Source organism: Myotis yumanensis, unplaced genomic scaffold (genome assembly GCF_028538775.1).
Source record: "Myotis yumanensis isolate MYYU_CA2020_CCGP unplaced genomic scaffold, mMyoYum1.0.hap1 SCAF_8, whole genome shotgun sequence".
NCBI classification, from domain to species: Eukaryota; Metazoa; Chordata; class Mammalia; order Chiroptera; family Vespertilionidae; genus Myotis; species Myotis yumanensis.
The window spans coordinates 32,724,280-32,867,123 of record NW_027223759.1 but is presented as its reverse complement, the minus strand read 5'-3'; the positions used below and the strand labels follow the sequence as shown (position 1 = coordinate 32,867,123).

Here is a 142,844-nt window from a genome sequence, read left to right as displayed (position 1 = left end):
AGACATAATATATCACCTTTTCTACTGGGAAGCTGGGCTGGGATCTGGGCTGGGATCTCAGACCACAATCCAGCTTCCTTCCTCCTTAGCCCTCATCAGCACCTCAGGACAACCACTGGGCAGACACTGGGCCCCCAGGAGGCAACATGGGGCCTGAGCCCACGTACCACCCAAGGGAAACAGGGACACAGAGGACGTCTCTACAGCACAGGGAGGGAAACAGGTGCCCACACAGGTGCCCACACAGGTGCTGTCCTCCTCTCAGCGCACCCTGGAGCGAAGAGCCAGCGCTCGGTGGACTTAGTTACAATGAGGTCATCCTTGAGTAGAGTGGTTCCGCACCCTACACGCCTGGTGTGGCTCAGCGATGGTCACCAGGGCCTGATGCCAGGGTGTTGCTGATCTGCCCAAGTGGCCTAGGTCCTTTGCTTGGCACACATGGGAGGGGACACAGGTCCGTAGTCACAAACTTTAATTTCGATGTGGAGGCTGCATGGCAGGTGGTTGGGTCTCGCTCTCACACTGGAACTCCTCCGAAGGCCGTGCTCCAGCTGTGTGGTGTCCCTCGTGGGGCCGTTAGGAAGGGGTTTTGGCTCCATGGAAAAGGCATGAGCTTTTAATCCAGACTCGCCTGCTCTGGTGTCCAATGCCTGGTGGCCTCCAGCAAGTGCCTCAACCTCTTCCAGACTCAGCATCTTCATCTTCAAACGGCCTCAGGCCACCTGCTTTGAGTGTGGTCAGGATTAGACATCCAGCCGGTGGTGGAGGCCTTCCATTTCCATGACTCTCATGACTGCTGGGTGGGTTCTGGCCCAGGGACACTCTTTAATGAACACATACCAGGGAGATGGTGTGTGCGCGCATGTGTGTACATGTGTGTATACATGTGTGTACATGCATGTGTGTGTGTATGTGTGTGTTCCTGAGTCTTGTGTTGGAGATGTGTTAGGGTATCAAAAATTGTGACTCGTTTGTCTTAGTAGCTTTTTGGAGGAGGGGGACATGAGTGAAGTTGTAGAAGGTCATTCCTGCTCCTTAGGAAACTGACTTCTCCCCAAAGACCATATTTGTCCCAACCAAAGCACGGGCACCCAGTACATGGCTCTCCTGTCTTCGGAGCACACATCTCCACTGACCCGGGAGCTATGCAGGGACACGGAGGTGCCAGTCGGAAGCAGCGGCGGGTCACACATGCCTGGACTCCATGTTCTGTAACCGCGGGATTCTTTCATCATTGCTTCAATAGAGCAGGTGCCCAAGTGGCAGCTTGAAAGTGAACAAATCTAGAACAAATTAGAACAGAGTAGCAAATCGTTAATTAAGACGAACAACTTCCACATCAAGAGACTGGGCCTTTGTAGATCAAAGTGCACGGAGCCGCTTTGAAAGGAAAGAACCGGGGAGAAGGAACACAGCTGCATCCAATCCTCAGGATTAACTGGGAAAGGAAATGGTGTTGATGAAGCAGCCCGGCCCTCTTGGGGGAAGTGTGAGTGTCTGCTGCCTGGTGCTTGCCACCTGGTCCTTCCCAGGGAGGCTGGCAGGATGGCTGGATGGTCCCAGCCTCCGAGGGGGTTGGACATGCATCCCACGAGAGGGAGGCCTGGTGGGGCGGAGACGGGCCACCCAGGGATCAGAGGGAGCTGCCTGGAGCTGCTCGGGCACAAAGGGCTCTTCTTTCAAGTTCATCGCTTCATGTTCCCTGTAAAGGACTGGAACCAATAACAGTGACATTCTCGTGCAGCGGACACGACAATAAGAATGCTTGTTTGTTTTGAAAGCAGCTTTACAGAGACATGATTTGTATGTACATACACTTGACCCTTTTACAACATGGGTTTGAACTGTACAGGTCCCTTATAGGTGGATTCTTTTCAATAAATACTGTACATGGCATTTTCCCGTTTCCTGCACCCTCTGCTTCTGAGTTCCCGGCATCGGCCTCCCTCACCCAGTGTTTCCATTGTGATAAAATACACATAACATAAAACATACCATCTTGCCCATTGCTCAGTGTACAGCTTGGAGGCATTAATACATTCACAGTGTTGAGCCACCATCACCCCATCCATCCACAGAACTCTTTTCATCTTGCAAAACTGAAAGTCTGTGCCCATGAAACCCCAGCTGCCCAGCTCTCCCCCCAGCCCCTGGCAACCACCCCTCTACGTTTCGCCTCTATGACTTTGACGACCCTAAGTACCTTGTATAAGTGGATTCACATAGTACTCACTTGTCCTAGTTCATTTAGCATAATGCCCTCCAGGCTCATCCATGCTGGCAGCCCAGAATTTCCTCCCTTTGAATGCTGGGAAATGTTCCATTATACGTATGCGCCACATTTTGTTTATTCGTTCATCCACTAATGAACCTTCACATTTCGGCAACTGTGAATAATGCCCATGAAACATGGGCATTCAAATACCCTTCAAGGTCCTGCTTTCAATTCTTTTGAGTATATACCCAGAGGCTGAATTGCTGGACCAGTGGTAATTCTGTTTTTAATTTTTGGAGGAAACTTTATCTTGTTTCCCACAGTTTACATTACCACCAACATGCACAAGGGTTCCAATTTCTCCACATCCTCACCTACACTTATTTCCTGTTTTTTTGTTTGTTTGTTTGTTTTTTATAGTAGCCATCGTGATAGTGTGAGATGGCATCTCGTTGTAATTTCAATTTGCATTCCCTAAGGCTTAGTGATGTTGAGCTCATTTTTCGATGGGCTTATTGGCCATCTGCATGCTGCCCCTCACTTTTACAATGAGGATCATGCCCGGCCCCCTCCATCCTCCCATGGCTGCTGTGCGCAGGCTTAGTCAGGGTTGCACAGGGTACTTAGGATCTTGATCTTTCTTATTGGAGCATCGTCTTTAGTTTCATAACCCTGCTTACCTATTTGATTTTTTTAGTTAGGTTGGAACCAACATGAGGGCAGGCCCTGGGTCCCACCCACTGTTGTTTCTTTAGCACCTTGGACAGCGCCCAGCCCACGCTACAGCCAATAGCTATTATTTAAAAAGGCATCTGCTTAGCACTTACAGTCACCTTATACCCTGCTGAAATTAAACTCTATTTTAAGAATTCATACCTACCAATGGGTCCAGAATCTCCATTTTCTGCTTTTATATTCCACAACACTTCCCAGCTTAGCTTTATCTCGCTTCTCTTGTCTGCATCTTTTTTTTTTTTTTTTTTTTACCCTAGGATGTTTTGAATGCACGAGGCTAAGAGAAACGCCTTTCTTTGAGGTACCTTTGAAGAACCTGGGTCATCTTATACCCTTTGTCCCTACAGCATCTTCACTCAAAACCTTCTCCTGTCTCTTCCTCCACTGTGTGCCTCTCTTCTGATGCCCAGGCCAGTGCTTTGAGCAAATCCATGGGAAGACCTAGCTGACACCAATGAGTAAGGTGGTACCTAGCAGCTAAGGGAACCTGGGAAACGTGCCCTTTCTCTCCTTTTCACCAAGTACTCTTATCTGTCTGTATTTTTCTTTCCAGAGAATGAATGTCTTCTGACCAGCCAGTCCCCCGCTGCAATAAACATCCAAGCGGGTATGTGTTTAATACTCAGCTCTGGGTTTAGTGCTGCCAAATTCAGCTAAACCCAGATGCTACATTGTTGTTCTTCTTGTGGTTTTCAAAAATTGCATGTAGAGTTACTTTGTGTGCAGGTGAATTTTCCCTGAAATGCGAAACACTTAGATGCATCTCTTATAGACAAGCTATAAGTTATTTTCATTTTAAAAAATCAATGGACCAATATCAGTTTTGCAGGGTAATTGTAAAGATGAAAGTGAATCATGAATTTAAAGTGTCTTTCATGTGAGTAACACCTTGATAAATACTTTTTATGCAAATCGAATTTTGTTTGATGATCAAAAATAACAGTCCCTGAAATTGAATGACACACAACAGTTTAATGGGGGTTTTCTAGAGCTTTCCCTCACATAGTCTCCCTAGCAACCACGAGAGGCACTTAGTGCTCCACCAGGAAGAATGCTACCTGCACATCATCTGCGGTTAGGGATAGTCCACGACCAGCAGTGTTGACCAGTAAAATGCTATGCTTTCCAAGCCAGTGTTCTCTCTTTTCCCAGAGATCCTGCCTTGTGTGCCCTGAATGAGCCTTTCCAATTTATTTATAGCTAAAGGCATCCAACGCTCTATATCATTCTCTTCCAATTATCCAGTCCTATCCTCACAGAGCTTATTTTGTTTGGGTTTTTTTTGCGGGGGGGGGGGGGGCGGGCGGGGATTTAGTTTTGTTTTGTTTGCCCTTTTCCTCCTGCCTCTTGTTCCTCCTCCTCTTCAATAATAATTTCTGGAAGCTCCTTAATGTACTTACATCAACTTCTGGAGACATGGAAGAGAAATTACTGACCTGTAGTACAAATTTAGGCAGATTATCAGAGAGAGAGAGAGAGAGAGAGAGAGAGAGAGAGAGAGAGCAAATCTATTTGATCACGTGACATTCACTCCCAGTTGGGATTCATGGGAGAATATTTTGGGGCAGATGAAGAAGATAAATCTTTACTTCAAGAATCTGCAATAGGTACAGAGGTTACCAGAAAATCACAAGATGTTCTGGTCAAGCTGCTACTCTGGAAGGAAAGCCTGGAAGTGGATGAGCTTTGCAATCCTGGAGTAAGCGCAGTCCAGGCTGGGTGACATGCTTCAAATGTAAATTAAGTCACATCACGTCCTGACTTGCATCCTTGCTGCATCCTCCTGTGGGCACTGGAGACCCTGCAGAACTGGGTGGCTTCTTTCCTGTGATGACCTTCACACTGAAATGTAGATGGATGATCCTTTCTTTGCCAGAACTGACACGGAAACGATGCCAGGCTTGTCAGAGGTGACCTCACTGCCTTTGGACAAAGGAGATGATGCAACATGGATTCAACTCAAATAGCCTTGGAACATTCTGGAATCCTTTGACAGAATAGAAACCTCAATTAGCAAAGAGAACTAATGGAAGCTCTGAGTCCATTACTTAGAGATACTTTGAATTTGTAGTTTTCAGCTGATTGGCCTCAAAACCAAACATTAACACCAAATGGCAGGGACCATTTCACAATTTTAGCTTCTGATTTAAGACCAATAGCAGTAAAGTCACTTCTGAACAGTAAGTGTCTACTGATGGCCCCTTGAGAGGCAGAGGTGAGAGGTTGCAAAGGTGCGAGTTTGGCTTTATTTTGTTGTTTGTCTTGTGTTTTTGTGTGTTGTTTTTTTTTAGCCAATCAAGCCCACACATGCTGTCTACTTTGTGTGAGCAGCTTTTCCCAACTCCTGCATAATGCTGACGCGGGTGGGTTTCCCAGGCCCCCTTGCCCTCTTCCCAGTGGGCTCCTTTTATCCTGGCTCTCTGGGGGCTCCCATGGAAGCCTCAGGCTCAGGAGGAGTAGCCTTGCCATTGGACTTTTGCTCCTGTCTCGACCCTTCGCCCAGAGCTCCATGTCCTCGCCTCAGCCCGCCTCCTAAAGATCGTCCTATCCCTTTCTTCTCCTTGAGGTCTCAGGTTACAGCTTGTCACACTTGTAAAAACTACAGGATCTCCTCTAGGAGCTGATGCCACTTTGTCCTTCTAAGCGTTAGTTAAACAAGCCACACTTCTGCAAAGTAGCTTGCAAGTCTTCGGGGTGGGGAGGCACAGCTTGGGTCCAGAGAGCATGAGCACTTTAGTCATGATATATTTTTTTGGGCGGGGGGGGGGGGGGGGGGGGGGCGGGCGGGGTGGAAAGCTCGCAGGAAACAATCCCTAAAATTGGACCTGGGTTCTTTCTCCCATTTCATCCATCCTTCACATATACTGAAGAACTTGAGTTATACCAGGACTGGGGTGATTCATCACTCTAACTACCATGTGACTCCACTGAGCTATAAACCACAACTCTAAACCCTTTACAAACCAGATATTCTCCCGTATCCTTTCACTCAGGGATACGACGACATCATGGGATTCATTTTAACAAGAAAGTAGACATGTCCAGAACTCTAGGACTCATCATTGATTTGGGGGTATTCAACCAACCTTGCATTCCTGAGAAACAACCCACTTGGTCATGGTGAATAATCCTTTTTACATGTTGTAGAATTGGGGCTGCTAGTGTTTGTTTTGGTTTGCTAGTGTTTTGTTGAGAACTTTTGCATCTATGTTCATAGGAATATTGTGATGTTTGCTTGTAATCTTTTCATCTGGTTTTGGTATCAGGGTAATACTGCCCTTATAGATTAAATTGGGATCTGTTTTGACTCTTGCTCAGCACAGCTCATTTTAAATTTAGAAGCTAGAGTAATGCTTCAAATGTAAATTAAGTCACATCACGTCCTGACTTGCATCTCCAATGGGCTACCCATGGCACTCACCATCCAGATCACTTACCAGGGCCTTCAATGGCTAGACCCCTCCTCTTGGTGCAATGGCCTCATGCTGAAGACCCTTGCCATTCTGATTTCCAAGGGTCTCCTAACTTCCTCTGATGTAACATAAATGAGTCTCTGTTCTTGTAACCAGAAGAGGACCATTCCCATCTGACAGATGAGAAAATTGAGGTTCCCATTGGTTAAGTAATGAACCTAATGTCATAAAGATGTGCTGACGGTAAAGGCAAGAAGACCTAGACCAGTGGTCGGCAAACTCATTCGTCAACAGAGCCAAATATCAACAGTACAATGATTGAAATTTCTTTTGAGAGCCAAATTTTTTAAACTTAAACTATATAGGTAGATACATTGTTATTAACTTAATTAGGGTACTCCTAAGGCTTAGGAAGAGCCACACTCAAGGGGCCAAAGAGCCACATGTGGCTCGAGAGCCGCAGTTCGCCGACCACGGACCTAGACTGTCTATCATTGGTGGGGAGTGAAAAGGAGAGAGTACAGTAAGGAAGAGGTCATTGAGCTTCCTTGGGAGAAGGTGCTCCTAGCCTGTGCCAGGGATGGCTCAATGCCCTACTTCCACCACCACAGGGTGTGTGGCATGCTTCACAGGCTTCTACCTGAGCTCCCTCTTGGCTGCAGTCCCTGCCTCTGCCCCGTGGGGTGCTGCAGGGGCCTTATAAGTAGCCAGAGGCAATGACAGCAGCAGCTTCCTGCTAAACTGCTGAGATGGAGTTTGCTTGTTCCTCTCCAGTGATCAAAAGAGGAAGAAGGCAGCTCCCCTCCTGGCTGAGCCTATGGGTGGGGGCCCAGGCACTGGCATCCCACACATGGAGGGAGCTGCCATTTCACATGAGCCAAGTTTTGAAACCCCCCTACTCTCCACGGCTCGGACTTAGGTAGACTTTGTCCTTCATGCACATGGATGCCCAGAATCTTTTCAGAATTATTCACTCCCTGAAACTTCCCCCCTGGGGTTTGGCAAGAATTGCTTGGTTCAACTTTTAATAACATATTTAGCAGTAGTGGGATTGCTGACGGGAGCCCCGAGGGTCGAGGGTCGGGTTCTGTCAGTGCTTGAGTGACCTCAGAGGTGCAAGATTTTTGCTTATGCTAACTAATGGCCATTGGGCACGTGCTCCTAATTCTCCTCCTCAGATTAAACCTGTTTTAGAAACCGATTTTGTAGAGTATTGCTGAAATTCACTTTTGTTCCAAAATACTGAAAATATTCAGTCTACAAGTGATAACCTTTAAAAGATCCAATGCCCTTGGGAAGATAGAGTTGCTGAGTAAGGCCCTGAGGCCTTGAGAATTTGCCTTGAGAGGCCTGTGGGGATTGAGTGACAGCATTTTTCTTGCCACAAGTCTCAGATTTCTAGGACAGAGGTAAAGGGATATGACTGAGACAAAGGACTGCTGATCACTTTTTAATTTGCAAGAATGAGCACTGAACTACCATTTTCGTTGGCTAAATTGAGTTTCCCACTGGGGAGCACACCATGGGCTGCAAGAAGTAGCTTAGCTTGGCCTCACTCACCAGGGTGGAAGGTCTATGGTGCTCACCCCTTGAGTCTAACAAGTCAAGGACTTCCTTCTGAAACACAAGGACCAGGTTGGTGGATGGTGCCAAGGCAGTCCTGAGTCTTCATTCGAGTGCTAGGTACAAGCTTCTGAATGAAAGACAGAGGGTCTATGAGCAGCAGAATCCCTGTGCTTTGATGAGTATGAATATCCGGGATCAGAGCTGCTCTTTCCGCATTTTCCAACCAGTGCCCTCTTGGCTGTGGTGGCAAGGGCAGCATAAGATGGTTGCCCAATCAAGAGGTTCAGTAGCCTGGAAGGTAGGTTACACTGGCAATTCTACATTACCCTTGTCACCACCACCATCATCACCACCATCATCATCACCATCACCACCAACACCATCACCACCCTCATCACCACCACCACCACCATCACCACCACCACCACCACCACCATCACCACCACCACCATCATCATTACCCTCACCACCACCATCACCACCACCACCACCACCACCATCACCACCACCACCATCATCATTACCCTCACCACCATCATCACCACCATCATCATCATCACCACCACCATTATCAACACCACCACCATCATCATCACCATCACCACCAACACCATCACCACCCTCATCACCACCACCACCACCATCACCACCACCACCACCACCATCACCACCACCACCATCATCATCACCCTCACCACCATCATCATCAACACCACCACCATCATCATCACCATCACCACCAACACCATCACCACCCTCATCACCACCACCACCACCATCACCACCACCACCACCACCACCATCGCCACCACCACCATCATCATCACCCTCACCACCATCATCACCACCATCATCATCATCACCACCACCATTATCAACACCACCACCACCATCATCACCATCATCACCATCACCACCAACACCATCACTACCCTCATCACCACCACCACCACCATCACCACCACCACCACCATCATTACCCTCACCACCATCATCACCACCGCCATCACCATCACCATGTTCATCATCACCATCATTGTCATCATCCTAGTCACCATTATTGTTACCTTTGTAGTCATCCTCATCATTCTCGCCGGCACGCCTTACGTTCATGCCAAGGTAGAGAGCATTGTCCAATATCAAAACCTAATTTCATCCATATAACAACTCATTCAGTGAATATAGCAGGAGAGAAGGTTAAGTTCAGAGAGGTGAACACCTTTGGCTTGTTCATTCTCAACTACAAAGAGCTTTTCCCAGGGTGTGACTCCTGAGCTAACATTATCTGGAAGACAGTGGGAAAAGAGTGTGTGTGTATGTGCATGTTGTCTGTGGTGGGTGGCATGTGTATGTAGTGTGTGTGTGTGTGTGTGTGTAATGTGTATGAGTAGTGTGTGTTGTGTATTTATGAGAGTATGTGTTGTGTGTGGTGAGTGTGTGTAGTGTCTGTGTGAGTGTGTTGTGTGTAGTGTGTGTGTGTGTGTGTGTGTGTGTATGTGTGTGTGGTGCGTGTGTACATGTGTGAGGAGAAGGAATGCATCCAAACTTAGGGCAGAGGTGACTGTGAGTGATGCCCGGAGCTCCCAGCACCTGCTGCTCTTGCCGGTGCTGTTTGCTCCAAAGTGCAGTCCGATCCTGTGCGTCCTCCTCAACCACGGAGCCTTGTTCCCCATGGGACAGAGTCCGCCATCCTTCTGTAATGCTCTGTGGCACCCACTGCTTGAGCTGTTCTCCTTCCTGCCCAGCTGTCTTTCTGCAGGAACCGCCCTGCACACCCGCCCTGCTCGGGTCTCTCTGCGAGGCAGCAGCAGTCCCTCTGAGCCTCGCTGCACCATGCTGGCACCTATGGCTGGGTGCCACCTCCTCAAGCCGAGGGCAGGGCTCTGGCTGTGGGTCCCTCCACCCCCCAGGACCAGGGTCTAGCCCGTAGGAGCTGGCAGGTGGGCAGGGCAGCCTTTGCAGGGGGCTAGGGCCTCCTGGGGAAGGCCTCCCACTGATCCTCACTGGTAGCAGTCCTGGTTGTCAGGAGGGGGGGACACTGAGGACAGTATCCTGGATGTCAAACATCCCAAGGTGGCCTTTCCCCTGTACCAACGTGGAGGGGGCAGAGGAACAACAAGCAGAGCTGCATCTTTTGTGGAAATTAATACTCAGAACCCTCATTGAAAATGCAGCCTAAAGGAGAGGACTCTCACCCATGTCATGCACTTACTGACCTGCGTCTTCCCACAGGAAGTGACACCACTCCTCCAGCAAGAGAAAGAAGAGATCCCTCCTGGCCCAGTAACAGCTCAGCCAATCAGAAGTCACTTCACTTTGTACTCCCAGTTTCTTCCAATGGACTCTTTGTTTACAATAGCTCCTCCCAAGTCCATCAAAAACCATCCTCTCCTTTGTTTCTTAGGACTTGCTGGTGGTTGCCATTAAACCACTCGTGCAGAATTGCAATTCTTTGTTGTTCCTGAATAAACCCATTTTTCTGGAGAAACATCTGGCCATCTATTTGTTAAAGGGCAACACTTTGCGATAGTCTGCTGGGGCTGCCCTGACAGAGTGCCACCAGCGGGGCAGCTTAAACTAAAGTAAGGACAAGGCTGGAAGGACAAGATCAAGGAGTTCCCAGGATGGGTTCCTTCTGAGGCCGAGAGGAAGTCTCTGCTCCCGGTGCTTCTCCTTGGCTTACAGATGGCCAGCTACTCACTGTGTCTCTTCACACCATCCTCCCTCCATGCATGTCTGTCTCTGGGTCCAAATGTACACTTTTTGTAAGAACATCACTCATATTGGACTGGAGGCCCACCCACTCCAGTGTGACCTCATCCTAACTAATTACCTCTGCAGTGATCCTATCTCCAATTAAGGTCATATTCTGAGGTCCTGAATTTTTGGGGAACACAATTCAGTCCAGAATAGAACAGTCATTGTACCTTATAACAAACTGGGGCCCTGCCACAGCTGTTATCACATGTTTGGGGGGACACATATCACACCGCTCTGGCTGCACAGCATTGAGCATCCCAGGAGCCCAGGCAGCCACCAGGAGAGACCTCTGTACCTGTGGCACCTGGAGGCCAGGATAGAACAGTGAGATAAACACCTGCCATGTCCTCCAAAGTGGCTCTGACAGGCCCCAAGCCACAGCAGGGACCTTGGTGCCAAGAGGAGCAGGCAGCACAGGGTGGCAGCAGCTGCACCTGCCGCATCCTTCATTCTGGAATTGAATGTGTTTTGTGTCCACGTGAGGCACTCAGAGATGCCTGGTAGAAGGCGAGATCTTTGCATGAGCAGAGAGGAGCCCCAAACCAGGCTGCTTACAGCACACTCCTCCCTCTCTTACTGATTTGCAAGATGACAAAGGAGTGGTTTCTATCTTAATTTGAATTTGTAACCTTAGAAACTAGCACAGTGCTGATGCTTAATATATTTGTGGAGAACAAATGGGTGCCTGAGAGAGACAGGCATGTTGGACATCTTGAAGGAAAATCAATCCATCAATTGAGCCTTCTTTTAGACACTCTACCCAGAGCCATGCTGGGTGCTGTGAGGAAAGCCCAGAAATGACATGGCCCATTAAGTCAGCATTGACTCAGTGAACAGTTATCGGGTGCCCTTTCGGTGCCAAGGGCTCTGTTAATGCTGGGGTCACTCAGATGGACTGGTCCAGATCAGCAATCCTGAAAAACAAATAAAACTCGAGTAAGCAAGTCCACGCTCATGCTGAACCCAGTGGTCCTGATGGCTGAGTTTGGCAAAGGAGAAATCAGGCCGCGAAAGACAGGCCAGGGCTTCAGGAAAAGGAGGGCCCTGTGGTTTGCATTGCCCAAGGAGAGTGCAGGGAAACCAGATGGAAGGCATACAAGGTGAGGGGCGGGGAGACGAAGTCAAAGAGCAAGGCCATATTTTCATTTTCCTGGGAACAAGTGTTAGGGAACCATGGGAAATGAGATGAGTACATGGGGTCTAGTTTTGTAGCTCAAGGGTTGACCAGATGGTAAATACTTGAGGTTTTTGGCCACTTGTGGTCTCTGTTGCAACTGCCTGCCTCTGCCATTGAGTACAGACAGCCGTAGAAATACCTAAATGAGGGAGAGGGATATAGTTCCAATAAAATGGTATTTATAGATGTTGAAACTTGATTTTCATATGACTCTCATATGTCATGAAATACTATTGATTTCTTTGGATTTCCCCCTTAACCCTTTTAGTCTGTTTGGGCTGCTATAACAGAATACCAGAGATGGATAGCTTACAAACAACAAGCATTGATTTCTCACAGCTTTGGAGGCTGGGAAGTTCAACATCAAGGCTCTCACAGAATCCACTCTGATGAGAATCTAATTCCTGGCTCATAGATGGCTCTCATCTCCTGTCACCCTACACAGCTCTCTGGGGTCTCTTTATCTTTTCTCCCATGCGTTGATATAAGTATATATTTTGAAATGATTATCATAATAAGTGTAGTTAACATCCATCATCTCACATAGTTGCATTTTTCCCTGTGTGATGAGAACTTTTAAGATCTACTCTCTTAGAAACTTTCAAATATGCGATACAGTGTTATTAACTATAGTCACCATGCTGTACAGGACATCCCCAGAACTTATCCTATATAATAAAAGGGTAATATACAAATAGACCAAACGGCAGAACAACCGAACAACCAATCAAAGTGTAATATGCTAATGATATGCTAAGGCTGCTCAACTCTCACTATGATGTGCACTGACCACCAGGGGGCAGGTGCTCTGACTGGTAGGTTAGCTTGCTGCTGGGGTCCAGCTGATCAGGACTGAGCAAGACGGGCCCGACACACCCTGGAGCCCTCCTGTGGTCCCTCCCTGGCCTGATGGTGCACCAGTGGGGTCCCTCAGCCTGGCCTGTGCCCTCTCGCAATCCGGGACCCCTTGGGGATGTTGGAGAGCTGGATTCAGCCTGATCCAGCAGGCCACTCCCCTTGGGAGGGTGCCAGACGCATGGCTCATGGCTGGTGAGCACTGCTGAGGCAGCATGAGCCTCTCCCAAACGGGACTGATTGGGTGAGAGCCCACGGCAGGCACAGTGGGGCCAGGATGAGCTGGAGCGGCAGGTAGGAGCTGCACATTGTGTTTGGCCCGATCCCTGTAGGCCACCCAGAGGGACCCCACCAGTGCATGGATTTGTGCACTGGGCCTCTAGTTTATCTATTATTGAAAGTTTTTAGCTTTGACTCCCTTCACCCATTTTGCCCACCAACCACCCACCACCTCTGGTGACCACTATTCTAGTCTTTGTTTCTATGAATTCAAGTCCCCCCACCCCCTTTTTTTAGAGTCACATAAAAGTGACATCATAAAGTATTTGCCTTTCTCTTTCTGACTTATCTCAGTATAAGGTCCTCAAGGTCCATGTATGTTGTCCCAAGAGGCAGAATTTCCTTACTTTTTACTAGAGGCCTGGTGCCTGAAAATTCGTGCACTCGGAGGGGTCCCTCAGCCTGGCCTGTGCCCTCTCGCAGTCCAGGAGTCCTTGGGGAATGTCCACCTGCAGGCTTAGGCCCGCTCCCTGGGGGATCAGGCCTACACTGGCAGTCAGACAGACATCCCTCTGGCAGCCCGGGAGCCCTTGGGGATGTCCGACTAACTGCTTAGGGCGGGAAGCGGGCCTAAGCCATTAGTTGGACATCCTTAGCGCTGTTGCGGAGGTGGGAGAGGCTCCCACCACCACCGCTGCACTGGCCAGCCATGAACTGACTTCTGGCTGAGCAGTGCTTTCCCTGTGGAAGAACACTGATCACCAGGGGGCAGCTCCAGTGTTGAGCGTCTGCCCCCTGGTGGTCAGTGCATGTCATAGTGACCAGTCATTCCTGGTCATTCCACCATTAGGATCAATTTGCATATTACCCTTTATTATTATATAGGATGGCTGAATGATATTTCCTTCCTTTGGGGTCTCTTTTATAAAGACACTAATCCCAGTCATGAGGGCTACACCCTTGTGACCTAATCACCTCCCAAAGGCCCCACCTTCTAATACCATCACACTGGGGGTTAGGTGTCAATATATGAATTTTGAGGGGAACAAACATTCAGTCGACAGCACCCACCATTTAAAAATGCAAAGACCATTCTTAGCTCGTGGACCATGCAGGAACAGGTAGTCACCAGATTTAGCCTGTGGGCCAGTCTGCTGACCCTTGGCATCCCGTGGTGTTGCTCAGACATTAAAGCTAAGGTGCAGATTCTAGCTAGTGGGTCTCAGGTGGGATCTGAGACTCTTGGTTTCTAACAAGCTCTTGGGTACAGTCTGTACACCGGGTCCTCAGGCCTCACTTTGAGAACCACTGGTGCAGAATCTCAAAAGTGCAGCAGAAGCACTCAGCAGAGGGCAAGGGCAGAGTGTGTCTGCTGAAAGCATCAGTGAAGGGGACAGGCCTGCCCTGAGCCTGCAGAGAGGAGAGGCGCTGCTTGAAGGTGGTTTCATGTCCTGCCCACCTGCTAAGTTGCGGGGGGAGGTGGGGGGGCAGATTCCACAATGGTCTTGTGAACCGCACCTGTCACATTTCCAGGCAATCACTGCCAGATGCATTGACGCTTGCCAATACCCAAAATGTGGCATTTTTTCCTGATGTGCACGCGTTGCTTGAACATGAATGGCATTTGGCTATGTGCTATTGTGATTTATAGTAAGAGGTATATACAGTGGGGCCTTGATTTACGAGTTTAATTCTTTCCGTGACGGAGCTCGTAACTCAAATTACTCGTATGTCAAATCATAAAGTGAACGAGTGAGACACGTGATGCTGGGCTGATGTTGTGGTGTTCACTGTGACGTTCGCTGCGCCAACTAGCGGTGGGGTATCTGAAGCTGGCTCGTAACCCGAATTTTAGCTCGCAACTCAAAGCAAAAAATCAGCAGAGAGACGGCTCGTATCTCGAAAAACTCGTTAGTCGGGACACTCGTAGGTCAAGGCCCCACTGTATTTGATTTTCATCCCATTTCTGGCACAGAGCTCCTAAGTCCCTGGAGTTTCCTAAGCGATGAGAGAATAAAGGTGTCTTTTGTTGTGTTTAGGAGGTGAATGTTGGAAGCACCTAAGGATAGGGGCTGGTTGCCAGGAGAACCCACCAGATGATTACAGGGTTGGTGCGTTCAGTCCCACCTGTGACTTGCCAGGAGGAAAGAGGGGCCGGAGCATGGGTTAGTCACAATGGCCAATGGTTTAGTGGTCAGTCATATAAATCCCCATAAAACCGAGAAGGAGGGGTTTGGAGAACTGGGTTGGTGAACACGTGGAGCTGTGGGGAGAGTGGCTGGCTCAGAGGGTGCGGAAGCTCCATACCCTTTCCCCATATGTAGCCCTGTGCTTCTTCCATCTGGCTATTGCTGAGTTATGTCCTTTCATAATACACCAGTGACCTAGTGAGTAAATGCTCCTCTGAGTTCTGTGAGCTGCTCTAGCAAATTAATAGAACTGAAGGAGGGGGCTGTGGGAGCCTCTGATTTATAGCCACCGAAGGGGTTCAGAACAGGCCTCCCCAGGCCATGCCACGTGGCATGTGGACTGCTTTGAGCTGCAGGCAATCACGACCCTGCAGGCTCATGAGAAACCTGGACCTCTCCCCTAAAGAATTTAAATTGGGGCCTTGCCTGTAATAAGGGTTGTCAACAGAAATAACGTTTTATGACCTAGTTATAGCGAGAGCAAACATCTCATTACTGAACATCTGTTCTTCTTGTCCTTCGAATGACCTTCATCTTCTCTGAAGTCCCAGGTGCCTTACCTCATCTGTAGGACAGAATGTCATATGTCCTTTTCCCTTGCTGTTTTTGAACATTTTATGTATGTAGGGTTCATATGTATGTGTGTGTGTGTATATATATTAAATTGGATTTTGTTCTTTTCTCTTGGTAGTCTGTCTCCTGTTAATTTAATTGTTAGGCCGGCTGAAAGAATCCAGAAGAATAGAGGAAAATTTCTTCCCCCCTACACCTGTCCGTCAGAAGCAGGTGACAATCTGGGCTCTGCACTGGCTTCTGGGTGAGGCAGGATTGGGGGTGGGGAAGCAGTGGGGGGCAGTCCGTGAGACTGAGCCCTCAACCTCTGGAACCTAATGCTACTTCCAGGGGCGCAGTGTCAGAATTGAGTTGAACTGAGTTGACTTCTCAGACACCAGCTGGTGTCCTACGAGTGTTGGTTGGTGTGGGGAAGCCCCCCCCCCCCACACACACGTTGCATTTGGGGCCAGGAACTCATAGAGCTAAATATCAGAAGAGGCCTCCCCTCTTCACAGCAAATGCAGGTGAAAATGTGCCACATGTCATCGGGGACTGATGTCCCCATTCTTTGTGGCATGAGTGGGAGCAGCACCAACTGGCAGCTCTGGGGGAGGGAGGTTTCTGCTGAGACCTGGGGAGACAGCAGAGCCCAGCCTGCAGGTGAGAGCCAGTGCTCCTTGTCACCCTTTCCAAGGTCCCTGAGCTGTGACAGCTGGCAAGCCGGGGCCAGACGGGAGGCCTCTCTCCTGAGCACACCCTGTGTTCTCACAGTGGATGCGTGTCTGAAGTAAAGCCTGAAGCATGTTGTCTTAACAACAGCCAATGTGTATAATTTGGTTCACTATGTTGAGTAGACATTCAGTAATAATTAAAGCATGAGATAAAGCAAATACTTGCAATATCGCAGAATCCAGCGTGTTGTTATGTGCAAAACATGCTCAATAATGCTTTTGTATTTTAAAAATAATACAAATAACAAATGTTTAGAAGAAAAAAGCAGACAAGCAAGATGAAGGTCCATCCCCCCCAAGGTCAGGCAGCTGGTCCGGGAGGCTGGTCCCAGAGGCTGGTGGTGTCCTGCCAACCGCTCCTGCCTCTCGCGGACTGGCCCCGCCTCCCGCTCTTGCGCGGCCCTGATGTGACCGAGACATGGCACCTGGCTTGGCAGGACAGCCCGGACCTTGACTTTGTGTGGACCGTGGCCTTCGGAATACTGTTCTCTTGTCTTTCTGTAATTGGTTCTGATCTCCCAGAGGCTCAGTTTCTTCGGGCAAGCCCCCTCGAGTATCCTGCAGGAGACGCCAGCCTTTCTTGGTGCTCCCGTCACCCCCCACATCAGAGGCTGGGGATCCGGTCCACTTCCGGGGCCTGGCCCACCCGCTGCACAACAGCTTCATGGAAGACCCTCCCCAGGACCCGGTGAGGTGAAAATGCCGGGTTTTGGTGGTTCTGGGTGGACCAATCTAGAACCCTACGTTCTCCCCCTTGCAAACAGTCTAGCAATTAGATGTGCATTTGGATAAGACACTATTCTTTTAACTACTGTTGCCCCTGCAGGGTACCCCTCAGGGCTCTAGTGAGCTCATTTATTTCAATACCCGAAGGCCAGCGGGCTCCGATGAGCGCAGGAAGGAAGCTTAGCATCGAGTGGACCTTCTGAAAAGCCAGAGGTCAGTCCAAGGACTCTGGCCCCTAGGAAGGTGGGAGAAAGGGACAGGGAGTGGAGGTGGGGAGAAGCAGAGTCACCTGTTACAGCTCTGCTTAGGGCTGTGGTGGCTGAAGGACAGTGAACTCAGTCTGCACCTTCCCAGCTCCCATCTCCTCCCCCGTTTCCACCTCTTGAGGTAGAATTCCTCTCCTTCCTGCAAAGGTGTGGAGAGCAAGTGGAAATCGGACGAGAGAAGGAGCTGGAGACCAGGAGACAAATGGCCCTGGTCGTGTCTCAGTATCTGGGGCTTCCTTGTGGGTAGAGAACTCAATGGTGGGCACAGGCTTGGTCTCTTGGGCACCTCTCTTTTGTAGATGTGTTGAATTTTCGAATAAAGTGCATCTTTATGACAATAATGAACATCTGGAGGGAAAACTGACCTTCTGGTTGCGTCTTTGGAATTCATTCTGGAGTGCTTTTGGAATCCAGACTTAGAATCAACAGTTTTACTGGGCGCTAACACTGCTAGAGGCTCTCTGTCTGTCTGTCTGCCCTCCCCCTCCGTCACTAACCCTCCTCCCCTTCCCCCCACCCCCACTCCCCACCCCTCTTCCTCTCCTGCTGCTTCACTCCCTCCAGACAAGGGCTGGGTTCCCGACAGCATCTTCTGTTGGGGGCACTGACTGGATATCACTCAGAAGCCACACAGTCCATAAAAAAGGAAGTTCTTTCCCAGCTCCCTGTTGCCAAGGCAACCACTTGCTTAGGATCCAAAACATTAATATCTCTCTGCTTCAAATCTGTTTTCTGGTCAGACTTTTTCCTGCAGTGACATCTAGTGACCACAGGGGGGAAAATGATTGATGCCTGGCCTGGAGGGTAATTTTAAGTAGGGAAGTCCAGGTGACCTCCCCCTCGGACACCTGGCGCCCCCACCCAGCCTCAGGCCCACCACCAGTGCCCTTCCAGGAGCCCTCTCCTCCCCAGGCTCCCCTCCCTAGGATCCTGCCACCCAGAGTCCTCTGGGTGCCTGCTTTAGACATCTCTATACATGGGCAGTACCTGCCCTAGTCCAGAGCTGCTCATCACAGTAGCATTTTAAAGTGCTTCTACACTCTGGGCTTGAATATGGGAACCTCTGCGTGGCCCGTGCAGATATGTTTACTGTGTGACTCATTCCAGACCTGAGGTTGCTCTTTCTCTGACATCTAACAGGAACCTGGACTTCCTCTTCCAGCTGTCAATCACTGACACTACAGGGGATGCAGACAGACCTGATCATCAAGTTAAGGACACTGGGACAAATGGTCACATGAGGCGTAACAACTGATAGTGATGAAACCCTTTGTTAATCAGACCCTTCCAGTGACCTTGAGCAGGGACACGTGGGGACACAATGCAGATAGAATCTTCCCCACAGGTTAGGTGCCTCCTACCCCAGGAGGCACAGCTTGATCATCTCTTGTGGGGCCCCAGGAGGTGCAGACGGCGAGATCAAAATGAATTTGGCACCTGGAAGGTCCTTCTGTTTCTGGGGAGATTATGGTCTCCATCTCCTCTGAATCAGCCTGGTTTCCACCATTGTCCACTACATGTGAGAGTCCACCAGTGGTCACAACCCTTCAGACCTCCTGGTATTCCCCCGCTTTGCAGGATGACTTTGCAGTTCATCCCATCAAGAGGTGGAGTCGCCAGCTTTCTACTGCGTTGAGGACTGTGCTCTGGTTAATCAACCTGAAAGTGTAAAGAGTTGGGGGAAAGCTCATTCCACTCATAGGGGACATCAATGAGAAGGGCAGGGGTGAGAACTGGCTCAGCAAAAAGTGTGGTGGCCGAGAACAAGAACGCCATTGAAAGGTATTGAGGGATTTCAAACGGGGCGGTGATCCAACCTAGATTTGTAAAATATCCCTCTGGCTACTTGTATAGCGTGGACTAGAAAGGAGAGACAGGAGGGGAAGCGGAAGGCATTCAGGAGGCTGTCGCCGTGGCCTGGGAGAGCCAGCTGGCGCCTTGGACCTGATTGGTGTCAGCAGAAATGGGGAGAACAGAGACTTTCTAGATCTGTTCTTGTGGGGATGGGGCCTGTGGGGACAGAGTGATGGACTGGAGGTAGACCCTGCAGGGAGGAAGCGTTGAATGGTGTGGTGGGTTAGAAGAGGATATGGAGAGCTGGAGGAGTCGCGGTTGAGTGAACGAGTGGGTGGTGCCGTTATTTGTGGAGCTGGGGAGGAGTAGGGGAGGAGCAGGTAAGAGGTAGGAAAAGAGAGGGGTTGGTCTTTTGCCACACACAGCTGAGGTGCCTGTGAAACAAAATGGAAATGGAAACAGCCAAATGGAAATATCTAATAGTCCATTGGCTGTGAGATCTTGGAGCTCAGAGGAAAGGAATGAACCAGAGATGTAAATGTGGAGTCATGAGCATCTAAGTGGCACTGAAAGCCATGTACAAATTATCAAATGAACTTATTCATGTGGCTTGAATTTTTACTCTTTTAAATGTTGTGACCCAGGCTGTATCAGTCAGGCCCAACAGGAGGCAGGTGGTGTGCTCCAGTTAGGATAATCTGAGGAAGGTTTATGAATGTGCTGGGCTCCAATAGTGGCTCCAGAGATACCAGTGCTAGCGCCCGGAACCTGTAAATGGTGCCTTACATGGCAAAGACTTTGCAGATGTGATGACGGGTCTTGAGATGGGAGACTAGCCTGGTGGGTCCTAAATGCAATCACACGTGTCCGTGTGAGAACGTGAGGGAGATTTTGCTGCAGACAGAAGAGAAGGCAACATGGTCCCATACAGAAGAGAAGGCAACATGGCCCTGGAGCAGAGACCGGGGCCCTGCAGCATGAGCCGAGGAAGGCCAGTAGCGTCCAGAGAAGACAAGGATCAGATCTCCCCTCAAGGAGGAGAGGAGCCCAGCCTACCCCTTAATTGCACCTCAGTGATGCTGACTTTGGGTTTCTGACCTCCGTAAATGTGAAAAAATAGATTATTTTAAGCTACTAAGTGTGTGGCAATTTGTTACTGCAGCATAGGAAACTAATACAATGGAAGAACCTTTTATAAAAGTTTGGTCCCGGGGCAGTGCCCTGGGGCTAGTGACAGCATCCCTAGGCCCTGCAGGACCAGGGGACAGAACAGCTACAGAACTTGGAAGGAGAGGAACACATAAAGAGAAGAGGAGCAGGCACAGCCAGCCAGAGGGGACCTGCAGTGGGAGTTGGGGGGGGGGGGTGTAAATACCCTCACCTCTCGGGCATCCTGCTGGAGTGCCCCAATGGCCACGCCTGTGAGGCAGGGCACCAGTTGGGGCCCAGAGTAGGAGGAGATGGCTGGAGTGGACACTGGGGGAAGGGAGGCCGAAATGGACAGAATGTCATGATCTGTGCAGCCTGAGCAGGAGAAAGATGAGGACACACACCAAACACACACATACATGCACACACACGCATGCAGGTACCCACACGCATGCATGCACATGCTCCTTCCTCTAGCTGGAGGAAGTCTTTAGAAACGAATGGCCTGCACACACGTTTGCATTGCACTTGCTCGCTGGGCAACCTCGGAGCCTGCCCTTCCTGCTACAATGGAGGAGGAATCATTCCTGGGCACAGGCCGGGCCCACATGGCAGCATCCTGGGGAGTAGCCCCGGCTTCTTTCTCCCAGAATCCCAAGCCCTCCATCTGCAGTGAGCTTAGTCTGGCAGATGCCCCAGTGGGGAGCTAGGATGGCAGAAACAGGAGCTGCCACGTGGAGGCAGGTGTGTCCTGCCTGTCTGTGCCCCGAGAGGGGCTTTCTGAGGGAGACCTGCCCTAGAGACAAGCCCAAGCGCTGAGCCCAGGTCTATTTTTAGCTGCTGATGGAGACACATCAGACTGGCCAGAAAGCGGTGGCAGAAGCAATCTTCGGGAAGGAAATGGGCTGGAGCTTTGAGATCAGTAGGCAGCCAACTTCGAGTCCTGGCATTTAAAGGACACGGGGAGCAGAAACCGGAAGAGAATCCAAGTGGAGGCCCTGCTCCGGGAGAGAGGGGTATAGGGCCTGCAAGGTGGTTTCAGAACGGCATCAGGAAGGGCGACCTGAAGTGCCGAGGTTGAAAAGAGCAGGAGCTGGAGCAAGTCGGTGATTCTTATCAGATCTAAAAAGTGGCTGCTCTTTGACCCAGCAGCTCCTCGTACACATACAGCCACCCGGGTATTTGCAAAGGCGAGACCTCACTGCAACCACAGTGACCCTCATAAGGACCCAGCGCGGTCACACACAGAGAATCTGCAACTGTGGGAAGAACATTGAGGAGTTGTGCCGCTAGACTCGGGGAGACGGCTCCAATGTGATTTTAACAGGCCAGAGAGCAGGACAGTGAAAGCAGGCTGCCTGCACGGAAGATGTCTGGGATGAAGAGGACCAGCCTGGAGACCTGGCTACCTTTGGGGCGACAGGGAGACAGACTTTCACAGCTATTCTATAGTTTTGTACTGTACACGTACTGTCTTAATCTAAAAAATCAAAGAGCAGGAAGTGACTGCTGATATGCATCCCTCACTCCGCAGGTCCCGTGCCTGGGGGGAGGTCAGGGCGGGACTCAGTGCCCAGTTCCCGGCCTCTTCATTTTCAGGCTCAGAGTCCCAGTTTCTGGGCCATAACCGCCCAGGCCAGGCCAACCCACAGAGAAACCCATCCCACCTCCAGCTGACCCCTCTCCCTCTCTCAAAACCTGCTTCCCTCCACCCCGGAAGTTTAAAAATAGCCAATTTTAAAAAGAGGGCACTGCCCCCACTTACGTGCTCTATGGTCCAATCCTGCAGAGGCGGCTGGGGGGCGTTCGGCATTCCTGCTTGGCCCCAGCGGACACTCAGCTCCGCAGGGTCCTGGTCCCACTGCTCCTGGGCCTGGGCGGACTGTCTAGAGGAGACCCCGCCGGAAGCCAGTCTCCCTATGTTGGCCTCAGCGATGTCAGTGCACCCCCCGGGACGCCCAAGCGTAGGAGCAGTGGGACCAGGACCCTGTATTTTGTCCGGAAGAGTCCCCTCCCCGGGGTCCCAGCTGTATTCGTTTCCTGTTGCTGCCACAACAAATCCCCACAGACTCAGAGGCTTAAAACAGCACAGATTTCCGATCCCGAAGCTCCCATCGGTCAGCCGTGCAGCAGGTCCGGCTGCTGCGCTGCAGGTGTGTGCCTTCTGGGGGCGCGGGGAGAGTCTGTGTCTGTCCCGCTCCTCGAGTTGGGGGGCTGAGACCTTGTCCCACTGTCGGCTGCAAACAGCCATTCCCAGCCTCCAGAGGCCGCCACACGCCCTGGTTCTGGCCCCCATCCTCCATTTTCAAAGCCAGGTTCAATCCCTTTCACCTTCCAGGCCCTCTCACCCTCCAGTCTCGCCTGCCTCTCATCCCACCTTCGGGTCTGTCTGACCCACCCCAGCTCCCTCTTCCATTTCGTAGGGTCCCACGTGGATGACCCAGGATCCTCTCCGAGTCTCACCGTAGTCACATCTGCGCAGGCCGTTTGCCACGTAAGGTAACATTCACAGGTACCGGGGATTAGGGCGTGGACATCTGCCAGGCCATTTTTCGGCCGTCCAGGTGTCCCTCTGGGTATGACTGGCGACTGCCAGTCCAGGGGACGGAAGGCCAGGAAGTGAGGAAGCCGCGGTGAGCGAACTCCGTGCCTCTCTCACCAGGACTCCAGGTGCTAAGAAGTGAAGTCCAGTTTGCTACCGTTCAGGTCTCAGGGGCTTCAGACCAAAACAGTGGCCCTGGCCCTGGAAGGAGGCGCTAGAAACCTGAGGACGAGAGAGCACCACTGCCCCCGGGTCCTGCCTGTTCCGAGACTGGGGATCTTTAGGAATGCAATTTCTAACTTAGCAACTATGTGCGAATTTAATTATAAGTGAAGAGAGGTCAGCAAGAGCATTCCAGCCTGGAGTATCATTTATCCAGCAGGGCTCGGTTCATCACACAGGGGACCAAATGAACAAGCATAAGCAGAAAAACAATGGAGTCGTTGTTCTCCATAACCGTGGAGGGAAATGGGTGAGTGAATCCACAACTCCTTCATGCGATCACAACGTACTTGAAGAGGTGGAATTCCCAGAGAATTAACACAAATCTCAAATACCGGGAAATGAACGTGCAGCTAACATTGAAAAGTTGAAAATCCTAGCAATTAAAAGAACGTCAATCAAAGGAACAGCATTTCCCTCCCGCCCCCCTGCCCCCTTCGCCCGCATGCGCTGTGCAGCCGGGCCTCTCCTCCGATCAAGCGCATTGCTGCACACCGCAGCAGGCTTCACCTGCCATCGCTGACGTCTGTGCTTCTGCTCTCATCTACACCATTTGAATCTGTTCGCCTGCTTCTTGTCAAAACGACTAGCCAACTGCCCTGGTGCTGAGGGCTGATGGCTTGCTCCTGCTCCCCTCGCTGCAACGGGGGACAAGGCCCTGAGTGTCACAAACCCGTTCTAGCCCAAGCTCTCCGGTCTGTATTTGTGACAGGATCATGCGCAACCTGCACATGCGAAAGGAATGCAAAGATGAGCTTCCCGGAGCTCACAAAGACGCTGACACCTATTTCACTCCATATACTTCCAGTCACATTTATCAATCCTGGGGAGCACACAGCCCTAGGTCAGGGGCACATCCTCCCTCAGTGTGGTGCTCAGCCTCATACTGGCTGCTTCCTTCTGACCTTTCACATCGACTTTCACTTGGGAAAGTCCCACCCCCACCCCAGTCCCTAAGGTGTGGGTGGGTAGTTCCAGGGCTGGGCTTGGCCAGCGGGTACATTCCATTCCTCTAGCCACTTCCCCAGCCACAGGAAGGAAAGAGAAACCCTCCTACTGGCCAGTAGTTACTTTGCAGCCAGGGACAAGCCACCCCTAAAACATGCAGCCAAGCCTTGCACCCAAGGAAGACACTCGACTGGAGAACTGAAGCCATGAGCCTCATATTTATGAAGGATGATTGCAACAGCCGTCCACACTAATGAATCTAGGTGTTCGTCGATAAATATAAACCCACATACACGGGTCCTAAGGCTCTGGAGGAAAACCAAGCATAGCCAATGACTGGCAGGAGACATGGCTAATCCAAGAAAGAGAAGGAGGTCTTTTGAAATCCTAATTCATATCCTTAGAGAGTTTTGAGGATCAATACTATATTCATTGAACAAGAACAGGCTGATCAATCAGAGGATGACAAACAGTTCTTGGAAGTTAAAAACAATAAAACAAAAACAAATAATAATATATCTAAACAAGAACCTCAGTGGAAGGCTTGGGTGCTGACATGGGTGTGGCTGAGAAACAAGTCCAAGCTTTAGAAGACAGAACATACTAGTAAAGCAAAGTGACAAAGAGAACAATGTTCTGGAAGAAATCCTCAGGCCTGCCACGGGCAGTCACAGGGGGAGGGAGACCTTTCTAGTTGGCTTCAGGCACTCCCTGCTGTTTGAACGGTCTACAATGAGCCTGTGGAATTTTGTAATTTTAGAAAAACAGGAAACATACATTTGAACCCTGGGAGCCCATTTATTAAAACTGTCTGTGTGTGTTCAGGCACAGGACCATCTTCAAAGGCTGGTCTCCGGCACGCTAACAGCTCCTTTCTGTAGGGTGGGATTTAATGGTTTGCATCTGCTTCCATCAGTGGGTGTTGTTCGTGAAGCAAACTCTACATTTCCAGTGCAGACAACCCAGTTTGCAGGGGACTGGCCGCATCGCGTTGGCAACTGGGCGACTGCTCACTTTTGCAGGGGGCAAGGCTGCGAAGGCTTAGCGCTGGCTTCTGAGTTGGGAGTTGATTGGGCCAAAGGATCTGGGGAAGGTGCTCCAGTGGAAGTCTGACTGGGATGCCTCAGGCCCTCGCCGGCGAGAGAAGACACCGCAGGGCCCTGCTTCATCACAGCCACAGCCATGCTGACGTGGTTTGGGTTTTATTATGACTTTATGTCCCCTGTTGTCTCTTGGCCCTCAGTGACTCAGTGTCTAAAGAGTTACCAGCTATGTTAGTGCTGCGTAACAAACCACCCAAACTTAGGGGCTTGAGTGTGCGTCTGCAAGCTAGCTGGCGGAGGACGGCTCAGCTAAGAAGACTCAGCTCTGTTCCACGTGGTCTCTCACCCTCCAGCCAGTGACCCTGGGCTCCTTCTCATGGGGAAAGCAGAGGCTCAGGTGAGAGAGCAGAAGTGCACAGAGCATCTTGAAGTCCAGGTTCAAAGGCCTGTCTGGATTCAGGGGACATGGAAACATACCCAAACTCTTGATAGAAAGAGGGTGAGGTCCCATTGCACAAGTCGATACGGGTGTGGAAAGGAGTGGAAAACAGGGCCATGTTTGCACTCAGTCTATATGACCCTGCTGGTGCCCCAACCTCAGCAAGGGCACGTAGCGACAGTGATACACAGTCAACGTGGGCATGTTGCCGTCGAGGTAGCTTTTGATGTACAGAGAGTTAAATCTCAATGGGTGCCCAAGAGTTCCCTCTCTGTCCGGTCCAGTGCTCCTCCCTTTTTCTATCCCATCTGAATGGTCTACAATGACATGTGGAGTTTTGTAATTTTCAAAAACCAAGGCTCCAGGGAGCCTCTCACAGGCCACAGAGATTTCAGTTCCCACACCTGTGGGGGGGGGGGGGGGGGGGCGGGGCACAGCTCCTCCCAGGAGCAGGCTCCTCCTGCCATTCAGCCTCTCCATGCAGCGCAGCTACTCCCCACCCATCCCCTTGCTCATGCCTAAGATCGCTTTATTGTTTTATTGCCCTAAATGACTTTTGCACCAAAGGTGAAGAGAGAAAGGAACAATGGAGTGAAGGAAAGAGGGAACATTCCACCAGACCATAAAAAAGAGCTTGTTTTATTTGGGGAAAAGAAAGCGAATAACAGATGGGGGAGGCTCTTTGCACATACTGCATGGCTTCCACAGAGCCATCCTGGCAAATCCCCCCATCCCGGCAAATTCCCCGCCTCCTGGAAAACCCCCCCATCCCGGCAAATCCCCCATCCCGGCAAATCCCCCCCATCCCGGCAAACCCCCCCCCATCCCGGCAAATCCCCTGGTGCTAACACACAGCCTGCTTCTTAGTGCTCAGCGCCCAAGAGCCTCCTCTCTCTGGAGAAGAAAAGGCAAAGGCAGCTTCCTCTTCAGCCTCCGTGTCAGGAAACAATGGTGGCCCCGGTCCCATTGGTCCTTTCCCGGGCCAGGCGGTGACATCACGGAGCCATCTGACTTTTTCCCTACATAAAAGAAGATGAATGGCCAGACCACAAGAGGGACTATTGTTTTGCCAGCTTTGTTCACATCGGTGGTTAAAATATGTTCTTTCACAAAATGCAGCATTGCCCCCAAGGTAACAAAACCCCCTCCTCCTGTGGCGTGGCTTCCCTCCTCTGCAAAAGACCACACACGAACAGAGCCGCGCCCACCGTCAATGCCCCCAATTGTCCTGGCTCCCGGCTGCTCGCCATTAGCCCGGCAGCCAGGAAACCAGAACCTCACGCAGGATAGCCAAGGTGAATCACACCCATTTGGGTCATGGTCAGAAAAAATCCTATTTGTCCGATCCAAGGGTCTTTAAGATGCTGGAACCTGAAACTTAGAGTGTCCAGCCTGACCGATCGACCTGTGTTTTATCAGTTGGGCTCCCGGCCCTTTTTAGAGCGTGATGAAGGAAGAGAAGCCACGTAGAGCTTACTTCTGAGACTGTGATGCTATCGGCTTATTATGTTACCTGCCGTGGAGTCTGGGGGATGTTCCCAGCGACGGCAGAGTCCCCTCTCCATTCTGTGCGGTCCTTGGGGCTTGCAGCGGTTGGCAGAATTGGCAGAGTTCCGGAGGACAGTGGGTCCCCGTGGGTGGCTTCTCCCAGAACAGCCAGCTGCTCCAGTGCAAACAATCACTTCTTCCTATCGGACTTCCTGGTCCTTGGGAGGCTCCAAATACTAGTTCTGCAAAGTGGATACCAGATGGGACGGCTCCCCTGGATTTGGCGAGGACCTCCCGTGTGTGGGACAATGTGAGATAGAACACCCAAGGCTTTTATAAACACCTGTCATTCGAGTCAGTGAAAAGGTTCCTATTCTGAAACTCGACGTTTGAACCCATAGCAGGGCTAGCTGGTGGAACTCCCTGGGGTGACAGAAACTCTCTATCTGCTCCATCCCGCGTGGCAGCCACCAGTCGCCTGTGGCTGCTGAGCACTGAGCACCGGAGTGTGGCTACCGCGTCGGAGGACCTGACGTTTACGTTGTGTTTAACCTTAGTCGGTTATGTGTGAAGAGCCGTACGTGTCATCGACGGCTTTTATAGTCATGCGGTTCCTTATAAAGCTTAACACACAGTTACTTATGACCCAACCTGCTCCTAGGTAGCTATCCAAGGTGAACATAGAGAATTGCATTCAAGTGCCTGCAGCAGCTGCATGCATAATGGCCAGAAACTGGAAGCCGCTCAAATGTCCATCAGCGGATGGGTGGGAAAAACAAGCTGTGGGGTAGCGGACAGTGGGACGCCGCCCAGAGATAAGAAGGGGCGCACTCCTGGTAGCAGCCTCGCCCTGCCGAGCGGAAGAAGCCAGGCTGCCAGGGTGTGTGATTTCCTGTATCTAGAAACGAAAAAAAGACGGAGACAGAACGCAGGCGAGTAGTTGCCTGAGGGTGGAGGACAGGACAGGGGGAGAGGGAGACGCCAAGGGGCACGAGAGGCCTTTCCAGAGATGGAATATTCTAGATCTCACCACATTCAAAACTCATTGAACTGTACACTTTAAATGGGTGGACTGTATCTTATGTAAGTTATATGCTCGTAAGCTGGTTATTAAAAACTCTATGTAGCTTTTAAAATGAAAATTATAAAACTGATTTCCGACGAGTTGCGTACTTCTCTATTTACCTCCCTATTTACCTGCTCTATTTACCACCACGAGGCAAGCTGGTGGTGGCTGTGACAAGCCTGCTGGTGACCGGAAGACCTCCCCCTCTCCTAACTCCATAATGTGGAAGAATGCAAACAATTCTCCAAGAAGCACCTTCCTCGCTTGCAGATAGTTGTTCTGTGAATGTGACAATGAAGTCCAGCCAATGCCAGGCCCGACGGTGTCAGGGCTGCCTTTGTGCCCTCTGAACTGGAACGCTTCCTGCTCAGGGTAGACCCAACACCAGGACCCAGACAAGCGCCCTGGGGGCCAGACAAGCTCCCACGCCCCGCCCCCGGGGCTGACCACGGGGCAGACTCTCGGGTTCTGCCTGGGATGCTCGCTCACCAGCCTCCTGAAGTCAGAGGGACCAGTTTGCTTTAACAGGAAGAGCTTCCCACTGAGGGACGGGGTTGAGCCCACCAGTGTCTGGAGGGGGCGTGCTCTTAGCCGGGGGCACAATGACTGCTCTGGGTGCTGGCTGTGAGCTTGTCCGGAAAGCAGCCCTCCCAGGAGCCACCCGCTCAGCCCGGCAGGTAATTATGAGCACCAGGGGCTTCCTGCCCATGCCCAGCAGCTAGCGTCCAACTACAATGAGAACTGCCCCTTCAGGATGAGCTGTCCAAGGGGAGGCTCATAGGAAAGGTCTGGAATCGGCATGTCTCCAGGAGAAAGCCCGTCTCCCACCTGCAAGCCCCTATCGGCGGGCTTCAGCGGAACAGATCGCCTCTGCTTGAGGGAGCTGGACCCTCAGGGGAGGTTCAGTCCAAGTGAGCAGGTGAGGAGGCGAGGAGGGGAGGAGGTGAGGAAGTGAGCAGGTGAGGAGGTGAGCAGGTGAGCAGGTGAGGAGGTGAGGAGGTGAGCAGGTGAGGAGGTGAGGAGGTGAGCAGGTGAGCAGGTGAGGAGGTGAGCAGGTGAGGAGGTGAGGAGGTGAGGAGGTGAGCAGGTGAGGAGGTGAGGAGGTGAGCAGGCGAGGAGGCGAGGAGGTGAGGAGGTGAGCAGGTGAGGAGGTGAGCAGGTGAGCAGGTGAGGAGGTGAGCAGGTGAGGAAGTGAGGAGGCGAGGAGGTGAGGAGGTGAGCAGGCGAGGAGGTGAGCAGGCGAGGAGGTGAGCAGGTGAGGAGGTGAGGAGGCGAGGAGGTGAGGAGGTGAGCAGGCGAGGAGGTGAGCAGGTGAGGAGGTGAGGAGGTGAGCAGGTGAGGAGGTGAGGAGGTGAGCAGGTGAGCAGGTGAGGAGGTGAGCAGGTGAGGAGGTGAGGAGGCGAGGAGGTGAGGAGGTGAGCAGGCGAGGAGGTGAGGAGGTGAGCAGGTGAGGAGGTGAGGAGGTGAGCAGGTGAGGAGGCAAGGAACCACAGACCACTTATGTAAAGGTGTTTGCTTCTCCCGCTGGACGAGGCTCCAGGGCATCAGTGGAAGGCTGGGGCAGCCCTGGGAGGAGCCTGGAGGAGAGGAGGGGGCTGACCCTGGGGACAATGGGGAGGAGGAAGGGACCAGCCAAGGTGGGACCACCTGGCATAAGCTGGAGGAGACCTCCTAGAATCCGGGCCCGGGGAACAGGTGCCCTTTGGTTTGTCAGACACCATGACCAGGACACAGAATGGGCTCATCCTTTAGTCCAAACGGCACCAAATCTCCAGCCAGCAGAGCTGGGACCACGATCGTTATCCGAAGGGGCCTGGTGAAATCTGTTTGTCTCTCTAATTGGCTGTTATTTTTGGTTTTCATTTTATTCACCCTATTTTAAGTTTGTTAACTGGCACAAATCATTTTTAAAGACCTATTCACAGCCTAAATCAAAATAATAAATAAATTAATCACCACCTTTTAGTTCAACAAGTAAGTACAGCCAAATGATAAATTACCTAATAACTGGTTACATATTGCATTTCTTTGGGGCTCCGGCTAAACATAAACTGGGCCAAATTGTTCTCATTTAGGAGACAGAGAGAGATCAACGGGCCAGAGCTAGTTTTTAAAATTGTTTTTCAAAAATGGCAAGAGAGCCCTGTCATAGACGGAATAACGCCCCCACCCACCCCACCCCCAGATGTCCACATCCTAACCCCGAGGCTCAACCTCCAATTACATTAGGGATCTTCCGACAGGGAGATGTTCCCTGGGTTATTTGATCTGTTTGTCTCTCTGTTTCCCACATGAGGACGATTTATTCCAGTTTGTGTCTAGCTTTAGTCCCAAAGAAATGTAATATGCAACTGATGATTATTCGCTCATTTTTCATTGGGGATTTCGGGGAGGCCGGATTCGGGCCGGGCTTTTGGCTGAAGAGGACGCCTGGCCTGGGGTTTGCCAGGGGTTTGAGCAGGCAGATGCGTGAGAATTTCCGCAGCTCTGCACAAAGCCCTCGCCCCTGCCTCCTCTGGCCTCTGCAGAGAACCTGCTCACAGGTCACTCCTCGTGCCCGCTCTCCGGGGATGTCGGAGTCCAGGGGTGTGCTAACGCCCATGGGGGCACCCAGTCCGTGCATCACGCCTGCAAGGGCCGAGAAGAGTTTTCCCAACCAGTGTTTGGAATAAGTCACCTCCTGGCAGGTGTTCCTTCTCAGGTTCCAGACCCTGCAGGTGGGGGTCATGATTGTTGATTTCTACCAACCGGGCAGTACCTTCCCCAGGTGTGTGTGTGGGCGGGGGGGAGCTCTGCAAGGAGCAGACAGTAAGGGAAGGGTTAGTGTTAGGTCGTCTGAGGTGTGTGGAAAAGAACAATGGAACCAGCTAAATCTGCATCTGCCCTTTGCCACCCGCTGTGCCAGCAAATCTACACAATGTCAGGGACAAAAGTCCTCCTGTGGAACAGGGATCTTTTGGGGTCTAAGTGGCAGACAATTGCTACAGTCACTGTTTCAGTAGTAAAAGTGCAAGCTTCCAATGAGCACACTGATTCTTACTCAGGCCTTAACAAACACCGAATTCTACACGGGACTCCATTTGCAGAACTCCTGGTTATGTGGGCGGGTCTTACACACTCACTGGGTGCTGTTCGGGTCCCCAGCTCTGGGGCTGCACGGTCCGCCGTCAGCAGGACATTTGGAACACGGCAGCGCGGAGAGGCATTTCGGAGGAGGGACCACGTCCCCTCCTGTGAATCAGGGCCGGTCTGAGTGACAGGTTGGACAAGAGGATGCTGTGGACACGACGCTCTGGGATCTGGAGGCCAGGGCTGGGAGACCTGTAGCTTCTGCCCAGGGCTCTTGTGAGGCTCACCCTGGTCAGGGTCCCCTCAGAACCTTTCCTCCAGGCGGAGAGGCATCTGTGTTGCCTGGACAGTGCCCCAGCCAAGCTCCCAGGACACAGCCGCAGGAGGGCGCCATCCCGATAGCCAGAGTGGTGGGCCTTTGGGTGCCTGAGTGAGAGCCATCCCGCTGAGCTCCGTCAACCACAGAGCCATGAGGTGTGATAATATACCATTTCAACCCCTGAGCTTTGAGATGGTTTGCTACGGGGGACAGACAATGGGGATGGTGACCTTGGACAAGCCTCTCAGCATCTCAGGTCCTGTTTCTGCCTCTCTTGAAAGAGAAAGAAATAGTCTTCCAGACTGGTCCAGAGGTAAGACTCATGAAGATCAAAGAAAAAGACCTTTGAAGTGCTATAAGTTATTGCGGCCTTTGTCTATATGAAGTTTGGAGAGATAACGTATCTTTCAAAAGATGTCTTCATTTGCATAAAACTATGAAAGAATTTAAATTGCAAGACCACATACAACATCATGAGATAAGCATAAAGAGCACGTTTAAACATGAGACTGACGGCGTTGAAATGATTGGTTTTGGGGTGAAAAGTCTGGAAATACACAGACTCGGTTTTTCTTCCTAATTCTTTCACAGAGGATTCAGGAAAAGATCACAGCTGTTATAACCTATTTCTCACCACCAGGGGGCGGTGTGGTATTGCAAATAAAGGAAAATAGTTTAATGAGTAGAAGAGCAGCTATGATTCAAAATGTGCTTTTTGTTGGTTTTGCTAAGAATGTAGGGAAGGAAAAATTCGGAAACTAAGTGAACTGGCTGGATATAAGAGCGGAACAATAGTCATTGAGGGTTTTATAAATAAATTTAAACAGTTTATAATTTGCCAAGCACTGATTCATACGTAAACAAGGATTGCTGCCCAGAGGGCACCGGCAGTTGAAGGCTGAGATAGTCACAGGAGATGACAGGAACGAGAGGGAAGAGGCTGAGTGTTTAAAACAGACTCATGGAGGCTCTGGAGCCTGAGCTGACCACCAAGGAAGACAGAGAGCAGGGCATCTGCAAGCCGGGGGCCTTGAGGGAGGCTGGGGAGCGGGAGCTGAGGACGCATGCCCCAGGCAGGGCCACCGCCCAGAGGGGACAGCTTCACCATCAGAGCAGAAGTGCAGCCGGGTCTGAATGATGGACGGCCTTGAGTGCCAGGCCCAGGTGAGGGCCAGGGCCCGATGGGGCCAGGGGCCAGTGGCACAGGCAGGAGTGTGGCTGAATCTCACCCCAGAGACCCAGGCTCAGCCAACACTTTCCCATGCTCACATCTGGTCAAGTCAAAGGAACAGCTCACATAAAGCAAGTCTCGATAACAGACACGTGTGCTGGCCACGCAGCTGGCTGTCTCTGTCCTGTGAGACCTGAGTGCCTCTCAGCCCTGGGGCCCTCTCACCACCGCACGGTACACAGTACCCCTGAGGCCACCCACCGGGTGTCCCAGAGACTACGGGCCACACGCCACCGCAGTCATTTAAGAGTCCTCTTCTTCCTGCCCTTGGCTGTCCTCTCTGCGACCTCCAGACATCTCCGCTACCCACCCAGGTGCCTCTCCTGCTTTTCCTCACTCCTCCGTCTTCCAGCTCCTGTTATATGAGTCCGTGTAGCCTTCGTGCGTCTTCCCTCTGCAGCCCTGACTGGTTCTCCACAACCAGTGAGGACTTGGCTGTGAGTCAAGGAAGAGCGCCGCCCGCTGTGTAGCCAGCACGGTCTCCATGTCTCAGGGCCCTGCAGACTACATGACACTGCGTGTGAGGCGGCACCCCTCATCCGTGCAGTGCTCACCTGCAGCCTCTGCGAGGACAGCAGCACAGCCCATGCACAGCTGCCCGGCTTCCTCCCCATCCTGCCCCCGTCGCCTGCTGTCTAAGGACGCGGCTCCTCTCTGTTTGTCAGCACGGAGGCCACCCCTTCGATGGCTCAGGTGACATTCCAACGGGAGGTAATGACCACATTAAAATGACAGCGGGCGATGGCCCACAGAGGTCCAGCGGCAACGAGGGACACGTCATTTTTAGAAAGACGGATAGGCATTTGGTTGGCAGGCCGAGTGCCCTGCCACGTGACAGGAGCGTGAGGACGACTGGGAGCTCACTCGGCTCTCGGCTTTGGAATGACAGCACCCCAGTCTCACTGGTGTTTTTCTAAGTAGAGGAGGACCCATCCCATTGGAGTGAGGTTTTATGCATCTCTTCTATCCCATTATGTTTACTTTACACAATTTCCAGTGGTTCTCAACCTTCTGGCCCTTTAAATACAGTTCCTCATGTTGTGACCCAACCATAAAATTATTTTCGTTGCTACTTCATAACTGTGATGTTGCTACTGTTATGAGTCGTAATGTAAATATCTGATATGCGGGATGGTCTTAGGCGACCCCTGTGAAAGGGTCGTTCAACCGCCAAAGGGGTCGCAACCCACAGGTTGAGAACCAATGATTTAAACACACAGAACAGCGATTTTCAGCCTTTTTAATCTCCTGGCCCATAAACTAATTACTAAAATTCTGCGGCACATAAAAAATTATATGTTTTGCCAATCTGACAAAAAAATTAGCTATAATTTTGATTCATTCACACTGGACGGCTATAGTTGTGTTGGCTGTTGTCATTTTTTGTTTGACAGTCTAAGGGAAAAGAGGTCAATGCCCCTGACTAAATAGTCAGGCATTGCGTGTTTTAAAAATTCCTGTGGCACACCGGTTGAAACTCGCTGACCTATAAGAACACTGTGTGGGATGGCTTTTCCTTTGCAGCATAAACGAGGTGGTGAAGCAAGTGAGGGGGTGCTGGGCAAAGCCTAAGGTAGCTTGGAACCAGACCCCAACGAGGACCCAAAACGGGTGGGAGGAGGTGTGGGTTCTGCCAGGGGAACGCAGAGCGAGGGAGCCAGAGAGGGACCAGCAGCCTGATTGAGTGCCCAAGGAGTATCCTTGCCTCCTGCCACCATCTCCCCCCTGCAGTGGGCCCATCCCCCCATCCGCTCCCTGCCCAACAAGAGGGACCGCCCCCCACCCCGGCTGTTGTCCAGTGGAGACCTCTGTGTTTAACATCACTCGGGACCACGCCATCCGAACAGAACGGAGTGGACCGAGGGAATGACCTGAGCAAGCTCAAAGACAATGGGCCAGGAAGGCCCCTTCCCTCAGGGCAATTTCACCTCCTGAGCCCTGACAGGGAACGCTCTGTTCTGATGTCACCTGCAGCAGCAGAGCCCACTTTGCTGGCATTGGCACCTCCAGGAAAGGTGCCTTCTGGGTGAGCAGCAGAGGGCGATTAGGGTCAAGCTGGGGGCAGGGCTAGGGATGAGAGGCATAAGACACGCGGATGTGAAGGGAGAGAGAAGGGCTGAGGTCAAGAGGTCGTTATTTGGAGGAATTGGCTCACACAATTGTGAGGACTGGCAAGTCCGAAACTCTCAGGGCAGGCCGGCAGGCTGGAGATCTGGCAAGAATGGGTGCTGCTGCTCGAGACTTGAGGCAGAATTCCTTCCTGCTCAGGGGAGGTCAGTCTTCACTCTTAATGCCTTCAACTGATTGGACGAGGCCCACCCACACCGTGGAGGGTGGTTTGCTTTACACAGCGCTTACTGACTTCCACGTTCATTCGTCTAAAAAATACCTCACAGCAGCATCTAGCTGGGGGTTGATGAACATACGGGGCACCCAAGCCCAGCCACGTTGACACATATAATTAAGCATCATGCCAAGCAGGCCACTTCTTAATTTTAAATGGAGTGAGTCACATAGTCTCTGTCCGGATTTTCACAAAATTCAGCGGAAGTGAGTAAAGAGTTCTGGAAAGTACCAGAAGGGTTGGAGCATTTTAAGATGGGCTTGCTCCCGGAGGCGGCCTGCTGCGGCCAGCCTCAGATTTCCCTTTCCAGAGAGTGTAAAGAATCCATTTGCATCTTATCCTGCACAGCAGGAGGACGCTGCCACCCCCAGGGAGTGAAAGGGTGGCTCGGTTTTATTACGATCACAAATCTATGCTGGCAGCTGAGGCCGAAATGCCTCTAGTAAGAAGCTGGAAATGCTCTGCTGGGGGCAGGGCTGCCTTGCAATGATCATAGAGTCTTTCCTCCTCTGAGCACGCACGCGGGGCTCTTGTGTCCAAGAAACGGCGGTCTGCATGGCCTGGGCTGGCGAGTCCTTCTGTCTCACTCCTGCGGGCTAGAGTTCTTCCCTAGACAAGAGGCCCTCACGTCACAGGGCGGTCCATTGGCCGATGCCTCCTTCTCCACTTACAGATGCAGTGGCCGCAACGCAGGAAGGAAACTTTAGGAAAAACCTAACATCCTACCACCACACACCTGTTAGAACCGTGGAAATCCAGAACACCGGCACCACCAAATGCTGGCGGGGGCGTGGAGCGACAGGAACTGTCCCCCGCTGCTGGTGGGACGCACAATGGCACGGCCTCTTTGGAAGACAGTTTGGTGGTTTCCTGCCAAACTGAACACACTTTTACCATATGACGCAGCCATCACGCTTCTTGGTACCTCCTCGAAGGGGGTGAAAACTCATGTGCACACACACGCCTGCACACGGGTGTCTGTAGCAGCTCTAGTCTTAATCGCCCCAACTTGGGAGCCACCGAGACGCCCCTCAGTAGGTGATGGGTAGTTAAGCTGTGGTGCATCCAACCAAGGAATTTTACTCGGCGCTAAAAGGAAATGAGCTGTGAAGCCAAGAAAAGACGGGGAGGGAGCTTACGTGCATCTTTCTAAGTGAAAGAAGCCAATCTGAAAGGAAAACTGTGTGATTCCGACTACATGACATCCTGGAAAGGGCAAAGCGATGGAGACAGTAAAAAGCCCAGTGAGGACGGGGACCATCATGGTCTCTTCTTTCAGCTCCATCCCAGCACCGCTGTGGGCCTCATAAGAACACTTTTAGGTGGATGAAAGAGTGAACAGATGTGTAAAGTAGTAGCGAGTAGTTTTTTTAAATTGTGGTAAAATAGACATAATCTAGAATTTACCAACTTAGTCATACTTAAGTGTACAACTCGGTGGCCTTCACTACCCCTTAAAGTGATATCAAGATCCATAGAGACTTGGTTTCAGCATCACACGTGTTATATGTAGAGCTACATGTAGTGGTTTCACAGTGAAACGTGTTCCTCCACCACCATGCTCAGGTGCTCGGAGAACTCTGCTTTTCCCAGGATGTTTCTGGGGTCAATGACAGGAACAGACAGTAGGACAGCGATGCTGGCCCCATTGGGCAGTGACAATCATGCAGCCACGCTACCTGCAAGAAACCACCCGACCAGGGGATTATTTTGTATTTCCTCTTTCCTAAATGCTCACAGCACCGTGGCCGCCTCTGACAGGTGCAGCGGAGAACCTGCAAACCTGCGTAGCTCAGGACAAAGTCACCTTTGGTCTCCAGGCGGAAGACCCATGACCTGGACGGTGCCATTCAGGAAAGAAGAGGGTTTAACAGCCGTGGGCAAATTACGGCCCTTGGGCCGGATTCGGCCCGTTTGAAATGAATAAAACTAAAAAAAAAAAAAAAAAAAGACCGTACCCTTTTATGTAATGATGTTTACTTTGAATTTATATTAGTTCACACAAACACTCCATCCATGCTTTTGTTCCGGCCCTCCGGTCCAGTTTAAGAACCCATTGTGGCCCTCGAGTCAAAAAGTTTGCCCACCCCTGGTTTAGGATCACTGGGTGGCAGCGCCAAGTGCCAGGCCCTGAACAAAGGGGAGCCTGTGTTCGTTAATATATTTACTGGGGGAGTGTTTCTAATTGCCGGCCCCCAAAGGCAGAATCCATTAGAAACTTTGCCCAAGATCCAGATGGGTGGGGTCTTGGCACAGAGACCCACGGAAAAACGTGGGCTGTCGGTGCCAACAGGTGGCGCTCGCGCTCCAGCCCGAGACTCGGCTCATTCTCTGCGAACTGGATGGGCTCCGTGGATGCAGCATTCTTACTGAGCCCGGACTGGAGCGGGTGGTGGGGGAGAAGGGGATCTAAATGATTATCTAGTTTGAATCCCTGCTGGATTTCACCGCCGAGAGGCTGCCCCGCGCCCATGAATCTCCCCGTGGCTTATTGTAGGAGCAGCCACACCCTCCCGGTTCACTTCTGTGCCGGCAGAGATGGGGACCAGCCTCAGGTCTTGTGAAAGAGCCCAGTCAGGAGACCAGGGACCACGGGAGCCCCCCAGACAGACAGGCAGGAATAAGGACCACGTGGGCCTCAGAACAGGTCTCCTCGAGCCTCCCTCAGCCCTGTAAGCGCACCGTTATCACCACCCCTCCGTACGGTGAGCTCACCACGCTTCCAGAAGCATAAGGACTGGGTTCAGTGGCCCAGGTGAATCCAAGCCCGTCCTCTTGACGACGAACATTCTCCTGAACACGGGGGAGGGAACCACAACCAGGCAACGCCAACAACAGCAGCGAACCCATGAGAACAAGCCACGGAGACCTCAGCCTGGGCGGTGGAAGGCTGCCTGATGGGAGCTCACGCCACCCTGTGCCCACCAGCTTCCCCAGAGACACTCCGGTCTGCACTAGGAACAGCTAGAAACGAGGTGCGGGCTGCAAATCCAGCGTCAGGCCAGTCACCCACCCAACCCTTCCAACCCATGCCCGTCCCCAACCTCGGCAGCCACCCCTGGGCGCAGGTGGCCGGACCTGCCCCTGGAGTGGCAGCTGGCCCATAGCTCACACGGCAAAGTGGACTCCACAAGCACGCAGGGCAGGTATGAGTATAAACCTCTGTGCACGCGATGCGCATGCGTACATCCTCACCGGAAGTTTCCAGGGACACCGACAACGCACCTGCACAAACCCAGAGGCGGGAAACAAGCCCATGAATTGTCTCCCGGTTCTGTGGGTCAGTCTGAGTCCAGCTGTAGGAGGGGAGTGTCCCCAGGCCGGAAGCACGCTACGGGGAGGGCTGCGAGCCTTTCTGGGGGCTCGGGATCAATGAGCCCCACGCCCATTCCGGTTTTGGACCAATTCTGTTTCTTACGGGACTGAGGTCCCCATTTCCCTGCTGGCTGCCAGCCTGGGCCAGTCCGTGCCCCTAGAGGCTGCCCGCGTCCTTCCCGTGATTTCCATGTGGCTCCCCTCCAGCAGCTAATGTTTTGAACTAGAAGGAAACACAGGGAGCCGCATGGCTGTGCGTCCTCACTTCTCAGGGTCTTGAACTGGCCTCCGTGGTGAGGAAGTTACTGGTCCAGGCTAGCCTGCCAGGGAAGAGGGGCCAGAATCAAATCGCCTGACTCTAACCCAGTGCTCTGCATTCTAAGGGATGCACCAAGGTTTCTCAAGTTGCTAACCCAACCCCAGCAGCCCTCTGTTCTCACAGATGCATGAGTTCTTTTTAAAACTCTTGCTAAGATAAATTATGCTGACTTTCTGATAAGATCTGTATTCGTTTTCTCTTGTTGTGTAACAGATTGACACACAGCGGCTTAAAACAGCACATTTATTCTCATGTCGTTTTTGTGAGCGATGGCTCAGCTGGCTTTCCGCTCAGGTGGCACCGGGTTGCACTCAGGGTGTGGCCGCAGGGCCGTGGTCCTTGTCCAAGGCGCAGTTCCACCTTCCCCGCCATGTTGGCAGAACCTAGCACCAGGTGGCGGCAGCCCCGAGGCCCTGCATTCATCCTGCTAGCTGTCAATCAGGGTCATTGTCAGCCCTAGAGGCCTCCCTCCCTCGTGTCCTAGTGATGTGGCAAGACATGGCCGCTCACCTCGCAGCTGTGCTTCTGCAAGGCCAGCCGGCTGCACAGGTGAGGTCAGATAATCGCAGGAGTGTTGTCCCCTTACCTTGTCACACCATGTAACCCCATCATAAGAGCAACATCCCTCCCTCCCCAGTCCAGGCACATTCACCAGGAGGGGATTACACACGGGGTCTGCACCAGCGGCTGGAACCTTGGGGCCCCACAGGGCTCTGCTCCCACACAGCCTTGTACACATCTCATTCCCATGGCATTTCTCTGGGATTCTTTCATTTGGATTCTTCCATGACTTCTGAGAGAAACGGGCACGCCCACGTTTGCGAAGACCTCCAACTCAGCCCTTGGGTTCTCCTACTCTTCAACAGCATTTCATGCAGATATTCTGCAGAGCCCACTTTGAACCTGGCTTTGCTGAGTATATTTACTCTCTGCTGGGAATGGTATGTTTGGAATGTGATTTTTGCTTTAGATCATTCACATCCCACTGCCAGCCCGGCAGGGATATCTCCCCAGGCTGCCCAAAGCTCCTATTTCCAACCAACCCCTCCCACCTTGGCCTGAGCCCCCACCCTTCCAATTTATGGGGGATCCTCCTCCCAGGTGACCTCCACCCACCTCCCTGGCGGCTGCCCTGAGCAGGAGGAAGATGCTTAGAATCAAGGAGCTTCTGAAAACTTCTTTGTCCACTTTGATGTTCTGGAAATTCCATGATTAAAGAAGACAAAGTTCTTTTGTTTCCAGAGCCTTAATTAATGAAGACTCACCAGGAAGCCAAGGGTGGGATTAAGTCAACAAATCCCCCTCTAGGAAGCAGGTGCGTGGGCCACCTATTTATTTATTTACTCAGCACGTGGTGCTTGTTTGTGACTCGGTCCCATAAACACCCTTGCAAGAGGGGAAATCCTCCTCTGAGAGGTTTTCCTACAAGAGAAGGGAAGAAATGTCTGTGTGCGGGCCTTCATGGTGTTGCTTTGATGCTCTCCCCGTGGCTCCAGGTCCCATAGTTCTCTCTGTCCCGCAGGGCGCTGGCGCCTGACCTTCAGCTGATGACGAGATTTGTCACAGCAAACCTCCCAGAGAGCAACTCAGGCCACAGGCGACGACACTCCGGGGTGTGTGCTCATCTGGGTGAAGAAACAGTGTTTCTCCGTTAAAGAAAAACGGCCTTGTGCTAAAAGGTCATCGAACCAGGAACTATCTCCAGATAAATTATCCGAATAATAAGGAATGGTTTTAGAAAGTTTAAGGGGTTGTGGGGGAAGCAGCTACTGCATATCCATACGAGAATGATCTTTACTTGCATAAATTTGGATTTATAATAAAATAAAACTCTGATTCTCAGATTGGGGATTTGATGTTCCGGTTAATTTAATTTTCTGGTTTCCTAAAAGCCAGGCTAAATGCTAGTTTCAGCTCTTGTTGAAAATCTTTCTAACATGTGATAGTCGGAGAACATGAGAATCCACTCTTGAAAGAGGAAATGGGGTTCATTTTAATGTCCCAGTAAGCATATTGGACTGAATACAAGGCGCTGTAAGGACTTTAGTGATGGATACATTTGGGGGTGCCTGCCCAGCTCAAGATGACCCCTGAGACTGTCACACTCTGGTGAGCTCTGGCCACTTGTGTAAAATGGCCCTGCCCTGTTGGCCCCGAGGGGAGGGCACCCACCTAGGAGACTTTTCCCTGGGAGTTTGGGGTCAGTTGCTCCCAGGGGCTTGGGCGCTGGGGGCGGCCCTGGACTGAGAGAGAAAGCCAGTATGTTACGGGGAAATAAAGGTGAAAGGTGGCGTGTGTTCACCCTGGTCCCAAATGCATGTCTGCCTTGAGCTTCAAGGTCTCCCTGGAAGCCTCCTAGGAAATTGCCCGTTTCCCGTAGGCCGGCTGCAGCTGCCCGGCGTTACTTGCATCCCAAAGAAAAGCACACTCCAGGCTCTCAGGCCTTCATGCTGACCAGAGTCCCCTGGTCTGGCCCTGGGGTTAGCGCCTCCCTTCCTGCCCCTGCTGTTCTGTCCTGGTTTCCCCTAGTCACCCGGGCTTGGAACTTCCAGGCCTCCTTCAGTGTCTCTCTCTGTCTTGCAGCCAGTCAGACGCCAGGACCTGTGGATTCCTCCTCCCTCAGTCTCTCTCTCTCTCTGACAACATTTTTTGTTTAACAAACATTTGAGATTATTATATATTCATATGCAGTTGTAAAGAAAATAAATAGAAAGATCTCATAAACCTTTCACACAATTTCCCCAAAGGTAGCATCATGCATAATTATAGTTCAAAATCACAGCCAGGAAAATGGCACAGAGACCTACAGAGACAGAGAAGATGGCCATGTGCAGACACAGGGGAGACTGGAGTGAGGCGGCCACCAGCCAAAGAAGGCTGGAGCCACTGAGGCAGGAAGGACCCTCCCCTAGAGCTTTCAGGGGGAGCCTGGCCCTATTGACAGCTGGAATTTAGATTTGCCCTTCAGAGCATGAAGAAACGGCTGCTGTCTCAGCCGGGTGGTTTGTGGCCATCGGTCACGGCAGTCCTGGGAACCGAATGCCAACCTGACTCGGCTTTCGTCACTTGTGAGATGCAGCTACTTTAATGCCCCCGTCAGTCTCTGGGCACATCCTTCTTCCTGGCACTGTTGGGTGTCCCAGGCTGACCTTGGACCCTCCCCGCTCCAGGCCTGGGTCAGCCACCTTTCCCTCTGGTGGAGAAAGGGATTTAGAAACCAAGGTCTGGGTGCTCTGTGTGCTCATTACAGTCGGATGTCATTGTTCCTTCAACTCTTCAATGGACAGAGATTCAAATATGTTTTTTCAAACATCATGAGTTCATACTGACGATGCCTTCACCTCCAGCCTAACATCAGGGAGCTTGTCCTCACAGCCCCACGCCTCCTGTGGGACTACCTCCTCCCACAGCAAGAATCTGGGCTTCCGACATTTGTATAGTGACTCATGTGCAAAAGAATACGCATGAAATAGTCTTATTATCACTGCACCTATATCACTACCGAAAACAAACCTATTATGTACATTTCAACATTTCTTTGTCTTTAAAAATATATCCCACTGGAGGCGGTATGGTCTGAGTAACCTTTTCAAGCTCAAATTAACTGTTATTTTTCTGTGTGATATGCTATCAGTTTGACACAGAGTGAGACCCATCTGTTCCTGCCTGCGGTCCGCTGTGTTTGATGCCATATAAAGCATGTGCACAGCACGGTGACAGTGAAAAATATCACTCAGGAAATTAAAATGCACGTTTTAATTAAACAAGATGTTCCTAAGCGATGTGGTGATTCTAAGCGAAGGGCTGACTGGACGTAGAGGATGGTGGTCGTCGGCTGTTCCCTTGCTGCTCTTTGGAGCAATATTCAGGGCCAGGACTTCCTGTGCAGCTACAGCAAGCAAGGGCGAAGGTGAATTTCGGAGGCAGGAGCGGAGCCTGAGAGGCGATCACGAACCAGCTGAGAACGGAAAGGAACTCGCTGCTGAAGGGAGGCAGAGGCACTTGGCGACCTCGGCGGATGCCAGAGAGAATGAAAAGTCAGCACCCACTGGGAAGGCAGGCTTGCCGGACCCTTTCCTGAGTGTAAGTGGGGAGCAGTGATGGTGAGACGGAGCCACGGTGAGGACAGCCTGGTGGGACACGGGGAGGGCTTGGGCCACCTTCCCCGGATTCATTGGCGGTCCCACCGCTGCTTCTGCGGACACAGCTGCCATTTGACTACAAGCTGCTCTGACTGAAATTTGGCCGCTGAGGTGGTCCTTCAAATCTGGCTTTCCCCAAAGTGTATTTCATGATATCAATTAAACTTTCGATTCTTATGGGATTCACAAGTGCCATAATTTTTAAAACTTTGTGTGATGTCTTAAATTGTGAGCCAGGTAATGCTGACCTCCCCAAGGAGTCACTGTACGTCAGACTGAACAGGCACGAACATTAAATGTCAGATGTGAGTGAACTCAATACTTCTGCCTTCACAAATGGCTGCGTGCTTGCATACTGTGAATTCAGACCTGCTCCCCTGTGCCTCTTCTTAGAGTTACCTAGGAAAGCCTGGGTTTCCCTGGAAACCATTGATAAGGTTTCAAAACATTTCAAAACAATATAACCGTTCTCTCGAGATGTTTCCTTGGTTGCCGAGGAAACCCATCTTTTATTTTGACTCGGCCATGAAAGCAGAGGTATGCCTATGCCAAGAGCAGCTTGGTATCTGAACATTCTTGAAGGGAGGATCAGCCCTGAGTCTGAGGGTCCACAGATGTTTCCATCCCTCCACCCTCTGTCCACCGCCCTCCTGTGGGAGGCCCTCATGCCCCAGGATCGGCGGGGAGAGATCTAGGCTCCCAAGATCGGCCCTCATTCCTCAGCCCCCTCCGGCACAGCTAGTGAACGCTGGGAAATGCAGTGTGTGGTCATGTGGCCCTCGCCCCTATTTCTTGCTGCTATCCAGATGATGAGTAGACACCAAGCAAACCAGGTCCCACCCTGTCTTTCTGCCTCCCTGGCCGTGGGAAAGGCTCTGGGGTGGGAGGCCGAGAGTGGGCAATGCCACCGGGAGGAAGTGACCTCAACCAGCCTCTCCCTCTCCTGCCCCAGCTCCCCAGGGAGCCCCGAGGTGTCCTCTCCTCCCATTTGTGAGATGGTGCAGCGAGGCTGCAGGGGGCTGGGGCGAGGCAAGTGCACCAGGGGGGTGGGATGGGAATGGGGCCTGGGACTGGGACGAGGGGGTGAGCGGAGGGAATGGATGGAGGCCTACCTGATTCTAAGCGAAGGGCTGACTGGACGTAGAGGATGGTGGTCGTCGGCTGTTCCCTTGCTGCTCTTTGGAGCAATATTCAGGGCCAGGACTTCCTGTGCAGCTACAGCAAGCAAGGGCGAAGGTGAATTTCGGAGGCAGGAGCGGAGCCTGAGAGGCGATCACGAACCAGCTGAGAACGGAAAGGAACTCGCTGCTGAAGGGAGGCAGAGGCACTTGGCGACCTCGGCGGATGCCAGAGAGAATGAAAAGTCAGCACCCACTGGGAAGGCAGGCTTGCCGGACCCTTTCCTGAGTGTAAGTGGGGAGCAGTGATGGTGAGACGGAGCCACGGTGAGGACGGCCTGGTGGGACCTGAGGTAGAGGGGTCAGTCCCCACTTGTGGAGGCTCCACGGAGGAGGGAGGAAGGAGGTGCTGAGGAGGGCGTTCCCAGGAATGTTCCAGAAGTTGTTGGAGGAATCAGTGTCCAGCCATAGGGTGAGGAGCCTCCCCACAATGGGGAAGTCCACTTTTTGGAGAAACCACGAAGTTTTCCAGGAAAGTGAAACGGTGTGTCCCTCGGGCTCAACTTGGAGGCATGGGTTTGACTGGGGTTAGGAGCGATTCCTGGCCCTCACCCTCCGGAGCAGCGGTTCTCAACCTGTGGGTCGTGACTCCTTTGGCGGTCGAACGACCCTTTCACAGGGGTCACCTAAGACCATCCTGCATGTCAGATATTTACATTACGATTCATAACAGTAGCAGCATTACAGTTATGAAGTAGCAACGAAAATAATTTTATGGTTGGGTCACAACATGAGGAACTGTATTTAAAGGGCCAGAAGGTTGAGAACCACTGCTCTGGAGTGTCAGGGCCCTGTGGCCCGGGAGGGCGGTAGAGGGCTTTGGGAGCCTGGCTGCTTTGGGCACAGAAGTGACTGGATGTGACTGAGTCCTTGGGAGACACAGGGCAGCAAGGGAAAGGTGGGAGGGGTGGCAGGGGAGGCGGCATTGGAGCTGAGCTGGAAATCCTCCCTGTGGTTTCCACAGTTGGCCAGGAAGGAAGCTCCAGGTGCAGCATGCGTGCCCGGCTGTCTGAGCTCAGGGTTCGTGAAGGGGTAGAGGCAGGTGCGTCTGAGCAGGCCCAGGGAGCCTCGGGGCCCTTGGCAGACAGGTGGCACCGCCCTCAAACGGGCAGTGGCTTAACTCATGCCACCTGAGCCCCCTTGGAAAAGAGGGCGCCTTCCTCTCCCAGGAGAATGGGACAAAGGCAGGATGCTGGGGAGTCTGGGGCAGGTGGAGGGGACAGGTGGGTCTGTGGCTTTTCAAACCCCCCTGGGTGGGAAGCTGCCTCCTGGGTGGAGTGGGTGGTTGGTAAGCTGGGCTGCGTGTGTGCACTGCTGACGTGGTAACTCCTGGCACCGGCCCTCCTCTGGCTGAAGACAACGCTGGTCAGGTGGCTCAGCTCCTGCGCAGGGGCCCTGGGAGGGGAAGAACTTGTTTGCTCCAAACAGGGAAACTCATCTGATCCTGGGTCACATTCCCTCTCCCTCCTGAAGGACGCCATTCCTGAATCCCGCCCCCCCCACCACCCCCCCCCCCCGCCCCCCCACCTCCCTCTCTCTCTAAAATCAATAAACTATTAAAAAAAATACACCGAGCTCCAAAGCATGTCCTTGGTCAGTGCCTGTGGCTCCAGGGAGTCTCAGGGGGGCAGGGACGGAACGGCGTGCCTGTGAGTGTCCTGCGTGGTCCCGGAGGGCTGGCCGGGCAGCTGACACACGGTGTTTCTCAAGTTGGCCTTGCCTGAGGAATTCCTAGGGAGATTTTCAACATTTTCACAGAGATACCTGGATTACGAAAGTAGTCCTTACATTGTTTGCCTTCAAAAAAACATCTTTTGGAAAAACAGTCTTTGGGGGCACCCTGCCCCTCTCCGAGGGTACGACTCTTTGCTGTTACTGGGTAGGCGGGGGCAGGTTCCCCCGGGCAGGCTGACCTGTGCTCATCCTGGGATCCAGGCAGATCTGGGCGTGTCTCTGTGGCCTCTGGGCTGACCCCACTGAGGAGTATTTGTTTCTAGCCTTTGGCTCTTCCTGGGAAATAACTCAGTCTAAGGGGAGGGAGAGTGGACAAGCACAGAGTGGCCCAAAGCCAATGACCCCACTTGGCAGGGGAGAAGCCCCAGTGACTCAGGACAGTGTCTGTGCCACAAACTGCTCATGGCTTAGCCCACACGGACTCGGGTGTCTTAGGAAGAGGACCCGGACATTGAAAAGTGACTAGGATTGAGCCGACTTACTGCTGCACTAACCTTCTCCCATTCTGCAGCCCCGGCCACGGTAGAGAAAGGATGTGCCATTGGGGGCTGTGCAGCCTGTCCGTGGAGGTTTCACAGTGACCCTGGCCGCTTTCTTGTAGAGCCAGCGGCTTCAGAAACATCGCCGACCTTGCCATGCAAAGCAGTCGTTCCTGTGGGGAGCTGGAGTCAGGGCCGGGTGCCTGGTACCTACTGTGGCCTGGAATGCGGAGACAATTCCTGCGCTGTGCATGCAGTAGTTTCTGCATCAAGCCATCCACAGAGCTGGATGAGACCGGCACGACTAGGAGTGCACCAGAGATGACCGAGACCCTGTGAGGAGGCCTGGCAAGGAAGGAGGTGGGCAGATGAATCGGAGAGTAATCCTGTGACTTGAGAAATAACTAACAAGTTAACACTGACCAACTAGAATATGATAAATTGGTCAACTCAGTAGCTGACCAATTTATCAGCTACTGAGTTGGCAAAGACATTTTAAAATTACAACTCCAAGGGAGAGCTAACGCCATTAGGTGGAGTGTTGTTGGGGAACCTTAGATGGGGCACCCAGACATGGGCCTCCCTCGGCTCCACAACAGGAAGCCACAGCGCTGCCTGTGCAGTATTTCTGTACCTCCAACCTGAACCTAATCGAACCTCTATCAAGCATGTCAAACTCGCAGCCGGCATGCTGCTAGTTTAAAGAAACGAGGCATGCGGCCCACAGGATGCGAGTTTGACATGCTTGCTCTAGATCTAACTACCGACCCACAGGAAATAGGAGGCTTAGAAGAAATGTAGAGAACTCCTCAGTGGCCCAGTAGTTGAGCATCAACCTATGAAACAGGAGGTCACGGTTTGATTCCCTGTTAGGGCATATGCACGGGTTGCAGGCTTGATCCCCAGTAGGGGGTGTGCAGGAGGCAGACAATCAATGATTCTCTCTCATCATTTATGTTTCTCTCTACCTTTCCCTTCCTCTCGGAAATCAATAAAATATACATATAAATATTATTTTTATTTTTAAATAAAATAAAAAATAAAGAACTCCTCAATGAAGTGAGACATTCTCTCGGGAAAATGACCTGGAAAATCACTGGATTGTTTCCAACAAATACCTGCCCTGGAAAAACCAGAGGAGAAGGCAAGAGAATTAAGAGACGTTTCAGCTAAAAGTGATGAGAGGAGCAAATGCACCAAAATGGTCAATCCCAACTTCCTGAGGCAATCAGGAAAAACGGAGGAGGGATTGGTTAACAGGCAATAGGAATAAATTATTGCTAATCTTTGGGGTGTGATAATGGCATTGTGTGTATGCGTTTAAGCTTTGGCCACTTATTTGTTAGAGATGAACACCAGAGCATTTGGGAGTGAAATGATATGATATCTGAAAATTGTTTTAATTGCCCCAGAAAAAACAAAAAGAGTTTTGGAAGGACAGATGAAACTCAAAGAACATTGGGGGATTGTTGAAACGGGGGATGGGTATTGGGAGTTCATTATCCTCTTCTCTATATTTTTGCGTATGTTTGAATTATTTTCATATTAAAATATTTTTTAAAAAATCATGATAGTTCCCATGGATTGGCAAAGGTATGGAGAATTTTTATTATTTCAGATATTATATTATCTAGTTTAGCAGTTTCCTTTGGTTCTACCTTCAATTTCTCTCCTCATTAGGTTCTTATCTTTAAAACTCTTGAGGGTAGGAGACTGTTTTAGAAAACAAAGTCTTTCTTGGCTAAGTCCATTATCTCTCCATAATCTGTATCTTTCCTGGGTCTGTCTCTATGACTGGTTTTTGTCCCACCTCCATGTTGCATCTTTCACATCTTCACATGTCTAGTAAATTTTGATGGCATATTGGACATTGTGAATACTACATTCTTGAGTGTCCAGATTTTGTTATCTTCCTTTAACAGTATTGCGGGTTTTTGTGTGTTTTGTTGTTGTTGTTGTTGTTTTGGCAGGCAGTTAAATTAATTTTGAATCAGATTGATCTTTTTGAGTCTTGTTTTTAACGTTTTTTTGTAATGACAGGTTTAGACTAGCTTTTATTGTTGGGCTAGTTTTGTCTATGACTAAAGCATGACCTTTCTGAGTTCTTTTCTGCGTGCTCTGTTTATGCAACAAGGTCTCTCCACTTGACTGATGGGAACTGTGTGAGCTCTGGAAATTGTGAAACTTACAAATTCCAATAGTGGTTCTTTCCTTGACCTTGGAGAGTTGATCCTATGCATGCACAGTGCAGTTTTCAACCAAAGACTCAAGACGGGAGGGGAAGCTCTCAAAGGGCAGTTCTGTGTGGCTCATTCCACCCCATCCCTCTCCTTGGCCTCCCTGACCCCCAATCTCTGCTCCTCAGCTTGAGGAGACCTCTGCTCAAGGAGGAATGCTGGGAATTCCTCTCCCTGTGCCGTGGTCCAGGATCAGGGCATGTGGTGACATCAGAGGAGTTCACCTGATTTGCTTCCCTTCTCTCAGAATCCTGCAATGACCCTGGTCCCATGTCTAAAAATATTTGTTTCCTATACTTTGTCCAGTTTTCTAGTTGTTCATGGTAGGTGGGCAAGTTCAGTACTGGCTACACCTCATGGCTAGAAGCAAGAGTCCAACTTTCCCATTTATTAAAAAAAAAATCATTTACCCAGTCTAGAAGCTTCTTTCACTAAATGAATGAAGGCAGAGGTGAAGTTTGGACACACATAGGATCAGCGTTTTATGGTGAGTATGAGGGACACCTAGGGAAGCCGGGACAGTGACTCCTTATATTATTTCTTCATGTGTTGTCTTTGCAGGAAGAAAAGGTTGGAAAAAAATAGAAAAACAAAACAACAGTAAACCAGAGTAGCAGAGGGAACGAGTCCCTATAGGCGTGAAAGACTTTGAAAGGAAATTTAATCCTTCGAATGAAGAACGAAAGAGCTAACTGGTAAGAAAACAGACGTCCCCAGCCCCCAACCACCAGTGAGTCCAGAGGACCTGTCTGCTCCCCACACGGAGCAGTATCGAGGCTCAGCACACGATAAACACGCACAGAGGGCTTGGAGCTTCCAGTGAATGCACTTGAGTGGATGGTGTTGGTATAAGAGCACTTTCACTGAGAGTGTGAATTCAAAACTAAGGGGACTATTCAAGAGCAGTGAACAGGTTTGGAGAGAAGGGCAGTGAAACCCATGCCTCTGCTCTTTAATAACTGCCCACTCTATTCTCTCTCTCTCTCTCTCTCCCCCCTCTCCCATGTGCTGGGGGTGTGGTGAGCATGGCTGAGATCACATCGGACGTTGCAGGGTGGAAGGGGGTGTCCTGGGATGCAGGCAGGGAGGGGCTGGCCGGCTTTGGCCATGCTCATTCAGGGACGCGGCTGCATCCTGGCGTCTGAGCAACCTCCTCCGTGACTCCCACTTGCCACTCTAAAACGCCACTACAGTGGGGCCTTGACTTACGAGTGTCCCGACTAAAGAGTTTTTTGAGATACGAGCCGTCTCTCTGCTGATTTTTTGCTTTGAGTTGTGAGCTAAAATTCGGGTTACGAGCCAGCTTCAGATACCCCACCGCTAGTTGGCGCAGCGAAAGTCACAGTGAATGCCACAACATCAGCCCAGCATCACATGTCTCACTCGTTCACTGTTGATTTGACATATGAGTAATTTGAGTTACAAGCTCCATCACGGAACGAATTAAACTCGTAAGTCAAGGCCCCACTGTATTTCCCTTTATGTGAGGTTCAGGCCGACTCCTCAGAGGTTAGACCTTATGTTGCTCCTTCTTCATTGAACTCTAGATCTGAGTGCGTAACTCAGGAAGAAAAGGCGGCAGCAGAAAGCATCTGTGGCAGAGCCAGAGGCAGGCAGTGCAGTTCAAGGCCCTACGTTTGCCCAGAAGACCAGAGGCGCTCTCAGAGCTCCCGGGGGCCCGCGGCAGCCCTCCTTTGACAAAGCAGAGCTATAAAGCCACAGGTAATGATATTAGAACCCGACGCCTGCAGGCAGTTTTCAGAAACCTTCCATATATTCAGCTCTCAGCTCTCAGGGTGTGAAACGGTTTGTAAAATATGATGGCAGTTTTGTTCCTTTAAGCGCCTCTAAGCGCCATGGAAGACGCTGCTGAAGAGTGACATTAAGAACGATAAATGAGCAGCAAGGAGGAAATTCTCGCTTCAGGACTGGCAATGGCTGGCTGTTTGCATTTTGGACATAATAAAAGTGTCAGCAAAACAAATACGCGCTCATCTTCCAATCGGAGCTCTTTGGAGTTGTCAGCCCAGACCCTCCCTGTGAGAATCTGGGTGACCCTCCTGTCCCCGGCCCCTTTTTCATCCTTTCTCCTCCCTCCCCCTCCCTTCCCTTCCTAGGGCAGGTGTTTGTTGTGCTGGCTACACCGGCCACCAGGGATGCCGTGGTGAGCAGAGCCAGACCAGGCAGCAGCCCAGTGTGTCCAGGGGGGAGGCAGGGGTCCAGGAAAGAATCATATTAAAGACGGTGCAACCACGAAGTGAGGGGGACTCTCTGGAGGAAAGGCGCCAGAACTTAGGGGTGTTTAACAACGGACAGGGATCGAGGGCCCCCCTAGAAAGAACTGGAGGAGAAGCTACCCAGGAGCGGGCCAGGAAGGGCTGGGATGGAGGGAACCATCTCCAAAGAGGGGCCCTGGTGACAGGGAGGGGTCAGGGAGCCGAGAGCAGCCCAGATGGGATTTCTCGGGTCTCTGTTCATCCTGCCTTAAGGAGGTCTCTGCGAAGGGGCAGTCCTGGCCAGGCTGCCACGGCGTGTTTCGGTCCTCCCCGGCCTGGCCAGATAAGAGCATCTGGCTCCCTCTTATCAGCAACTGGGGCGCAGGAGGAGGGCTGTGCCAGACACCGGGGAGCGTCTGCGGGCTGACCTCACCACCGCATTCACAGCTCCTACATTTTTCACTGCATAGCTCTCATTTTTCATGCTGCTCTCCCGGGGATGGCTTCAAGCTGTCACAGAGGGCTCCACGGCTCTCTACGGAGTCAGACTACCCGAATCTAACTCTTCAAACACTGCGGAGCTGGCGTGAACAAAGAATATTTATGGAAGAGAAACACGGGTTAAACTTCATCTTTGGGAGCTCAATGAAAGGGCTGCTATTTCCCCAAACTACAGCTGTTGAGTCACCTTGCCGTTATTCCTTGGGGTGCGTAGAAACCATAAATCAAAGGGGTCTTGGATGATTTTTCAAAGACTGTGTAACCACGAGAGAGGAGGTACGATCTGAACGCATCTGCCAATCATCTCTCTAAAAGGCTGAGTAGCTCTCTGGGTATTTTGAGCTTTCTCTTTTGGAAAGGGAGAAAATCTCACTCTTTTTCTTAGTCTGTGGGTATTTCTGCAAGGACACACTTGATCATTTTTTCCTCGTGTGTTAAATTCTGATGCAGACAAATCCACCCGCTTAGAACACCATGATGCTGTGGTAAACAGGAGGGAAACTGTGAAGACTATATTTCTCAGCAGCCTCCCCCTTAAATTACAAGGTTTTCAAGGAAGAGGATGCTGTTAAGTTTATGTTCATACTTAGTTTCTGGCAAAATGTTCCTAGGGTTCTTGGCCTTCGGAGAAAGGCCACACTGCCGAAATGTCTCAGCCAAACGTCCCCAAACCTGCTGCAGAGAAAAAGGCAGCTCAACCAAGGAATTCTTGGGGTGGGGGGGGTGGGGGTTGGTGGGTGCAGGGGGACTGTGGGCTGTCTGGGTCGTGTGTGACAGAGATGGGGGGGAGGGTGTGGGAGCGGCGTAACCCAGGACCTGGCTGGTGTCCTATATATAAGTCAGCATTACTTCATTCAACACAAAGTCTGTGGAAAGAGGGATCTATTGCTTCTATGGGCAGTCGCACATTTACAGGCCTGTTTTGTCATGTGGTTCAGGAGTCTACATCTCGTCACCGCCGGTCCCTCTGTCTCCCATTGAAGGGCTTCCCTGGTGACCGGATCGTTGGCAGCTGCAGCCGCCGGCCCCGGGTCCCCTGCCGGGAGAAACCCATCCGTACCGCTCCGGCATCCCGTGGTGTCTGGGGAGAGAGCTCAGAGAAAGGCCGCCCATTGTTTCCACGTGGACTCCGTGAGCAGCAGCTCCGTGGCCAGGCTCCTGGGGTTTCCTGTTGATGATGGAGGTGCCCTGAGTCCGCTCAGGTTGGGACTTTGCCTGTGTCCCCAGGGGAACCCTGTCCTGGGGCTGTTTCATTTATTCTCTTATTGTGTGTGGGTTATATTACAATGCATTTTTCATTTCACTTATACATGTATTAAACCCGTGAACCTTAAATGTATACAGTGCTGTATGTCAATTGTGTCTCAACAAAACCAAAAGAAAATGCATTCTCCTTTCACGAGGAATCCTTTGCCATGTATCAGAATTACATGTGAAGAGTTTAAAACCACGTGATTATATTTGTCGTTGATTCCAACGGCACTGTGGATGCAGGTTTGCAAGTTAGAACCCTGGCTGCACTTCCACAGTAAGCGGATAGGCCAGTGTTTAGGCCCAATCGACCAACTAATCCATGCTTGACAGCTCACCGCAGAGAAATAGGCCCACAGATACACACTCCCACGCACATGTGTGGGCCACTTGGGGCCACACAATCTCCACTGGCCCCTACCCCTCCTCCTAACATTAATTCTAGTTGGTTCATGGTTACATTGCAACCAACTAGGCCCCAGTGGTTGGCAAACTGTGGCTCGGCAAACTGCGGCTCACGAGCCACATGTGGCTCTTTGGCCCCTTGAGTGTGGCTCTTCCACAAAATACCGGCTCTTCCACAAAATACCGACTTCTGCACATGGGCCACGAAGTTTCAATTGCACTGTATGTGCGCGCCCACACGTGGTATGTTGTGGAAGAGCCACACTCAAGGGGCCAAAGAGCCACATGTGGCTCGCGAGCTGCGGTTTGCCGACCACAGAACTAGGGGACATAGAGCTCCCACCCGCAAGCTCCCAGGTGACTGAAGAATTTCAGGCTAATGAAACAGTGGAATTCTATTGGGTGCAGTGGCCAGGAAAGTTCTCCTTTGCCTTGTAAAAAGAGAGATTTAGCTGGCAGACCCCACACCCCTTTTGCTGTCCCTTTCTTACTACCTGGATAATGGTCCCAGCCCCCGGTGATGCCGGCCTGGCTGTGGGACAAAGCCACACCCTATGGACGGCTGTGCAGGAGACAAGGGAGGCGGCCCCTGAGCGAGAGCATCACCCACCCTGGACAATACGTCAGGTGAGAAAAACGAAGCCCTCCCTCAACAGGGCTGCTGTGGCCAGTATCCTGCTGCGTCCAGACTAGCGCAGTCCTGGCCGACAGGCAGAGGGACAGGCACGGTGCACCTGGGCAGGTGTGCCCTGGCACAGCAGGCTGCACCTCATCACTGCCCGTGTCAGTCCCTCCCGTCCCCTCTGTTTACCTTAGTGCTGCAGGTCCCTCTCTGATGCTTGTTAAAGTTCTGCATAGCACAATCTTTTACACAAACACCACCTTTCTCAGAGCTCTAGGCTAGTGGCCGGTAAACTTTTGTGACTCATAAACCTGTATGAGAATCTATTAAAATGGTGGATAATCCCCTTAGAAGATGCACAGACCATAATAAACAAAAATTAGTGCACCATTGAGGGGTTCATATACCCCCTAAGGCCCATCTGGGGATCCTGGTGGAAACCTCCTGTTCTGGGCACACAAATCCGTTGTGATTATCTGCCTGTATATGGCCTCTCGGCTGATTAACAATATGCAAATTAGGTACTTGTTTAATTTTTAATTTTGCAAATGGGTATTCATTCTGTTCCTTGGATACTTACAGCTAATTCTAAATTACTCTCATTTCATAAATTATTATCTGTAGCAAAAAATATAGAGAGAATCTATATTTTTCTCTCTAAAATATAGAGAGAAAAATATAGAGAAAATATAGAGGAAACTATCACCAGCACAGAGCAAGAAATCCAACAGCACAACAAGACACCCAATGGAAACTGAGTCCTCCCCTCAAATGCAGATTCCCAGGCCCCAGCAACCCATGACCAAGTGTCTTGGTGTCATTTTAGGAATGCTTTGTGCATGGCCCTGTTATTTAATCTTTTTAAAAAAATATTTTTATTGAATTCAGTGAGGAAGGGAGAGGGAGAGAGAGAGAGAGATAGAAACATCAATGATGAGAGAAAATTATTGATCGGCTGCCTCCTGCACGCCCCACACTGGGGATTGAGTCCACAACCCGGGCATATGGCCCGACCGGGAATTGAACCATGACCTCCTGGTCCATAGGTCAATGCTCAACCACTGAGCCATGCCAGCCAGGCCTATTTTATCTTTTAACAAAATGGGAGATTTTATACTCAGTTCTAGTTTTTTCATTTACTATATCTTGACGATCTTCTCACACCGACAATTATGGATCTGCCTGTTCCTTTAATGGTTGAGCAGTGTTCCGCTGTGCAAATGTACTGCGATTTATCTGACTGCCCCATTATTGATGCACATTCATGTTGCAGCAACTTTAAAAATCGTTCACGGTTCACCAGGCCTCTGTGTCTCCATGCCAGCTGCTGAAGTATGTGGAGAGCCTACGAGCTCATTATATGTGCTTGCCCAGAGGGAATTAAAAGCGGAAAACCTATGGCAAACCCGTCTCCACTTTTCATCGTCTCCACATAAAACGTTCTCGAGGGAAAAGTACAGTTTTTGCTATTGGCCACTTTCAGTTATGCAAGTCACCATTTCTATCTCTTGTTGGGGCTTCTGACTCACAGCAAAAGGTCAGCTGGGTGTGGCAGGAATGTACAGCAAGGACCTCAGAGCCAGGCTGCCTGGGTTTGAATCTCAGCTCCACACTTTGTAGCCGTGTGACCTTAGGAAAGTTACCTAACCTCTCTGAGCCTTACTTTCTCATCTGGAAAACATGGATCATAATTGTACCTATCTCACAGGGACCTCTTAAGGACTCAGGTCTTTAGGACCTTGACAGGCACAGTGAAAGCGCTACCTCAGTGTTGGCTAATTTTAGTCTAGATGGCCTTGGACTAAAACCGAGGAACCCTTTGCTTCTGTGGTGGTGGTGTTGTCCAAGGTAAGGAATACCAGGCCTGTCTCAGAACCCTCCTTGAGCTTTGATGCAGGCACACACATGGGCACTCCACACCCACCTCCCAGGTGAGCTGAAACCTATCAAGCCTGCACTGGGGTGCAGGGGGGCTCCTGCGGGGTGCTGCAAGGACAGCGTTAAGCAAATGAAAGGACTGTGCACCTGCCCAGGCAGGGCCCCCACGGGGACAGGAGGCAGTTGTAATCCCACAGCCATGGTGACAGTGCACTGGCAAAGCCCAGGCCTGTGGAGCAGTGTCCAGGGGAGAGAAGCCACTCCTTCTGACCAGCGGGGAAACCCCAGAGGCACAGGGCAGGTGGAGGTGTGCCTGTTGCTAAGCGACAACCAGCCCATTTACCCCTCTCCATGGGGATGGCCCAACAAGTCCCAGAGGCGCAGTGTGTATCAGAGAAGCCGCCTCGAAAACAATTGCCTGGATTTTAATTAAAGTTCAGCAGGAGGGACTGAAACTGGGACAGTGAACCGGAGCCGGGAAGCACGGAGAGGCAGAGAGGCGCTGTGGCTGCTGGAATATTTAGAAATGACGAAATAGAATCCACGCCCATGCCCCCCTACCTAGAAATGTAAGCCATTTATGTTTCTTTCCTGTCTAGTGTTTCACCCCAACATTAAAAATTGAGCTTGTCTTCTCACTTCAGGGCACCCATGAATCAAATGGGAAGCCTGGTAAGTGCAGGCGATTACATTTTTAAAAATGATCTTAAATAGCTGAAGTCTTTCATTTTTCTCAAGATTACTAGGCTGGTACCCATTTCACCTCCTCCAAGAGCTGTGGGTAGAGAAAATATACGGGAATTCAAAATAATAATGGTATTTCAACCAGAGCCCTGTTGTGATTTGACGGGCTTGCAAAATACCCAAATAAGAGTGAATATTATATACATTTGAATGATGCAAAGTAAAGTATTATATTTTGAAGGCATGTTGAAAAGGATACTAATAAACTGCCTTATTTGAAGTGAGATACTATGCAAAACTCATTTTGGGAGAGAAGGCTGCCTGACTACAGAAAGTGCCCAATATTTTAAACGGAATTGTTGAAAATGTTACATGTCACAGATGGAACAGGGAGTTAAATGGAGTTGCTTTTACTTGAGTATGAAATTCTGAATGCAAAATGTATTCCTGTTTGGATAGTTTGACACTCTGTGCATAGCGTAGTGACCCCAACTACCAGTATGTCTCTATGTGTTTTGCACAGACCTAATATTTGAAAAATGATAGCTATATCCCAGGCCCTGGGAGGAATGCATATATCTCCAAGGTCTGTGTATATTATTTCTAACCAGGTCAAGTGTCCTGAGGCCCTCAATATGCATCAATCACCTTTTCTGTTTTTAGTTTCTCACCTCATCCGTCACATGGAAAATGTGATAGTTAGGAATATAGAAAGGTGTTTTGCAAAACGGCTTGGAGAACTGGACTCTGATTATTCAAAGAGATTTTGAACCCGTAATTGTATTCTTATGAATTCACTAGTTGCATGAAGCATACACCTTCATATGGCACTTCCGTTTGCACACACAGGTTGCATTTGCATATTTCACTGTTACAAATAGCTATGACTTGTCAGCATCGATTTTACCATAAATTCTTCACTCTGTAGATGTTGATTCTATCCAGGTTCAGAGTGAAGACTGAAAGTGACTCAATTCTCCAAACCCTTTCTCTTCTAGACAAAGACCATGGCCTGTGATTGCTGGGGTTGCCAGGTAAACTCCCCACCTGCCCATCCCTCTGCTTCCTGCTTCGCTCAGGTGCCCTGGTAACTTTCCAAGGAGGCCTGTGACACTGACAGCTCACCTGAGGCTATAGATGTCACCAAGTGTCTGCTATTCTCACGCAGGTGTGAGCATCTGCACCTTGGGTGTGAGTGTAGAAAAAAATATGTGGATGTGTGAAAAATACAGCAAATACTTGTTATGCCAAAGTGTGAGCTTCAGCTGAGCTAAACATGTAATAGTATAATGGGGAGACCAGTGAACTAAAATGAGTAGATAGAACTTTCTAGAAAAAAAAATCTAGAATGGACTCCCCATAAAATGTATATTTGATAAAAGAAAAATCACTCCCATTTCACACAAAGCTACTCAGGTACTTAGCCTGCATTCCCCTAAATCCGTGGTCAGCAAACTGCAGCTCGAGAGCCACATTCGGCTCTTTGGCCCCTTGAGTGTGGCTCTTCCTAAGCCTTAGGAGTTCCCTAATTAAGTTAATAACAATGTACCTACCTATATAGTTTAAGTTTAAAAAATTTGTCTCTCAAAAGAAATTTCAATCGTTGTACTGTTGATATTTGGCTCTGTTGACTAATGAGTTTGCCAACCACTGCCCTAAATGAACTGATCTGCAGTGCTCACTGGGAAGATGTTTGTTCGGTCAGTCATCCACCCAGGGACTTATTGTGACTTTGCATGTATTAAGTGCAACTTTGAATGTATTGTGTGGGTGTTGGGCGTCTCCTTGCCCAGTTTAGTCTGAGGCACAGCTCTAGTGGAGATTTGGGTTATATTCGTGGTGAGGCCAGAGAGCTGCAGGAAAGCAAGGGAAGGACGGCCCAGATGGGACGTCCAGAAAGACTTCCCAGAGGAGTCTGAGTATCAGGGCAGAATCCTGAAGGAATAAAAATAGTAGGAAATCAAGGTGCTTATTTGCAAGCAATGGAAATTAACAATGGCTCATTCTTCCAAAAAGGGACTTAATAAAGGATAATTGGGTAATTCAGCAGAGGATTGGGAGATCTAAAGAACCGAGCTCAATTTTGAGCTTCCAGGACTGGCTTGCGGAGGAATGTCATGGCATCGGGGAAATCGCCACGGCCCTGCGTGCCCCACTGAGGCCACAGCTGGGCCAGGAGCTCTCCCTGCGACCAGTGCCACCCTGGAGGAAGATGCTTCTGCCACCAGCCTCGCCTCCTTCTGCAAGTGGGTGATCGAATCAGAGATCCATGAGGTAGAAGCTAGACACACCTGCATGTAGCTGCAAGGGAGGCTGAAAGTTTATGTTTTTGGGGTTCCAAATACAGCAAGTGTTCTCAAGATTCGGAGCACCCAGAAAACATGACAAAGCCACTATCCCAGTGAGGAGGGTGGTGCAGGTAGGAACAGCCACAAGTGGACCGGCTCAGTCCTAAACTATGTTGTGGAATTGGGATTGCCAGTCCCAGGGGTGTGGAGCCAAAATAAAGGAAGCCGTCCACCTGAACCCTTTGTGTGCTCTGGGCAACACCGATTCCTACTAGCCAGCAATGACTGAGACCCCGATGTTCCAAGAGCAATTACATTAATATCAAGAAAATAGATACCTGTTACCCAATTGTCACACTGTCACTTAGGGGTGAGTGTTAGGGGAGGGAGTCATTGTTCTCTGTACAGATACTTACACGAGGTTTTATTTAAAGTCTGGTTGGTATGGAAAAAAATACCCACACACTTAAGAGGTCAAAATATCCAAATAAAGTTTACTGCAACTTCTGTAGAATTTAATTTGTGCTACAAGACATGTTGCATAGGAAACTATTTTAAGCCCCTGAGGAAAAATATCCATGGTTTAAGGTGCAACTGGTTTTGTTTCTTTTTTGGGGAAAAGGGGAGAGAGGATCTCTGGAAAGAAAGATGGTGGGGGGTTGAAAAGCTGAATTTAAGGTTATCTCGTGTGATGATTGGGGAACTGTGTGTCTCGGTTCTTGCAGCATAAAACACGTAGTGTTTTTATTTTTTGGTATCGTTTTTTTTCTAGCCAGTTGATCTTCAGTATCTGAATCAATAGATACCTAAGAATGCTTCAGCCCCATAAGGGACTATACATTGATTATAGTAGGTAATTACAGTGTTTCAAGAAAGCAGATTTAGAGAATGAGACTGGGATCTCAAGTGGCCCCACATGACTTCCTACACGCCCGGTGACCATCCAGGCACATTCCTGGGGACTCCAGCAGTGCCCTTGCTCTCTGAGATGCCACAACGGCAGTGCCATCGTAGAATTCAACCCAGTAAGTCGATCTGCAACCATAAAGGTGATCAATGCAACATTTCACCAGGCCCCAGGCTTTCTGTGGGAAGTATTTCATTTTCAGGAAATGTTCATCCTGCTCAGATAATCTCTGTATTGTAAATAAAAACGGTCCCCCCACACTATTCATGCCCAAGGAGACATGGGTATACCAGGAAGGGAGAGGGATCACGTGTGGGATGAAATGAAGCGGAGAGTTTGGCAAATGGCCGCCGGCACCTAGCACAGGCTGTCCTTGTGGCCAACTTTTCTTCATGATGACAGAGAGGCGGAGTTTTGCAGGGACCAGCTCGATCGGAACTGCGATTGCGCTTCTGAGTGAGCAGGGGCCACAGAGAATGCCAGCTCCCAGCTGCTTCCTCATCTCAAGGGCACCAGTCAGACTTAGCTTTGCCCACAAAACGGTCCACGTGCCCTGTGGCTGGTCACCTACTGCACCACGAGGCCAAGGTACAGAAGAGAAGAAAGGAGGGGAGAACAGGGCCCAGGACGTTCTCCAAAGGAATGGGCTTGGGCTCCACTCATTCACCTAAAACCACGGTTCCTATTTGATTGACGTTTGAACAGGTACGGAGTGAAAGAAGGTCCAATGTGCGAACAAGCATCTTCCCGTGCTTCCTGTTGAAATGCGAGTGTGTCTGGGAACAGGAAATGCCCCCGAGTACTTTTAAATACATATATACATCTGTAACATAATTTAAAAAGGTCTTTAGAGAACATAAAAACCTTAACAGCGTCTGCCCCTATAAGTTATTTTTTTTTAACCTATATGGTCCATTAAAAAAATTAGATACCACGTTTCTCCTACGTCCCCTCCTCCCCATCCTTTAAAAAAGTGATTTTAAATTTAAATGTACACTTAACAAATAGGAAGCTATTTGATTGGCAATGACCTGCAGTAGAAAGTCCCTTTAGGCCTCCCCTCCCCCGAGATGGAGGCGGCAGGTGGAGCACGGGGCGTGCTTGGTCCTGGGCGCGGGGCCATCGAGCGACCCTCATCTGTCTGAGCAGCCGGCTCTTCCTCCCTCCCCAGCAACATGTGGCTGCATGGGCATCCGGGGCAGATGGGGGCATCCGGGGCAGACGGGGGCACGGGCCCCAGGGCAGCAGCAGGCAGGGGCACCCGTTCAAATCACAAAGTCGTCCTGGTCGGCAGGACTGAAGGCAGCCGCTCGCAGGATGTCCAGGGTGTTCACGAGGATGAGGGTGCCTGTGAGGTGCTTCCAGCGCTTGGTGATGGGGTTCTTCATCTTGTCCAGGCCGGTGTGCAGCTCCTGGATGACGTCCCGGTAGCTGTCCCCGATCTGGTGGCTCCAGGTCAGTAGAAAGTCATACGCGGGTTTCCACATGGCCTGCACGGGGGAGTCGTCCGAAACGGAAGGAGGGAGAAAGGACAGAGTGAGGGACAGTCAGACATTCGGCCGGGTCACCAGCTACAGCTCCTCTGCGCGTTATTGACGCTGCTTGGTAAGAGCAGAGCAAATCGGAGCCACAGGGGACCGTCTCTGTCCCGGCCTCCACGCTGCGGAGGGAACTGCATTTTGTGTGAGAGCAGGACGTAGCCAGTGGTGTCTCAACTAACAGAAAGGATTTCCCTCCTTACACTCCCTGTGGCACTTTCTATCGTGGCCATTTATTTAGAAATTCACCCTATTAATAATAAAGGACACCCTTGCCCTAGCCGGTCTGGCTCAGTGGGTAGAGCGTCAGCCAGCGGACTGGAGGGTCCGGGGTTTGTGATTCCAGTCAAGGGCACATGCCTGGGTTGCGGGCTCAATCCCCAGTAGGGGGCGTGCAGAAGGCAGCTGATCAATGATTCTCTCTCATCACTGATGTTTCTATCTCTCCCTCTCCCTTCCTCCCTGAAATCAATAAAAATATATTTTAAAAGAAAAAACAATAATAAAGGACACCCTAATACTAGGAACTTCCCCCATTCCTAGGTCTCCGGTAGCTTAAAGCGACCTCCATGAACAGGTGAGAAACAGAACTTCTGAGCAGGAACCCAGCCCGTGCTGGCCCACATCAGACATACAACATGCCAGGTATTCGTGCAGCAGGGGCGGGTAGAGGCCCGGGGCAGAGCGGATCCCAAAGGGCCCAGTCACCCATCATTCCCTCTGACGGAAGGTCATGTAAGATCGGGATGAGCAAGGGACGGGCAGGCCCGCTGATGTTGTCCCAACGCCCCAGCCCCACTTCACGGCAGCGAGGCCTTGCCAGCGCCAGAGCGGGAGTCACAACTAAAGACCCCAAGAAGGAGGGGACCTGCCCACTCAGTGAGGGCCTACTGTGTGCTGGGCACGGGCTTTCACGTCTAACTCATTTTATCCTCATAAAAATGCTACACAACAGATATTGCTGTGACTGAGTTTTTCAGGTTGAGAGAAGGGCTGCCTACTCACCTCACTGTCCACGACCCCGTTCCTGTCCCGGTGGGGAGACTCGTACGCGTCCATCTGCTGCTTGGACACCTTGGCGAGCTTCTCAGCCAGCTCCCTCCAGCGCTGCGCCACTTCGACGGCCGTGGTCAGGAGCACAAAGTCCTGGATGAGCCGGACCACCAGGCCCTGGCAGTCCATCTTCAGCAAGGCCTGGGGGGAGGAGCACAGCGTGAGGCAGAGGGCGGCTCGGGTGCCTGTGGATCCTGATGCAGACACCACCTGCTCTACCTGAACGTTTTAATGCCTGTAATACACCCCCTGAACCCCTGCACCGCTGTGACTCACAGGACAAAGAAAGTCGGTGATGTATGTGGGGTGGACGTCCCTCCAGAACCTCAGCATGTGACTGGATTTAGAAGTAGGGTCTTTACAGATGGAATTAGGTAACTGAGGTCATTCTGGATTGCAATGGGCCTGCAGGTTCTGGAATATTGTCACAGAACTAATATGGACAAGCACACAGACACGTGGACAAGGGCGCACCTCCCAGAGTGCTGCAGTGGTCGGACCAGGGACCCGTGGGCCTTCCCAGGCTGAGAGCCGCAGGCCTCCACAGTGAGCACATGTGGCTGGGAGAGCAGCCTGCGGGACGGCCTGGGTGGCATAACCCTAGGGAACTGATCATAACCACGGCACACACTCCATGGGGGACCTGCTTCTGCTTTGCTCTTCAGCACTGATTGCAGAATTTCAACACAAAAGAAGCACTCTCTGTCTTTACAAATAGAAAAATCAATGAGGAAAGAACAAAACCTGGGTGGAGCCAAGGCCAAACAAAGACCCTGAAGCTCTCCAGGTCAATACTGACGGGCACAGGGCAGGGAAACACGGGAGAGCCTGTCCCCAGGGCCGCAGTGCAGGGCGGGCCCAGACCCCGGGCAGGCAGCCACAGACCCTGCCTGCCAGGTGAGGGGGCGGGAAGGGCCGCCAGATGTGAAATCCGAAGCACAAGCTGTGAGGGTGTTCCCAGCCGGGCAGCCCTTTGGTGTGACCCATACCTCTTACCTCTCACCTTGCCTGCTTGTCTTAACAAGAGTAAGTTCGGGGTGAGTATGAAATTTAGGTCCTCACCCCCAGGCATCCTGGCATTCTGCAGGAAAGGCACTCAGAGCGGGCACTGCACTGCCTGCCACCTGAGTGACTCTGAGACTGAGAAGGGGCAAGGGGCAGGGACACCCCTGACTTCACAAACAGCAGGAATGGGTCCGCCGTGATTGCCCTCACTTCCCTGTGACTGAATGCCCATGGGATACAGAGCAAGTGTTGTCTGGCCCAGGTGGCTCCAGGCCACTCTCCCGTTGCCCCATATACATGTACTATTATCTCTTGTCCCCAAGGCCTTGAATTCAACCCGGCCTCAAGCCTCTGCTCGACCCCATCCCATGCTCCCCTTCAGCCTGGTCCTTGCCCACAGTGTGCCTAGGACCCGACAGCCCCTCCCCCTTGGCTGGCTTCTGCACCCCCTTTGGCATCCCAGTGTGCCCCCCCATGGTCCACCCAGGCCAAGCAGGTCCTTTCCTTTGGGGCCCGTTACAAGCCCACTCAGCTCTCCTGACTGTTCACCCAAGTTGTCCTCAAGTAACAGGCCGAGTTCTTCAAAAGCCCAGCCCCCCAGCACCCCTTCTAAGCACACAGCAGGCGCCCAAGAAATGTTTAATGTGTGTGAGTACACACACTGCTCCTGCTGTTTGCCGTGGCTCTCCCTGGCTCTGTTAGAAGCTGCAGCCACGCACCTGCCACCAGTTACCCGTCCTGCCTTTGACAACAGAATTTAACTCCAAAAGCTCTTCAAATGTGTGGTGCCCATTCCCACATCTGCCTGACCCGTAAGTCCCACCAGCACGGGGATCCCCAGGGGTCCATTCAATGCCCTCCAACACTCAGGGGCTCCAGGGGCTTCGTCCACTCTGCTGGGTCCGGCAGCACCGCCCCTCCCCCGATTTTCAGTATGGTCTGGGGGCCTCATGGAAATGGGATGATCACAGACAGGCATGGCTTCTGCTGGAGAGCTGGGCGGACTGGGGACAGGAGGGCCATTCTCTGTGGTCACAAGCCGGGTGGGTGACAGAGGGCAGGCAAAGTACCCCACGAGGCCCATGCACACAACACACCTCCCAACCAGCTGATATGGAGAATATGCATCCACAAGAGGGACTGGAATGAAAGAAAGCACAGAAGCACGGTGGTCTGACCACAGGAGGCTGCCTCATTCATTCATGCATCATTCATTCATTCATTCATTCACCACATGTGTGAGTCTTGCCTATGTGCCAGGTCCTTTCTCCCATGGATTTTGTCTTTAATTAGGGCAACAAGACACAGGAACCCAGGTAAACAAGGCCATTTCAGATTCTAGAAAGCAACATGGAGACGATATTACCGATGACGAGGTGCAGTGACCCAAAGGCACAAGGTGGCTTTACAGAGAGTTGTGGGAAAGCTCTTACATGATGAGGTTTGGGCTGGTATCTGAAGGGGGTGAAAGCCCAGCCGCGTGGAATCGGGGGAAAGAGAATTCCAGGCAGAGGAAACCATACGTGCAAAACCTGAGGCAGGAGCAAGCGAGGTGTGTTCAGGATGCAGCGACAGGGCCGGAGCGGCTAGTGAGCAAGAAGCATGCGTGGTCCCCAGCGATGTGAGATGGGGGGACCAGGTCTTACAGGGCCTTGGGGGCAGAAAAGGGGGCCTGGATCCCATTCTGATGGTAGTGGACAGGTGGGCCTTTTTCCTTCCCATCTCCCAGAAATCTGCTGTCTAAACCCTTCCTTCCCGCCGTCTAATTCATTTAATCATGACTTCCAAACCAAGGCATCATCCCTAAACAGACTGTCTTCACAAGGAGCTGGGTGAGGTGGGGGTGGTCTGGCCCTGATGGGGGTGCAGGTTAGATGTTTGGTTGACACTGTAGGAAACTCCACTGCTCAGCGATGCCTAAGTCCCTGGAAACGAAACATCTGGTTTGCAGCGACTCCGCCAACACCCCGACTCCGCCGACACCCTGACTCCTCCGACACCCCGACTCCTCTGACACCCCGGCTCCCCCGACACCCCGGCTTCCCCGATACCCCAACTCCTCCGACACCCCGGCTCCTCTGACACCCCGGCTCCTCTGACACCCCGACTCCGCCAACACCCCTGGATAAGCCAGCCTGGGCTTCTAGAAGTCGGGCCAGCCGTTCAGATCTGCTGCTCAGAGGTGAGGAGGGAAAACCAGTTTCACTTCAGCCCAAGCCAACCTCCCCCGGGCACCTTCCTGCCACTTCCTCCTCCTGGGACTCTGGGAGCCGCGGTGGGCGTGGGGCTGGGGGAGGCGAGATGGTCCCAGACACACACCGGGCCCATCTGCACACACACTAACCTCAGGAAACCACCGAAAAATCTCCTCTGGGTCCCCGATGTGAAAAAAGGAGCCCTCACTTAAGTCTTCAGAAAAGAAATGAGGAACTGAGAGCAAAGCCACCGCCTCAGACAGGTTTCCTCAGCCTTGAAGGCGCTGCCCAGGTCGGTTCATTTTCCTCTTGTGCCCGTGCCAGGCGAGCGCTTCTCAGCTGTCACGAAGGCACAATCAATCGTTTATGCTCCATGAAAGCACAGAAGTCCCTGATCCATGGAGAATTCCAGCCTGAGGCTGGTGAGAGGGAAGCTGGGCCCCTGCCCACTGTGAGGTCGACCCAAAGAAGAGACGGGCAGCTCGGGCTGCACGGGGACTGATTCTACAGGCGGGCCAGGGAGGTGTGCCCCGAGGGAGGGCCATGGGCATCACCGGGGAAGCTTCCCTGCAGCCACGCCAACCCGCATCCTCTCCACTAACGCTGCCAGTGCCCAATGACTTCCAGGTTAACAAGGTCGCCCCTCTACCTGCCACTTCCAGTTCCCGCTTGCTCCTGGGGGCAGTGCCAGGTTCCCATCTGCTCCACGTGACCAACACTTTATACTATCGCCGGTCACATGATGCCTTGCATCATGCCCCTCTCCCTCTGCCGCAGTGGCCGTGGCGCAGTGGACTGTATCCCTTCTGTCCCCTGGCTCCAGGGGGCAGCAGAGAGACGTGTGTGCAACGAGCCCACATCAGTTGCACACTCATGTCAGCGTGGGCAACCTCAGACGCACCTGGCTCACCTGTGCCCAGAAGTGCAGACACGGAGTGGCAGGTGCTGTGGGGAAGGAGGGGGTAGAAGTGGCAGAAATGCCAGGAGTGCTGAGTCACACCTCACCAAAGTTAGGAGGTGAAAAGGCTGCGTGGAGTCGCGGAGCAGGGGAGAAAGGCATGTGACCAAGTCACACAGGTGTTCCCACAGGACATCGCATCAGGGGGACCGGGAGGGAGCTGAGACGGCTCCTAGTAACCAAGGGAGTTGACAGGCAACGGCAGCACAGACTCGACGAGAGAGATGCCAACAGAAAGATATTATTAAGCTTCTCCGAGGCCACTCCCAGAGCTTATCCAACAGTGAAGAGTGGGGCTGCCTGTGAGGTGTGGGGCTGGGGCTGGGGCTGGGGCTGAGCCCAGGCCCGCTGGGGCCGTGAAAGGTCAGTGAATACTTCCCGGCCGGCCGGTGGGCCGGTGAATCCCGTACTGCGACACCAACTTCCCCCTTTTTACTTCTTCGTATTCCAATTCCTGGCTGTGCTGGCAAAACCAAGGCTGTCCTCACCCCCGACTCAGACGCACACGAAAAGGAGGAAGAGGAAACAACACAGAGACATGGTGGAACCTTCAAGTAAGATGCAGAGGGAAAAACTCATTAAAATAAAGACAGACTTTGGGGCAGTGGTTCTTAAAAGGTTGGAGTCATAGGTGGCTCTCACAGGGAAGCTGATGAAAACCTTCTCCCCAGAGGTTTAGAGAGAGGTGGTCGGAGCACAGGCCCCGTGTGTCCACATGCCACTGGGCACGCGGAGGTCCATCCTGAGACCTCTGAGGAGCCCCCAACTCAGCGGGAAAAGAGATCTGAGCTGTTTGGGGAACCCCAGGGCCCCAAGTGGACGCCCCTCTCCAGGTGCATTTCCTAAAACCCCGTCCTTGCACCTGAGCACAGATGAGCCCAGACTCCGGTCCAACGGTTCACCGAACCACGTGGCACCCACGTGTGTGAGGAGAAGGCTGGCTTTCGCCCCACCCTCCCGACACCCAAACCCGCCAGGACCTACCATCATGAGCTCCTTCTGGAAGGACTTGCGGTCTTTGTTCTCCGCATTGTTACAGTCCTCCTTCAGCTTCTCCAGGACGGACGCCACCCGCTCGGGCTCGCTGTCCAGCTCCGCTCGGCAGAAGAAGGTGAGCGGCAGGTTTCCGTAGCCCAGGGCGTCGGCGAAGGAGCGCCAGCTGCTGATGTTCTCCATGAGCAGCGTCCTGACGGAGGCGTAGATGTAGGTGAGGAACTTGCAGGGCCGCAGGATCTGCTCCAGCAGCACCGAGGTGCTGAGCTCGGGCCCCGCCAGGAGGCTGGGCCGGGCCTTGCCCACCACCAGCACGTTCTTGGCGTGCACCAGGCCCACCTTGCCCTGGTGGTAGCCGATGTACCACTCCTTGGTCCACAGCTGCCCCTTCAGCCGGATCTTCTCCTCGCTGAGCAGGGCGATGGCGTCGCCCTTCTTGTACTCCAGCAGGTAGTGGTTCTTGCTCTGCCGGACCACGGTCTTGAGCAGCTTGCCGAACTTGAGGCTGGACACGGGGCGGTCCTGGAAGGTCGGGTACTTGGTGGTGGCGGCGAACGGGGACAGAATGATTTTCCCGACCTCATTCTTCTTGAGGAACCGTCTCTGCCCGGACGGCTTGATGGCACTTTTGGGGGGCGGCTGGGGAGTCTGGACGCAAAACTGGGTGAGGATGGCCTCCTGGTCGTCCTTCACCTGGACCCTCAGGGTGAAGTCGGAGAGCTCGCTGGGGTTCTGGCAGGCGATGGGGAAGATGAGGCGGCTCACCTTGCCCAGCTTCATCTGGAACCCTCGCACGACTTTGGCCTGCTCGCCGGCTCGGACCTCGTAATTTGTCATGTTGGAAAACATGCAGACCTGGAGGTCCTGGGGCCTGGACAAGACGAAGTGGTGCTTACCCCAGAGCTGCAGGGTCACGGGCGCGGGGCTGGGGGCCTGGCGGGTGACCTCGGTGACCAGGAGAGTCTTTGGGGCACAATCATGCCCAAAAATGGTCACCACCGTCTTGAAGGACGGGTGAATGTGTTTGGGGCCATAGAGACCCACTGTGACTTTTTTATTGATGAAGTCCCACACGGTGGAAGGGTAGAGAATGTTCGGTCCGTGGGCCACGATGGCCAGGTACATACAGGGCTCCAGGTTGTCCAGGTGCACCTGGACCGTGTCCCCGTAGCTGTAGTTGAGTGGGATGGGGACGTAGGGCCCTTCCTTTAGGTCACTCCTCAGGCACTGGAGGCCCACTGTGCTTTTGCTGAAAATGTCATTTTTCACCTCGGCCGAAACTTTCATCTCCAAGACGATGACGGTTTTCACCTCCAGGGTGCTCAGCTTCACCTCCAGCACCGGGCTGACGGTGCAGCAGCGGTCGCTGTTGAGTTCCAAGGGGGGGTCCAGCAGCGCTTTCATGGAGATCTGCTGCGTTTCCCCCTGGGCCACGTGGCCTTCCGGCACGTGGATGCTGATGCCGGTGTCGGGAAGCTGCACCGAGCCCCCGGAGCTGTCCAGCTTGCACACGATGTTCGTCTCCACTGCTTGGGTCTGGCCCCACCCAGGGTTTTGGCCCAACAAGTCCAAGTCGTGGCAAGACCGAGCCAGCTTCCGGTGGCTCAGCCAGGCTGCGCGGAAGTCCTCCCGGCTCTGGAACTGCTCGGGGGCCGGGGACTTCAAGCCCGTGAAATACCCCGATGAGTCGGGCGCGTCGGACTTGGCCTGGAGGACGGAGAGTTCCGACAGACTGTAGGAACGTTTGCTCCGGAAGAACGGGTTGTCCCGCTTGACCGGCCCCTCGGCATGGAGCTGGTGTGTGGCCGGCAGCTCGTCAAGGATGTTGCCGGTGCTGTTTGTGGTGGCCGAGCTGGACTCCGTGAAGGAAGACGTGCCCGTGTCGAAGAGCAGCAAGTCCACGGAACTTCTGGGAGCGAGCTCGTCCACGCTGGGCATCCCCGGCACCTTCCCGTTCAGAAAGGGGTTCGTTTGGACCCCATTCCAGAAAGGGTTATTACTGTAGGTTTTGCCCGACCCCTTCTTGTCATCTGTCCATCCTCCGAGCAAATCTAACTCCTTGGCTACTTCCTCTGGGCTGTCGGGAAGATTGTCGATCATCCCGCTGTCACTCAGCGTGGAGTTCCGGTAGTTGAGGGGCTGCACATAGGAGGAAGGGATGTAGCCCATCTCCGTGGTGTTGTGGGCATACCACCACTCCCCGCCGGACGTGTCCAGGACGTAGAGGTGGTCGCCCTTGGAGAACTTCAGGGTGGTGAAGTTGTTGGGGCAGTAGTCCTTGATTGCGATCACTTCCTTCGCATTTCCGAAAGGTGTGGGATTGTCTCCTAGCAAGGCACTGGGAGAAGGCACTGCAAGAAACACACAGAGCAGAAGGTGAGGGCGAGGCCGCGGGCTGCAGGACACTGTCCTAGCTAGAGAGGGTGGCCCAAGAAACTAACACACCAGGTGCAGCCACGAGCCAGCAGCGTGATTCACAGGAACAAACCAGAGTGGGTTTTGGTGTGCGATCAACACACCAATGAGGGTACGAGCGTTTCACCACCCTCGGTCCCGTCCAGGTCCAACACACATAGGCGAGGCCACGATGGAAGTCGGTCCACCATCCGCAGAAATGCAAACCAGCACCACGTTCCTGTGCCTCTAACATCTCAATTTGACCAAATTATTTCTTTATCTAACCAACTGGCCAGAGAGCTGCTGGGCCGCGAAGGGAGCCTCCGCGGTCTGTGGACTACTCTGATCTGAAGACAATCAAGGCCTCAGTGACTCAGGCAGAGCTTCTTCCTTCTCCCTAAGTGCTGCCAAGAACTTGGATGGAGGGCCCGTTCCGGGAAGAGTCATCACCAGAGAATTACAAGGAGGATGGGCCAGCTGGTGGGCTGGGGGCGCTACGAAGGGAAGTTGTGTCCCAGTATCTCTGCGGGGCAGGAAAGTACTTGTTTATCAAGCATTTGCACTCCCATCTTCCTGTGACCCGTCTTCCCTCCCTCCCTCCGAAGCCCCAGTCCCCACCTCCTTCTTCTCAGCTCAGCATGGCTGCCTGCCTGCCCCGGGTCTCAGTCTTATGGGGCTCCCACACGTATGCCATTACATTCGTTTTTCTCCTGTTAATCTGTCTTATGTCTATTTAATTATCAGACCAGCCAAGAACCTGGAAGGGTAGAGGAAAAATTGTCCTCCCCCAAAGGAGGAGAAATTGAATGGGATTTACTTAGAAAACAGAGATGCTCCGCGTTGAGGGGTCCCAGGGCATATGACCAGGCGCGGGCAAGAAGAGCCTCCACGTCCGCCCTGAACACGAAAGACGTTCCCTTGGCGCTCAGGCCCGTTTCTTCCATTTCCAAATTGAACCCATTCTTTTTTATTTATTTATTTTCTTAATTAAACATTTTTATGTTGACACTACTGCAGATAGCCCCCATTTTCCCCTACTTTGCCCACCTCCACTTCCCCCTCCCTTGGCCTTCACCACACCACTGTCCCTGTGCATGGGGAATGCATATATGTTCTTTAGCCAACCCCTTCACCTTTCTTATCCAGTCACCCACCCCCTCCCCAGCCTGTTCCATGTATCCATGCTTCTGGTTCCATTGTTCACCGAACTGTTTATATGCCCTACGATTTTGAGGCCGGGCTTTCTTTCCGCCTCCTTGAAAGGATCACCCAAAAAAACGCCATGGAAATGGTCTCTCCCACATACTGTAAAAATCAAAGGTTTATGTCTGGGGGAACGCACATTGTTTCTGAACGCCTGCTGGAGCAGTCTGACAAACCACGACACTCCAAACGGTGACTCAGCTGATGCGCGGTTCTTGGTATTCGGTAATTGGAACAGCAAAACGAAGTCATCTAAGCAAGCGGTGTGTGTTTTGAAAAATAATAATCACACACCTCAGTGTTTTATCTGCCTCCTATACACGACCAAGTATATTCCGCAGGAAGCTCTTTCTGAGGTAAACAAGCCCCACCCCCTGAACTGTGCCTTGTTTTACAGTGTGCTCATATTCTAACTTCCTGTAACAAACAATTGAAAGAAAGGAAACCCTTTTTAGGCTGCCTACATAAACAAGCGAAGGACGGGCTAGTTTTCTAGCTGAACTGCTCTAATATGTGACTCAGTTCAACAGGCATTCTATTCTCTCCAATCGGCCCCCCAAAACACCCCATCTCCCACCCAGTTTCCCTTTCCTTGGAAAGGAAATAATGAAAATTAAATTGCATTTCCTTGGCTCAGTCTAAAGCAGGAGGTTTCTATTTATTGGCATGGACCAGGTAACAGAGACGTGCGTGGGAGAAAGCACACCTGGGCCTCAAAGGCATGACCCCCTGCCCTCCGTCTGGGTGGGGAGACCGGGCTCTGGGTCCTGGCCTTGGAGGCTGTCACCCCCTGCCCTCCGTCTGGGCACTGGGAGACCTGGCTCTGGGTCACTAGGCCTCGGAAGCTGTCTGACCTCCAGAGCCCGGATTCTTCGTGATGGAGAAGAAGAATCTTTCTTCCATGGGCCCCGGTAAGGATGAAGTGAAATTGTGCTGATAAAGGGCTTAGCAAAATGTTTTGTTACAACTGACATCTGCACCCCCCTCCAAGTTTTATTTTTCTCCGTAACACATATCACCAACCAATACATCAGACACTTTACACATTTGTTTAGGGTTTTTGGGGGGAGGGCTCCATCGCCCATTAGCGTACAAGCTCCATTAGGGTCTGTCATGCTCATGGGTGTCCCTGGAAAGAGCCTGGCACATAGCAGGTGCTCAAGCTACATTCACTGAATTACTTGCTCACCTGGTCTTGTCTGCTTAGAGCAGAGAGGGCATGTCCATGCTACTGGGCCAAGGTGATGGCCAAAGTGAGGATTCCTCCTGGCTGTGCCCTCGACTGAATAAAAACAGCAGCACAACAGGAAATGGCTTCGAAGGGGAGGTGGGGAGAAGGAAGAGGGGTCAGGCTGGGGTCAGAGATAATGTAAGACCTTCTCTCCATTCTGTTGTCTGGTCACGGGCTCCAGGAATACAAACCACCTTTGTTTCCTTGACACGTCTAATGAAACTGTCAGATGAAAATTAAAACCAAGTGATGCCGAAACCGGTTTGGCTCAGTGGATAGAGCGTCGGCCTGCGGACTGAAGGGTCCCGGGTTTGATTCCGGTCAAGGGCATGTATGTTGGTTGCGGGCACATCCCCAGTAGGAGATGTGCAGGAGGCAGCTGGTCGATGTTTCTCTCTCATCGATGTTTCTAACTCTCTATCTCTCTCCCTTCCTCTCTGTGAAAAATCAATAAAATATATTTAAAAAAAAAAAAAAAAAAAAAAAAAAAAAAAAAAAAAGAAAATTAAAACCAAGTGAGTATTAAAAAAAGCCTTCAAGCTATTAAAATCTTGTTAGAATCCCTCAAAAGTTAAATCCATGCCCTAGCCGGTTTGGCTCGGTGGATAGAGCGTTGGCCTGCGAACTGAAAGGTCCCAGGTTCGATTCCGGTCAAGGGCACATGCCCAGGTTGTGGGCTCGATCCCCAGTGGGGGACGTGCAGGAGGCAGCCAATCCATGATTCTCTCTCATCATGGATGTTTCTATCTCTCTCTCTCCCTCTTCCTTCCTCTCTGAAATCAATAAAAATATATTTAAAAAAAAGTTAAATCCCTATAATGTCGCCCCAGAATAATTCCCTTACAGTGATATTTTTAAAATTAAAAGCCAAAACTATTAGGTTGGCTTTGTACATAGCCTAAGAAAATGTATCAATGCAAATGATTACTTTCAATTACCAGACTGAAGAATGAAAATGGTTTTGCTTGGTATTCCAAGCACTCTCCTTAGAAGGTTAGTGGTAACATTTCACTCTAGGGTCAGCTCCTTCCCATCGGGGCCTCATGGGAGTGGGCAGTGGTGTGGGCTCCCTTCCCCAAGGCGCCTCCATCAGTCAACCCCCACAGAGTGCCCTGGGACAACAGGCTGGGGCCCCATCCAATCGAATGCAGGAAAATCCCTATTGACTTCCAACCTAGTGAATTCTGGGGAGTGCTGCCCAGATTCCCAGCTCCCTTGCTTTTCATACAGACAAGCTCCCTGGGTGTCAGGAAGTTGGTGCACTGGGTAACACATTTCCTACCCTCCTGCCTCAGTTCCTCTGCAGGCAAAACACTCATCAGGAGCAGCAGCTTTCACAGCAGACAATTTGGCTGGAATAAATGCCCACCGTGAAGCCTGCTCACCACATGGATGCTACCCCTGCCCCTGGAGAGTAGAGTCCACAGGGTCTCTGACCCCTCTCCCCAACACACACACACACACACACACACACGAGCTCACCAGCCCCTCCTCACATCCCAGACTGTCTTGCCTTCCTCCCTTCACTGTGCTATTCTTTTAGGAATAACAGCTCCTCCCAGATTATCATTATCTATTAAAATTCAGCTCTCTGCCCCTCGTTAAGAACCCAACCCAAACCCCACCGTTTATGCTCATACTTCCCAGCTCTCACCATGATCAGCTAAAGAAAGAAAACAATGCCCATTACCAATCTATGAAAAACGAACGGTTCAGTTATTTATAGCAAAGCCCAATAACTCTGCTGCTCTTATGAATAAACCCTCAGGATTCCCTTTGCCAGCCTTCCTCTAAAGAATATTTGAAGCCATGCTCAGAGCTGCCAGCATAAAGCCCAGAGAGGAAGTAGAAGTGGAGGATGAAGTGGAAGAGAACAGAGAGCAGAAAGCGACACACGTCTGCATGACTCTCAGTACATGGGGAGAAGGCCACGATTTTATCCGGGAGACAGCAGTTCAGTTAAGGATTGTTTATTTAGCGCTGGCTTTGTGCCGTGGCCCAAAGATATAAAGGCACAGATACAGCTCCCTGAATGGTGGGTGATTTCAACAGAAGGCGGTCACGGCTGTGGGATAGTCCATTCATGATGATGATGATGATGGTGGTGGTGGTGGTGGTGGTGGTGATGGTGGGAGGGGGCACTCAGCACCAGGAGAGATGCTGACCATGACCTATGAGGTCAGGATGGGCTTCACGGAAGAAGATGACCCACCAGTATCAACCTTGGGTCCAAAAGATAGGTTTTCTCATTAACCCAGGTGCAGGGTACTTAAACCCTGCAGCCACCTGTAAACCAGGGGTCAGCAAACTAGGGCCCCTGGGCCACATCTGCTGTTTGTTTTCATCAATAAAGCTTTACTGAAACACAGCCACGTGCATTTGTTTGCTCTCTTCTATGAAGGCTTTCAAGCTACAATGACAGGACTGAGTGGCTGTTACCGATGTCACACGTCCTGTAAGGCTTAACAGTGGTTCTCAACCTTCTGGCCCTTTAAATACAGTTCCTCATGTTGTGACCCAACCATAAAATTATTTTCGTTGCTACTTCATAACTGTAATGTTGCTACTGTTATGAATTGTAATGTAAATATCTGATATGCAGGATGGTCTTAGGCGACCCCTGTGAAAGGGTCGTTCGACTGCCAAAGGGGTCTCGACCCACAGGTTGAGAACCGCTGGCTTAAAGTGTTTCCTACAGGACCCTCTGTGGAAAAGCCGGCTGACCCCATCCCAGACCACCCTTTTTCTTCTCTAGTGTTTCCAATAATTCATCCTTTCCCCCAGTTTTCTGTACCATCAAGTTTCCTACCGCAATGTCACCAAAACACACGAAAAGAGAAAACATTCTGTATGAAGTTTCATTACTAAAGGGAAAATTCAAAACAACCTCCCAACACACCAGAGAAACAAAACAAGTTATTTATCGGGCATTTAGAACACGATGGAGATCAGGGAGCTAAAGTGTACTGGTCTGAACATGAACTTGGCAGCTGAGAGCCCTCAGACCCAGGTCTGGCCCCCGGAGCTCACCTTTGACATCATTAAAGCTCGTTTCCGAAAACCCTTCACTCAGGTCGATCAAGGTCCCCTCGGACTTGCACCGGGGGAGGCCGCTGGCGTTGGCGGCTCGGATCCGCTGAGCTGCCATCCTGGAACTCTTCCTGGGTGAGCCGCTACGGTTCCATGTTCCTTCCTCCAGCTACTCCAGCGACTGCGGAAGCTTCTGCCTCAGGCAACCATGCTGCCCGCTGTGCCCGCGGTGCAATGCTTCCTCCTGAAAGCAGAGGAAGAAAACATTTCCCCTGAGCAAGTGGAACATGGGTTAAAAAGTAACTTTATGGGAGGCGGGAAGCCTCTTTCTTCCAGAGCCCATTCCCATAAAGAGAGACTCAAGTCACTTCCTCTGCCTGGGATTCGTGCACCCGGCCCAGCAGTGTTCTGGCCGCTGTGGGTGCCCTCTCTTCCTGGGCACAGGGGGTTGTGAGATTGGCAATAGCACCTGGCTCGCCCGTTCACTCGCCAGAGGAGGAAAAACGGAATCTGTGCAGTCCACACAGCTGGCTCCACGGTTTGGGAGAGGAGGGGTAGCTCTCCGGCTGCCCACAGGGGCTGGGTCCCTTGTCTGAACAGCCTCGGCAGTGACTCCGGCCCCTCCCCTGGGGCAGGGCTTAGCACACACAGTGCCTCTGCCCACACTCTCCTTAAAGCCTCTCGGGACACTCAATAAACAAACAATCATAAATTAAATATGCAAGTGGCCACTTGTACATATAAGGTATTTTCATGTAATTTCTGCAGGAGAAACCCTCCATTTACTGAGCCGCGGTGTCGTTACTAAGTGAGCACAGGCGTCACACCTGAGGCCTCGGCTTTTTTTGGGGAGGCACACACGGGCTTTTAGGGGGTTCTGGAGACACATGAGATGTCTGGCCATGAGCAGACCTTCTCCAGGACTCGGGAATAGGAGCAGCTAGGAGCCTATTTCAAAGAAGTAACTTTCATCTGCTCTCCAACAGGAACAGGCAGACACACCACAGCGGACCACAGCTGGCCACAGCTGGCCTGCATCCTGAGGGCAGGCGAATTTCATCCCAGTGTAACTGGACTCATGCAACCCAGTCTGAGATCCCTTGTTTCTCTATCCAAAGACGCCCTTAAACGCAGGTTCTGACCCAGGTGTCACCTTTACTAATCAGAGGGAGCAAGAGGGGCCCAACACCGCCCTCTGCAGCCCATCCCCTGACCCCCTTCCCCAAGGTTCTGCATGCGGTGGGTGCAGTGAGCAGCCCCGGGTTTGCATGCACGCTGGGCATGACCTTGAGTTCAATATTTAGCTCCACTAAGCCTCAGTTCTCCTATCTGTAGCAGGGGGTAAGGAGGGCACTGTCCCGAGAATTCATGATCCACGTGCAGCGCTTGGAGCAAAGAGCTCCGTGGCTATGGTCCCTGCAGCTGGGGCATCAGTAGCCCCAGTCCTGGTATGGGGTTTAGTCTTTGCCCCGGAGACCCCGGGGGCCACAGAAGGTTCCTGATTGAGAAAGAGACCTTTGGCTACAGATGAGAGAAATGGAAGCATCGATGAAAATTACAGGTTAGGGGGTGGAATGCAGGTGGATGGCAAGGAGAGGAGACAACGGGACCAGCGCCCCCCCACCCCCACACACACCCTCAAAGTCCCACACAGAGGGCCACTGAGTTACCGGGGCTGGGAGAGTGCTGGCCATAGCTCGCGGGGCACCTACAGACACCGAGACAGCTTTCTAGGGAGCACCAGGGAGCACCTGAGGTCGGCCAGATGAAACCAGAGAAGCCCTTCAGAGTGACCACATTCTTAGCTTCCTTATCCTCACTGCCCAGGAGGCAGCCGGGTGGAATCAGGGCGAAGGGGGGGGGGGGGGGGGGGGGCAGAACGAATCGCAGACCCCTGGCATTTTTGGAAACTGAGCATCGTTTTTGTTTATTATTGATGGGAGGACAGAGTTATGACCCAGAGCCAGGGAGAGACAGAAAGTGTTAGCAGTTGTATAAAGAGATCTGCAGTCCTTTTTAAAACACAAAGATACCCTCACAGAGGCTGCCATTCAAGGCACAGATAAGCCACTGACTGTGCAGCCCTCCCCACTTATCAGCCAGAGCGCAGCCCAGGCACTAAGGCCGACTCCCTGGTGACCAGAAGCGCAGCCTGCACGCTGAGGTCAATGCAGCCATTCACATGGTCTTCCACGGGAGGGGGCGTTTTTGTCCCGTGGCGCTCGATGCCCCCAGGAAAGTCCAGCATGGCGACTTTTCTGCCAGTGGCAGTGTGGGACGGTCCTTAGACAGAATCCTGACACCCATCAGCACCTTCATGGTGAGCCTGGGGCACCATCACCATTGGAGATTTGTTGTTGTTGTTGATCCTCACCAGAGGATATTTTTGCATTGATTTCAGAGAGACTGGAAGGGAGGGGGAGAGACAGAGAGAGAAACTTGGTTGGTTGCCTCCCACACAGGGCTGTGGATGGAGCCTGCAACTGAGAATCGAACGTGTGACCCTTCAGTCGGTAGGCCGATGCTCTATCAAGCTGGAGCTAAACCAGTGAGGGTCGGAGATGGGCACAGAAAGGGCAGCTGGCCCCGCTGGACCAAGCCTGGAAGGCTCCCTCCGCCTGGCACCTCCCCGATCAGACACAGTGAGGTGAGGGTTCAGAGGGGAGCCCTGCAGCTCCACCTACTCCAGAGCCAGGCGCAGAAGGAGCCTGGAGTCACTTGCCCAGTCAGGCTCCAGGAAGTGCTGCTGTTCTCACGGGGTCTCCCAAAGCCCACAGGGTCCCCGGCCTTCCTCACCTGCAGCCATGGGATCCCCGGCGCCTTTCAGTCTCCATGGGGGCCCCTCAGTCAGGTCATTCCCCGACTCACACCCTCAGGGGACTGTCTGCTGCTTTTAAACCAGCCATGTTCAGCGGTTCAGGCGTGGGACCTCCACCCACAGCGAATGAAGGCCCACACTCACGCCCCACTGCTCAAGCACCCACACTCCAGCTCCTGCTCCGGACTCACGCCCCTCACAGTGCCTCCAGGAACTCTCTCGGCCTCTTTCTGCTCCCCGCTCCCCCTCCCCGGCACAGCCCTGCAAACCACAGTGAATCACCTGCCGGCCTCAGATCTGCAGTCAATGTCCCCGAGCTGCAAATTCAAGTCTCATGAGCTCATACCGCACCCTTCAAATTAGTCCTTGCTTTATTAGAAAGTAATGCCGGGAGAATGACAGGATCTGCTTTATAAGGGGTTCATGAAGGTTCAATATACTGCATTTTACTAAACATCACACTATGACTACAAACATATTTATTTTTAAGTAAATAAATGCATCACTGTAATTACTATACATTATACCATTCTCCCTATTTACTTACTGTTTTCCTATTTCATTATCTATTTTTATTATTATCTTATTTTTACCATTTCCCTATTTCTGCACATGTTTTAAATATCTGCAATAAAATGTGTAAAAACTTAAGAAAGTAATAGGAAACATTTGTTACCTGCCATCACAGACATGTGTCAGGAGTGTGTGTGTGTGTGTGTGTGTGTGTATGTGTGTCTCCCCTTGACTTGGGAAAACTCTAAGGAGCCATAAGCTCAGGTGTCCGGGCAGCCTGAGCCCCCTCACATGTGTGTGTGGGGGGGGAGGTTCCTGCTCAATTGACAAGTGACACCTGAACGTGGAAGTCAGACCATTGAGGGCTCCCCTTCAAGACTGATGGGTACCTCGAACCTCCTGGGTCCAAACCCAACTCTGGAGTTTGCCCCAAACCTCCTTTTGTCACTCTTCCCCAAGAAAAAGTCAAGTCAGACAAAACGTAATAGTCAAAGTGCTGAGATGATGCAGGGGCGGGCGGTGGGGGTCACTCTGCCGTCAGACACCCATCTCAGCAGCCCCCATGGCCATGCACACCGCCAAGCTCCTAGGTGTTTACATGAGTTTCCAGAATGTTCCTGCTGAGTCTGACTCCCAAAGAGCAAGTGGATCTGGAGATTCGGCTACGGAGACGCCCAGCTCAATCTTCAAGTGATGCCTCAACCAATGCGGCCGAGTGCGGCCAAGTGGCGGGAGTCTCTGCAGTTAGTGAACGAGGAATGCGTACAATGTTAGGGAGGAACTTTATGGAGAGGAAAACTCAGACTGGTGAGTGGACTTCGGCTGAAAGCGATCAAATGGAGTTAAGCAATCCACCATAATAAAGACGGCTTAATAGTTATAACGGCATCTTCACCATCCCGTTATCCAGGCCAAAAATCCAGGTATTTCTGGGAGTCCCAATCTCTGCCAAATTGACTTGAAACCTTCCATTTGTGTGGAGGTGTTTTTCCTAGTGTAGACTTGGTCTCACAGCACTCGGCATACAGGGGACAATACTGACCATCTACGTGCTCCGGACACTACCTGGGCGTTTCTACAGGCTCATCAGGAGTATGTCTCTCTTCCTGCCAGGAGGAAGCTGTGCCCAGGTAGGTGGACTGTGTGTTAAATAAAATAAAAAACAAAAACAAAAAAACCCACGGATGGGTTTGCCTGGGTGGCCTGGCCTACAAGTCTGGCCACCTTCCATGAGACTGGACTTCATCCGCAGGCTACTGGGGTGGGTCACTTCTCAGGGACGATGTGCAGCTGTGTGCACCCTTGGCCAGGGTGGTCGGCCAGCCCTGGGGCTAGGGACATCTGAGAAGGGCAGGCTGTAGCAGCCCCCATCCCCACCCCACCCCCACCTGCACCTGGACTTGCAGAAGCCGTCTCTGCGCCCCTCGGGGGAAATGAGGTCTAGGACGATAGGAAGGGGCATTACAGATTATACTTCCATCTGACTCGTTGCTACGAGTTTTCCTTTCCTTGTAGAAAGGCCGATTCATTTAGAGAGAGAAGAGCCTGTGTCTGCTCCTCCCAGAACCGCGAGGCTGGCCTCTGAACAGACGCCATCGTTGTGCACAGACAGACTTATTTACAGATTCTGCTGCAAGCTCGGGAACCGCACGCAGCCCCTCCTCAGATCCCAGGAGCCCAGGATATCCCGGTGGGCCTATCTGCCAACGTTTGTTCCAGGAACAATGCAAGAACAAACCAACCAGGAAAACAATAGGTCACCGGCATCTCTGGGGTGCAGGCTACTCCACGAGGGACCGCAGGGTGTGCACAGGGACCGGCCAGCCTCTCCAGTGGCTCTGACCCACGACCCACGTGGGTGCAGAGGGAGAGCAGCCTGCAGGAGGAGTCAGGCGTGAGGCGTGAAGACAGCTCTGGGTTCCCGCCCGCTTTAAGATGACTCATTCTCCACGTTTGACTTCAATTTCTAGAGTAGGAGTGTCATGTTGATTAATCACATTCCCTCCGGGTTAAAAGAGCAGGCTTGAGTTTCGGCCCACTCTCGGTGATTTAAGTCACCAGGCTCTGTAGACAGAAACTCCGTCACGCCTACTTCCTCTCACTCACTCCCCAAAAGTGTGTCCCTGAGGATCCAAATCACCCAATGACACCCTTCCCCGGCTAACCTGTCATCCCTCGAGCAACTGCCTGAACCCCCAGGCACCAGGCTCCTGACTGGCAACTCAGAGGCTGTGGGGGACACCTGGCCTTCACGGAGTCACACTGAGACCAGAGGGAAGGCAGAGGTGGTCTCTAAATGTCTCAACACCCCACCCCCACCCCCATGCAGACAGCCCTGGAGGAAGGCCGGCCCCACAGCCTCCACAGCACCCCTGTTCCCCCTACCTCTTGACCCTTGACCCGACTGGTCTGGGCAATAACCCAAGTGGAAAGCCAACACGTGACTGGTGTCCCCTTTCCAGGTTTTCCCTCCCCTGGCAGAGCAGGCACAGGCTCCGGTTACGAGAGAGAACCAGCCCTGCACAGAGAAACTCAACCCTCCTGGCCACCTCGGGACTTCTCCTCCCAGCTGCAGAAGTCTCACCTCGAGACCCTGTCTGTGCCCCCGCCCTGTGTCCCCGAGGAGGGCACACCCCATCGAAGGTAACAAGGGTGCACTGGCCTCATTGACTAGGGTTGCCAGAGTGTATTTCACTTTGATTTAACACTGAGTTCAGTTTTTTTGGGGGCGGGGGGCATAGCAGCTGTCTGGGGCCCCGCAACAAGCCATCTGCATCAGTCACGAGGTGTGTGTGCAGGACCACGCACCCTGGTCCCTGAGTCTCCCAGGCATGCGCTGAGCATCCACCTCTAGAACAAGGCCCTGTCCTGACGGGGACACAAGACACGTGGAGCAGTCGTGGATGAAGGACCACATCTGAGAGACTATAAAGCTCAGAGGGAATGAAGGTGTTGTCATCTACTGACCCAAAGCTGGTGACTCGACACCTCCCACAGGCTCTACGAGACAGCGGGAGGGGCCCTGGAGCTGTGGTGTGCCCACGTGGTGGCCCTTCTTGCTGTTTTTACTGTAGAAAGTATGACGGCTGGGAGTGGGCACCATGACTCGGGCTGTTCTCACCGGCTTGTGAAAGTAAGAAAGTCTGGGTCTGGAGAATCAGAGGGTTGTGGGTGGGACAGGGAGGGGCCGGAGGGTCTCTGGGGCCTGAGTGTCCTACCACCCGGCCTCCTCCCTGGACGCCCAGCTGTGGGATTGTTTCTCCTGGCGTGTGGGACCCATACCATCATCTCCTCGGGTAAAGCCACAATCTCAGGCTTTTCGGAGGCGCCCCCATTCTGTAGAAGACTAACCCCCTCCATGTCTGCATCATGCTTTCTTTTGCATGCCCTGCGCTCTTGTCAAACCGAAGAACCCAGCCTTCTCCCAACTTCTGCCGTCTTCCTCACCATCCGCCTTCTTCAAGACTCAACAGGCCTCCCAATTTCTGCTACATTAAAACCTACCACCTGAGAGGGACCCCACCTGAGAGGGACCCCGTCAAATGTGCCTTTGAGTCCACTCCTTTCCAAGCTCTCCCGGGAGCACCTGGCATCTTCTCTGGGCATGGACTGCTTCGGTCCCAAGCACCAGGGCTGATTGTGCACGTGCTGGCTTAGCTCCCTAACGAAACAAAACACGCTTCCTTGAAGTCTGTGGCTTCTGAATAGACAGCTGAACAGACAAATGTTTTGTTCAAATAATCAGAACCAGAGCTGCGGGGACCACCAAAGACACAAGGCCACGCAGCACCCAGTCCCTTCCCTCCACTGCTTGTCATCTGGCTGGAACAACAACATACATGACACCACCACGGAGAGGAGGGAAAGGGGTGGGGTTTCCACCATGTCTGCATCTCGGCTGGCCCGGCACACCACGTGTGCTGTGGTGGGAGCTCCTCATCTGTCCCGCACCCTGCTGCTGAAAACGCCAAGGGTTCAAACCAATGGGTGGCCAGTCACCTGCTCGGGGACCTGGGTGGGGGGGAGGGCGGCGTTCATCACGATGGAGGCTTGTGGTCGGCCTCCCGGAGTCACATGGGAAGGCCGGCCCACCGTGAGACAGAGCTGGCAGCAGGCAGGCTGTGAAGGGGAATCTTGTGATCAGCCCAGCCCAGAAATAGTTCTGGTCCCCAGCCAGTGACTGGGAAGAAAAAGCATGACTATCTGAAGAAGTTCTGACAGCCATGAGAAGAGAAGCCCATTCACTTAACCGGGCTGGGCAGGGGCAGCCCGGATTGCTGGCCCGCCTGCCACATTCACCAAGGCTGCAAAGCATCAGCCCTCCAAGGATTTGTGGTTTCCAAACTTTAGTCCCTGATATCCTGTGGTCCTTAAAAAATAATAATAATAATAAATCAAATATTGTTTATCATTTCCATTTCAGCCAACTTAAGTTTATTCAAGGCAGTTATTTTGAGAGAAAGCTAGTCCGTTGGCAAGAAAGACTGACATCTTTGCTAGTACACATACAGTAACTTAAACTTTTTTAAACAGTTCAGCTTAGATGCCACTCTGAGAAACACAGATCTCAGTTTCTGTAAAATAGTGGGCCCCACCCATTTTACAGATGAAGAAACTGAGGCGTGTTTGGTCTTTATTGAAAGGGGTTTTCTCCAAGGTTCGTTTGTGAGACTCAGATTGAAACACAGGAGTCACACAAGCCCGAGAGGGGAGGCAGCTTCCACGTACCGTCTAATGCAGAATTGTTACCAGGCGAAAAGAGATTTGAGGAGGGGCAGAAATGTGACCGGACCACCTGGGCCTTATTTTCAGTTCTGCGAGGGGAGAGCATCCCAACCCTGCTTCTCCCAGCAGCTTCCCAATGTCGGCTGCTCTGCATGGCAGGGCGGGGACCATCTTTACACCCATCTTCCCCAGCAATCGGGCTATTCTCAGGACTACCGAGCAGAGCAAGAAGCGCGGACAAACATCTCCCCAGAACGCTGTAGCAATTTCTATTCTCAACAGCAGTGGGGTCCACCTCCCACCCTTCCTTTACAGTCCACGCAAAGCTTCGCCAACCCACTTGTGGGAAACAGGGTATCGAAGTCTAAATTCACACTCCTTTGACCATTAACCAGCAATTTTTTCAAATATCTACCCTTCTCATTTCCTGCTTCATGACTATCCCCTTTTGGAACCTTTGTTCAGTGACACTCTGAAATTCAGCCTTATCAGCTGCCAATTCTCCCCGCTAATCCATTTGCTAACCTGATAAAGTCTTAATTATGCAACCGTATCAACCTTTCCTTTGTGACTTCGCCTTGAAGTGCAGAGGGGACTCAGCTAATGCAAAATTTGATGAACAGTCACATCTGTTTTCCTTTATTTAAAAAAGTGGCTTGTGCACTGAGGTTAATGCACAAAGAATTTATGTTGCTGCTCAGTGAGGAACTTCACAAATTAATTAGCAAAGAGCAGAGCAATGGCTCCCACATCATTCCTGACAATCTGTCCAACCTGAGCAATGTGATGTCATCTACACGCTCTCTAAAAGTGTGCAGACACCAGGGTTTGGATGGGGCCGTTTGTTGACTATTTTTAGAACATCAGCCTTATTTAACTATGGTGGTCTGCCCATGTTTGGCTCTGCGGAAGGACTAGTTTCTATGACCCATTCTGTTTCAAAGTCTCCTATCATTTATTTTTTTTCTTCCAGAGGAACTTAAGAATAATTTAATAAAATGTCTTCCCACCTCTTCCTTCCTTTAAAAAAATAACCCCACTAGGAGTTTGGTGATGTGGCATTGGTAAGAAGTGATACCCTTATACTATTCTTTTTTCTTCCCGAAAAACAGTGGGTCTGTTTATTTAAGAGTGTGGTAGAGCAGGGGCTGTAAAAAGGACAGAGAGCAAATTAGGCTTTGGGGGCTTCCGTTCGCTGCCCTCACATCAGGCAGTACCGGAAGGCCCGTCAATTCCACCGCACGGTACATCCCACCCTGATCTTGGACTCCCAGCCCCAGGACGGTGAGAATGAACGCCTGTTGTTCTAAGCAGCCCAGTCTGTGGCACTTCGTTATGACAGCCCCAGTCTCACCCTCCCACCAGACACGGGAACGGAGAGGTCTGGACGCAAGCTTGTCTTCTCAGAACCTCACTCTCCTCCTCTCCACAGGTGTGCCTCCTGCCTGCTGCTACACCTGTTCCCAGCTCTCTCTTTTCTGTCACATCTAATACAACTGGAACTCCAAGCAGCAAATGGAACAGAGGGGTCAGATCTTTATAGTGAAATGGGATCTTGCTTCCATACTTCTGGAACATCCTTTCCTAAGATCCCCAGCACGCAGGCCACTGCCGGTCTCTGCTCGCCACATTCCTGAAGGACGAATATTGGGATGTTGGCAGGCAACGGGCACCTCTGCATCCAAAGCCTCTGCACAGGTCACCTCAAGAGCCTTGCCAAGGCCTCTCTTCGTGGCAACCAGGTAAAACTGGGGCTCTGCACAGACTCGGAGACGGAGCAGAGCCCCAGGCACCAGGTTCCTGCTAGACAGCAGCGAGGATGCGATGGGACCATCTGCCTCGGAACGGGCACTTGGGAGAGCTCAGGCCTGGAGGGCAGACAGAGGGGGCCAGGCAGCCCGTTCCTTGGCTCTTAGGGCTTTAATGTCTCTTCTGGCACAAATGGAATCTCACCCTCAGGGACCCTGGGATAATACTGCTGGGAAGACCAGGGAAGAAAAGGCTGTTTGGGGAACACAGGATGTTACTGTGAGTACACACATGCTGTCCTCTCCCCAGTAGGCCGACCCCTCAGCAGCCAGGGAGCTAAGCGGGTCATTTCATCCCCGCACCGACAAATACGAAGACACTGCAGGTCTGCACGCTCAATATCCAGCCTAGCCCCACTACCGAGACCCGGGAGGGCCCAGTTCTGCTCCCTGCCTGGTCTTCTGGCATGGCCCTCGGCGTCCTCACCTGATGCTCAGTAAATTATTAACATGTCACCATCTTCCTCCTCCTCAGGCTGCACTGGGGACTGACCTGGGCAGATGACACGGCACAAAGAAGGAGACACGGGGTTTTGGAGTCAGATCTGAGCACAAAGGCCAGCTGCGTGCTCTCGGACGTGTTACTTAGCCTCTCTGAGCCTGTTTATGCCACCTGAACCAGGAGGATAGTATAATCAGCCAGACCAGGTGAGCACACCGTACGCATGTCACGATCACTCCTCTTCACTGTCTTACCTGCAGAATGAGGACACATGGGCACAGCACAGGTATCCCCAAACAGCCATGTGCCAGAGACTCAAACAAACTCAGGCTCCTACAAACCACACATGCTCTGCACTCCTACTTGGAGGAGTCCACATTCATTCAGAACCAAAGCACCACCTTCTGGCTGAGATGCTCTCCTCGTCAGTCAACAGTGTCACTTTGCTCCAAGTTTGAAACGCCTCAGATGGGCAAGTTATTCAACTGCGTGGTGCCTCCATGTCCTCATCTATATAGAGGGGACAACGATACTATCTACCTCTTCAAAGTGTGTGGACAGAACCCGCTGCCCCACGTCCTGTGCTCAGCACCAGCCCCCAGGTCAGGGTTTCCCAGCATTGGCCCCACAAACATCCCGGAGGGGACCATTTTTGGTGGGGGCCGCCCTGCGCACTGCAGGGCGTTTGGCAGCACCCCTGGCCTCTGCCCGCGCGAAGGCAGGGGCATCCCTGTTCCCAGATAACCCAAGCTGTCTCCAGCCATTGCCAAGCGCCCCCCGGGGGCAGAATGGCCCCTGCCAAGGACCACTGTCCTGGTGAGGGCCGTTCGCCCTTTGAACCTGAGCCGTTGGCTGGAGTGCCGCTCGACTTCCTGGCTCCTTTCCCTCCCAGTTCCTGTCAGGGCCAGGTCAGCCTCCACCTCCCAGCCACGCCCGCACGCCATGCCCCAAAGGGCTGCCAAGGAACAGCTTCTCAACCTGGGTCTGATGTAACCACCTGGGGAAGTCTTTAGGCAATACTTTTCCTTTTAAGAAGTTCTTGCATAATTCTCATTACAAGACAGGACAGAGGATCACCGTGCAGGCTGGGCCCACTCACCCACCCACCGAGAATCTACCACTCCATTTAGAACCCAGGTCCCTTAGCCTCAGTGTAGACTGTTGTCCAAGACATCCCCCTCCTGGCCTCCTCTAGACCCAACCAAACTCTCTCTACCTGTGAGGCCTTGGCCCTTCTCCAAGGCCCTCTAAATCCCCCACTATCTGCATATTCTCATTCCTTGCAAAAAAGAAAATCCACTCATTCAGCAGCCAAACTGCCATCTGCTTCAGCATTCCCACCGTCTCCCACCCAACCCCCAACGGCAATAGTCCTTATGTTCACTGCTGCAGCACCGACCTAACCTCCCACCAGAAACCCAGACTCAGCACGCTCGGCCAGGCCTGCTGCCCGTCCCCCCGCCCCACCCCTACCTGAGAGTTCTCTCTGCCCCGCCATGCCTGGCCAAACCCGTCCATCCTCCACCGACTCCCCACACTGCTGTGCTGTCACTAACCCGACCCCGACCCTGACCCCCACCACAAAACCACGAAAAGGGCAGCAGCACTTTCCGGATGTTACAGGACTCCCTTCGTCAGCACACCCACGGCCCCAACTCCATAGGCCAAGTTCTTTTGTAGCCGCGCACCAAGCACATGCAGGACTCTCGAAGTGGCGAGTCCTCTATCGGTGCAGACTGAGTATGTGAGCTCTGCTCACCAATGGGCAACTTTGTCCTGAGTGAAGGCCCTGGAGGGACCCCCGGGGCCCATGCATGGCCTGGAAGGCCTTGGCGCTCAGGTCCTGGTGTGGTCACTGCTGCATGCAGAAAGGCCTCACCGCACGAGCCTAACCGAGGTTCCTCCTGGACGATTTACCAACTAGACCACCTGGGTACAGAGCCAGGCACCTGGAAACCTCGCCGTATCAGGAGAGGCCCGGAGAACCAAACCTGAGCGTGCCTTGGGACGAGGCCAGGCCTGCGGCACACGGACCACTGGTTGGAAAAGAACACTCTTCTAGTGGAGTCGGTCACATGCCCCACTTAGAAACAGGAGGTGCAAACACATTGTAGATCTTTCTTTATGTAAGATACACACAGACAGATACACACACATACAGACATACACACAGTATCACACACACAGACACACTCACACAGGAGAGAACAATAACAAGGGGAAAACCTGGCAGGGAACTCCACCTCAGCTCCCATTAAAAGCTGTTCAGGGATCCCCTATTCAACCGGCACAAACAGAGCCTCTTCCAATGACCTGCCTGTCTGGTGAGGACCCTGAGCCACTGGCTGAGGCCGTCAATCACTGAACCTGCTATGACATGGGGGACCTCGGACGCACCCATCCCCAGAGGCCCAGGGGCCTCTATCCCCGCCAGCTCCCACAGGTGCTCGCAGCAGCTGCCGTTGCCTGTGACCCCATGCCAGGGCAGAGGGGAAGCCGCCAGTGTCCACGGATGTCCATCCTGACACCACTAAGGTCCCCTCTGAGTCAGCGCCATGTCTGTGCTCGACAGCCCTGGTGCCCCAGGGTCCCCCACAACAAGACCTAACGACCGGACTGTGACTGCGTATTTAGCCGTGTCTCTCCAGCCAGGCCATATGCTCCGGGTCAGCAAGGACTTCAGTCTGTCAGCATTCCCGGCACCCCCTGCAGTGCCTGGCACACAGACAATCGCTCAGTAAGTAGTGTTAAACCAAGGAAGGGCTCGGAGTGGCTCTGATCTCACTGTATGTGAGTGAGGCTGCTTCTCCAAAGCAGGACTTCTTATGTTCGCAGCTTCCTCCTCCCCATCTAGGGCAGGTGATCAGAGGGGGCACCTTCCTTAATTTAAGTCATTAACTACATAGGTACTGAGCGCTTGCCACGCTCTGTGAGCTGCTAAAGAACACATAGGAAAACAAGACCATTCCTGCTCCTTGCAGCTCAGAGAAATGGAGACACAGACAGGAACGACAACAGAAACCCTCCCACAGGCAACACAGCAAGCACACGGCTGTTGTCAGGTGAGTGGTACCCCAATGACGCAATGCCTGCGAATGTGACCTTATTTGGAAGCAGGATCTTTGCAGATGTGATCAAGATTGAGGTCACACTGGACTCAGGGGGGCCCTACATCCACACCTGTTGGACCCCAAGTGCATCCGGCACTATCCTAAGTGCTTTCCATGTGATCGTGCATTTCACTGTCACAGCCACCCGGTGAGACAGACATGTTCACTAACTCCATTTTACACACTGAGGGGCGAGAGAAGTAGGCAACTTGTCCAAGGCTCCCAGCTGCTGAGTGGCAGGGCCGAGTGGCTCCAGGGCCTATAGCCAAAGCCCAGCTCCAGGACCAGATGGATCAGCTCCTATCTAGACAACTCTGAGGATACGAGTTGTCCCTCCACCTGTCCGGCTGGGCAAACATCAGCCCAGCGGCGCCTGGAGATCAGAACCTGGGGGACTCCCAAGGTAGTGACACTGTGGGAGAGCTGACAGGGCCCTTGGAACGTTTGCCTCACTGTTTTTTTAAACCAACGCATACATTAGCAAACGCTGTGTGAATCACCCTTCTGCTACAAGTCTGTACCAGGCAGAGATAAGATGGACTTGAACCGAAACCCCAGGCTTCCCACAGGACAGGGAGTGCAGCCTCCTGATAATTCGGTGTGTTTCCCAGCAGTTCTGCCAGGGACGCCAGGAGGTGCACGTGACCGGGAGCCAGGGTGACCTGCAGCCAGAGGGCACAGCCAGAACCCGGGACAAGTGGGAGAGCCTTTCCTTCCACCTCCAACCACAAAGTACCAGAGAACGATTATTTATACAGAGAATGAGAGAACCAGGAGAAAAGAATTACCCACAAGCAGAGAGGGGCGCCACCTGGAATGCTTTTTGTCCTCGGCTCACAGGTTGCCATGGCTCACACCAGATGTCCCGCCCACTGTTAGTGACACCTGGTCTCAGGCCCCTCCTCTGCAGGAAGGCTGCGCTGTCCATCACCACAGTCTCAGCCTAGAAGGCAGCAGCCCTGAGCTGGGGCCTCCTTCCCTGCAGGGCGGGCCGGCTCCCCAGCAGGGGGCTCCGGGGGAGGCTGGAAGCTGGGCTCCTTCCCTTCAGCTCCTAAGCATCCTGCTGTGGGCCGGCTTCCTCCTGCTAGGGCAGCAGGAAGGCTATGCCCGGTGAGGAGGGCAGAGGAGGCAGCCTTTTCTTGTGCCCTCATGCAGGGGCTGCTCCATGCTCTTCATCCTAGAGCAGTGGTTCTCAACCTGTGGGTCGCGACCCCTTTGGGGGTCAAACGACCCTTTCACAGGGGTTGCCTAAGGCAATCAGAAAACACATATATAATTACATACTGTTTTTGTGATTAATCACTATGCTTTAATTATGTTCAATTTGTAACAATGAAAATACATCCTGCATATCAGATATTTACATTACGATTCATAACAGTAGCAAAATTACAGTTAGGAAGTAGCAACGAAAATGATTTTATGGTTGGGGGTCACCACAACATGAGGATCTGTATTAAAGGGTCGCGGCATTAGGAGCGTTGAGAACCACTGTGCTAGGCCCTGCCCCCAGCTCCCCTGGAAGACATGCTGTTCAGCCACTTGACCTAAGGGGGAGTTCCTGTGCGGGTCTTACCCGGCAGCTTTCTAACTACTGACTGCTCTGTGGGTGTCTCTGCTGCACCCCCATGGCTGGTCCTTCCCGCCTTCCTTCAGAGATCTCTTGTCCTTGGACTGTGTCCAGTGTTCCCCAAGTCCATCCTCACTTTTCTGCTCCTCACTGAGACATTCTTCCAGGGGCCAGGCCAGTCAGGGCACCCATGGGAACAGAGCTACGGGCTGCCTAGTCTCTGCGATGCCCAAGCCCATGTCTCTCGGGGCAGCCCTGTCTCCCCAGCACCATGCACACAACAGCTGCCCCCAGGCGTGGCCCCCAGACCCGGCCTCACCCCCCACCCAGCCTGCCAAACTCCCACATCCCCGCCCTAGCAGAGGGCACCGCCCAGACCACTCATCCTCGACGCCTCCTTCCCCCCACCAGTTAGTTCTCCACGGAAACAGCAAACTTCCCAGAGAGCAGCGTGTCGGAGCCTCGGCACTGCTGACATTCGGGGGCTGAACACCTTTCTGTGGGGGCCATTCTGTGCACCCCAGCCTCAACCCGCCAGCTGCCAGCAGCACCCCCAACCCTAGTCCTGATGACCAGAATGTCTCCAGACATTGCCAGACATCCCCTGCTGACGCCAAAGGGACAGACGGTGACTATTTTGGGCTCTGTGGGCCATCTGGCCTCTACTAGAACCAGTCGCCTCTGCCTTTGAAAGGCAAACCCAGCCACAGCAGGTGAGGGGCACAGCTGGGGTCCAATGAAACCTCACCTACAGAAGCCTGCAGCGCAGCCCAGCCTCCCATCCTGGGTGGCTCCCGCCCTGCCTGATGCTGGTCCACAGGAACCCAGGCCAACAGCCCTAGTGACAGTGTGGAGTGAGGTGGCCCGCAGCCGGGGTTGCTGGCTGTGAGCACCCTGCAGTCCTGGCTGCCCTCACCCCCTGACTTCCCTTTCTGGAATGTTTTTGTAACAGTTAAAAATCTACTACAACGAAAAGGGAATACATTTCCCATAAACATGTGACTCCACCGATTTCTGACTGATCCATTTTTACTAAAACCCACGAATTTAGGTATAATACCTCGAAGGCAGCAAGTGGCCCACCTGAGATTTTCTGAATATGAACACATCCATCCCAAAAGGAGGAAGGAAGGAAAAACAGAGGGAAGGAAGGAGGAAAGGAAGGAAGGAGGAAGAAAGGAAAGAAAAGAAAAAAGGAAGGGGGAGGGAGGAAAGAAAGAAGAAGGAAGGCCCTATTGGAACAAAGCAGGAAGAGACAGGGACACCAGGCTGGGTTCCCATGCCACCTGCTGTGCTTCCCTGTCCGACCCTCAGTGGGAGGAGCCGGGCCAGTACTGCTGAGCCTGCAGGGGCAGCTTTCTCAGGTTTCCTCCACGCCTGCAGCCCAGGACAGGATTAGAGGCTGGAGCCAGAGGCCTAGGTGTGAGCAGCTGCAGGGACTCAGGGGGACTGGGTGGGACTCGGAGGCACTTGACACACCTCCCCCAACTCCCAGGGACAGAGGCAGGGGACACAGCCATGGGATTCCTAGCCCTGGAAGGCAGCTAAGTGGCTGGGCTCCAGGGGGCTCCAGAGTGAGTCACCCAAAGCCAAGAGGCTCTTCCTCTCCTCTCCCTGGCCACCCCCAAGTCTTGCCTGTAAGATGTGTGTTAAACCTGCAGAAGCCAGAGCCAGGAAGGTTCAGTAAACGTTTCTTGCCCTGACAGATGCTCCAAAAGGCAGAGGAGGACAAGAATGGTGGGTCCAGGGTCTGGACACAAAGAAGCAGAGAATGTCAGGGACCCACTGGCTGGTGGTCCCCCAGCTCGGAGGAGCTCGGGGCCTGTGGGGTGCAGGTTCCTGGCCCTGCAGTGGCATGTTCACTGGGTAGGGACAGGCTGAGCTCTCACTCAGAGTCACAACAGGAACGGGACCATGCCCTCAGATTAGCATCATTTTATAAGAGCTTAATAAAGGGGTAATTTACAGGGATGTGAGTGTGGTGCAGGGCAGCAGGAGTGAAGGGAAGGGGGCAGCGGCTACTGGAACCTGGGGAGACAGGGACCCCCGGTCAGGGGCAATGGAGACAGTTCCAGGCTCCCCTGCAGGGAGAGCAGAGCCGGCCTGTTCTCTCCCTCCCTGGCCGATCCTACCAGGAGGCAAGGGAGCCCCACCTGCTACCGTCATTCAGATCTACCCACAGCAGGTGGAAAAGCTTCGAGGGACACAAGGACAGAGGGACAGACCTACAGCAGCCAGCACAGAGGAGGCCCAGAAGCCTGTTTTCTCAAAACAAGCCTCCCGCGTGTTCCTGATGCAGGTGACCGAGGGGCCACACCTGGAGAAACACCTGGCCAGGCCTGCTGCGGACACCCCCTCAGCGAGCAGCACTTCCCGCAGGTGACTCACTGTTCCTGGCATTGCTGTGTCAACACGCAGTCAAATGACTCCGCAGAGACCACAGCAAGCTGGCCTCTGCAACAGCAACCCAAGCTGGTCCACACCGAGGGGGATGTCAACACAGGTCAACACTGGCTTCTGGGGGTTTGAAAACACTGGGAACAGGCATGGGGGGGGGGGGGGGAGGATCAAAAGCTAGGGGTCTCTCCAACAGCTCTTAGAATTAAAGTAGGATCCCCAAAGCACAACGAATCCTAGCCACACTATTCACAAGAGCCAGAAAGTGGAAACAGCCCACTGGTGGGTCAGGAGACCAACAAAAGGCGGTCCATCCTTACGGCAGAGTGTTACCATAAAAAGGAAGGAAATTCTGACCCACACCGCAACATGGAGGAACCCTGGGAACATGACGAATGGAAGAAGACAATCACAAAGGTCACGTATTGTATGACTCCATTTACAAGAAGAATCCACAACAGGCAGATCCGCAGAGACAGAAGCAGGCGAGCGTTTGCCAGAGGGTGGGGCAGGCAGGGCCCCGACTGCTCACAGGTCTTCTTTAGGAAATAGGTGGAGGGCGTGGCTGCACAGCTTTGTGAATATACTAAATCCCATTGAATTGTGACACTTTAAAATGGGTAACTTTATGTTCAATAAAAAGTTAAAAAGAAAAGAAGAATCTTTATTACAAAGAAGCAAGGTCACAGGTGATATCCTAAGTTAGGATGCGTCCAGCGGAACCTACCCAGGGCTAAAATGTCGTGCATGTGCACAGTCTGAAAAGATAGCTTTATTAAAATATGCGCGGAGGCATAGTTTTGTTATAATCAGGACAGAGAAAGAAGCCCACATGTAGTCAGCAGGGGAGCCGGTTCAGTAAGGGGAAGGAACCATAAAAGGCAGATGGTAGCCCAGTCACGGACAGGATGCAGCGGGTGGTCAGAGGTGCTGACGGAGACTTCAGGCACTGTGGCCCCTGGAGCAACGCGCCTGGACAGGGGCAGGTGCGGGCCACCTTGGCCCCCTGAGCAATGAGCCTGGACAGAGACATTTGAGGGGCCACCTGGCCCTCTGGAGCAATGCGCCCGGATAGAGACAGGTGCGGGCCACCATGGGTGGTTTTTTAAGACCCTAAGAGCCCAACTCAAACTCACTAAGCACAAATGCAAACAGCCTGGGACACTCAAATCAAGGTGAGGGAAGGATGGGGGTGGACCTGGGCCTGGAGCCATTTGGAGGCCAGTCAATACTTCCAGCCTCTAGCCCCTGGTCACCGTCCCTATGGGGTAACCCCATCACCCCTGATCCACTTCCCCACAATGCAACAGCGCAGCTGTGCAGGTGCCACACTCATGGAACCACAGTTTCTCGTTCCCATTTTGCAGATAAGTAAAGTAAGGCACAGCAAGGATCGGTGAGCAGAGATACGGACGTCCAGGCCACACCCCACCAGAACCATACAGGAGAAGTGGGAGAAAAAGGAAAAGGATCTCCCCAAGGAAAGAGGGTCTTCTTGTCATCACCCAACTGAGGACCCTCCTTTTGTTCTCAGCAACAACTGCCCCTGGACCTCCCATCCCCGTCATCGGTACAGCCAGGATGCTCTATTTGCATCATCAAAGGACCTGCTTTTCTCAGATCCCACTGATACACTGGGTCTGCAGGATCTAGGCCCACCCCAGAGTCCGGTGTCTGAGGGCCGAACCCTGTTTGGTCATGGGGCCCCAGGCCCAGGTTGCTCCTGGACCAGCCTCACAGGACAGCCAGGGCAGGGCCACCCACACTGTCCCCTCAGGACCTTACCATGGGCGCCTCCCACAGGCATGCTCAGGTTCATGCAGAAGCCCACTCGTGTGGTACCCTGAAGGATTTCCACAGAAACACACGTTCCCAACGTGGACAATTTCCTGGTGACTTACAGGCAAACTGCCTCCTGACAAATGTTTGATGCCCAGTCAGATGGAGGCCGGTTCTCAAGTTACATCGAGTCCTTTTGAAAGTAAAGATCTGAGCTCGGCAGGAACCTGGTGCACAGCCCACATGGCCTCGCTGCTGCCTGTGACTCCTTCCATGACGGAGAGTTCTAGAACCCTGCTTAGCCTCCCATCATCCCCCCTCAGGCCTTTGGCTCTGGGGAGCCCGTGTGAGGGTGTTGAGGTGCCGTCTGACCTCAGTCAATCACTGTTGAGCTTCTCTGAGGCACAAGCTCTCCCGTCTGTAAAACGAAGTACTAATTAAGATCTGGCTGGACCCAGGACTCCCTAAGAAAATCAAGAACAAACCCAAGAGCGTTACACACTGTAAACCGCTGTGCAAAATGTAAAAAGAACACAGTTACAGAGGAGCTCGGCCAACACTGCAGGTGACGTCTCTCCGGGAAGCTCCCTCTTTGTCAAATCCACGGCCTGAGGATCTGGTGCACCATTCACTCAGGACCCCGCCCTCCTCTTGGAGAGCCCATTCATTAATTCCTCCTCAAGTGCCACGTCGAGACCTGACCCCGTGCAGCCCGCACCGTTCAGAGGGGCCCCTTTCCAGTCACCTGACCATAGACGGCCTGCTAGTCACCTGGAGCTGCCCGTGACCTGGACCCTCGGTTTCCGTAAACTGCCTGGTGAGCACCTTTGACCTTCAGGGCTCATTCAGAGTAGGTCCAAGTTCAACACAAACCCAAAGAAAACTTTCCTAAGCTAGGTCTTCCCCACTCTGTAAATGAGTGAATGTTATCTAGACTTAACAAAAAGCAGAATTATTAAAGAGATAAAGGAAATAAAGATTTCTGTCCAGGTCAACCTTGTTTTAAGCCGAGCACTCCAGCCTCGGGGAGATGTCCAGCCCGTCTCAGAGCGACCAGACTCGCGTATGTCCAGGTCCCCTTATCCCCACGCAGGTCTAGGCCTTCCTCCCAGTCAGGGCCTGTGACCAAATCCACTGAGGAACCCGGTAAGACCTGTGGGTTTTGTCTTGAGAAAACCACCCTCACCTGTAAAGATGTGCTGCAGACCCTCTCAAAGAACCCTGCCAGCCCCAGCCGGTTTGGCTCAGCCTGCAAACCGAAGGGTCCAGGGTTCGATTCTGGTCAAGGGCATGTACCTTGGTTGCAGGCTCCTCCCCAGCCCAGGCCCTGGTTGGGGCTCGTGCAGGAGGCAACCAATCTATGTGTTTCTCTCACATCGATATTTCTGTCTTTCCCTCTCTCTAAAAATCAATGGAAAACTATCCTTGGGTGGGAATTAAAATAATAATAATAATAATAATAATAATTCTTCTATCTAATAAAGAGGGAATATGCTAATTGACCCTCACACTGTCACAAGGATGGCGGTGCCCACAGCCAATAAGGAGGGACTATGCTAATTGACTGCCCTGCCCTCAAAGATGGTGGTGCCCAGTCCCTTTAGCCCCGCTGGGGCGTCTGCCTCCAGAGTCCCCCAGTCCCCCAGTCCCCTCAGCCCCCCAGCCGCCCAGGGCCGCCCGAGGCTCAGGTAACCAGGGCCGGCCGAGGCTTGTGCAGCCGGCAGTGGCAGCAGCAGAGGTGTGTTGGGACGTTGCCTTCCCCTGATTGCCAGTCGCCTCCCGCCCCTGAGGGCTCCCAGACTGGGAGAGGGGGCAGGCTGGGTTGAGGGACCACCCCCTCAAGTGCATGAATTTTCATGCACTGGGCCTCTAGTAATTAAAATAAAAGGACCCTGCTAAGAGTCCACTAGGGTAAACACAGTTCTTCTGTTGTTGATAAAAATTATGTTCAATGGCAAGGCCCGGACCACTATTCTCCATCAGAGGACATCCCAGGCCAACAGAGCATCGACTGGCGCTTTTCTAATTGCATCCGAACCAGCAGAAATGAGAACACACACTCCAGCTCATCTGTAGGCACAGTAAGTGTAAGCAGGATTTATGGGCGATGACAAAGAAGGAAAAAGAATTGAGCCGTGTTTACTGAGCGCAAAGTCCAGGGCTGCCTGGGATGGGGAGGAGGGAGAAGGAAAGGTATCCGTGTCCACAAGAACCAGGGCGAGGAGCACGCCACACAAGCACAGCAAGGCAGACCCTGCCAGGCGCTGACGGCAGAGTGGGCTGACCCTGACCTGGTGGGTCGCGGATGGTGGCTTGTAATAGGAAGACACTGTGTGACCTCGGACAGCCACCAGCTATTTAAGCCGGCTTCCTCTGCTAAACGCACAGCTTGGCTCAGCGGCCTTTCAAGTCCCCTGAATCGGGTGGCGGGGGGGGGGGGGGGGGTACTGGGTGTACCACATGTGTGACTCCAGGACCTCTGTCCACCCCACAGGGACAGGAGCATCTCGCCGTGCCATCCCTCCTGCAAACACCATCGGAGCACGCACGCCAGGAAGATCCTCTTGCTCCTTCTGCCCATCCCTCCCCAGGCCAGATGCGCACCGGCTAAGCAAGAGGGGCCCCGGGGAATTCACTCTGGCCAGTGGGTCGTGTTAATGCCTCTTTGGACCTTTGGGACCCCTGGGGCAACCTGAGGTCAGGAGGGCAATGTGCTTCAGAAATGGCAGGAGCCGAACTGTCAGGGCCAGGGCTGCCCCCTCAACCACATCACAAAGGAGCCACTGGGCTACCATTTGGGGCCCTCAACAATGACACGAGAAAAGGGAGTCCCAGAGAAGCTAAATGGCTTGCCCACAGGATGGGGTTATGGGAAAATTAGAGGGAAGCGGGCAGCGAGGGAGGCAGGAGGGATGGAAAGCTTGCAGTAAGCCCAGGTGGTTATGAAGCATGCCACCTCCCCTCCCTTAGCAGGAGAACCAATGGCCATCACTCCCTCCTGCAGGGACGCCCCCAGCCTGGACATCCCGGTGGCCCTGTCCCCTCCCCACAATCAACCAGCAATGGACACAGATCCACAAACTGCTTGCTGACCCAGCCCAACCCTGTTCTGCGAGCTGGGAGCTGGGAACAGTAGGTACAGTTCCAGTGGTCCAGGACTGCTGTGGCTGGGGCCGCAGGCCATTCCTGGGCCAGGTGCATGCTGGGTGAGCAGCAGTGGCCAGGTCAACCAGGGAGAAGCACAATTCCTGAAAAGCAGCTTCATTTCTCAAATTCCAGGTCCTCCCCGGACTGCTGTGCTAGGTCTGACTTTCTCCAGTAACCTTCCCGTTTTCCTTTCCGGAGCAAGTCTGCATGCCGATCTCATTCTTCTTATCCTTGAGAAACTTCTGAGGCACTAGCTCCGTTTCTGCAGATGCGGAAACTGAGGGCCAGCAAACTAATGTATGCAAAGTGTGCTTATGTGCTCATAACTGAAATTCATTTGAAAGCAAGGCCAACCCTGTAGGCTCTGGGCAGAGGCCTTTTGTCTGACCCAAGGATGAAACGCAGTCCCTCTGCCCTTCCTAAATCGCAGCGGCCTGCCCAGGCAACTGGAAGTAATGCACAAACAAAGGGGGGAAACTCCAGGCAGAGACAGGAAAACTGGGGTTTCTGATTAGATTGAAAACGTCTTTGTGAGCCTAAGTAGGTTTCAGTAAGAGACTGGAAGGCTCTTGAAATAAACAATGGTAGAATCTTTCTTCATTCACACCTTTTATCTCCAAACCCTTAAGTATGCTAAACATTTCTCATTGTCTTCATGACAAGGCCTGCTTTAAGGAGGATGAAAAGGCAGGGTAGCTACCAGGCCAAAACACAAGGCTTCTAAGAACACAACTGCCATTTTCAGTGTAGCGTATGGCTGGGGGCAGCGGCTCAGGTTTCTGGTCTGTTCACATGCCCTGGGCTTCACACTTTGGGGCTCATGACCTCACTCATCCAATGGCAGCCCTGTACTTACTGAGGCAGCCACACGTGAGGCATTTCAATGCAAAGGCTGGGAAAGGGGCGAGTAATGTCTCAGGTTCGTGCAGGGCTGCAGGGTTCCCCTCTCAGGTCCTGGGGAGGTCGGACCCGTGGACACAAAGGGATTCCACAGGGTGATCCGACCATAAATTCCTAACGGGACAGGTCATGGTGGGTAGCCATGCCCCTGGCCTATAACTTCTAAATGGTTTACCTTGGCCCGAAGCCAGGCCTGTCCATTGTTTCTGGGCATCTAGGTTAACTCACCTTTGAAATAAGCCGTAACCACCAATCCGCAATCCAATCTGGCCTTGCTTTCTCCCCGCTCCAGGAACTCTTCCTACGTTCCCTCCTTCATGCCTTAATCCTAAATGCGTGAAAGAAACTGCACACTGACATTCGAATGAAGTGTTTTTGTCAGTCTGTTGAGATCTTGCTTCCAGATGTGTCCTCTGTTTGGCTCCAATAGATTCTGACAAAACTTCTCTACAGGTTTGGACACGCTATATCAACAGAACTGACCCCATGCGGGGCCCAGGCAGGCCTTGGCAGGTGCGGGATCGGTGCTTCTGGGTCACCCGGCCAGTGACGGTCCATGCAGGCCTGGATGTCACCTGGCCTCAGCCGCTCAGTTCCAAAGACACCTGAAAGCTGGGATGTCCCCTACATACAGACCAGAGTAAAAGCGACGCGAAGGAACGAGGGGAGAGAGCCCTGGGAGGAACGAATGGGCATGGGCGTCCTTTTGGGGTGACGAAAAATGCGATGGTGGTGGATACAACACTGCAAACGGACTAAATGCCAACACATCGTACATCCCAAAATGGTTCATTGGAAATATTACGTGAAATTCACATAAACAAAACAAAACAAAACACACCGTCAGGAAAGTCTGGAGGTCCCAGTCTGAAACCCCAGAAGAGCAAAAGTTTGTTAGTTCTCCCTGTGGACCAGTCAGGGTGCCCAACCAGCCAACCCTTCAGAGTGGGGACAAGTCTTAACTGTATCCTTGATTTTCAAGTAAACTTACAGTTCTGAGAGAACAAAAATTAATTTCATCTGTTTATCTTTACTCTAAAAAGTAGCTGTGTGGCTCACATTTGTGGCTAGAATTGATTTCTGTTGGCCGATGCTAGCCGTGGGGACAGTGCCCACATAGCTCATGTGTCCTCCTAGGGGCCAGGTAAGGGAGGCAGCAAAGGAGTAGCTTGGGGCATTCCTCCTCGAGCTCTAGGCCTGGTCTTTGCTACTCATTGTAGTAATCCTCTGATCCTGAACTCTCTGAGCCTCAGTTGTTATCTGTAAAATGGGCAGGATGCACAGTATCCCAGGGCTGGAGTAGACATGACATGCAGCGAGCAGGTGCTTGGCTGGAGCCTCCTGAGAGGGAGCTCCCACCTTCACGGGCACCCTCAGAGCCATGGGTCTCCCCCAAATAGCTCTCAGGGCAAGTTGTGTTATTTCCAGTTATATCCGTCATTGATCCTGGTCTTAAAGGGCAGGGCACTGGAGTCAGCCCCTTCCTGCTCCCTCACCTGGTTCAGCATCGGAGCAGCAGCGTGGACATCTGAACTAGAACACCTAAGCTAAAGTTGTGGGAATTACATGCCAATCACAAAACTAGGCACCAGCAAAACTCTAGACAATAGAAACTGAAATCCTGGGAGGCTCCATCTCACAAAGAACTTGAGACAAATCAGATCTTGACTATTAAGCACAGAGAAAACATGGCATTTATGTTCCTGGGAGGAAAAGCCACAAAAGTTGGCCAAATGTGTCAAGACGACACTTTTTGCCATAATGAGGGACGGTCTCTTTCATGCTGAGACACCGTCCACTCTGCCAACTCCACGGCGGGTAAAGGTGAACCCCCCTCTCCAGGCTCCCGGAGCCCTTTATGCTCAGATAGAGACAGAGGGCACCGCTCTGGCTCATCCCCAAACGGCTAGGCCCCATCTCACCCTCCTGTTTCCTCTTCTCAGAAGTCTTGCTGCTTTGGTTAGTCTGGCTCAGGGGCAGAGAAAGCAAACCACATAAATGGCAGCCCGGGAGCTGCTGGAGCCAGGGAGGGGTCCCAGGCAGGGCCCCCATGAACCTCTTCCTGTCCAGTCCAAGAGGGGACCTGCATCGGACAAGCTGTGCCTCATGAGACCATGTGGGGTGAGGCAGGAGGTCATACCGCACAACCCACTGCTATCTCTCGAGTATATCTAGAGAGAAGAGTCATGCTGCATACTTGTGTTTGATTTAAAAAGCCCCAGCAATCTCGCCAATGCCAGGCCAGAAGAATTCGAGGAATGTGGATGCCTTTCACTGGGTTTCACCACCACCCAAACAGACCGCAGCCGCGGCCAGGGGGCTGCACTTATAAGGCCAGGCCTGCTGGAGGCTGCTTCCTGGGCAGAAGTATTTTAAGTCCCTGGGACCTCAGTGGCAGTGAGGACTGACCCTGGGCCCAGAAGACTCCGGAATTCTTCACTAATAAAAGCCCCCAGGCCGTAACCTGAAGACGTCCCTAACATTCTTTCTGTCCCTAGCGGTCTTTCTATCCTAAAGCACAGGCCATAAGGCAAACAAAGACCAGTAATGTAAAAGTGGGGAGAAGAACATTGGGGCAAAATCTCCCCCAGCTGAATAGAGGGTGGTGTGCTTAAAGGAAAACCTGAAATAATTCAGGCGCCCACTTGATGGGGAGAGGATTTTAGTATTCGAACAGGACCTGAAAGGAAGCTCCCGGGAGCTGTTCCCTCTCAAATTCCGCCACTGCCCAGGATTATGCAAATGTCCATTATGATTCTGTCCAATCCTTTCACCCAGGGAGGAAAGACTCTGTTGTTGTTTTTGAGCACACGAAGGCTGTGGCATGTTAGCTGGACGATCTCACCCCACTGGCTCTACAAAAGGCGGTTTCCTTCTCTCACCCAGAGAATAAAAAGTGCAGCCAAGAAAATACCCCAGAACATTCTACCAGGGAAAGGGTAGTATTTTCTCTTTCTTTTCTGCTGCGAGTGCCAACCGCCTCCAGCTCTTCCTCATGAACCTGGCTAGTGCTTCCTTTTAACATTTTCTGCTATTGTTTTCCCAGAGCCCCAGCGGGGCTGACCCGGAACCACAGGGCCACATGGAGCTCTCTGGCCATTGTTTGGGAGCGCATAACCTCTTACGTTATAAGAATAACTCCTTTGTGCAAACACAACAGGACAGCCAACCTGGGCTCTGTCTCATTCTGGGTAGAGCGAGAACATTCCATTGGTGGCAACAGAGGGGAAGTCGCAGAAAGTAAACAGAAACGAGGGGCTGTTCTGGGAACTCTGTGGTGCCAGGCCCACCGGCGATGTCTGGCCTTCCCGTGAAGACAGAGCAGTGCCCTGAAATGCCAAGGGCTGCCGGAAGCTTCCGGAAGCTGTTTCTCCCTCCTGAGCTGTTCTGCACGTGCGCGGGGCTCCTCTCCCCACACAGGTCTGTGCACCTAGGCCAGGACACAGTTGCCTCCACACAGCGGGTGCAGGGACAGCGGCTCATTCAAACACCCTGTGTGCATCACTTACCTGCCACAGGCCACCAGCTCCCGACGTCAGAGGTGGAGTCCCAGGACCCGGCCTTCCCTCCAGAGAAGAAGGGAGATGCTGCAAGACAAAAGGGAACCGTGACCAAGACTGGGTCTCGCTCAGCCCAAAACCCACGTCTCTATTTCCCTCCAAGACTCTCCCAAAGCTAGAGCAGCCGCATTTACGTGGTCAGGCAGGGCAGTGGTGGACCCTGCGAGGTGGCGCCCAGGTGCCCGTTCCATGACAGCCGCTGGGCATGTGGCCGGCGGGACCCTCTCCTCGAACTGCCCTGTCCCAGGGAGAGAAGGCAGACCCTCACCTGCTCTCAACTCCTGAGAACTCCAGGACCTCCCAGGTCGGAGCTCCTTGGGTCTCGAAGGGCTTTGCTGAGACCGCAGGGCAGCCTGCTCTCCTCTGCCCACGCGCCCCCCTCAGAGCTGGTCCCCACAGTGTCCCCACAGACCGAGCCCAGTCAGAGCTCGTGTGCCTTCCTTCCCCTGCTGTTACTTCTGCTGCCAAGACTGGCAGTGTTCGCTCAGCAGAAGAATCTTATCAGCTGAACCCTAAAGACACACTCCAATCGCCTGCCAGCAGTGGGGCTCCCTCCCCACGTGGTGGGGTCACTAGGAGGTGGTCCCGTTGCAGAGCACTAACATGTGAAGTACAGAGCCCATGCCTTTGGCAGGTTCCATAAACAAGTGTGACGATGACAGAGAGGAGCGGGATTGAAGGTCACCACCCTGAGTCCTCGCTTAGCTCCCTGCATCCAGGCCGACGTCTGGACCGGCACAGGGGCTCTGGGCTTTCGAGGAGCCCTGGACCTGGCCAGGCTGTGAAAGGGGAGGCGGATTCACTCTGCACACCTTCCCTCACTCAAGGCCTCACAGCCTGCAAACCGTGCCCGCCCCCAAGAACAGACCGCCCAGAGCAGCCCCCCTCCTTATACATATTTCACATGCAATTAAGTGAGTATCGCCAGCAGGCGAGGATTACCCCTGTGAGGCTGGGGCAGCTGGCTAGTTTTCAGGACACCGTTCCCCCCGGGGCTTCAGCAGTGAAATGAATTCCAGATGCACAGAATGACGGGCGGGCGGGCGTGCCGGCAGGAAACCAGTCCGAAGGAAAGACCGACTCGCATGGACACAGCGCACCTCGCGGTAGAGACAGACCTCCCAAAGGCCCAGCAATGAGAGGAATCCCACAGGCGAAGGGGACAGGTTTATCCCAGCTAGTGAACTCCACGGAAAAGGCAACAACGCGACAAAACATTCTCTGACACGACAAGAGAGCCGATCCCGAAGGAGTCGGAGAAATGGGCGGGGGGGGGGGGGGGGATGTTCAAGACATGGAAACAAGGGGCCATTGTCCACACATCGGTGTATCTTGGACGTGTCCACCGTACTGCTCACAGGTCCAAGGAAGACTCGGATTATTCTGAGAACCTCAGACCATGCGGCCAAGTGCTTGTGGGAGTCCGAGGATTTATGTCCGGACAGAGCTGTTGGGAACCTCGTTGTGTTAAAAGGGGAGAAGGAAGTGAAAAACACACCAGAGGAAGTGAAAACCCAAACAGAGGGGCCTCTTGGAAGCGAGTTTATGGGTGTTTTTCTGCTTCCTCTGTTTCCAATTTGTTCAACAGTGAGAGAGAGTGTGTTTCTTTTTTTTCTCTTCTGACTTTTAAGAGTGACTCCTCAAAAGTCACTACACCAGCCTGAGAACTTCGGGAAAACTGGAAAACTGCTAAGCCTATTCCTTAAGTTTCCAAGCCACCGTGATGGACGCGTATGGATCCATTGGCCAAAGGGTCCCCACATCCTGCATCTGCTAATTTTGGAGGTAGAGTCACTCCAGGCAGGAAGTGGTCCTCCCCACTCCCTGCCTCCACCACGCCCATGCCCGAAAGCGCCACAGCAGTGGAACTAGAGGGGGAAGTGGAACCCTGAAATCCTTGTCCTTCCTATTGTAGAAGCAAACTTTGGCTTGTGTGCCAAGTCCATCCAATGTGTCACCTGTCTTTGTAAGGCCCATGAACAAAGAATGTTCTATTTTTTTAATAATTGGGGAGAAACTCAACATAAGAATAATATTTCGTGATGTGAAAATTATAGGAAATTCAAATCGCAGTGTCTGTAAGTCAAGTTGCGGGGAACACAGACAGCCGCATCAGAGTGTTCACCTTCTGTCCACAGTTCTTTTGTGCGTCAAGAACACAAAGCCGAAAGTATCTGGTCTGGCCTTTTCCAGAAAAGGTGTGCCACCCCAGGTTCTCTACCAACCCCGCTTATGCACTGGGGCAAAAGACCAGGCCACGGCGGGCACACAGGACCGTGGGCATGCACCCATGGGTGCACGGCTGGACACCAAGTCCTGGCCTAGTTGGCAGGTGGCATGAGAGATGGCAACAGGGAAGGAAAGAAAACAACAGGAAGGTGTGAGGTGTGGCTAGAAAAGGAGACAGAGGTGGCCCCAGAGGGAAAACTTCATCAAGTCAAAACTGCTGGCTCCAAGGTCAACAAGGAAGTGCTCTTGTCCCGGGGCCCCACCCCATACCTGATAAGGATCAGTCCTTACGCAAGTAACGCTCAAGACATTGATCTCTTGGCCTCGCCAGGGACTCTAAGTTTTTCACTGTTTATGGGAGAAACTCTAAGACAACCAACTTAGAAAATCGCGAAAGTAACACCTGGGTAGACTGGCGATGGCCTTTCTAGTTAATGCTATCAACACCAACACCTTGGAAGCTATTCACGGAAACAGTATTTCGGCAGGTGGAGATGACACAGCCAAGTGAGAGTGTCTGACATCTAACCCGATTCATGTGGTGAAATTTTTTTACGCAGAACACAGAACTGGTTTGCTTACCTTTCCTACAGTTACTTAACATTTCAAATTTCACAGGGGATGAGAGAAGGAATACCCTTTCCTCTTTCCTATACTGAGTATGAAACACAAAAGGGAGGGGTTTTTGAGACAAACAACCAGACACCACAATGGTTTCTTTATGTGTCTGTCCACTCACTCTGCACACCTGCGGGTTCCTACCTGGCACCTGACACCTATCAAGTCAGTGGTGAAGTTCACCGACTATCCTTCCTCCTTGGGTGAGGTTTCTGTTTGTCTGTGTGAGAGATGGGAGGCCCTAGGTGTTACCTGTGCCCTCTCTCTCAGGTATGTGGACTCCCACAGACACCTGTAGTCAGAAGGTAGCTTTCTCCTCCTCCTCCTCCTTTGGGCTTGTGCTCCTTCTGGTTGGACCTGGTGGGCCTGGGCATAGAAATATTTATGCATTTAACTTACATGAATGAATGGACACAAGTGAGGCGAGAGCAGCTGCTATGACAACCCACATGGAATATTTCAGAGAGACTCCACAAAGGTGCAACGCTAAAAAGGGGCTGGCACACTGGGCCACATTCAACACTGGAGGAAAGAATAAAACTCTAGAACTGGATTCAGACAGTTTAACTAGCGTCTTTATGCTGTTGCTTGACTTTACCTTAAAAATCAGAGGACCACACTTGTTAGTTCACATAAGACACTACTGTCCAATGACACTCAGAAACTACCTTCCCCCAATGTTAGGAAGATGAAAGATGAACGCCCATTAGCCTGCTTCCCAATTTTATTTATTTTTTTAAACAACCTTCTTCTTCCAAGCTTTGACTAGCTTTTCCAATTCACTGACCAGTTAATCTAGGAGTTTCTTAGCCAGACCTGGGCGGGAGGTTCAAGTCCAGGGTTATGACCATCGCCACTTAGAAGGTGATGAAGGAGACCTTCCCGGCAAGTCCTCAGACCTTCGATCTGATCTGTAACCTTCTCCCATGAATCAATGGGGGAGATGACAACGGTCAGGGAACTGCGTGCGTGACCCCAGGTGGTAGAAGGCAGGCTGCAAACACAGGACTTCTGAGACGTCCCCGTGTCACAACACCATGGGTTCTGTCAGCTCAGCCCTTACTGGCTCCATGACCTTTGCTAAATCGCTTACCTGGACTCCGGGCCTCAGTTTCCTCAGGAGGAAAACAGGGCAGTCCCTAATTCCAGGTGAGCGTACCCCCACTCAACGTGGCTTTATCTCTTCTGTGTTTTCCACTGGCCTGTAGATCACATTGAGGGCAGAGACTCTGCCTTTTTCTTTGACACATAAAAGACCCTCTATTTAGTGCCAAATACATAGTAAAAACCTCGAAAAACTTCTTCCACTTAAATAAGGCAGTGGTGCTCAACAGTGGCGCGATCCGACTCCTGGCCCGGAGCGCCTACTAAAACAGAAAGCTGGTTGTCTCCACCCCCAGAGGCCCAGGGGTAGGGGCTGGGCCTGAGAATCTGCATTTCTAACTCGCTCCAAGCAATGGCGATGCTGTTGGTCCCTGGACCACACCTTGAAAGCCACTGGTATGGGCATTTTGGCAAATGAGAGAGCTAAGGCTCGAGGTTTCAATGGCTGACCGAGATCAAGAAATGAGAAGCTGGGAGCACACAGCCAACGTCGTGGGCAAAGCCAGCACCAGTGATCGACACCCAGAACCATGGTCAAGTGCAAAGCAAACAGAGGGACACCAGGCAGGTGTCGATGAGACAGGATGTCTCCGAGGGAGGGCAAAAGCGCTGGGCAGGGTCCCAATGTCGCACTTCCTTCTTCCTTTCCTTCTCCTATGACTGACGTTATGAAACCTTCTGAGTCTGTTCAAGTGGGAAGGAGCTGAGTGTCCTGCTTGGGCCAGAGGCAGGGAGTTTCTGTGTGAGTCTGGGGAGCGCACACAGAGTAAGCAGCCCTCAACACACGCTGAGGAGCTGCAAACATTTAGGACAAGTTCGTGTGGTGAAGCCCAGACCCTCTTTGAACTGGACTCCAACCCTGGCTCCGCCGCTGAATGTGTGACCACCCATATTCCTGGCGCTGGGAGGGTGGGTGACGCTACAATCCGATCCTGTCCCCAGGATCCCACACACATGGTGCTCAAGAGCTGGTCCCTTTCTTCCAGAGTCCCCCGCCAACCCTTCCTCGGGGTGTCCTCGTGGGAAGAGCTGGCCCCAGGAGGAACACCAGCCTTCTGACCTCTTGGATTCTCCTTTCCGGGGGTCAAATCTTCACCCCGGCAACCTCTCACCTAGCAACAGTGAAAGGGGCAAGAGAAGGAAAAACGCAGCCTGGAGCGGCCCACGTCAGCCCTGCAATGGGTCTGCATTCCCTTCCACGCCTGACTCATCCCGGACTGAGGCTCTCAAGAGCCCCCGCCACCCGCCCCCCATATACACCCCCGTTCAGCTTTGTGAAAGGGGTACGGGGCTTCTGTCTGCCTTACGGTCAGGACCGTGGTAACTGTCACAGTTTAGAACACCTAGCCAAGCAGTGCAGTAAAGGGTGGAACACGGATTTTGTAAGAGCACCAAATAACTCCTAGTTTGTTAATCTGAGTACATATCCCAGACCAGCCGCTCAGCAAGGCTGGGCAAAGGGCAGCCATGGCTGCATGGAAAGGCATTTCCCTCCCGATCCCCCGAACTCCTGAGCACAGGTGGGAACACGCGTGGAATCGGGACCCGGTCAGAACACGGCAGTCCAAGAAGTGTTTCAGGGAGAGGAGAGGCAGGTTCTCACTTCCCACCAGGGCCAGCTGAGCCTCCCTGATTAGTCTCTCTGCCCAGGGACTACTTCAGATACTGACTTATTCTCACCTTCGTCACAAACCACTGTCAGCCGGCAGGAAAGGTTCACGCAGCTAAAACGCAGCACACACTCTGGGCTGGCGCTCGTCTAGCTTGGAGGGGATGCAGGGCTGGCGCCAGCAGTCACCCATCATGTCACAGTTCACCCTCGGGCTCTGCTCCTTGTGAGCTAGAGGGACTGGCAAGATAACGAAAACCCTGCACCCTGCCCTCTGGAAGGGAAGGAAGAAAAAGCAGGTGCCTACCTGTAAGCCAAGGCGGAAAACGAAGACGCTGAGAGACAAAGCTGCTCGTATGGGTACAGAACAAGATGGAGAGGGAAAGCCTAGATGGAGAAGGAGCTCGTCGGACCGGAGAAGGTTCCACCTTGGCTGACCAGGCTCACACAGGTGTCAAGAGAGGATGCCACACACGGGAGTCAGCTCCCTCTGCGTTGGTCTCCGAGCTCCCCTCATCTTGCCAACACAGGGGAACTTTCTCTGATGATCTGAGCACCTTCTGCCTCGTGGGTGGTGGACAGTCATGAAGACGGACTTGCTGTCTGAACTCTTGCTGGGTGGGGCTGCGGTATCTGCCTTGCTCATGACTCCGGGGTACAGGGAAGCCTGGACTTCTTGAAGACCACAGGTATAGAATCCAGGTACAGCAGTGAGCCCCTCCTTGTCCTGTCTGACACTCTCTAAGATGGTGGGTGCAGTTTGCCATATCCAGGGCAGCCCTGGGGTGAGTGCCCAGCCTCCCGTCCTGCCGAGGGACGATTCTCAGAGGGTCCCCAGCAGTCACGGTGACCATGAGCTCAGTCCCCCACCTGGCCTTTGTTTTCCCCCTTCCCCATCTCACTCTCCCAGTTCCCCACTCCTGCTTCGGGAGGCCACCTCTCCCCCAAAATCAGCCCCCTTGCCTCAGGCTCGGCATTTGGGGGTCCCAGACCAGAGAAGAGGACAATATGAATCTGGCACCAGATGCTGGGCCTTTCGGCCAAGACACACACACACACACACACACACACACACACACACACAGGGCTGGTGATATAAATGAGCACGTTCTCGGCCAGTGCCGCCCAAAGCCAGTGGGCTATTGTAGCGTGTTAGAAATGCCCGATTTAGAAAGCCAAGGAAGTATTTTGTTCCGTCAATAAAATACATTTATACTCAACTAAAGCTGGAGAAAATCGAAGGATATTTATACCGCAACTGACATTTTTACATTAAAAATACTATATAAATGCACCGTGGCTCCCATCCAGGCTAGAGGCCATCAGAGCTCATGGTTCCCAAGGAAGTCCTGATGCTCAGCTGGGCCTGGATCCCAGTTCCGGCCCCACGGGCCCAGCCCAGTGTCAGCAGGAAGCCCACTAGCCTCCCGAGAGTACCACGAGCTGCGACCTCGAGTTACTTACACGTCGGGGCTCTGCTCAAATGTCGCCTCCTCAAATCCCCAGGCCCCCGTGCTGCTTTCCCAGGGCAGCAACTATAACAGAATGCCAGCAGCTCGGTGACTTAAAACCAATTGATTCTCCTATAGCCTGGAGTCAGAACTCTGAAACGAGTTTCACCGGCTGAAGTCAAGGAATAGGCAGGTCTGGTTCCTTCGGAGGCTCCAAAGGTAGAATCCATCTCCCTGCCTTTTTCAGCTTCTAGCAGCACCCGGATCCTGCCCTGTGGTCCCTCACTCCACCACCTGCAAAGCACATCGCCCTAATCTGTCCCCATCATCTCATGGACTTCTCCTCTGTAGTCAGATCTCCCCTTGCCTGGCTTTTAAAATGTCACCTGTCAGGTCCTGGCCAGGCAGCTCAGTTGGTTAGAGCATCGTCCTGACACGCCAAGGTTGCAGGTTTGATCCCCTGTCAGGGCACATACAAGAAGCAACCAATGAATGCACGAATAAGTGGAACAACAAATTGATGTTTCTCTCTCTCTCTAAAAATCAACAAATAAAAATACTTTTTAAATGACACATCATTACATTATAGTAATAGTCACAGGTTCTAGAGATTAGGATGTGTATATCTTTGGGGGCCATCATTCAGCCCAACACATTCCCTACTTAAAACAGCACACCTTTCACTCCCCCACTCCCTCACCCACTTCACGTGTCACTCCTGACATTCTTTGTCTGTTGCTTATTATTTCCTTTCTCTTCTACTAGAATAAGTGCTCTATGGAGGCAGGTGGCTCCCCTAGACTCCCTGGAACAGAGCAGGCCCTCAGTAAATGGCCATGGCACCCCCCAAGCAATCGTCAGGAACTCACCTCTCATTCACTGTTGTAGCCCAGCTCCCAGGCCTGCACTGGGCACACAGCAAGATGCTCCATTAGCAAGACCTATTCCTGAACATAAAACCAAGTCCCCAGGTGCCTGTGATCTGCACATCGGGTTGCCTCCCGTGTGGTCCCAGGTGCATCTCCCCCAAGCCCATGGCCCTGCAAGCTCCCCTTCAGAGCATCCCTCTCTGCTCACGAACACAAACTGCCTGCTTCCTCCTGCCGCCTGCCCATTTCAGGGCTCTCCCCAATCTGGCCTATCCCATTCCCAGCCTCCTTACCCCTCCTGCCAATTTCCTTCAATCTGGCCAGGTCAGCTGCCCACCCTAACCCTGCACACACATCCCATCTCCTCCTAGGGAATGCCTCCTCGGTACTCTCCTTTCAGGCCCAGCTCCCACCCACCATGGCTCCAGATGGCGGTGACACCTCTGCCACCCCACTAAAGGACAGCACTTCGGGGCAGGCCAACCTACGCAGGTGAGCTCATAGCCTCCGGTTCCCTGGGGCTAAGTCTCTGACGAGCACTTATGCTCCCTGAGGAAGAAGCCCTTACATTTCTCCAGTGCCCTCCAGCTCCTGGGCCTTGTATCAGATGGACCAGGAGGTCAGGCCCTGACTGGGCACAGGACGTCCATGACTGCATGGCCAGTCTCCACCGCAGGAAAGCAGCCCACCCAGCGTCAGCGTGACGACGGGTCCAAACACAGAAGTGGACAAACTAGCGAAGCCACAGGTCTGCCCACAAGTGCCACCAGCCCACAGGAGCAGTTGCCCCTCCTCACCTGAGAGGGGCCCAGGCACCACAGGAAACCAAAATCGAAGTATAGCTGGGGGTGAGGGGGGATTAGGGTCTCTGGTAATCAGAAATCCAGGACACCCAGTGAATTTGAATTTCAGATACACAACAATTTTATTAGTGTATGTGTGTCCCATAGGGTCAAATGTTCCTGGGTGTCCTGCACTTTTATTTGCTAAACCTGGCTACAGGGGTGCCCCCCCCCCAAGACTGTGCCACTCAGAGGGGTTTCCCAAGACTTGCGGCCTCAAGGGGAGAGGTGGGAGATGGCCTGGCCGGGGGCAGGGTGACCAGAAGGCAAGCTCACCACAGGGCTAACGTCCACTCCTTCTAGAGTTCGCTAACTAAGAGGTGCTCTCCGTGCGATTTCCTTCTCATTAAAGAGCTCTTTAAAAATAAAATCTTTCTTGCCAGCTGTAAAAAGGGGCTGCCTCCATACTATTTTTCCATTCCGGCATAATTCTTCAAGAATTCACAAACAAAGCTGCGGCCCTCCGACAACAAAGATCGCCATGGAGACAGATCACCTCCATCATGACTTCACCTCCCATTCCACCAGCACCGACCGCAGATTGTTACCAGAAGAATTCTTGTGAAAACAAACACAAGCCCACGGCAGGCATGGCAGGAAACGTAGCAGCTCTTTCTAATTTTAACTTTCTCCAGGAATGCATTCCCGCCGAACGGCTGGGCACATTCTCTCCAGGCCCCGCGTTCCTTCAGGAAAGCGGTCACCCCCGGAGTCCACAGCGGCTGGCAGAAGGGATGAGCCCAAGTTGGTCTCTTTAAAATGACCAAGAGGCCAAAACATGGTATTTGAACAGGAAAGCACTCCCCGACCAGAGGGTGAGCCACAGAGGGGGACACACAGAGCTGACTCGCCACAGGAAGGCAGCGTCCAATAATTACCATAAGCAGGAGCCAGTTTCCCAGGCCCAGTGCCAACGCGAGGGGACCACGGGCCAGAAGTGAGAACACCTCACAAACAATCCTGCAGATTACCGCCCCCCCAGGACAAAATTCAGAACAAGCCTCACTGGATTTTTAAAGCCCACGTGGCCAGGGGACAAACAGGGAGGCAACATTTGCAATGCTTACAGCCAAGAAAGGCTTATTTTCCAGAAAATTCCAAAGGACTACAATTCAAGAAGACAAATGGGCAAACACCATGAAAAGGATCTTCGCATGAGAAGAAACCAGAATAGCCAATAAGCATTAGTTTATGGCTAATGATAAGGAACGCATAAAAATTAAAACCGAGTCAGATACCTTCGCATATCCATCAGTCCAGACATCCCCCCACCAAAGGAAGTCTGCTGAGGGCCCAGCTCCCTGCCTCCTGGGGCTCTCTATGTGGCTGCTTGCTTCCTCAAAGCCAGCAAGACAAAGTCTGTCATCAAGAAGCTGAACTTTCACAGGCCTCGGGTGTAATCTAATCATGGGCGTGGCCTCCATCACTTTTGATGGATCCTATCAGTTAGAAGCAGGTTGCCAGGCCAGCCCCATCTGGGCGGGATCAGCCAGGGTGTAAATACAGAGAGGTGGGAGTCATTAGGGGTCATGTGAGAGCTGGCCAGCCACAAACTGAGCACAGTTCCATTTACATAGACAGAGGTTAGTTTTAAGAAATGGCATTGCATAGGGACACCTGTTTATTGCTCTCCGGTAAAATTATAAATAAAGAGAATGATAACCACAAAATTCAAGACAGGACTACCTTCAATGCTTAACGCATATTAAAGACATTTTGGGGAGGCAGGTGAGAAGAAAGCAGGGTTGGGCAGGGGCATCAGAACTTCAAAGTTAAGGGTCAAGTTCCACTTCTTGGCCTGGGTAGTGGCTATCCAAGTCTATAGGAGTGTTCATGGTTTTTGTGGTTTCCTGTTCATCCCCAATATGTTCAAGTATTATTAATATATCTCAACACTTAGGGGGCCACAGGGCTTGGCCCCTGGGCACCCCATGGAATAGTCAGGTCAGGTGCCCGGCGCACTGTGGGGCCTCGGAAATGCTCTGCCTCCCTGCAAGGAAACAGATCAGCCCCGACCTGGAAGCATGGCTCCACCTGGAAGTCCCTCTCTTGCCAAACCAAATCCAGAGGACTCCAGCGTTCCCTGGCAGCCTTCTCCTCCCAGGCTGGGTTAGGACTTCTGGATCTCACCCCACTCCTTGCGGCTCCCGCCCCTGTCCTGAGATGTGGGCCTTGGACTCTGCAGACCTCAGTCTCCTCATTAGTCCACGGCTGCCCTCCAAAGCCTCCAAGTGCCCTGTGGTAGGGGCTTTGTGCCTCTCCAGGCATCTGAAAACAAGAGCCATCAGAGGCTGGAAGTTGGGAGCCACCCAGACCACATCCTGTTTGGCTGCGGCACCGATTCAGTCATGCCAATATTGCGGAACAAAAGAACGTTCTGCACAGGCTTCAGGGGGAGACGCCACAGCAGGGAAGGAACCCGACAGGGCTCTGGCCAGGGGCACAACGGCCCACGCGCCCGCCAGCTTGGCCCACACTCAGCCCACGGCTGACAGCCGGTTGTGCCCAGGGCCCTGCGTCTGCCCACCCCTCTACCCCGAACGGCTCAGGCTTTCAAATGCTTGGTAAATGAATGACTGACCACGTGCTTCTGAGTGGGATGAGGACACGACAGGGTGGATGAGTCTTGAGTGACAGGGAGTTGCCGGGAGCACAGGAGAGCAAACCCCCGTGAGGCCCGGCCTCAGCGGCCACCCTGCTCTCTGGTGGTGGTGGGGGGGGGGGAGGCGGTGTCTTAAGCAGGAATAAAGGCCCCCTGGGAGTCTAGCACCCCAAAACCTGGCCTCTTCTAGAGAAACCTCCACAAACGGCATAGCCGGCTCCACCTGAAGAGCTGAGGAAGGGCCCAGAGCTGTGACTTCTCCAACATCCCCGAAGCACTTCGATGGGGCCGGGCCTGTTGTGGGTTTTGACTGAAATGGGCTATGAGTCTCAGTCAGGCACCAGATCTGCATGCCTGAGATGGAGAAGCAGAGCGATGAGGTGAAGAACCTTCTGGAAAAGCCCAGGCAGCAGGGAAGGGGCTTGCGAGTGGCCCTGGTGCCGTCAGGACACCAAAGTGTCACATCACGGGAGAAGTGCGACACTGGACGTTCACTGGCCTCTGGTGCTCACCCAGCAGAAGGACCGTAAGCTCTGGTCCGAAGAGTTAACACGTCAGCTGGGCAGTGCCACCTGTCCCACCCGAGCAGCTGCAGGCGCGGTGCTAACGCGCTGTCGCTGGACTGCATGGGGGCAGGAGCCCAGCTCCCACCCTCTCCTACCACAGGGCCTTGGGCAGGCAGCAGACCTGCCTCGTTGTGGGGAGTGAGTGACACGCGGGAAGCTCTCACAAAGCTCCAGGTCCAGTCAGAGTGACTTACATGCTCACTGTCGTGTTTCTCTGATGGTGAACCAGACGGGCACACAGACTACCCAGGACCACTCCCAACTCGACTGCTCCTCCCACCTGCCACCCCCTTGTCAATTTCCAGCTGAATCTCACCCCTTTACACACATTCAAGCTTATCTTCCAATGTATCCACCTGACAAAATTTCAGATCCAGCTCCCAAGGAACAAAGCATGAGCCCCAGTCCTCCCAGAGCGCCCCCCCCGCCCCCCCGCCGCCCAGATCGCACCCCTGATGATCCTGGAGCACCTGGCTACTCAAAGTGCCATCCGGACCAGCAGCCTCTTCCCCAGGCCAGAATCTGCACGTTCGAGAAACCCCAGGCGATTCCTGTGCACACAGATTTGAGCTGGGCTGGGCGGGAACATGGCAGGTGCAGTGGAGTCCTGCAGTTATTGTCTGCTCTCCTGAGCTGGGTCCTAGAAGAAAGCTTTCTCTTCTAAGATGACTAACTCAGGTGCAGGGCCGGTGCCTGCGGGCGAGTGTGACTTCCTGGGGTGGGTGTGTAACTGTGCCTGCTCCCTGTGCCAGCTCGTGGCATGAGGAGAAGACAGCTAAAGGAGCAGATGGCTCAGCGTGGCCGCGTATACTCTGTGCGTGCTTTATTCAGCCGTCTTCGGGGGAGAGACAATCTCATCCTGTTTCCCACGCATCAATCCTGGGCCCTGAGTGGGTAACAGGACTAGCGGGGCCCTGGGCCACCACCATGAACACCTGGCCCCGCCCCCCAAGCCTAATACCCCGGCTCTGCATTTCGGAGCAGTTTATAAAGGGGCCCATTGTCCCCGGCTCTGCTCCCTTTCTCAGGTTCACGGGGCAGACACGATGGCATTTGTGTTTGGAAACCCGCTCCCGCACCGGCCAGGAGAGCAGCTCACCTGTAAATGTCTGGTCCAGGACAGAACAAAGAACGCGCTGTGGGCAAAAGACAGGCCCCGGCCTGACCCCGAGTGGGCTGGGCCCCCAGCGCCTGGCTTTGAGGAACTGGGCGGCTGCTGGCCAGGGTGTGGAAGCCTGGGCTTCTCCCTGGCAGGGGGCACCCGGATCCCGACACCAGCTGTGGTCACTGCATGAAGCAGACCTGGGCGCAGAGGACCACGCCGGCCCCAGAGCCGTATCATGCAACCCCGCCACCCACTGGCCTTCCCTGCCACTCTAAATAAACTCCTTTAGAATAGAGTTAGAGTCATAGAAAAGTTGTGGTGAAAATGGCCTATTTGTACGTATGACATTTACACAAACCAAATGGCAATCACAAAACAAAAATCCAGAGCTGAGACATGAAACATAAAAAAAGAGGAAACTGAGAAAAATGATACAAAAGTTGTGAAGATAACAGTTTTGAGCAAGTATTTGTAAGTGCCCTTCACCTGGATGTGCCCGATGTTTTTCTCATGATTACTCTGGGGTTGTGGATTTTGGGGAGAAAGACCACAAAGTGAGGGACCCTTCTCATCTCTTTCAATCAAGGTTACACACTTGCTACAACCGACCATGGTTGATGCTGACCTTAGTCACCTGGCCTCCTTCTCTTAACCTCTTTCTCTGGGCCCCACCTCCGTCTCTGCTGAAAGATTTCCCCACCTCCACCGCCAGCCAGAGGGTACAAACACAAGCGCCTCTATCTGTAAGAAAACAAGCAAAGAAAAGTGCACAGCACAAGTCCCAGAGCACAGAGCCCTGGCTTAGCTGTAGGCAGGTCTACGCGAAACATACAGCAACCTCTTTACCACATACACTCACTCCCTGTTCCCTCATAAGGACTGAAGCTAGAGACACAGATCAACAGGAGTTTAAAACTGAGTGACTGGATAAACAAAGCTGATGATCTCGCCTTGTTTATAAAAAGGCAATTTCTACGAGAGCCCAGATACCAGCTGCCCTGCGCAGGCTCCTGACACACACACCTGGCCAGGTGAGCTGGTGCTGGGTGAATGGGTTACCTGATGAGGTCCCACAAGTCTATGGTGTCCTTCACAAGGGTGACCAGAGGCGAGCCCCTAACCCTAGGGGATGCAGCCACATAAAGGACATGTAGGTCCCAGGCCCTGCACTCAGCTGAGACCCCGCCCGAGTCATCGTTCCCTTCGGAGAGCTCAGTGTCTGTGTGGGACTTGAACACTGGGCTGAGGACACCTGCAGATGGAGGCCGGAGGATTCAGTCTTGGGACAACTAACTACCCAGCCAGAACCCAGCGCTGTGTCTGCCTGCCGAGGGGCCCCCAACACACAGCTGCCGCCTCCACTGGGAACGAAGGCTCGGTCCCTGCACAGCACCAGTTCAGAGACATCCAATCCATACCAGCCTTCACCCCTCTGGTCCCCGAGCCCTGAGAGGTACCAGGCAGCTGCTTGCTGGGCCCTGCTCGCCAGCTTCCAGGGGCAGGGCCAGGCACATGTCACACGCCTGTCGTCAGGGTAAGTTTTATGATTATCCCCATTACAAATCACCACGTGTCCCGGTGGCCCCCCACCCCCCAGTGTGGGCACACTGCCTGCCTCAGACCCCCCTCACTCTCCTCCCTGTCCTCTCACCATGGCCAACACCAGCTGGTGAATGGCAGGGCGCCGAGGGGAGCGGGGAGGAGAGGGAAGCAGGGAGCTCAGCCAGGCAGTGAGCCCCTTGCTGTGCCTGAGGAAGAAAGCTCCTCCATGGAGCGAGAGGAAGCCCCAGAAGCCGGGCAGCTGAAGGCCCTGGGCAGCCGGGCCAGCCACCTCTAACACAGAAGCCTCAGGGCCGATCAAGCTAAAGGTTCCAGAAGCCACCGGGCTCCAAGGGGCCCAGCACACCCTGAGCTGTAATTCAGGACATCAGTGTTAGCTGAGGGCTGAGTGTCCACAGATGAGCCCCCGCCCTCCGCCCGCCACTTCACCCAATGCAGCGTTTGAGGGGCAGCAAAGTGGGTCAAGTTCAGGATCCTCACCAAACCTTACATGATTGTTTCCCACGGCTGGAAAGGAGCGGACCCACTGAGATAAGTGAACACATTCCTTCTCCAAGGTTCAGGCACTTGTGCTGGGCTCAGCCCATATGGGCAGTGGCGCCTACAGCCCTCCCCACGCCCAGGCTTCAGAGAGGGGAGAGGGTCCTCAGGCAGCCTGCGCCCAGCAGCAGAGGGATGCAAGAGAAAGCACTCCCAGTCTGTCCCCCGGGTCTGTACTGTGCACTCCTCCCGCCACATAATGCCAACAGATTCGGGCTGCAAGGGAAGCCGTCTACCTTGCTGGGGTGCTTGCTGAAATCCCATCTGAGACGGGCTGGAAGGAAAACTTGAAACTGGAGTGCACAGGAGTGACAAGTATGTGGACTCCCATCAATGCCAGGGCCGTGAGGAAGTGAAGATGGCATTGCTCCTGGCAGGCATGGCTCAGTAGCTGGATGGCACACCGGTGACCTCAGTGTGGCCTGCCCCCCTCGACTGCCGGTTGAAGCGGAGCGGCAGGTTGCGAGAGAGAGCACACACGACCCCATTTCTGAAATAACGCCCACGTGACTTATCTCACAGCAGTGAGTTACAGGTTGTCAGATGACTTTTAATTTCTTCTACAGGGTCTATTTTCTGAATCTATAAGCATGGATTAATCATAAACCAAAAGAAAGCACAATCCATGGTCAATCTTTAGGGTCACTGGGTGGCTTATCTTCTCAAATTTCACGCTTACAGGGTGATGATGGTGTTTTATATGTGTTATTCATGACAATGGACTTGAACGCCATCGACCCTTTAAACAGTCTGCAGGGGGAAGGCGGCTTTCTGGGAGTCATGCCAGAGGAGGCTTGTTCCCAATTTCACGGAAGGAAATCCTCCTTCTAAATGGTCTGTTAGATACAAGCTCCCCAGGCACATGTGAAATGGGAGAAACCACCCTGTCTGAAACAACTCGCTGGAGTTTTCATTTTTACCACAAGCAGATTTTTGTACCTAAGAATCGTCAAAAACACTTCACAGACAATCAAAGCAAACAAATAGTTTGAAAAGGGCAGGCTGACCAACAAGCACGTGAAGAGGTGCTTGACGCCACTCATCATTAGGGAATGCAAGTCAAAACCACAATGCGACATCACCGGCCACCCACAAGGATGAGGACCATCGAATAACCCTATGCACTGCCCGTGGGAGCGTAAAACACTATGGCTGCTGTGGACAACAGTATGGAGGTTTCAAAAAAAAAAGAATTATCATATGATAAAGTAATCCCATCTCTGGATGTGGACAAAAGGGGCCACATGCGAACCTGACAAGCTCAGGGAAGGCCTGCATGGAGGTCTTGCAAACTCAGAGGCCTAAAGCAACCACAAAGGATGGTCTGAATTAAACTTTAACTAAAAGCAGTTATGGTGGGTAGTTACATCCTAGGCTAGTATCTTCACTGACAAGGTCAACCTTTACCTTAACTGAGCCTATCTGTCTTTTTGCATCTATAATAACATACCCTTGAAAATTCTGGGTGACTTGTAACTTCCCTTTTTCTGGAGCCGCTGGGGCACAACCAAATGTGCTGGGCGCCAGGACAGATACCACAAATTCCTTCATTATCATGTTAATTGTTCCTGCACCCACCTAAGTATCTGTCTATCATTTTACTTTTTATCCAACCCCAGGGTTCCTTCCCCCTCCCTCCATCCCTCTCTAGTCTATCACCAATGGATTTCATGTAACCCACCTATGTCCCTTCCTTTCTCCGGAGCATTATCTCAATTTGTTGAGGTTCTGCTTCCCGGCATATGTCGACAGTTTGGCTCAAATAAACTCACAAAAATTCTTTACAGGTTTCAATGGTTTTTTACATCAACAGGGTATATATCTGAAAGAACTGAAAGTGGGGCCTCAAGCAGGTATTTGCACACCCAGGACCACAGCAGCTCTATTCACAACAGCCAAGAGGTGCAGACCAAAGGCCCATGGACAGATAAGCAAAAGGTCTAGACACGCAGGGGACTAGCTAGCATTCAGCCTTGAAGAAAAGAACTCTTAACAGAGGCTGCAACATGGATGAACGTAAGGACATTATGCTGAGTGAAATAAGCGAGTCAAAAAGACAAGTACTGTATGACCCTACTTATACAAGCTACTTGGAACAGTCAAATGCACAGAAACAGAAAGCAGAAAGGTGATGGTGACCAAGGGGGGGTGGGGATGGGAGAGGGAGGGGGGTGGAGGTGGGGGAGGGGGTGCTGTTTAATGGCAAGACAGTTTTGCAAGATGAAAACGTTCTGAAGATCTGTTGCACAGCAATGTGAATACACTTCACAGGACTGAACTGCACACTTCACTGTTGGGACAGTGTGAACCCCGAGAAAGAAGACACCTACTAAGAAAGGCTCCTAGTGGCTAGCTGAACTCAAATTAAAATAAAATAAAAACTAAAACAGAGCCTAGTGGCTACTTATACACAGGGGCCTCTCACACAAAATGCACTTCAGGGAGAAGCCCGAACTGCCTGCCTGCACTGTGTCTCTGCCATCTGAACCAGCCCTTATAAAGGAGTTCCTGGATTCCTATTTCAACCAATAGGACTGAGGCTTTTCCCATAAAATTGGAACTTCACAGTTCCAACCAACCAGAGCAGTTCTATTCTGACCAAGCAGGTCTCTTTTGGGCCAATCAAACTTTAAGAGTTTGGAGTCCTCATTTGTATGAGGACAGACCTAGCAGGGACCAGGTGCAGCGACTTCTGTCCATAGAAGCTGGCTCCCTGACTGCATTCCCCTGCTAGAGCTGGAACACCAAAGATGTCTCACTGGACCAGAGCCAAGCAGATCAGCACAGGGCAAAGCGGACCACCCATGGAGGAGGGAGCAGAGTAGAGCTATCTAGCCTGAGAGGGGCTTGGCCCCAGGGAACTGGCCCGAGGGCTGCCTCACACTCCTGCTGTATCACAGCTGAGCTGTTTGCACTGAATAAAGTTTCCTTCTTCACCACACCCCAAAGAGGGGATTTTTTGGGGGTTGAATTGGTGACAATGACCATCAGTTGACAATGGTAAATCTTATGTGATTTTTTTTTAAACCACAATTAAAAATGGATAATTAAAAATCCTTAGAAAGAGAGGGCGGTCCTAAACAGTAGCTTATCCTGTGTTCCTCCTGTAGTTTCTGGCAGCACCTTGCAGCAACACACATGTAACAAGCTTCGATTCGGGCCTGGTGCCCCAGAAGACAGATGTAAAGCAGTTTATAAAGACAAACAATCCCGTCTGCAATAGCTTGTAGTGGCAAAAAGTGATCCTGCTCCCCAAAGTCAGCCATTTTCAACCTTTTTATCTCGAGGCACACATTGGCTAATTACTAAAATTCTGCGGCACACCAAAAAGTATATATTTTTTTGCCAATCTGACAAAAGTAAACAGGTACAATTTTGATTGATTTAAAAAGTAATAATAGTAATTACCTACCCTTTTTGCTCCAAAGTGACTTTTTAAAAACCCAGGTGCCTATACTTGTATATAATGATTTCTTTTCTTTCTTTTTTTAAAATATGTTTTATTGATTTTTTACAGAGAGGAAGGGAGAGGAATAGAGAGTTAGAAACATCGATCAGCTGCCTCCTGCACAACCCCTGCCGGGGATGTGCCGGCAACCAAGATACATGCCCTTGACTGGAATCGAACCTGGGACCTTTCAGTCTGCAGGCCGACGCTCTATTCACTGAGCCAAACCAGTTAGGGCTAATGATTTCTTATGTACCAACAATTAACCAATCAGACACAACCTTATTATGAGGGGTGACCAATAAGATGCAACTCTATTACATAACCTATATATTTATGGTTCAAGACAGGGCATTTACACAGGATGGCTATTGTTGTGTTGGCTGTTGTCATTTTTTAAATTTGACAATCTAAGGGGAAAAGAAGTCAGTGCCCTTAACTAAATAGTCAGGTATTGCATGTTTTAAAAATCATTGTGGCACACCGGTTGAAAATCGCCACCCAAAGCTAATAAACAGAAAAGGGAACATGGAAACCAACATGACTCAGTGTGCAGAAGACGACCACACAGCCAGTGGAATCAGCCCAGCAGTCAAGGCCAGAGATCAAGGCTGGGAGGTCAGGCCGGCTTCCGAGGAGAGCAGGTAGGAATCCCAGACAGCCACTCCAGTGGGACCAGTGACACACTTTTCACTTTGCAATGCCTGTCATGCTTGGAATTGTTGCAAAAGCACTCGTTATCCTTGTAACTAAAAAATTTAAGCAAACCTAAAGTTTAAAACAGCCATTATCTCAGGAATGATAGATACCATTCAAGACACGGATTCCAATGAGGCCGGTCACTCAGAGCTGGTGATTTTCATTCTGGTTGGACAGAGTCACCTAGGATGCTTTTAAAATTAGGAATGCTGGGGCCCCAGCCCCAGGCCAACTGACTCTCCAGGGGTGGAACGTGAGCAACACCTGTGAGTAACCCTCATTGGGTCAATGAGGAGAAGGAGAGAAGCCCTGCTGAGACTGCCCTTAAGCTCAGGAGTCATAAGGATGCCCTCCAGGCCAGTCCTCGGTACCACTGTCCTCGGTACCACTGCTTGTACCTGGGCTCTGACCAGCACAGTGGGCACTGAGACAGGCAGGCAGGAGGCGACAGAATGAAGACCCAGGATTGTAAAGTGACAAAAAAATCCAACTATCCTACAGAAAGAACAGAGATGAAGAAAACTGTGCTGATCCAGAGAGAAAATGACGAAACCAGTCATGTTGGGAACCCAGCTACTGAAATCTGACAGCCTGGCAGACAGAGCAAATGGCACACAACAAAGAGCAGAGCATAATCAATGAGCATAGTGTCATTGATCCGTATTGAACACCATGTCCTGGAGAAGATGCTGCAGAAGGATCCAAGGATGCTCACCAGCCAACACGGGAAACATTATTGACACCTCGATAACGTCAAAAGTAGAAATCTGTGCGGACATCCACTGGTCCCAAGACAATGATACCTGAAGTTAACTAGAAAATCAGGTTAGAAAGAGAGAAAAATAGAAAAGGACAGCGCTGGTCACTGTGGTTCAGTGGGTGAGCATCGACGCATGAACCAAGAGGTCACTGGTTTGATTCTCGGTCAGGACACATGCCCGGGTTGTGGGCTGGATCCCCACCAGGGGGTGTGCAGGAGCTGATTGATTTGATCTCTCATTAATGTTTCTATATCTTTCTCCCTCTTTCTATCTCTCTAAAAATCAATTAAAACATATTTTTTAAAAAAATAAAAATGAAAAGGACAAAATTAAATACTTAAAAAAAACCTGCTTGGGTTAAAGAAGATATTAAAATAAAAACTAGAGACCCCTTAGGAATTACAAAGACTTCTGGGGCCCACCTGGCTATAGGCACTCACCAGGGGATTCTTTGGAGCACACAGTTAGGGAAACAAAGCTGTAACCACACACACACACACACACACACACACACACACACACACACACTATGGTTCTAGTGATGTTGCTACTTTCAAATAGGCCCTCTGTGTTCTAACATCCAAAGAGACTATTCTGGAACTTCCCATCTGTCCATCAGTTATCACCAGGCTGGCGTGAGTGCTGGATCTCCTGGTGAGCTAGAGCACAGCCGGTCCCCGCCCACCATTCATTCCATCAGTTGGTGGTGAAGATCTGCATTTCTGGATTATCCTGACTGAGTGTCCCGCCTGGTGCCTGGCATGGCACAGACCTTGACAGATGACAGTTACGATGGAGACAGCATCACACATCACTGAAAGGGCGAGGGCTACGCCCTCCATCTTGCCACGAATCCTCCATTTTTGGGCAGAGCCATGTGCTCAGCAAGGAACTTCTTCCCGGAAAAAGCCCAAGCCTCTGCTAGCCACACCTAGGATTTCTTTAAACTAACCAATGATAATCAAGGGAAGTGCGTGCCATAGATATGACCACATCCAGTGTAACAAGACACCAACTTGCGCCTGGCCAATCGGCAGGGCCCACAGTCCTCTCTCCTCCCCTTACTCCAACCCCCCTATAAAACCCCTCTACCCACAAAGCTCGCTCTCTCTGCCACTTGCCGCTGCGTCGGTAAGGAGGGTAGAGGAGCCAAGCCCAGGCTTGAATAAAGATTCTTATGTTTTTGCATCGGACACGGCTGGCTCCCTGATGTGGTCTCTTGGGGATCCTGAAATCTGGGCATAACAATCACCACAGCAGGGCTCAGTGTGCTTGCCAAGTGTGAGGGGCAGTGGGGGAGGAAATGGAGCTCCCTCCTGCCCAGCTCCCACCCTCCCAGCATGAGGGCCTCTCCCCATCCTCAGGCTTGGCTCCTGCTGGTGGACAGGAACTGTCCCCCTCAGACTACCCACCTGGCTGTTACCTGCCCATCCTCATCTCACCTGAGGCCACACCTTCCCCTAGCCCTGCCCCACGCTGCTCCCTGGTCTGGTGGGAAACTCCCTGATCACTCCGGACGTCCTGACCCTGGGGAAGACCTGGCAGCCAATGAGGGGCAGATCAGCGTAAGAGTGGAGAGCCTGGACTGAAATCCTGGCTGCTGCACCCACAGCCCCTCTGGTGCCTCAGTCTCCCCATCTGTTCCACAGACACCGCAAGAGTCCCTCGCCTCACAGGACTTGTCAAGATGGAGAGTTGACAGGTAAAGTGCAAAGACGCTGGATGTCACAGAGCAAACACTACTGACATCCTAGCTATTGTCATCAGAAGCAGAATGTATCTGTTAGATTCCGTATTTCCTGATACTTCTATTACCAAGCACAGGGTTAGCTTAATTAAGCAGAGTGGTTATACACTCTCTGCCAGACAAGTGATGTTCACATCAGTTTGACACCAGGACTATCTGCCACAACTTCATTTCCGAGGTTTCTGAGTATCATTATTATTCAAAGGTACTAAAGGAGTCGAAGGCACAGGCATCCTCCAATGTAGGATGGGAAGTCAGCATAACGTTCAAAACGCGATGCTGTGTCTGAAACACATGTCGCAGAGGAAGGAGGTGGGAGTTCCTCCGTGGCAGCATCGATCCGAGAAACGCTCATGAAGGATGCCCGTCAGTGAAACGTCTGGTTTCCTGCCATTTTTAATGGCCTGAATGGTTCCACTCTCCTAGTCCATGTACGCACCATGGTGCCACTGCCCGAGGAAGCCTGGCACTCAAGGTTTGGGGTAAAGACGCCCTCAGTTAGTATCCAGGCATAAGCTCCATGTGAACAGTTTAGTCCCTGGTATTTTCCACACTCACCTTGTCCATGGACACGTTAAACCATCCTCTTGGCTTCAGCTTCACCACTGACGTGAACAAGGCCACTTACCACCTGGTTTTCATGAGGGTCACCAAAGTCAAGGGACCCAGTATAGTGACTGCCTGTGGGTGCTTTACAAATATTAGCTACCATTTCTCCTCTTTTCTCCCCAAACATTTAAAATTTACAGTTTGTTTTGTTACAGTCAATAGAGAGGGTGGGGGGTGGGAGGTGGAAGGTGGGGGGCGGGAGACACTGCCCAAACCTTGCCTGCCAATTTCCACACCCAAACAACAAGGCCGTTTCTGTTGACCCTTTATTTGCAATTCCCAGCAACAAAATCTGAAGACAAGGGAAAACCACAAGCAACCTGACACATTCAAAGTCACGATTCAAGTTTTCCCGTAGAGCCTCATGTACCATCATCTGAGCTGTAAATCAGTCTGTCCTAAACGCCTTACCTGTTCCCTGCAGCCTCCCGCCCTCTGCTCCCCAAGGAATCACTACTGTTCTGTCCCTTTCCCTGCTCATCAAAATAACCCTGCTTCTTCCCAGAATAATCATCAGCCTCCCAATTTAATCAGCAGCCAGTTCCTTGACATTTTCTCTGATGACAATAGAGTGTGCTTATGACATCATTTTCCAGCTCGGAGCTGTGTCCTTTTAACCATGTCGTACTGATTCTACTCTGAGCACGGTGAGGACAGATGGTTGTCCTCCCAGAGCAGAGGTTCTACTGAAGTTGACCTGGGATTAGCAGGTTTCTGTGGGTTAAACACAGAAATCCACTGGCCAGCTGGCCAAGCTGCCACCTCTCAGCAGATTGAGTGGGGCCGAGACGGGGCGGGCAGGATGGAACCACCCACCGCCCAGCCTGGTGAGTTTCAGAACCCGACAAGGAATGCCAGGACTCGTCCGGGCTGCTGTCCCGTATGCTGGGACAGCCTCAAAGACAGGGGCTCAGATGACCAGGGGTAGGCACTCCGATCCATCGCACTGGGTCCCTCTGATGTTGTTTTAACTGGAAATCTCCATATCTTCATAATACCTTTTTCCTTTCTAAAACATAAAAATGCTTTGACTCCCTTAATAACCCGACAGGTGGCTCAGTTTCCAAAGTGTCATTTTTAAATAAAGGTAACTCTTAACACTGTGCAGAGGGGTCACTTAATCAGATGACTTCACAAGCCTCTCACAACAGGCCATGAGGGAGAAGCAGCACTGTGGGCCACAAAGTGGGGTCCCGGGATGCCAAGTCTTCAGGGGTGTCAGACTGTGAGGAGGGGACCCAGTCAGAATGAGGTGTGGTGCGTTAGGTACCCCCCCACCCCCCGGCCCCTTCCAAATCATGCTGGCACATTTCATCAAGGCTCTCCAGTGCCCTGAGATGCAGTTCAAAGCCAACTGCAGCCCAGAGGACCTGCCATCCAGCCACCTAGCTGTCCCATGGCCACAGGTGCTCCAGAAAGTGGTCACCTCTTCGGGTCCCCTGCACTTACCCAATCACTCGCCACGGCCAAGACCCCTGCCTGCACCACACAATTCCTTCAGGTCACATCCCCCGACTTAGTGGGGCTACTTTGGGGAGCCTGCCCTGACCCCCCAGCACACCCCGTGAACCCTGACCTCCCCAGTCAGAGGCTGTCTTTAGTGGTTTCTCCATCCCCCCACCTGGGACACAGCGGCTCAGTGTGGGTGATGGAATGAAGGAGTTCAAGTCACATATGAGCTAATTAGAAGGAGGAGAAGAGGACCAGGGTAGTGTCCCAGAGAGTTACAAAAGGGCTCAGCAATCAGGCCCGGTCTAGGGGCTCCAGCCCCCCAAACTCCGTGAGGTGGACCTGGTACTCCAGAACAAATAACCAGAGTGGATGGGCAGATTTCCTGGTGTCCTGATGGCCTCCAAAGCGCTGTCTCATGTGCCAATAGGTGGACAATGACTCAGGATGCCGTCGGTGCCAAGACCGCGCTCCAGAGACAGGCCAGATCTCCCGCCCATAACTGAGTTCCCCTCCTGCCAGAACGAAGACGTCCTGTGACACCAGACCACAGTGAGGAGTAAAACTCACAGCCTTGTCACCAGCAGAAGGTACTGAGCACTCTTCTCTTCGCGAACCTGCAGGTTCTGAAAATCCAGTCTACGCCATGGCCCTGTGCCAGCTGAAACTGCATCCCCGGACACAGCCGGTCAGGGACACAGCCCACAGGGCACTCCTGACGTCCACAGTGACACGACCTGGGAGCTGGCAATGACTGTTCTGAAGCTGAAACCACTCATGTCTTCCCAGGAGGGGTGGGCCCGGAAGACCTCCCAGCAGAAACAGTTCCCGTGCTCTAAAACGTACGTTTCCCCCGTGTTTCAACGTTCCTGAAACTGGCGTGTCTATGTGCCTCCTAAAATTGAGGGGTGCACTCCCAACTCCACCCAAAAACTCACCGTGCAGACAGAGCGTGTTAGGATTTGGACCATCAGAAAGGAATTCCCCCAAAAGCGGTGCCAGCGTGTCCAAGACTCATGTACAAGTTCACCAAAGTTTATTCAAGAGATGAAAAAATTCCCCCGCGTCACTCCTTGGGGGTGCTTTCCTGAGTAGTGAGCATACACTCACCCAACAGTCCATATAATTAGTTCTGTACGATTTTAAGCCCAACGAAAGCAAAATATATACGTGTGTATATATGTGTGTGTGTGTGTGTATCATTCAAAGAAACTTACAGGCATGGAAAGATATCTCAAGATGGTCACTGTGGTGCTATTTATAATTTTATAGTAACTGGAAACTGCTCATGAACAAGGACTTCTTAAATAAGGAGGCTGCATCCCCTACAAGCCTGACAGGAAGTCTGAACTTACTCACCTGGAAATATGTCAGCAATAATTTGAGGTGAAAAGCCGTTTTTGAAAAGTGTGGTATTCACTGGACAAACACTCACTGAAGGACTTGGGCCGAGTGCACACGGTCCTCACCACCTGGCTTTGTCTGGAAAGTCTAGATTTACATGTAAAATGTCCGGAGCGGTTATCGTGGGCGGCAGAGTTTCACTGATACAAACTTTTTTCCTTTTGCATTTGCTAATGTTTCTATAATGAATATTTCTTCAATAATTAAAAAAAAAAAAAGACTTGCCGTAACCGGTTTGGCTCAGTGGATAGAGAGTAGGCCTGCAGATTGAAGGGTCCCGGGTTCGATTCCGGTCAAGGGCATGTATCTTGGTTGCGGGCACATCCCCAGTAGGAGACGTGCAGGAGGCAGCTGATTGATGTTTCTCTCTCATCGATGTTTCTAACTCTCTATCCCTCCTCCTTCCTCTCTGTAAAAAAATCAATAAAATATATTTTTTAAAAAAAAGACTTAAGTGGACAGGATTTAAAGAAAAGAAGTCATAAGAAACTAGTCCCCAAACAATGCATATACCTAGAAAGTACTTCTATTGACCACGACATGCTTCTCACCTCCCTCTCCCACCCCCCAGGGGCAAACAAAGCAGGTCTTGCACACAGGCCTCCAGTGAGGGGCTGGCTGCTGGTCCCCCGATGCTACCAGCCAGGGCCACACTCCATCCCAGGTCTGGGGCTGGACACACCTTGCTTACTCCATCCCCACACCTCTCCTGCTCCCAGGACTTGGAGAAACGGGGCAAAGATTGGGGATCCTAATCCCTATTTAGACACGCATCATGCTGCTAGTCTGTGCCCGTACACTTTTTAAAGGTCAGATGGAACACCTAAAAATATCCAAGTCCTGCACTCCTATTTAATTCAGATAGCACAACATTAAAAAATAATATTTACTCAACACTTAAGAATAATCGGCAGTGCACACAAGACTCAGAAGAGGCCACAGTAATGAAGGGCTCCCTGGACAGGCAAGGGTGGTGTGGTGAAGTCCACCGTCTCCACAGGCCCATCTCTAGCCCGGAGGTAAGTAGCACCATCACCATATCAGAGATCAGAAAGCTGAGCTCGGAGAAGCCCAAAAACTTGCCCCAGGTCAAAACCAGAAGTAAACAGAAGCCAAAGAAGCAAACACAGACAGGTGTGTGGCACTGAGAAGCCTTTGCTGCCACCGGAAATAAAACAGGTCCTAAGGGTGAGCCACTGGAGACCCCACTAAGAAAAGGAATTTCCCCACAGTCCAGCTTGTGAAAACTGCGTTCCAGCTATTTCTGTTCCCTAACAATGGCCTGGATATAAAACACAATGTTGGAAGAACATAAGGGCGATGAGTCACTTAATTCTTAATTAGGACTTTCCTTGAATCAAATATGATGACTTTCAGTTGTGCACACGGGGTTGTTTCATATTTGATTGGCTGAAAAGAAAGAGCCATTTACAGAAGCCTCGGGCACAGTGACAGAGAGGAAAAGTCCAGCCAATAAGTGAAGCCACGGGAAAGTCCCTGTTAAAAGGTGAAGGGGAATATTTCAGGTGTGTATCCCCAAATAGTAACTGTATTTGAGATTAGCATCTATCTAAATGTCAAACTATCTGAAACATGACTTCCTCAGACTCTGAAAATATGTAAGAATAAAATGTAAGGGAGGAGACAGACAAGTCCCTGGTTCCACCTGGAGAATATGAAATCCTGGCAGCCGGCCCCTCCCCAGGACTGACTGTCACAGACCTGGCTGTGGAGCCGAGAAGGTTCTACACTAAACAGGCCCCAGTCTGTCTCTGGGAACAGATACTTACTTCTCCCCTAGCTGAACAGACCCAAATCATGGGTGGTTATAACAAAATAAAAAAATAAATAAAAAAAGGGAGGGGGGCACTAAGTAGAATCCAGGAAACTCATTTTTTGTATCCAGCCAGTGACAGATCTGCTGTGATGTCACCCAGACGTAGGCCTGAAATGTGACCAAAATTCAAAATTCTGGTTTCCCATAAAGGCGAGCTTCCCAGCGGCTGCCAACCAGTACAAGAGCCAAGGGCTTTCTCCTGCGAACACCCAAAGCACTGATTTCTGAAACCACAAGGGAAAAAGAAACCCCACAGCCTCCGCCAGGGGACGTGTGGTGCGGGGTAGTGGGGAGGGAAAGTGAGACCAGACCGCAGCAGACCACTGTCTTCACTCCCCACCACCATCCGCACCGACTACGGGACTGCTCTGGTCACAGGCCCTGGGCCCAACACTTCACAGAAACGACCTCTATGGACCACATCAGCTCTAATGAGCACTTCCGGTTCAGCCAGAACACATACCTTTCTTTTCCATTTATGTGCGGGACCTGTGCAAATATCTGGCCCCACCAGACATTTCTTTTGTTTGTTTGTTTGTTAATCCTCACCCAGGGATATTTTTTTCCATTGACTTTTAGAGAGAATGGAAGGGAGGGGGAGAGACCGAGAGAGAAACATGGATGTGAGAGACACGATTGGTTGCCTCCCGCTCCAATCAGGGTCAGGGATCAAGCCCGAAACCGAGGTACTCGCCCTTGACCAGAATTGAACCCAGGACCTTTCAGTCCGCAGGCTGACCTCTAATCGCTGTGCCAAACTGGCTAGGGCAACCACCGGTAATTTCAAAATGTTTAAAAGTACGTGCATTTTCAGACATTCCATTTACTTCTTTGTATCCTAAACCTATTAAAAATTCAAATGCTTTCAAAAAGGGCAAAAGCGTAAAGGTGGGTAAAGGAAGCTGGGTAAGCCTGGCTGAATGGAAAATTAAACGGCACAGAAGCACGGGACGGCCCCTTGACAGCAGTTCCAAGTAAGCTGATGGTTATTCATAGGTCAGAAAGTACGTATTGTAAGTTTTAAGCTGTTAAGATCTCTAAGAAGAGAATATTAGCGCTGTTGCCGTAAGGTTCTTTGGGAAGTCGCCACCCTAAGCTGTCACTAACCCCGGCCAGCCCCTCTTCAGCACCTTCATTCATGAGACCAGCTGTCTGCACTGAGGACTCGGAGGTAAAGGACATGCAGCGCCTGCCTGGGGGGGCAACAGGCATGTAGGGAAGCAGTGGTTAGTCCTTGACCTGGGGCAACCGGGAAAGGGTTCCCCGACAGGGAGCATTAGGGAACTGGGTCTTAGGAACAAATGAGGCCCCCAACTAGCCTCCCACAAAGGGTGCTGAAAACAAGTGGCAGATGTACAAGTTGAAAAGGCATTTGGGGAAGCCCTTAAACCAGTTCCTGAGGACAACCACTCACACGCCTCTCTGGTCACCCACCCAGACACTGGGCCCATCCCAACCGTGGTCCCTGGTCTTGACACCCTCAAATGACAACCTTACTTCTTTTATCACTCACATTCTTCCCCGTGGCCTATGCTGTGTTCTCTACTTTTTCTAGAAGCTTCCCACTCCTGCAATCACACAGTTCTAACAATCAAAGCCCAGTGGTCCCGTGTCTGATCATTCAGTACCCAGAACTGTCTGTGTCAGGCTCCCACCCCCAACCTTCTCCTCCTTGGCCTCCGGGACACGCCTCCAGCGGCTTCATTCCTCCTGCCCCTTGGCCTTCCTGCCCCACCTCCAGGGGCTGACCAGAGTGTGCTCCCAGGCCCCACTGTCCACACTCATATCTCCAGTGCGCTCTTCCGTACTCCCGGGTCCAACTCTGAGGGAACGAGGCCTGAGTCCACTCTCTCTCCATCGGTTCCTCCCTGACCAGACGGGCAGCCCCTGCAGTGCACACCTCCTTGAGTTCTGCACCCCAGGGACCTCGATTGCCTCTTCCTAGTCCCAGATCTGTCAACGTATTGTCACTTCTTACTGGCTCAGAAGTTCAATGACACTCGCTTCCCATGTGCGCCCTGCCTCCAAAGAAAGCTTTCACGTTTTAAAATAATGCTACTGCTAATTATGCAGAGAAAAAATAATCAGCTTATGTGTGCCACCAAGCTGAAGGACTGTGACAAAAAGTCCTTAGTGTCGAGTTCCTCCTCTCTTCCCTTGGGGGCCCTGGGGAGCTCCTCTAGACTCCGGCTCTCTGCTTTAACATCCAAGATCAGCCAAGCCCCCCCCAAGGAGCCATCTCCTTGCTTCATCCAGACCCCTTCTTCCACCAACACCCTTCTCCGTGCTAGACCAGCAGCTGCAACCGAGGCACAAGTACATGGACCAGCAGCGTGGAGGGAAAGGGCCACTGGAGTAAGACTGACAACTGGCAACTGGGAAGATCCAGGTCTCTGCCTGCCTGGTCCTCACACTCAAAGCTGGAAAACGCTCCCAGGCTCCACGAGGGAAATTTCAACTTCTTGGTGTCAAATACAGGGTCTGTCCCCAAAATACTTCCTGTGAACCGAAAAAGGAGCTGTGTCATATGTCTGGCCAAACTGTAACCTCACAGGTAGGTTTCTCTGATCATAAACTCCTAACTGGACAGGTCATGGTGGGTAGTCACTAACTGGCCGGGTAATGGTAGGTAGTTACATCCCAGGCCTATAAAAAGATATATACTTGCCTTAAGCAAGCCCTGTCCGTTGTTGCTGTGCATCTAGGTTAACATTGTCAACCGATGGTCATTAGTGCCAATTCATCACCAACAGGAATCTCCAACGTGGGGTGCAGAGAAGAAGGAAACGTATAAAGCTTTAGTCCTATTGGCTGAAACAGGACTCCAGGAAACCTTTATAAGGGCTGGCTCAGGTGACAGGAACAAGGTGTGGGCAGGCAGTCTAGGTAGGCAGAGGCCTCTTTTTGAAGTGCAGTTTGCATGAGAGGCCCTGTGCAGAAATGGCTGCTTTTTAAAAATTTGAGCTCAGTTAGCCAACAGGAGCCCTTCTTGGTACGTCTCCCCATCACCCACCCCCATCAGGGTTCACAACACCTTTGAAATGCCTCTTCTTCAGATCCCTGGAAGTATAACCACCCTTAAGAGAGCACATAATCATGTTAACTATCCTGTAATCCAATCCCTGCCTTGCTTTCTTCCATCTCCACGTAATCTTCCTTACATTCCTTCCTTACTTCCAAATGTGTAAAAGACACTGCAAACTTACTCTCCAGAGCATTTGAGATGTTGGTCCCTGGCAATGTCCTCAGTTGGGCTCCAATAAATTCTTATAAAAACTCTTTATAGTTTGGATACTTCTATGTTGACACTTTCCCAAATTTCCTGTCAGTGGAGTTCAACCCTGGATAGACATAAGAATGGTGATTCTACCAGGGAGTTTTTACTTTTATTGTTATCATTTTTAATCCTCACCCAAGAATATAATTTTTTTTTAGATTTTAGAGAAGGGGGGAGGGGCGAGAGAGAAGCATCGATCAGTTGCACACCAGGGATAGAACCTACAACCTAGATATGTGCCCTGACCAGGAATCTGAACCCTGGTATATGGGTTAATGCTCCAGGCCAGGGCTCTACTGGGGAGCTTTTAAATACTACTCATGTCTGAGCCGCACCCTCAGAAATTCTGATTCAAGGGGAAGGAGGCAGCAAAGGTTTAAAAAAATTTTTTTTAACTCCTAGGTGATTTTAATGTGTGCTCTGAGTTTTAAAGCACTTTACACTTGCTGGCCAAAACAGGCTACTCAACGACACCCAAATTCTCTCTCCTCTCACACAACTAGGCTGACATGGTCCAAGCCAGCCAACCATTTCATTCATTACATGAGGGGGCTTGGGCAGGTGGGCTAGGTCCAAGAAAGGTAAACTGAATCAGCTCTTATTGGCTCACACAGATTGTTGCATATTTAGTAATGTGCAGCCCCAGCACTGGTATCTTGAAGTCGGCCATGGTGGGAGTATTTAAACCCAGTAATTGGCAGATGCTACAATCAAGGCTCTTTGTCTTTTGCCCTCAAAGAGCAGGTTTCTCTGCAGTGGCACACTGCAGGCTCAGGACCTCCTACATTGGAGAAGCTAGAAAAGGAAACATTTGTATTCCATTCAGGCCTGCAGACTTCAGTAGGCTTCCATGTTCTGAAGAACCCAGCAGGCTTTTCCTAAATTGCACAGACTAGCGAGACAGGGAAGAGAGGAAAGGAGGACATAAGAATTCGGAACCACAGAACCGTTTTTTGCAGAAAGTATTCTTTTCAATCTGTTCAGAAGAGTTGGGCTAACAGGCTTCGGCAGAGTTCCCCGGAGACTAGTTTTTACGGAGCAGATAAGAATAATCTCAGTAATATGCCATCTCTGAAATTGTAAAGGGGAAGGCGGAACCCTTATCTTACATTTACTTATCAACCTCCCCATAATCTTAATCTTATTCTAGTGACCTCATCTGCCCAGAATAACACTTTTCAAGGTGCAAGGAAAAACTTCATAGCAGGTGCTGAGTTATCCCAACTTCACAACCACAGTCTTCCAAAAAAATCAAGCTTTACCCTGCAGACAGGGTGAGCACCAGCCCCCAGGAACAAAGGTATAAACTGGCTGTCTTCCATTCAGGCTGAAAAAATTTCACAGATTTTAAAGATTTCATCCAGTATATATATATATATTAATCATGGTGTAAGGGAAGCAGGCACTCTGCTCCTTTCATGGCTTAATGCTACCAAAATATGTGATAGACAGCTGCTTGTTCAATTTCAGCTCACTGAGAGACATGAGCTGGGAGATCAAGCTGGCTCAGGGGTTTGTGTCCCAGCTCAAGCACTCACTAATGGACTGTTATGTTGGAGGAGTGACTTAAATTCTCATTGTTTTGGGGAGACTTTCAAAGTGTAAACACAGGGCCTGGTATATCATAAGCCCTCAGCAAGCGATACTGATTTCTTCCCCTTAAAACACCCCAAATCTCTATTTAAATTAGGCGAACTCAGTCCACCATTCTCTCCCTCAAATCACTACCGATGTTTGGGAAGGTGTATGCTCACCTGATGGTCCAGAAGCTGTGCACACATATGGGACTTCACCATTCCCTCCCTGAAACACACCACACATACCTTCATTTCTGAAACACCTTCTGCATCCTCTCACCTTCTTCTAAAGGCTGAAGACTGACATTCTTTCCTATGAGCCTCTGGTCCTGCCCGCACCAGGTGCTGTTATATAACAGGGATGCCCTGGGGCCCCCGGAGCAGCAGACTCAGGATCTTCCCAAGAAGATCCTGAGTCAGTAGCTGGATTGTTCCCTGGGTTTGTGGGGGTTTGAATTACTTTTCTGTCACCCCTCCAGAGGGTAGTGGCAGAACATGGGGCTTCTATTGTGCGAATAGCTGGGGCCCAGGAGACCAGAGTGTCAACCGTGAGGGCTGGAGCCAAGCAGGTCTGTGCATGCTCTAGGAAGTCTGTTTCCCTGCTCAGCGACCTTTCCCAATCCTTGGTTGTCAGGCGGCGGCCCCGGGACAAAGAAGTCCTAGTGCCCATCTCCAGGGCCTTAGGAAATAAAATATCCCACGGACTGGGCTCCAGCTCTCAGAAGAAAAATGGCAACACGGCCCAGTTCAGGTGTCGAATTTGAAAATAACAAAGCTAAAGGAAACCCACATGGCTGGCCCAAGGCCCACTTGCTAAACAGCAGCTTCTCCTCAGTCAAAACAAGGCTGGAACCTCAAACAGGGAGCCAGGGAGGCTTGCCCTGAGCAGGGATGAGGTCATCAGGGGTGAACTGGTAGCTCTTCTGTTTGTTTGGCTCCTCCCCAGGAAGAAGAGTGAGCACACACACCTCCCACATACACTTAACTGGCGGGGATCCAAGGATTAAAACCCCACTCACCATTAGCATATCTTATTATCAGACTAGAAACCAACATTAGAATAAGAAAGAAGTCTGTTCAAGCAGCCTGCAGGAAAACAATCCCAGGCTGCCCGACCAGAAAGCAAGTTCACAAACAACAGCAAAGGAAAAAAATCCAGCCAGCCCCCCTTCCTCCCCACACCGAGATAAGGAAGAGCACATTACCAGACAATGAGCTGGGCTAAGGACACCATCAGCAACTTGTCCAGCCCCCTTTCAGGGTCCTTCCGGAAACCCCCTGTGCCTGAGCTTGGATAAGCTACTAGACCTTGGGCAGATCAAAGTGCTGGTGGGAGCGACAATAAAAAAATGAAACTATCAAATGACGAACTGGAGCCCGGGAGATGTTCACAGAAAGAGGATCTCTGATCTTCCGTGGTTTCTGTTCTAAGGGAACAAAAGGCAACCTGTGCAGCACCTCTCCCCACTCCGGCTTCTCATACCTGGAATTAACTAATGGCAAGAGGCCCTTCTAATTGTTATAGGAGGTCACTGAAGTGTGGTGCTCTTGACTTTGAACAACAGGAAAAATATTTGAGCTCACAGAAGCTTCTCCCGCCAGGCAGATCTGAGGTGGTCATTGTTCATTTAGCAAACAAGTGAGCCATAAAGCAAACCCTTAGGAAGTCAGGTTTGTGCACTTTCGAAGTCCCTCTCCCAGAACTAACTGTTCCCTCTCCCACCAGGGTGGCCTCAGCAATACACAGATGGACAAGCATCAGGCCTGTGCAACTTGGGGCCGTCTTAGTATCAATGACCCCTCATCCTCTCCCCATTTGCCCACATGCAGAAGAAGGCAGAGAGGAGGTGGGTTTGGGTGTGCCGTCTCTTCCCAAGGCCCCCGTTTTCTGGGGTACCAGGATGGTTCTCCAGGCTCCACCGGACATTCCTGGAGTCTCTCTCCTGATCAGGATGGCCAGGTGGGAAGCAAACTGCTTCATTTGATGATGACGGCAACACAGAACAGCAAGCAAAATGCTCCCTAGCCCCTTTAAAGTACAGCCGCTGTCCATCCAAGAATGGCAACATGCTTTGCAAACCACCCATTAATTTTTATGGTGGCCTGAGAAGCAGATTGAGAATCATTACCTTCATTTTTACAAGGCAAGGAACCAAAACCACAGGGGAGGGGAGAGGCACAAGGCCAATCCTGTCTGAGCCAGTGTTCCAAGCTGACCACTCCTCTCTCCATCTCGGGCCTGCAGAAGGCAGGGAGTACACCGCCCATTGGAAAGGGAGCTGCGCCAGCTGAGCAGGAATCAAGGCCCACCAACCCAAACTTCGGTGCTCAGGGACCTCACATTTTGAAGGGTTGGGAGGGGAGAGTTGCAAAAAGATTACTTTTGATTTAGGGTAGAGAGGCTCCAGTTGTAACTTATTGATGAAATCTGCAAACATGTGACCCCAATAAAGATGAATAAATATTAAAGGCTGGAGGAACAAAGGGTTGGTTTCTGTTTGATACATCTTTATTTCTGTTTTCTACCCAAAGCATTTATTGTTTTTGTGATCAGAACAAAAGTTGTCCTAACTTATCACTACTGATAAGCACACGGTACCAAGTTGCTGCACTAACTTGGAAAGAATCAGCACGAATAAAATCCAGCCCAGTGTTCTCTTTTTTAAATCTCACCGATCCACGAGGCTCCACAACGCTCTCCGCACGTAGAGAGCCCGGCCGCTCCTCGGGCCAACCAACACCGCGGGGAAGGGCCAGAGAGGGCCTGGACCCCCGGCTGCAGGGCCAGCCCAGGGCTAGGAGCCACCGAACTCCAAGGCTAGGATCCTAGACCACCAATCCGCGCCGCGGAGCGGGCTTCCCGGGAAACATCACTTAGAGAACAACGTGCCTCTCCCAGCTGTCCCCACCCGCCGGCCGCCAGCGTTGTCAACTCGCGGCTGCTCGGTCACCGCAAGGCTAGCCGAAAACCCGGGTTTTCATTTCCATCCTAAAACAAGGGATCTCCGAACTTGAAATATGCATTGTCACCAGCAAGTTTAACCCAGGACCGCGCGCCCTCCCCTCCACCCAGGGTACGCGCGAGGGGGCGCCCCGACCCTCCAGCCCTCGGGGCGCCCTACGGCCGCGGGAGGTGAATGAGCAACCCCCATATTCGTGCCCCGTTGTCGAAGTAGGTAGGCCACCCCGCAGGGCCGCCCGCAAAGCGTCTGGGAACGTCTGGGCCGGGAGAACTGGGATCTGCCGGGCGACGGCGGGGGCTCCGAGTGCGTCTCGGCTCCCGGAACCCCGACCTGCCTGCCCTGAGCGGGTGATTCCGGGCGCCCGGGGAGGCTCCAAAATGTGCGCGAGACTTCCCGAAGCCGCCAGGCGCCAGCCCCGCCAGGGCACCCGGACCCCGAACTCAGGCGGCGAGGGAACGATCGGCGCTCGAGAGGAGCGCAAACCCGCCGAGCCCGAGCTGGCGCCGCGGGAGCGAGGCCGGGCGCGGGGTTGGAGCGCCTGCAGGGGACCGCCTGGCGCGCCGCCTCCCTGCCTACCTGGCTCGCATTGCGATCCACCGGCTCCAGCGGCTCTCCTCGTGGTCTGCGAGCTCGTCCGGCCGGGGGCGCGCGCGGCTCCGCGGGAATCACCGCGCGGCGCAGGCGAGGAGCCGGGACCTCCGAGAGTGCCCGCAGCGCTCGGTCCCCGCCTCCGCGGGCTGAGGGTGGTCCCCGCGTCGGGGCGGGGCTCGGGGGCGGGGGCAGGGCTCGCGAGGCGGTGCCCCGGGCGGGAATAGGCGGGAGCCAGCGGCAGGGGTGGTCTCGCGCCGGGGCGGGGTCGCCGGCCGGGGAGGAGCCTGACCCGAGGCTTCACGGAGGCAGCGGGGCGGGCGAGGGGCCGGGGAGGCGGATTGGGAGTGAGCGGGACTGTGCGGCGGCCGCCCAGATGCTGGGGCAGGGTGTGGACTAAGCTGAGCGCGAGGCGGGACGATAGGAGAAGGCGGGGCCGAGAGGAGGGAGGTCGGAGGCGGGGCGAGCGTGGAGGGCGGGGCCTCACCCAGAGGCCAGGGGCAGGGTGTGAGCCAGTCGGGGGGCGGGACGATCGCAAAGGGGCGGGGGTGAGCCCCGGCGGCCCGGAGGCCAGGGGCGAGGTCGAGGTGCTGCCTCCTGGAGGCCGGGGCCAGGCGTGTTACCTGGAGCGAGGCGGTGGCGCTTTGCCACCGGGAGCCGGGTTGGCGCCTGGTCTCAGGATTCCCCCGGGATCCTGCCTGGGCGCCTCATTCTTTTCCTCTTCCCGGCGCCACCGGCCAGGAAGCGGGCTTCAGGACGCAGGGCTCCCCTGGAATCGTGGTCCCTGGCTGTTTCATGGAGACCTTTTGGCCACACTCTTGTGCCTAAGGCATCCCAATCTTCTCACCTCTTCTCCGAGGTGCCCTGAGTGAGGTTCGGATCTCCAAGCGGGGGTGTCGGCCCGGCCCCGGAGGGTAGAGCCTAATTCTGAGACCACTCACAACGCTCTCTGTTGAGGACTGTGCAAGGCAGGCAGGTGCGGGGCTGTGGGGGCAAACGCAAAGTTAAAAGGTAAGAACAAGAAAACAGGCAGACATTGAAAATTACAAAGGAGAACTTGCTGCTGAACAGGATGCAGATGGAATACATACCGTCACAACCATTTACACTTGGTATGGCCGGTGCACCGCTGGGTCCGCATGCCAAGAACATGCCTAACACGTAGTAGGTGCTCAATCAATGCTCAGTAAATGAACGCACCACTTACTGGGTGGTAAGCACTTTCCATGGACTGACGCACTTAATCCTCAGAAAATCCCGCACTTGGCTACTCTCATTAGGCCATTTTACACTTCGGTAGACTGAACCTTGGAGGGTTGATTTGAGGGCAGCAAAGTGATGGAACCAGAATTTGACCCAAGGCCACTCCAGAGGTTGGGCTCCAACCACTTTGGGACTGAGGTCCCCCTGCAGGACCCAGGCCCCCCTGCACACTGAAACCAGGGGGAAGCACAGGTCTTCGGGGGGGAAAAAGCTAACAATTGTCATGTCAGGTCCAGAGCTGGACTCACTCAATTCTGTGTTTCCTCACCTTACCTCCTAAGGCAGATAGTCACACGTTACAGGTTACTTTAGACCTCGAGTACTGTGTCATGATCACATGGAACGTGTGAATCTAAATCCAAACCTCTATCTTCAGGTTCCCTCTGCCTTGGAGACAGACCTCCCGCTATCTAAGGAATCTGGCTCCCTAACTCTGGAATTGAAGTCGTGTAATTTTCAGGAGACACGGGGAGACAGAGACATGGGTCGAGAAGGGTGGAGAATGGTGTTCTGATTCTGGTGTCATCTGGTGACCATTGAATTCCTGAAAATGGATATAATTAGCTCTGCTGCCCTAAAAATAAAGGGGCCTTTCACAGTGAGGCAACAAGCATGTATTTGAAATCAATAAGAATAGCTATTTGGGGCCACACTGACTCAGACAGAGGCCCAGATAGTGTTCTGACTAGGAGAGAGAGGCAATGAGTATTTATGAACAAGAGAAGGGGAACAATTACATCAAGAGAAGACAGACATTTCTACTAGTGCAGATAACATAGCATAGTGATGTTAATTCTAAACAAATTTTTTTAAAATTTCAGTCCAGTAGTCATCAGCCCACTAGTCATAATAACAACTTTCTTATCTTTGCAAACAGTTCTTTGGAATATGGTGTTGCTTTAGGCTCAGTCCAAAGGGTATTTTGTCATGTTTAACATTCCATCTGGCTCCATTTAAAAATGGCTCTGATCATGGCATTTTGACAGCCCTAAAACATATACTGCAGCTTTTAAAAGAAGACAGTGCCCCTGAAGGGGCAGCGAGAGAAGGCTCAGAGAAGAGGACGGTGGCTGGGGCACATGTGGGGTCCCAGGGGTCCTAGGTTGTACAGGGACACATGGGGAGCACTGAATTGGGAGTCAGCCTGCTGGACTGGAATGTCTGACAAGTTATTCTGCCTCTGTGACTCAGTTTCCTACATCGGTATGAAAGATTAATGCAGCATGGGAGTGCTCAGAGGGTCTGGCACAGACTGGTGTTCAAGAAGTTTTAGCTACTAGTATTGCTGCTGTTCCGAATGACTAACATCCTCACTGTTAAAAAAAAATGCTGATAAAGCATTGCAGAGGACAAAACCATAGAAAATGGACAAAGGTATGAAAAGACAATTCTCAGAGGCACCACGAGTGTCCCAAAGCATGCAGAGCTCTGCAGGCAGGCACACTGGTGCAGAGAGCAAGGGCAAAGAACAAAAATAGTCAAAGACAGAGCCCAGCCTGGAAAAAGCTGAGTCCACTGAGGGAGGGAGGAGGAGACAGTAAAGTCACAAAGAACAAAGTGCTGTGGGAATGCAGGGCACGGTGTGAATAAACGAAGCTCCTACCAGGTGTGAAGGGTTGCGGGGCAGAGAGTATGCCTTATGGTGTCCACAATTGTATGAACAATACTAGCTATTGTGGTGCCGTGAGCTTCTTCAAACCTGCCCACCTCCTAGGAGGGGGATTTATGGAGGTCAGAATGTTTAAAGAGAGTAGAAAAAAAAAAGCATAGACATCTTATACTCTTACCACAATAGCTCAATTGCCCTTGAAGCTGGTAAGAGCTGGGAGACAGCCTGGCATGTTGAAGTGGATGTTGTTCATGGACCATTTTGTCTTCTGTGTTCTGGAAGGCAAGGAGGCCTCGAGATGTTGCTCCCTGTTGATGTTATGTTTTCTCCTTCCACCGGTTTTTATTAACTACCCTTCTAAAGACAGAAGAAAAAACATGAGCTACTCATAACACTCACAACATTCAATTACTCAGTAAGCATGTCTAGTGGGAACATGTACAGCCAAATCAGTAACTTGGTTTTTCAGGTACACAGGTAAGGCATGTTTGTTTCAAAGGATCCAAATGATGAGAGAAGTGTGTAGAGGATTAAGTAAGCATCAACCCCAATTTCATACCCTCTCGCAAGAGTCCATGGTTAACAGTGTGTTATATATCTATTTAAAACCTTGTTCTTAGCATTTGTTAGTGTGCGTGTGTGCATGTGTGTATGATATATATGTGTGTGACAGATATATGTGTGTGTGACATGAGTGTGTGCATATATACACATATGTACATACACATGCACAAATAAATAAAGACAGACTGAGCATGGTGGGGCCTCTAATCAGACTGTCTGGGTTCAAGGCCAGCTCTACCACTTAAGGGCTGGGTGTTTTCTCATCTTAAAACGGGTGCAATATTTGCAAGGATTTAATGAGGTAATGTTTGCGGATTGCTCAGTGTAGTGCTGGGCACGCAGTACATGCATCATTTATAAATATAAGCCGTTGTCCTTATTGTTTACACATACACACACTTATAAGGTATTCTTTGGTTCACATAAAACCCAAGAGAATGGCCCTAGCTTTATGCAAGCCATTCACAGGAATGTCCTTTTTCAAGCCACAGTAGTTACCAAGAGGCTGCCCACACTGCCCTGAGGGAAAAGGGTGGATGAGACAGTACAAGAAGTGAACTTCAGACTTCACGGATTCCACTTGCCCAATCTTGCCATGAGCGTGGGCTCCTCTCTAGTGGTGTCTACTCTATGCATAGGAAAAATGACATTTTAGGGAACCTCCTGTGCATAGGCAATAAAATGCAAGGGGAAGTCAGAGGAAGGGGGTGGGGTGGTTTTGGACTGTCAACTTGTTACCTCTGTTATAAAAATCAGCAATAGTTGAAGTTTCATCCACACCACTCACCGCCACTAATGATTCATTCTGGAGGCTTCTCAAAATAGACACAACACTACCAGAACAGCAGCTCAAACAGGAATAATTCTCCATGGACGGTACTATCCTGAACTGTGTCAAATCTGCTACTGCTAATATGGTATGGCATTTTGGACATTTATAAGGTACACTTCACATCAGAAAGTGACTACTCAGAAATCTCATGGGGGGGGGGGGGCGGGCTCATAACGGGTTTGGGACATACAAGGGCATCCTCAACATGAAAATAAAAGGAGAAATGCTCCTTTGGTGAAGTGAAATCCGTAATGGACAAAATGCCCGTGTCAAGGGGGAAGCAGAATAAGAAGATACAAAACACAGCTCAGAGAAAGGGAAGAGCATCGGGCACGAAGCACTTTTCCCAGTGGAATCTGCAACAATAGAAACTGAATCATCAACATGGACAAGTGCAATTTCACATTTTTTGTCCCCGACTCAGAATGTGAAGAGTGGCCGTTGTGAAACCCTAGCTTGGATAAACACACTCCACGGGTTTCAGTTGCGAGAGAAGGTGCTTTCTGCGTGATTCACGAGCCTGAAGAGTGACATCATGTCGGTGCACTCGAGAAACACTGGGCGGCTACTGTGTGCCAGACCCAGGCGGCCCTGGGATATGAGGCTGGCAGGACAGAAGCGGCTCCACCCACGTGGAGCTGCGACTGGGTGGTGATAGGAGAGAGGGTTCAGCCCGCCCCTGGCAAGTGCTCTAAAGGAAACCACAGGCGCCCGAATGGAAGGTCACAAGAGACACCTACCTGCCTTAGGTCAGAGCCAGAGAGGGCCCTCAGGGAGGTGACGTCAGTGTTTCTCAGGGAGTCTGAGTCAGGAACAGCTTGAGTGAAGACCTTGAGGCCAGAAAGAGCGTCCACCCTGTGGACCTGTGAGGACAGCAAGCAGTGTGGCTGGAGTGAAAAGAGGGTGTGGAGGCGGAGAGATTCACAGGTGGGGGCCCCAAGGCCGGCGACGGTGCAGGGGTCCTGAGAAACACAGGCGACTGTGCAGGGGCCCCGAGAAACACAGGTGTTCAGATTCTGCTCCGTCCTCTGCCACTGCCCGGCAGCTGAGAAAGCTGCTTTGCCACGAATCCAAGAAGACACTGGCTCTAAGAGCCTCTGTTTTAGTGGAACAATGTTGGGGGATGTGTATGTCATCCTGGGAACCCCCTATCCTTCCCATCCCAGAATGCTGTGACAATGAGCCCTTCATGCTGCTGGCCGTCCTTAGTCACACACACAGGGGAGCTTAACTAGGGTGTCACGGGACCGAGTATTCTCTCATGCATTATAACTAAAGTGTCACAGATGGGGGTGGGGCATCGTCTGGGAGAAGGCTAGGAAGTGAGAAGTTCTTTCAGCAGCAACAAGAGCACTTGTTCTGGATGTCGGGATCACACACAGCACCTCTAAAAGTGTATCAGGGTGTGCTGCCCTCCGGAAGGCCCCCGGGCGTCTGCTACCAATTTCTGGTTCGTCCTCACAGCGGCTGTGGTGCAGGACCTCCACAGCGGGATGCTGCTTTCTGGGCCGCTTCCTAGTCCTCCGTCAACCT

The 142,844-nt window shown here is 52.0% G+C and overlaps 1 protein-coding gene and 1 long non-coding RNA gene across 6 annotated transcripts; one reads left to right on the top strand and one right to left on the bottom strand.

The window, feature by feature from the left end:
* The first annotated feature begins 43,951 nt into the window (after window positions 1–43,951).
* On the top strand, window positions 43,952–52,458 carry LOC139015595 (uncharacterized). Of its 2 annotated transcripts, none has more exons than XR_011472461.1 (4): window positions 43,952–44,246; window positions 49,027–49,160; window positions 50,013–50,187; window positions 52,121–52,458. It is a non-coding gene; the product is annotated as an uncharacterized lncRNA (long non-coding RNA). The 2 variants fall into 2 exon arrangements; XR_011472462.1 differs by lacking the exon at window positions 43,952–44,246 and adding an exon at window positions 46,530–46,588.
* A 6,326-nt stretch (window positions 52,459–58,784) lies between these two features.
* Window positions 58,785–137,178, bottom strand: SH3BP4 (SH3 domain binding protein 4). 4 transcript variants are annotated; one of them, XM_070422452.1, is made up of 6 exons: window positions 137,032–137,178; window positions 101,539–101,616; window positions 74,821–75,064; window positions 66,951–69,310; window positions 61,761–61,949; window positions 58,785–60,707 (listed from the first exon to the last, which is right to left on the bottom strand). In XM_070422452.1, exons 3-6 carry the CDS (start codon window positions 74,936–74,938, stop codon window positions 60,483–60,485), a joined length of 2,892 nt encoding a protein of 963 aa, XP_070278553.1. In that variant the 5' UTR covers window positions 74,939–75,064; window positions 101,539–101,616; window positions 137,032–137,178; the 3' UTR covers window positions 58,785–60,482. The 4 variants fall into 4 exon arrangements, with proteins under 4 accessions (XP_070278553.1, XP_070278554.1, XP_070278555.1 ...); XM_070422453.1 differs by lacking the exon at window positions 137,032–137,178 and adding an exon at window positions 126,757–126,838; XM_070422454.1 differs by lacking the exons at window positions 101,539–101,616; window positions 137,032–137,178 and adding an exon at window positions 98,258–98,440.
* Between the last annotated feature and the right edge of the window lie 5,666 nt (window positions 137,179–142,844).

What these genes read in the sequence shown, in the direction of transcription:
- SH3BP4 (XM_070422452.1), bottom strand. Translation starts at nt 74,938, where the DNA reads ATGGCAGCTCAGCGGATCCGAGCCGCCAACGCCAGCGGCCTCCCCCGG. An exon ending in GAGCTTTAATGATGTCAAAG is followed by an intron (nt 69,311 to 74,820) that starts GTGAGCTCCGGG and finishes TGTTTCTTGCAG; the next exon opens with TGCCTTCTCCCAGTGCCTTG. An exon ending in ACGGGGTCGTGGACAGTGAG is followed by an intron (nt 60,708 to 61,760) that starts GTGAGTAGGCAG and finishes TCCCCCGTGCAG; the next exon opens with GCCATGTGGAAACCCGCGTA.